The sequence below is a fragment of the Protomyctophum bolini genome, assembly GCF_963924005.1.
Source record: "Protomyctophum bolini genome assembly, chromosome: 6".
Taxonomy (NCBI): Eukaryota; Metazoa; Chordata; class Actinopteri; order Myctophiformes; family Myctophidae; genus Protomyctophum; species Protomyctophum bolini.
This window is the reverse complement of record NC_137867.1, coordinates 32,695,722-32,839,900: the sequence shown is the minus strand read 5'-3', so window position 1 is coordinate 32,839,900 and position 144,179 is coordinate 32,695,722. Positions and strand designations below refer to the sequence as shown.

Sequence of the window (144,179 nt, the reverse complement as noted above, 5' to 3'; positions counted from 1 at the left end):
CATACAAACACACACACACAAAGCTGTGCTTATAGGAGCGGCTAGTGCTGCTCAAAAAAGGAACGGTTTAGACATACAAGGTTTCCACCCGACAGCAATTCCTTTTTAACCACCTGACATTCCTATTTTGGGCATGTCATCATTATACAAGTAGGCAAAACTTACATTTTTAAAAATAGCTAAAATAGCCAATCTACAAGCTCATGCGATGCGCTGTGATGTGAGCTTGGCTATTTTCGCTATTTTAAAACATTTTGAAAGAAAAAAAGGCATGGGTCTTCAACAGGGGCTCCGGGACCCCTATAGCGATTCCTCAGAGTTACTACAGGGAGTTACGACACAGGAGTTGCTAGTGTCCCAATAAGGATACATTCCCCTGCCGGCTTCCCACCAGTATCGTGTTTGTTGTAGTGGCCGTCCGGCCAAGCAGAAGGCACCAATGCTGGTAAACAAAACCCAATCCTGTGCAAGTGTTTGATAACTGTACATTGCCCCTATAGCATCACTGGAATTTAACCCCTATACTGTATACTTTGTTGTACGAGGAATTGTGAAAACAGCAGATGTACAAGCTCACAACATGTTCCATTGGCATGTGTTATGAGCTTGTAGATCTGCTATTTTTTGGAATATGTTTGAAAATATTTGCCTATAATGACACACACAAAATGGGAATGGAATTCACAAATATTCATGAAGATGAATTGTAGAATAACCATTGTAACTGTATATAAAGAAGTTATGAGACTCTATTAACATCCCCCCAACTGTACCTACAGTATAGCATCACTGGCTACGAGGAATTGTGAAAACAGCAGATCTACAAGTTCACAACATGTTCCATCATGTTGTGAGCTTGTAGATCTGCTATTTTTCTACTTTTTGGAATATGTTTGAAAATATTTGGCTATAATGATACACACAAAATAGGAATGGAATTCAGAAATATTCAACATTAGATCCAACCACCCGAAGTAGAATCACTATTATTTGCGTCTGCATGTTTAGCCGTTGGAAGAACAGTACAGAATGACAAGAGACAGCGTTGGGGAGGTGGTGATAGATTACAAAACCATCCATTTCATGATGAGTGTCTGCTCAGGCATGCAGGCCAGTCAGTGAAATTTACATTATTAATCTTGTGTAATAATCTACTGCACGGGGATAGGCGTGCGGATAAAACAGGACTGGACTTTCCAAACACATGCAGGTGTATTGGCTTTACACCATAAATAACATGCTCTCTTTCACTGTAATGGCTCATAGGTGGCTATGGCCCACTTGTGTCTCTCTAATTATTTTGGTTTCAGTCTCCTACAGAAATGTGGCAAAGAGGAAAATTCCATGTTCACTAACAATGAAAAATTCATATTGTTTTTTTTTCTTTCCCCCACCCCATCTCTCGCTCTCCGTCTCTCACTCTTATACTGTGATATATTTAAATGATAATAACCATTCATTCCTGACACCCTATATATACCCAGACCCAAATTTAACAGGAAATCTATTTAATCTGAAGAATCTCATTACACGTTCAAGGCAAGCGACTGAAGCCGCAACGGTTCTCGATAAGACGGGAGGTAAAAGCAGAAAGACAGAAAGGAATAAAAGTTAAAGACTTTTTTTCTTAAATTCTGAAATGGACATTATTTAATTTAATTGCAGTGCACGAGGCAACCTAAGAGCAGGATAAATATTCCCGCTTCTTTCTCCATTTGTAGTAGATAATGATTAAATGTTTTCTATTGTGCGATACAGCTGCTACTGTAGGTTTAATCACTCCCAGTCAGACCCAGAAAGAAAAGGGGGAAAAAATCTCACACCCTTTAGTGTCTTTGACAGCATTCCAAATATGAGCTTCTTTCAAAGCCATTAAAAGATTATCGCTGTTTTAACAAAATGTCTGTTCGCAGCATTAGCAACAGACTGCTCCCCAAACCCCTCAGAACACCATTCTCTGGGCTTCTATCATCTCATCCACCCAGCACTATTTAATTTAATTTCCATGAATATGCAATGAATTTAATTTTGAAACACTATTTTCATCTGCTCCTGTAATCACAAAAAAATGCTAGTGTAATTAGTTTCTAATTACTTGGTGTAATTGTTGTAGTAATCATTTTAATTACCCAAACGCAGAGACATTAGACGCTAAAAGGAATATAATCTGCTTGTACTGAACCTCCTACTGTGTCTCATTCTCCAGAGTTTAGATATCTACGTTTCTGACATGGCTCGCAGTCAACCACACACGGGCGCAATGAGGGTGTAGTGTGCGGATACTTAGTTTATAGCATATGATATGTGAATGCATGTACTAGGGAGAGAGGGAGGAAGAGAGAGAAGTCAGACAGAAAGACGTGCGCACACGCACGCACACACACACACACACACACACACACACACACACACACACACACACACACACACACACACACACACAGTATAGGCTACTATACATGTGAGGACACCAACATTTTATGATAGCATTTTTAACCCTAATGGATACTCTAAAACTGAAAATAGACAATGTACAAAGCTCACAATTTGTCGCAATAATGTGACACTTTTCTGTGTACAATTATGGCATGGAACTACAGTAACCAACCCCTAAATGCCTAATCTAAACCCAATCTGAATCTTTAAAGCCTAACTTTAAAAATCCTTTTTAGCTATTGTATGAAACGGTCATTTATCTTGTGAGGATCAGCAAGATTATCCTCACAATGTGTTTCTCAAATCCTACTATACTGTATACTTGTGGGGATATTTGGCCCTCACAAGTATAGTAATAGTGTACACGCGCACACACACACACACACACACACACACACACACACACACACACACACACGGGACTGGGCTTACATTGTAGCATCTCTGCAATCTGCTCTGCGGAAATTTGCATGTCCCGAAAAGCCATTAAGTTAAAATATACAGTTATTGTACCTTTCTGGGACCAGCGCCATACAAATGCTTATTGCATGTGCTTATAGCTCAGTCTACCAGATGGTAAATCATGAAATTTTATGAAATTATTGTGCCAGTGAGGTGTTTTGAAAAGGAGCAGCTGTGAGGGAGATGGGACATTATAAACACTCACAGGTGTTCTGTCTTTCCCCACCGCCAGCCACAACATAAAAAATTAAATTATAAACAAACCGGCAAATGTTGTAATCTCCTTCACAGATACACTACTTATGGGAGAAATTGCTTAAACCAAGCAAAGAATTTAATTTTAATTTGCATAAAATATTTATTGAGGGCTTAGGAATTTCATAGCAGGGGTGGCTCATCTGCCAAGTTCGGAGACTGCCCCGAAAATGTACATAGAGGCGGCATTGCGGTGCCATGGATGAAGATCCATTAGGGAAACCTCTAATGGGCACTTCACCCAAGCACATATGGGCAAGTACACCTAATAAGAGGGAGCTGGTCAGTGCCAAACACCACAACAAGCTTGTGTTTCTCATTAAGATTTTATTCCTTCCTTAGTATTTAATTAGCCACTCTAGCACAGGGACCGGGGGAAGATGGTCTCACATTCACTACATTGCCACCTTCCAAGTCTACAAGATGTGTAAACTGGAGGCTTCCCTCTCTCCCTGGGTTACAAACAGGGAGCGTACTTGTTGCTCAGCATGGAGCCCTGCAGCGCTGGCACTGTACGGAGTGATCACGCACACACATCAGCCTTTTGGAAACATGTAGTTTGCATTACCGTCATTGAATCTCAGTGGGATCAATGGGTTCAGCGAAACTGTACACTGCAAATACACACATAATGGCCAAGAGTTGATTTGTAGAAATACTTCATGTAAAACATTGCTACAAACAAAGACTGCCTTTGTGCCACAATTGATGCTTTACTGCTATAAAATCCCCAGTGTTAATTTAAATCTGAGCTTGGACAGTTGGACAGTACACTGCAGTGGCGCTTTTGCTTTTATGCTCAATTCAACATTTATGGAGAAACATCTCAAAAGTCAACACATGAGGTTGTAAGATAGAAATGTATGTATATTTTCCAACATATCTATAAAGCTGTAGGGATGCAAGATTTACCATACGGTGAGTAAAGGTCTTAAAGAGATGTTATATACAGTAACATATATTGTCGCTGTCGGGTGGAAACCTTGCACGACCGTTCCATTTTATGACTATTTAAAGAATATAAAATAGTGAAAATATGTGTTCACAACAAATCGCAACATTGTGAGATCTGCTATTTCCACTACTTTTGTGTGACACTTGTATGATGAAGTAGGGCATTAATTTACAAAAGAATACTGAAATATGGAGATGCGAGGTACTGCATCTGCCCAACAGCGACGAAAGCTCGGTGTCATCATGTGGATTTTCATTTTGCCACCCAGTTACCAAATAGCAATGTCCTTTTTATGGATATTTGTTTATTGCCTGTGACAGGACACTGTAACATATTCAAATGAGATGCATGTGTTATTTTTTTTCCCTGTCTGGGCCCAGAGTTGTGCTGCAAGGGTAGCTGCGACAGTCATGCATATTCAAACCCACTGCCGGACATGGCTGCCCTAAATAGGCGAAGAGCATGCAGCACTCAAGGGTGGCTTGTTTTCATGTTTTTTTCGTTTTTTCTTCATCTTCCAAGCACCACTCCACTACATACTGCCCGGCCCCCCAAGGCATACATTTCATACAACTGTAGGGCCTTGCATGTTCCTGTTCTTCATCAACATCATTGTCAGACAGACTTAAGCCTGAGTTAACTTAGCAGTGTGTTGCTTCCAAGTCCATTTTAAGAACCCTGAAAATACTGTGGCAGATCTACAAGCTCACATCGTGTCACACTGTGATGCACTGTGAGCTTGTAGATCTGCTACTTTCGGCACCCTACAGCCGCAAGCAGCTAAATAGTGAAACTCAGACAATAGCAGACGTAAAATTTGAATAAGCACAGTGCAAGTGAAACCTTGACTGGCTAGCATTCTTAACCCAGTCTCCATAGACACATACACAGAAAAATCCTCAGTGTTAATTTATACATGTGTATAACAACGATAATAAAATATTATTTTGTTTTGTATCTAAATGTCATCATAGAATCATCTTTATATTAAATGGTGGTCTGAAAAGGGTTGAAAAGCACCACTCTAATCTATCCCCTGATCAGCTGGCCATAACAAGGCTCAACCTGCTCTTTTCTCCAGACATGTACTGTTATGTAGCATCATCCATCCAGCCATCCATTCATCCATCCATGGATCATGTCCGTCCCTCCGTCCATTCATCCATCCATCCATCCATCCATCCATGGATCTATCCATCTGCTTGTGAATTAGTTAATTTGTTTCCAGCTAGATGTCCCACACTGACATTTGCAACACCTCAGTGGTACTTAATTAAATTGAAACAAAAACAAAGCACAGATTCTGATTGTCATCTAGAGTAAAACTAAGAGTTTAACAGGGTCTAAAACATCTTAGGAATGCTCCACATGAATGCAAACGTACTCTGGAGTTATTGTTAATTTAATTGCATCCCCATTATTTCACTCCTGAGAGGAGAAACAAGGACACAATTATTCTTTAAATAAACAAGTCGCCATGATGTATGGAATAAAAGAGTGTGCGGTTGATCCTTTAGGAAGAGAAAAGCACATTGTGGCATTTGTTTATGGGGCTTTAAAACCAAGTGGCTCCTCACACCACAAAACAATGCCTCTCACCGGGAGAATCTCATTATGAGTCGTAATGACAAATTCACCCTTTCCAATTATTTGCTGCCATTTCAATGCTATCTGGTAGGGGAAAGAATTCAGTTTGTGCGAGGCTGGCCATAAACCAGGCGGGGTATAGTGCAGCGGCCTGGAAGGTGATATACTCTCCAATGGCAACAGTGCTGACAAATGAAATGGCGCGCACACACCACGCAGGACGGCAAACGCTGTCCTTGTCTCTGCCGTTGGAGGGACGTCCTCAGTTACATTGCACATATTGTAGCACTGTGCATGCTTATAATGCACATATTGTAGCACTGTGCATGCTTATAATGCACATATTGTAGCATTGTGCATGCTTATAATGCACATATTGTAGCACTGTGCATGCTTATAATGCACATATTGTAGCACTGTGCATGCTTATAATGCACATATTGTAGCACTGTGCATGCTTATAATGCGTCATTTGACAAGTCATAAAGTTGTTCAGTTCACTTGTGAGTTCTGACATGACAAAAAATATCAATGAAAAGTTTCCCACGAAATAAAAAGAAAAAACTCAACAAGAATATACTGTACGTGGAATATGGTAATCAAGGATGCAGAATATGGTAATCAAATGTGCTCGCAAATTACCTCAAACTCATCAACAAGAGCTTTTAATGAAATAACATCCTTAAATGAACACTGTGAGAGAGTTAAAAGTGAGCAATGGCTTTTCAGGGTAGTTTGAATTTTTAATTGCCTGTCGGGAGAATATTAGATAAAGCTTGATTAGAAATAAATTGAAAATCTCTGCTGAATGCATCTGCTGATAGAATTACTAAAGGAGACTGGCAGGGAAGCAGGGCCATCCATAAGATACGTCTTGGAATGCTGTGTAACTTGATTGATTTGGCACCTATTAGTGTATCTTTTCACTAAGCTAGTTCACACACTGATGTGGCATAAACTCCTTTCATTGTAACAATACATACAACATGCATTAGGTAAACATAATATAAACGCATACGTTTACCTAATGCTAGAGTACAGCAGAGTTTCTACCCAGTAAAATCCTCAGTGTTAATTCATCTACATGTAACTCTAATAAGTGAGTGTACAAGTGGAACCTGTTAGGGTGTACTCTCTAACACTGAGGATCTTACTGTGTACTATGCAATGGTGTAAAGTAACTAAGTACATTTACTTGTATGTAATGTAAGTGCAATTTTGAGGTATTTGTACTTTACTTGAGTATTTCCAATTTCAAATACTCTTACTTTTACTCCACTACATTAGACTACTTTAGTTACTTAGGTACATTTACTCAAGTACATTTTGAATTCCGGACTTTTATTTCTAACGGAGTAGTTCTACATTGCAGTAGATACTTTTGCTTAAAGGGACACTTCACCCTTTTTGCAAAAAAATATATGTTAATGACGTTTAGAAGCTTTAGATCACTTTCCTGGGGGTATTTATGTGTGTAATATGTGGTTTTAGATATTTTAGATTGTAGCAGTGAGCCTGGTGTCTCTGATGTCATGGACACTGGTCTCACTACCTTCCTGGACTACAATTCTCATAATTCTTTGGTGCACTGCTCCTCCTTGTGGATAGGGGGGAGAGCTGTCTTACTGAGACAACATGTAGTCCAGGAAGGAAGTGAGCCCAGTGTCCATGACATCAGAGACACCAGGCTCACTGCTACAATCTAAAATATCTAAAACCACATATTACACACATAAAGACCCCCAGTGTTCTAAAGCTTCTAAACCTCATTAACATATATTTTTTTTCAAAAAGGGTGAAGTGTCCCTTTAAGTAAAACATTTCAGTATTTTTTCCCTCCACTGTGTGTAGTAGGCTTCTCTCTTCCTACATAATGTCTTGCCCACATGCACTTTCGTGACCTTTGACTCGGCCTCCCTGATTTATCCTACATGTCGGTAGTCATCATCGCCTCCCATGACACTGTTAGCATCCAATTAAACGTAAAGGTCTGCGCGAGAGGAACCAGACCGAAGGAAATTATTTGAACCCCTAATTATGTAATTTCCACCTCTGCCTCACATAAATCCAGAGTCCCATCCTTTATGGCCTATATAACTTCTTCGGCAACTTGTAAATTTTCCACGATTCTCTGGTAAAAGCGGTGAGTCATGCTGCTCTGGCCAATAAAACAACGCTAGGAGTCTGGATTTAGCCTGCTGTGTTTCTGAGCGACCTTGGAGATATCAATCTGCACTGCAGTATGCAGGTCAATCTTTCGTCATTGTTTAAACCAACTATGGCGCAATAATTCATTTAGAAACTAAACTCATTCAGAACAATACTATAATAGATTAAAACAAATGGAAAAGGGGGCACGGTGGTACAGTCGGTAGCACTGCTGCCTCACAGCTAGAAGGTACTGGGTTCGATTCCCCCTGGGGATGCTGGGGGCGTGTTGGTTGGTGGAGGGAGTGTAGAGCCCAGGATTAGATAATTGACACAAGGGTGAAAAAATGGGCTACAAAATTGTGGGATAAAAATTTGATTAAAAAAAACTATTGGAAAACAGTTTTTATTATTTCGTTCAAGCTTTAATATTTCTTTAAGCTAAACGTAATCAGCGTTATTTCCATGTGGTGGTGGAAAACATAGGCCCATGAACACCATTATGAAGTGAGGAAGTCACTTCCCAATGGATCCCCATTAAATTACTTCCCATACCATGATGAAGGTGTGCAGGTTAAACCCTCTATGCTTTGTAAACCTGACTCTTGGCTCTCCCCCCCTGTACATGAGATCTACAAGCTCACAACGTGTTAAAATGCAACGCCTTGTGAGCAATTTCCTGAAAAAGTATATCCCATCATAGGAATGCTAGGGTTCGAGTGGCTTAAACGAGTGGTTCGACAGTGAAAAATACACAGAGCCAGTCTTCAAAATGTAGATCTGCATAATTAGCTGTGAGCTTGCAGATCTGTTATTTTCACTATTTCTGTTTTCTTTTTAACAAAATAAAACACTATTGTCGTGCCCAACATAAAGATGCTAGTGGTTAAATACTATAGTGAGTCGTTTATTACTGTGTTAACTGATCTTTTTACTTTCTTTCTCTCTTGTTTCTTCACTAAATGGCCATCAGTAGAAAAGACCATCTATATGAAATAAGTACTTCTACAGAGGCCATCACACTGACAGTCAGGTCGAGAGGTCAGCAGACTGCAGAGCCTGGGCAGTGGGTTGTGGGAAATATAAAGGACACAGGGGACGTTGAGACCAGAGCATCTGACCAGGCAGCCACACAATACATGCTGTGTTACTCACATTACACTCAGACAGCATCCAAACAACAACAACAACAAACGGCACAATCAAATCTGAGCAATACTGAAAATGTCAAAACAGGTCTTACTAAACATGCATTTGTCATATTATCAACCACTTCCAAGTCCATAAATGTATAATAATTAAAAATGTTGTGATTGTTATACTGTAGTTAAGGTTATCCAAAAAAAAGCTCTTCACATTTGCAAACATACACATAGTATTACACACAATCCCATTTTTTTGCGTTTTATAGGAGATACTAATATGCAAGTGACATGGTTTTTGACTTTGACAAAGGCTATAAAGCCTGGTTGAAAGGTATTTTCAGAACATAGGTGTGACAAATTTTAAGGTTTAAAAACAAAATCGCCTATGAGTATTGCACATCAAAACTATTCAAAAATCGACCTAGTTCCAAATAACAATGGTGTTGTCGCTGTGTAATATTTGCATTCTCTGTTGATGTACTCATTACGTAATCAACAGTTTATACCTTTATACAGGCAGATCTGCTATTTTCAGCCTATAAATTGAGCGTAATCATTAGAGCCTTTAGTATAATGTTCAATTCTGTCTGAATCAAATAAAGGAAAACAACAAAACAATTAAATCTTCCGCGACCATCACTACAGTGGGAAGGATTTCACTGAGCATGTGTAGAGAGAGAAAAAAAAAAGAAAAAAAATATTGTTGAAATGTGTCTGTGTTGTTTCATATATCATTGATTAGACAAAATAAAAAAGCCATAAGATTGGGTCAGGAGAACACGGGGCATGGATGCTGACATTCTATCACGGCAGACACATATTGACTGGTGCTCTGAAAGTAGTCACTCACTCATCAGTGTGAGGCAGGCTGATTGAGTTGCCAGGAGCCAGTAAATGAGGCCTCCATCCACTGTGGGTCGAAATGAACTGCAATCTTTTCAGACCTTGTTGCAGCCAAGAGACCCAGAGAGGAGAGAGAGATGAAAGGGGGAGGGGGGGTAGAGAGAGAGAGAGAGAGAGAGAGAGAGAGAGAGAGAGAGAGGGGAGTGGAGAGAGAGAGAGAGAGAGGTATAAATCCCAGGAGGATTCCAAATAAGTTTATTGAGAGGGGGAGAGGTAAAGAGAGAGAGAGAGAAAGAGAGAGCAACCAAAGATGGGCCATGTAGTAAGCAAACAGGCTTTTAACAATGCAATGCTTTCTGCTTGCTCAAAATAAATTTCAAGTTATTGTATCATTGTACCCTTATCCATACTATTACACCAGCACAAAGTGTCAAAGATTGAAAACCAAGCAATAGCGACTGGGTCAAAAGAATGCCACGGAGTATTGCTGTGCACATTTTTGTCTTCTTCTTCTCTACAATGTTTACGCTCAATCTAGACTTGAACTCTCTTGGTATTGGAAAGACAGAAAGCATGCAGTTAATTATGGCTAATGAAAGCTTGTTTGAGCAGAAGAGGAGGGGTGTACATTAGGGGAGAGAGTCAAGCGGCTTGAACCAGAGGGTTCCACGCACAATTTGTTTGAACCTGGGTCCTCTCTTCACACTCGGCATGCTAATTTACCTTGGGGCTGCACCGCCTGTTTTTAAATATCGTTAATTGACTTAAGAGCTCATCAGTGTGCTTCGTCTTCATTAGGTTAATGAAAAGGCCCAGTGTTTATTTTTCGTAACAGATTGTGGCAATGACATAATCTAATCGGTTACTTCCACTTTCTGAAGAATGGAGTCCGTGTGACGCGTGTTGTTGGAGCTGCTCAGATGTTTTGTGTTTGTGGGCGTCTGTCAAACGAAGCATAGATGGGGGAGGAATTAGAATAAACACATTTGGCCCTTGGCATCAAAGTATGTTCCCCCCCTCTCTAATCGACAGTGTGAACTAACAAGAACATTAACCACTAGAGCCCTAGCATCACTATTCTGGGGGGAAACGTTCACCACAAATAGCAGATCTTTACGGCTATTTTCAGTGAATTTAAGTTTGGCGTAGAGGGAGAAATGACTGGATCAAATACAGAGGCAACTCATGTCCAGCTTACTAAGTATAGAGGGTTTTTAGTGGTTAATGGTATCTGTGATGTGTGGGTTTGTGTGTGGACGGGGGAGGGGGCCGGATGGTTGCGGGGACTGCCCCTGAAAATGGGAGGATTGTGTATTTGTCTCTGTAAAGCTAATGGATCGAAATAAATCAGCTCTAGTGGAATGTCCATGACCTTTACCATGGACCCAAGGGCCCTTGTAAGAATTTGAACAGCAATATTGTAAAAAGGGAGATTTTGGCCGTTTTGGCGAATTGTTTCGTGAAATAAATGTACGATGGGGGGAATGAAGAGACCACCACACAGAGACTGATATCAAACTAAATTATCTAATTTATCGGGTTTTATGCTCCTTTTCTCATGCTGTTAAAAATGGGCAATATTATGTCCTACGAACGATTAGAATGAACAGGAGAGATACAAACCAATACTGACACAAGTAACTCATTCATTATTGGAGAGGAAGCTGTCACCATAACAGAACGCATGTCACCCTTCAGTGAACCCAGTGTTGCAACCACAAATACAAGGACTTCAAGCACCACTAAAATCTAAGGGCCGTATATTCTGTAGGCTCAGAGACACAAGCCCCTAACCGGTGAGATGTAAACGTGGGAATATACACAAAGCCAAAAGAACACTTAAGTATGTTTGCCAGCACTACACTGCTCTAATGCTTACCGAAAAGCTGTGCACTTATGTGTGCTGATCTTCCTCCTGAGGACGGTAACATTTGAGGCCGGCTCTAGTGGTACGGCCCATAAAAGAATGACACGGTGGTAAAATAAATCAGGGCCCTTGCCCCCCCCCCCCCCCTCCCCCCCTCCCCTGCAGGAGGCGTCTAGCCATCCGAAGGCTGCAACAGCTCATCAGTGAGAACTTGAGAATCCTCCTAGGAGCTGTACTGGGGTCAGCTCAGCCTCTCCACACCATAAACAGCTCCCATTGCAGTCAGGTTCATCACTAACTGTTCCCCCTGCCCCCCCACACACACATACACACTTTTGTTCACTGTCCATCTCCTCACTCCCCTCTCTGAAGCGCCCAATAGCAGACGCTTCCAATAAATCATTTTGACCCCTCCTCCTGCCTCTCGTCCAGAAGCCCCTGTCTGTCCCCGAGTTGGCCCGAGATGATGCGTTCTGCTGAAGTCACTTAAATAAAAAGATCGCAGTGGGAGACATAATGTGTTAAAGTAATAAGATGGTCTCAGGCAGGTCACGGCCCCGCTCCCTGCTCCAGTGCTCCTGCGGAGCCTCTTTGAGTTAATGGGCTGTGGTCAGTGCACTGGTGGGCCATAAAGGCTGCCCTCCGAAACTACGGCCCTATTCTGACCAGGGGATCCTCCAAAAGCCACTAACTGGCCTATCTAGATAACAGCACACCCAGCACTATTTCCACAGTGCATCTGACACTCCCAGGACCTGTAAATCACTTGTATTTATCATCTCCTCTTGTAGCTCCCCTCACTACCACCTTTGCACAACCGCCCTCCGGTGTCAGCTCTTAGCCTACATGGCAAGCTCACGCTCAGTCCATGTCACAAAATGCCAGCGGCCACGCAAACCCTTACGTCCCTTGATCCTTTCCGTTTCAATTCATCCCACACGTTACCATTCTATTCTCCTATACTGCTATTCAATTGGGGACATTGAATTAATTATTTAATTAACACATTCATTCATTAATTTTAATTATAATGGAATGGAGAGATGGTGAGGAGGCTATAACACTTTAGGATATTGCATTAAGACTCCAGGTTCATTTTCGGGTGCCCAGACTCAGAACAGAGGGAGTGACTGTTAATGAATGTAGCTTAGGGGATTAATGAGAAGACGCAGGGGACGTGTCATGGAGAAGTGCTCTGGCATCATGACGATGGCGCCGCGTCCCCCATCCTCCTCTCCACTTACAGTGATTACATGTGAGCCCCTGTCATGTGGTATAAGTGGTTTTATGAAATTGTATTAAATGCCATTGTTTATGCTTCACTTTTTCCGCTTCCTCAGCGGCCTTTGGTTTTAGTTTGCCTTTTTTTCTCTCTTTTTTGGCCCCCTCCCGCTGCCTGTGTTTACTACGGTTCATTTACTTCTCACTCCAGCTTTCATCATCAAGGCGTTAGCATGTTAAGTGAAATTAGCCAATTTGTCCTCATGCCAGATTTGTGGGGGCCTTTCTTTTAGGTTTTCAGTTCAATGAATGCTTTGGCCACTGGATGAGTAATTCTCGCAGCTCTCATGGACCTCTATCAGTATCAACAACAGAAAATAACTTGTTTCTGTAGCTTTGGACTGGCTGAAGCAGGTGAATTTGCTACAGAGAAAACCTTTACTAATAGAGTTTCTGTTCATTTAAGCCTGCAGAACAATCCAATTGTTGGCTTGCCAGTGACAAGCCTTAGAACAGAGGGAGAATGATGACCTACACCAATATGTTTAATGTGCAGCTCAACACTGCCTCACTGGTGGGCTGATAGAGTTAAAGACCTAATACCTCAGCAAAGCAGCAAACAAGCAAACATGCATGGCTGCACCTTCCTCACACCACTGCAAACATATCTTGGGGGAGAAAATATCTCAAGATGGCCAAAAATAGAGCTATCAAACAGATCTAGTGTTCAGAACGTCACAATCTACCTGATGGTAAACTAAATGGGAATGGTGGAATGACCAGACGTGACAATCAATGATTGAACTAGTGATAGATTATCTTTTTATGGTGATTCAATTTGATTACAGGAAGAGCCAGCAGACCCAAGTGTTGAGATGCTCTTGTGCTGACCCTCTTTGTTGTCCATAATAGCCCATGCTAATACTCAGATTGATTGTGTTCTCCATCAACAGAACCTTAATTGCAGATATTCATTGAACATGATCGGTTTGCATCAGCATATCATACACGGATAAAGTGAAACTGTCACCTCGGGGCGGGAAGAAACCAATACGTCGCTCCAGTGACAGGGCCATCGACCTGTCTCTGGCCTACATATGAGCCTCGTGCACTTAATCATTGTGAATGCCAAATTGATCTAGAATAATCAAGCCCCGACGTGTGCATTTCAAACCACACTTCTCAAACCTTTTGCATTCACCAGCAATCATCCGTTGTATATCTTTGTATCTACAGGTACACGGTAAAATCCTGAGTGATGACAAAAATCACACCCATGTGAACCGAGTGGTGCAACTCCCCTCTCCCCCCCCTCCTCTCTCTCTCTCTCTCTCATTAGCAGGCAACAGTGCAGCACGTGCAGCACTATCTCTCTCTCTGTTTCTGGCACAACAGCGCCCCTACTGGTACTCATAGTCATATACTGGTGCTCATTAACCAACACATAAGTGACCAACACATAGGTCAAAAATCACACCCGTGTGAACTGAGTGGTGCAACTTCCCTCTCCCCCTATCCCTCTCTCTCTCTCATTAGCAGGCAACAGTGCAGCACTATCTCTCTGTTTCTGGCACAACAGCGCCACTTTTGCCCCTACTGGTACTCATAGTCACATACATAGTCACATAGGTTAACACGGACATTGCTGTTCCTTGGAGTGGTTGCACCACTCAAAAAAAGTGTAAAATAAACCCTTGCTGGTCTTACACTTCCAGATTTAAATTAACACTCTTTATGCTATATTTTTCGTACATTTAGTTTCTCCACGCAGCTGTCCATCGTATACCACGCGCACACACACACACACACACACACACACACACACACACACACACACACACACACACACACACACACACACACACACACACACACACACACACACACTCCTCTAGAACAGCAGACAGACAGACCGCCTTCCCCTCAGGATGGCTATAATAACCTCCCAGTGTTGGGGCAGACTCTGAGAGATATCCTTGAGTCTCACCTCCATCTCTCTAACAGGTCACGCCGAGACGAGATCCAGGAGATAGTGAGCTATAGTTAAGGTCCAGATCTGCTATCTGGACTTGAATGATGGAGGAAACCATGCGGGGACATGTTTATTGTTACCCAGATGGTCCACAATGCAGTGGCTTGGCGAGCCACATCCGTCCCCAATATAATTCATAGGGTGGCACCATTGTGGGGTGACTGATAAGGCCTTCACTTTGCCCTGCGCTGGTCACTTGTCTCAAGGAGACTCCAAAGAAACTTCACTCTGTACAAATGGTGGCCAAAATATCTAATCCCACCAAGGGTTGCACTTTAGCGCTAAAACTTGTAGAGAGGTTACAGCGCAGAGAAAGGCCATTTATAATGGGAGAATTCTCCCTCTACCATTTGACTCCTTGAGAGAATTCGTATTGAGAGAAGCGGGGGGGAAGAAAAGCAATTTCTTGAGAAAGAAAACAATGTAGAATAGATGGGAGTATGATAACTCAGTGCAAGGTCACCCAAAGTGGGACCCAGAGGCCAATCATAGCTCTCCAAACTAAATTAACCCTCCAGAGGGTTGCAGCGTGTTGTGATAACATGTCTTCTGCTATATTTGCTTAACCTCTTTCAATATGGCATCCCTACGTATATCAGGCATGTCACTATAGGCGAAAATGTGCCCCAAATGTTAATATAGAACATAGCTGATCTACAAGCTCAATTCGTGAGCTTGTGGATCAAGCTATTTTCTATATATTTTTTTATGTGTTTTTTTAATGAAAACCAAATGAATGAGGTGCTATAACCTCCTTGTGTATTCATGACAAGTTAACACTCAGTATATTTAGTCTCTGTCAGGTGCAATCGTCATATGTCCAAAACAGTTACTTTTCAGGTTTAAATAAAAAAATAGCAGATCTACAAACTCAAGACGTGTCGCTTAGTGCCGTGTTTGAAGCTTGCAGATGTGCTATTTTTGATACTTTTGTGTGACGCTGTAGTATAATCAAGCAGAACATTAATTTATGAAAAAACACAAAAAGTTAAAATATGGAGATAAGAGGTTTCTGCCCGACATCAACGATTTACACTATTATATCCAGTATTTTTTGGCTCCAAACCTAAGACCTACAGACATCTCCCCACCCAGGCCACAACTGATGCTATTTGTTGGTTCTTCTCCATATCAAAACATTGTGGGCATCTCAGACTTGTACAAAGCAAAATTACGGGTCAACATTTACACTCTGACTTAACACTCAATGTAGAATTTCTGTCTGAAAGAGTAAGCTGAGAAAATATTATTCTTGCAAATTGGCAAATTGTGGGTACGCTTGGTGACACGTTGATAGCTAAGGACAACATCAAATAGACATTTTGGAGGCCATGCTTAAATGGTACCAAATGCGAAGTTGTCTCAGGAAAACCCCATGAGGTCATTGATCAGGGAGATCAGAGGAGATCAACTTGGGTGCGGTGATGTCTCCTAATAATCTGTTTCTCATCAAAGCCGTAGGAGTTCTCCTGGTAATCTCCTAAGGAATATTTGCTGACAAGGAAAATGTATTCTAGCTGTTTTGGAGATGAAAAAAAAAGAAAAAGTATCTGTTCTTTATTATAAATGTAATGAAAACAAAGTCTGCTATTGTTGCACTGTCATGACCAAAAGTGTTTCATGTAATTAAAATAATCAAATCATGTGGATCTCGTAATACACATGGGAACAGCGTGGTTCCATCTATGTCAGTAGACTGACATAACTATGACGTATGACCCCAAATGTGGGCATTCAAATATGGTTTTGGCCAAATCAAAGCCCTGTGTATTTCGGACACTGTCACAAGCTCTGCCTCTTAATAAAACTTTAATCCCATCTCGCGTGTAGAAAAGGAATCTTGATGTTGACAGATGACGCTCTGGTCACTCATCACACAACCACTTCTGGTTCAACGCGGCTCAAAGTAGCTGACTAAAGAGTCTTCTATTGCATTTTACTGGCACTGGCTCTGTATGGAGCCATCTGGTGGCTGGCATGTATTCGGTTAAAGCGGCTGACCAAACAGCCTCAAACCTGGAATATGAAATGAAATACCTCTCGAGCGTCTCCCTATGGAGGTTCTCGATGCACACCCCACTGGAAGGAGACCCCCGGGCAGACCAGGGATGAGATGCATGGACGAATTATATTTCCCCCAAAATGAAGTTACTAACGTTGCTGTGGAGAGGGAAGTCTGGAGCTCTCTGGTGGATCTGTTGCCCCCGTGACCCGACTACGGAGAAGTGGTTGAAGATGGATGGAGGGTGTCACCTGTTTATGTGATTGTCAACACAACAGGAAAATGAGAGAATTGAGAATTTTACGTTAAGATATAAGGTGCTGGAGCAACGAGGCGAAACGGAACACCAGGTGAGATTGAGTCAATAGATGCACGAAACAACGAGCATTCAAATATGTGGACCATGATTTCCAGAGTACGTGTACGTGTTCATAAGACATTTGTCCCTGCACTACTATAAGCATAATTCAGACTTAATTCAGCCAAGGTATATTTTTCAGCAAGACCAATAGTTGGAGTTCATCCTATCGAAGCAGCATCTTTATTCGGACGGAAAATGAATCCTCAAGGAACATGGCCAGGCACTTTATTGTGTATGCAGTGTGTGGCCAGGTTCAAATTGGCAATCAATTATCCAATTAAGACTGACAGAAATGCACATCAGGAATTCCAGCCCATCAGTCCAAGCTTCTGATTGGAACACGATTAGAGGGACTTAATTAAACCCTAGGTGCTGGGTGTTTAAACATCATTTGTGTAGCATCAGAGGGCTTGGAAAATATAAATCTGGACTCTCTGCAAATAATGTGTGGCTTCTCCACAGTCCACACATCCGACTGGAAGTGAAAAGAGAAGAAAAGTAAAAATGTATCTCTGCGCCATCCTTTACATACTGTACCATGTGACCATGTTGGTTCTACAGGGATGCAAGGAGCATGGAATTGTAAAAATTAAAATGCATGCCTTTGGGCAGATAAAAAGAAAGAGATAAATATTTTTGAAAATTGCACCATACAACACAATAACAATAGGGTCCATGATATTGCGCCACATTAGTCTCAAAACCATTCCCACGGTTTAGTAGGCTTTGAATAATTCAAGGGCATACCATACCATGGAGAGCACTATACATGTGTGTACCGTAGAATGAAATGCAGCACCATTCTCACATTCGTATGGGTATTTCCTTACTTGCCCAACCTCTGCCCTTGTCTTTCTGTGTTGTTGTTTGGTACCTGTATTGATTTCTGAGCTTGCGGTGTCTTCCTCCTATGTCAGAGAATATGAAATGGAAGGCAATGCATTTTAATATTGGGTTGTGAATTAATCATTTTTTTCCCTGATAGCAGAGCTCAGCCTTGTCCCTGTAGGAGAACACCTTATCACAGCAAATAGGATTCAAAGGGAGAGGAGCAGTATAATCCACGGCTAATTGGATGAAATGGCTGCACGCTCTCCCTCCTTCCAGGGGCTGGCGTCCACATAGCTCCATCCACAGGGATCTTGGAGCCAACGAAGAGGTTATTACGGTGTGTCTTAAGGGAGCATTAATACCTTAGCCCTTGTTCAGACATGCAAATAATCTAATTCAAGGTCTAGCTAATTAACAACTTAGCAACAGTAAAGATAAAGAGGCTCAATAATAGGCCCAGGCTTTTGTAGGATAGGGCAATGCAACACCAACTACTTTAGTTCCACCACGGCACAACAAAAACACCTGTGTTAATTAAAACTTGACCTTTACAAGTTAACCATTTATGTAAGTCCCTATATACCCTTCGTCATATGATGAATGGTGAAAATAGACAGTATATGAGCTGAAAAGGTGTCGTTGTTAGCTAGTTGTAAGTAAGTTGCAGGTCTGAGCTACATTTAAAAAAATCGCCACGGTTAAAGGATTTTACTGTGTAGCACTCACAAAAATACTGTCCTTAGTACTATATACAGTGTTTGAAAAGTGAATTGAAAGGATTCTGAAGATAAACATGAACGACCATACTGGTGGTGTGGCATGTTTAGTGCATTGACTATGACCGATGCTATACAGACTATATACTTGACTTTAGGGCCGGACGTTTTTCCACAACATGGATGCTTTGTTTGATTTTCAAGGAAGCCATTAACTTCCATTCATTTCAGTTTGGCATGTAACTTGCAGAGAGTTGAAACTTGCTTGAGGTATAGGTAATCCAACACTAAATATTTTTGAAAAATCCAGCCAAAAGGAATCCCTGGATTAAAGAATTATTTACTTATTTACAGTCAGAATTTGAAAGTATTAATCATACAGTGGATGATACAATAATAGTATTGATTTAACTAATTTATGTATGTAAAATCGGTAACAATGTATTGACTTTTGATAAAATTTTAAATAAACTAATGTTAAAAAAGCAACTACCAGGAAAATGGTCTAACTATACAGTATGGTCGAACTCGAAGCTGATGTATCAAAGTCACTATGGTCCTTTAAGATGAACTGTTAAATGAAAAAAACATAACACAAATGTAATTATTCACCGTCCTGGACATTGTTACATTTATTATGATTGTTTTTCTTTGTTCAATTAGCACTGCCACTCCTGAAGGAGTTTAGAATAATAGTGCACAATATTTCTCTATATATTGTACTCTTTTCTAGTCTTTAAAATGACATTTCATTGGATTCATGCAGTACTGTATAAATGCATCATACATACTGTAGGAGTAATGCATGTATGGGCATGTACAGTGCAGGATCTCAATGGACGGTCAGATGGATATGTCAACATCTTTTTGACACTTAGCATGATTAAGACTAATAACGGTTTCTCCTTGACTGCTCTCACAGCATACTGTGGGCATTTATTTGAATAGCCTCTGTGGGCTGTTGTCGCACAACTAGTGGGAAAATGGAACATGTTTTAAGGCATCTCTTGTTATTTTTTTCCGGGGTAAAATGTTAATCCAGCTTTAGCAAGGTTACATGGTCAAGGTTGCCAAATTACCGACAAGCACTAATCACCCTTGCCTTGGAGCTAGTCTGGCTCAGACGCAAACACTAGAACATCACTCCCAGCCCCCTCTGCATTGCCTCGCCACTCTCCCAGTCACTCTGTGCCTTTCCTGTGTATGAAATTGTGATTTACTGCATCAATTTACATCTGCCAATACCGAATAACCTTTCCTTAAATACATGAAGTTTCTGCTCTAAAGGGTCAGCGTTCTCCCTCTGAGCCACTTTCTTTGAAATGAGTGTTAAAATGTGCGTGCGTGCGACGTGCGTGGCTCAGATTCAGAGCCAGTTAACATTAAGATGATCACTGACCTTTGAAGCGTTCTGAGACGTTACCATTACCATTAACAGAGGTTCAACAACAATTAACATTAAAACATTTCACACAAGAGAATATACACAAATCAAATGCTTTGTTTATATTCTTTTCAAATTGCCCATGAAAGCTGTTCCGATCTTTTACCCATCGAGCATAAAAGAATGGCATTTGCAGATGAAAAACAGTAGTTAAATCTGATTCGTTGCCCTTTTTTTTTTAAAGTTCAGAAAATCTCACAGGCTGAGCTATAGTGGTTTTTAGTTTCAAGTATCAAGTACAATAATTAATGCTATCGTTTTTGTGGCAGACTTTAGAGTATTGTAAAGAACATGGGTTTGAAATCTGATACTACTAGTACTACTACTATGGGGGAAAAAATGACAAAAGGTCAGAGATGCATTTTATGGGCGAGCGTGTATGTGCGCGCGGCCGCGCGCATGCACATACAGTATGCATATGTGCATGTGCGTATATATACTCATGCACACATATGTGAACAGATGACCATTAAGCTACTTCTCTTCTCATCCGTGGGATAAATATTGGCTCCCATGAGGAAGGCATTATGAGAGACATTTAAGTTTACCCTCTAGCAATGTTCCTAACAACATACAAGGTTTGTAATTCCTTCAATATGTTTAAAACAAACGAAGAGAACCCTGGAGTATATCTGAGCATGTGATAACTGCATAGATCTTGATTCTTACTTCATTGTATGCACGACAATGTCGATCACCAAAAATAGCAAACCTGCAAGGTCACAATGACGGAGTATACATTCAGCCTACGTGTTTCAGCATACTAGTCAAAACCCAATTTACAAAATGGTTGAAGCAGCATGCTGAAATACTCAACGGTTTTAACAAAAGTTCACAGTGTCTCATTAAATCTCAACCAAGTATTAAAGTTGTAGAAATTTATATTTTGTAGTGGCTGATCCAAAAACATTCTTCAAATTTAGGTAATTTCTAATTCCTTCTAATGAAATAATGGATTTACAACCAAAAATAGCTTTAATTTGCAATGCGATGTTCATACAGGAGTACAGTACTTTAGACTACTGTACCTTGATGGAAAAGAAGGGGAAGCCTGAATAGTTTATGCATCAAATGGTTAATGATGGTAAAGCATAAAATATGGTATACCAAGTCTTAGAGTCCAATCACTCTTTTTAATAGCTTTGTAGCAGCCAGAAAATCAAGTATTCATGAAGATTGAGGAAGATGAACCAGTGAACTTCAATTTAATTGGTGCAAATTAAAACAATCCATCTTTCGCAGCTGTCCATCTATCTGCTATCACCACTTCATTGCTCGTCGTGCACCTTGATTACAATTATCTTTTAATAGCAAAACTTGTCAGCAATTTCTCTCCCTTCTGATTTACACCGAGCCCAACACACTGTAGTTCCACTCATATCATTCATGTTTTAGTGTAATGCAGAGCAAACCTCCGCTGATGTATTGACACCATATCACCTCATATCTGCTGGTACTATGACATATGGCAAACTGTCTCGCTGCTGCATAGCCTGCAATGCTTCCTCCATTCATACAATGAGGGCAGCTTTGCATGCCTGGGACATGGTCTCCATAGACTAAGCATGGCGCAATGAACATCAATGGATTATGAAATAAGTGCACATGCAGACACTATTTTTTTGCAGTGTCCAATATTGGTTCCAGGCAATTAGAGCGAAGGATGACACTCCGACTTTTAATTTGGGACAAAGTGATCTCTCTCTCTCTCTTCGCTCTCTCGTCCTCCCCTGCCTCCCACCTGATATGCTGAGCTAAGACCTTTCCAAAGATATAGCGGTAGTCTTATTTTATCATAAAATGGGATCTTGCCATTTCTACAGCTCGCAATGACTGCGAGTTGAACTGCTCATCTTAAGTGACTTTAGATTCCATTGATGACACTTGCCGGTGCTTTGGGAATGGAAGACATCAATAGCTGTTGAGCTAAGCAGAACACATGAACATAACACATGAACATAACACACTCACTTCCAAACAATAGAACACAAGTTGAGACCCAGTAAAACAGGGGTGCTCTTAACCACATGAACCCTGGAATGCCTATTCTGAGCATGTCATAATATAGGCGAACATTTGGCAAAAATAGCCAAGCGTTGTGATCTTGTAGCTATTTTCGCTATCTGACATAGGGTTTAACTGTTAAAACCCCTACCACAGGTATTGGTAAATTGTATTCAGCATCTGTAATGTTCCAATGCATAGGTGACTACTGGAAATCAAACCACAAATGCATACCAAACTAAATGTGGAAGATGATTGGCTTCCAACAATATGAGGTCTATACGGTAGAGTAGATTGCATTAGAAAAATATAATAATAAGTGTGCCTCTTCCTTTTAAAGTATCGTCAACAGACTCATTGGTGCAGCAATAAAATGGATCTAGCCAACAGGTTTACCATCTCAGAAGCAAGGCATTACACCAAATGATCCATGCATGGGCAATAATCAACCTTTTGTACTGAAAAGATGTACACAGTTATTCGTCTCATATGGAGATACGGCATGCCGGGATCAGTGGGAGAAGAAGCTGTTGCTCTCAATACTCAAACCCTCAAAATAATTATACAAACCCTAAACATAATTACTGTATTATGGCTGATTAACTGTGTATGAAAACGAAAGAAGGCACTGGGGCAACATACTGAGTTATTACTATATATATATATATATATATATATATATTTTTATTTTTTTTAATATATATTTTTCTCTCTTTATAACCCGAACATGCAAGAGTGTTTTGTAAATATATAAGGCAGTGGGCAAGAGTTGAATGGTAATAGATGGTATGCCCATGCATAAAGTGAATGGCAGATCGAGTTGTAAATCAAGTGGCAAAGTGGATTTAATGTTGTTTGAAGTCATTTAATGCAATCAAATAGGACTTTTCTGTTTGGAAGTATGAGCTGTCAAGGCCAGAAAGTAGTTTTTTGCCACTCAGTAGGCATTACAGCATAACTTCCGGGTATGATGATGATGATGTCATGCCATGCTTTTGTTTTTGCTTAAATGTAAGTCGCTCTGGATCAAGAGCGTCTGCTAAATGCCTAAATTGTAAAATTGATGTCACACGCATACCCTTTATATATGTAGCTTATTGTTTATACTGAGTCAAAAGTAAAACGCCTAAAATGTCATGCATGGTATTTCTTCTTTAAACCTTGAAAATGTTGTTTTCATTGTGAAATGAAAGTATATTATGTTAGTTCCATTGATCCAAGAGGGATCAATCGACTGATAAACAGGAAATGAAAATGTACACTTGTGGCCCACTTGTGGGCGGCAACGCTTTCAAGATTGAAAGAGTGTGTCCTGATACAGAAAAGGTTGGGAACCACTACATAGGATAATATAAGTATTTCCCCAGCTATAGTGAAGAAAGAAAGAAAGAAAGAAAGAAAGAAAGAAAATGGGTGCTTTAGGGAATTGTCCAACCATTTCCACTCTGCCCCAAATAAACTTGGATGTTCTCCATCCATCAGGTGACTACATGGAGCGCTGACCTGTCATAAATTCACTCTGTGGGGATGATGACAGGGCCGCAGCCAATCTTCATGAAAGAATAAAAAAAATGGCACCACGTTCCCCTCCCCCCACTCTCTGAGCGCCTTCCAACCCCCGACTCACCCTTTACCCTCACAACCATGAGCGCCCTCGTTCCCTATCTTTCTCCCTATCTCTCCTCCTCGTACATACCCCCTTCCCTCTCTCTGCCTCTCTCTCTCTCCCCCTCTCCCCCCTTTTCTCTCCATGGGTAAGCAGGTAATCATGAGCTGTCACAGAAAGGTGACCCATTAATGTGATGGATACGGTGTGAAAAACAAATGGTGTGAAACGTGTGGATTGCTGTCCTTACTGCACCTTGGCCTTTTGTTCTGTCATATCAATATCCACACAGGGCCTCATTACACAGCTGCACTACACAATGAGTGGAGCACCAGGGTCAGGACGGCGCCACGCTCCCTCTGACTGGCTCCGACTGGGCTTTTCAGCTCAACATCACCCCGAAGGACTAGCAGGTAAACAGGAGGAGGGCAGCCTCTGGAGCCCAGAGAGACGCCGCACATCACCTCTCAGACTGAATGAGCAGCACCCCTCCGCAAGCCCACCACAAACAGCCCAGGATGCTTTACAGAGAGGACTGTTGCACTGTTCGTTGCCAATGGCATCCTTTTGTCTCCAGACAAAATACATTGTAGGTTGCCTACAAAGATCAGCCACTTCTTTGTTGATGTCTGACACCTCTGTGTCCAGTGTCGGTTAACAGAAAGCATTGCTTCGGTAGATAACAGCTTTTATTACGGACCTGGTTTTGTTGCCTGGACAACAGTAGAGCTATTGTTTTGTGTTTTCCATGCAACATTTCGGAAGAACACGTTGATTTGTTTAACACCCATGTTTGGATTTCAAATTTCTGAACTATGAATCATACTTTTCAGACTACAACAGGCCACAGAGCAATAATTGAAACCATACATTGCCATAGTGAGAGTGAGTGTGTGTGGTGTGTGTGTGTGTGTGTGTGTGTGTGTGTGTGTGTGTGTGTGTGTGTGTGTGTGTGTGTGTGTGTGTGTGTGTGTGTGTGTGTGTGTCGACTCGACATGCACACAGGAATCAATAAGTAAGGTTTATATAAATGTACACGGACTCCGAAATTGCCTTGGGCATACTGTAAGACAGGCAGTTAGATTTTTAAAGAGCCATACTGGCAGTCAAGGTCAAGTGGGGGTGCGGCAAGGCGCTATAACAGTCCTGGTCCAACCCTGCACTGTCCATTACACCCAACCACATATTAAGAACTAAGGCTAATTTCATAGCCAGGACCTGTGATCCACAAAGTAACTGCTAATCACCAATTAAGAAATATTATGGATTTCAATCCATTGATTTTAAGTACAGGAATAGGATACGAGCTGAGCCGCTCTGGGGACTTTGTGCTGAAGCTTCAGGGATTCTCTGGGAAAGGCTGAAATATCCGGCATACGAGTCAGACTCGAGGCTTGATGACCCATGTAAAGCCTTGTACAAAAGACCAAAAGTGCTTGTGACAGCATCTTCTGAATTTCCAGAGTAAAAATGTTTTATTCCTTCTCCTTTTTTTCCCTCCATCCAGGGGCAGTGACTGTGAATGGCTTCAGTCTCTCATCTTTGATTATAGCTCAGTGGTGTGGCTGAACGTAGAATAGGCTGTAACAGTGCCTCCACCTCCATGTTAAGCCAGTACGAGGCATGTCAATACACCCCCCTGTGTCCCCCCCCCCCCCCACCCCGCCGAGGTCTACAGTGGTGGTCTGGTGGACACCTCAGATGAAACGCTGGAGACTCTATTAAGGACAGTGGTTACGGGCCACAGACTAATCTACTATGACAAACTGGAGGTGTCCTGTTATTTCCAGACCTGGTGATGAATGGAGTGCTGTGGTCCCCCATGCTGTCATGTCAGGGTGGAGCTGAAACAGATTGAGAGGGTGCAGACAGCAGATTGATGGTCTGGGCATCTTCCTACCTCCTCTAAAACCCACAGAATCAGTCCATTAGCCCTCCTCCCATTTGCCTATTATTTCACACATTTGCAGCAGCCACCACGTTCATTCAAATGTGGGGATTCACTTGGGGGCCAGCCAGACAAAAGACTGCACTGTACAGCAATTATAGCGCAGCCTCTTCAACCATTTTATACTGTGGCAGAGTGTAGAGAAAAAATTGATAAATTATATACTGTATATAAATTGTGTGTGTGTGTGTGTGTGTGTGTGTGTGTGAGTGTGAGTTTGAGTGTGTGTGTGTGTGCGCGCACATATATTCAAACGTGCAACAACAATCCATGTTTAAAAATGAATACATAAAAAAGAATACCGGGGAAAGGCTATGACCGAAAATGTACCGCACAACGTCCAGGAGGGTCCCTTTCTCACACTCTGAGTTAAATTAACATTTGACTGTGTAGGAGATGATGTCTCACAGTGAAATGTTTTTCATCTCATGAATGCTTAGCATTACTCCTGCTTATTTACTCAGTAATAACGCAGCAAATCTTCTTCCAGAAGCTGACTGGTGGTCTGCCTTTAAAATGGAGAAATAAAGACAACACATGTCTTCATAGGGGACCACATGGCATCTACTCTCTCTCTCTCTCTCCCTTCTCCCTGTGATGACCGTGTCCCCACTCTAATGTACCTGCGTGCGCGCACGTGTGTGTGTGTGTGTGTGTGTGTGTGTGTGTGTGTGTGAAGGACATCCCGACCGGCAGGGCTATCACAGACACAATCTCACAGCACTTTAATAACTTTGAGAGCGGTCAGCACCCTGTGCTTTAATAACGCTCCCTGTCAGCTCGCCCCACGCCGCGCAAAATTGTCTCGTTGGAATTCTTTATGGTGGAGGCCAACGAGCGCCGGGCGGCGGACCGACGGACGGACCGACGGGGGAGGGGGGTGTAATATAGCCCACAATCAGCCCCGTTCTGCCTCCAGATGGCTTTCCTGAAGAGCACGTTTTTTATCTCCACTTCAAAACAAACAAGGAGAAAACGTGAGTGCTTCTTGCTCCATGATGCAGCAATAAGCGCTAGGTTTTTTCAATCAGATGCATCCGTCTATGAAGAATCCATGCAAGGCCTCTCCTGAGGTCTCTCTCTCTCTTAAACGTTCACTTACTGTACCCGCACGATCAAATGTCAGGGCTGACATTGCATTTGAGTGTGCGCGCGCGTGTGTGTGTGTGTGTGCATGGCCACCATATGGCCATCACGCACGCGCACACACACACACACACACACACACTTTTATATTATACACCATATATATATAACCATATGCTGTAGTATATTTTCGCTGTCAGGTGAAAACCATTTACTATGAAAACGTGCATTTCCGTGTGTCATGTCACGCCTCCATATATGGTTACACCTAGTGACATCATACTTCCATATATGGTCACGCCTTGTGACATCACGCCTCCATATATGGTCACGCCTCGTGACATCACGCCTTCATATATGGTCACGCCTCATGACATCACGCCTTCATATATGGTCACGCCACCATATATGGCCATCTCCATATATGAAGATCACGACACTGACCTCATCTATCCCTGGATAACCATACATGGAGAAGACTAGATCATCACCTAGATCGCAACTCTACATCTGACCTCAAACCCTTAGATCTCCATATATGATGCTGACCTGTTCTGACATTCCATATGTTGATCTGACTTCATCAAACCCTGTACATTCAAGTCACGCTCCATATATGGCCTTGGCCGGAACAGAATTCATCATTCATTATAATAAAAATAAATAGTAATAAATAGTAAAAATATCTCACAGTGTGTTATCGCGATGCACTGAGCTTGTAGATCTGCTATTTTCTTTTGGGGTGGGAGGTTTGCGCACACACACACACACACACACACACACACACACACACACACACACACACACACACACACACACACACACACACACACACACACACACACACACACACATTATACTCTATATACTGTATCCATATGCTGTAGTATATCTTCGCTGTCAGGTGAAAACCATTTACTATGAAAACCTGCATTTCCGTGTGTCGCCCTAAAGGTCGAGGTCGCTTCTCGCCCTCAGGGCGTCTTACTGGTTATTCTTATTATTATTAGTAGTATTATTATAAAACAAAATTGTAATGAATAGTAAAAATATCTCACATTTGCAATTATTTAACATAAAAAATGTAAATGTTAATAAAAGTTTATACAATAGAAACTGATTAATAATGATAATGACATGATAATGACCATGATACTGACCATGATTCTGACATGATACTGACCATGGTACTGACCATGATACTGACATGATACTGACCATGATACTGACATGATACTGACCATGATACTGACCATGATACTGACATGATACTGACCATGATACTGACATGATACTGACCATGATACTGACATGATACTGACCATGATACTGACATGATACTGACCATGTTAATGAACATGATACTGACCATGATACTGACATGATACTGACATGATTCTGACATGATACTGACCATGGTACTGACCATGATACTGACATGATACTGACCATGATACTGACATGATACTGACCATGATACTGACATGATACTGACATGATACTGACCATGATACTGACATGATACTGACCATGATACTGACATGATACTGACCATGATACTGACATGATACTGACCATGGTACTGACCATGATACTGACCATGTTAATGAACATGATACTGACCATGTTAATGAACATGATACTAACATGACACTGACCATGATAGTGCATGCAGCACGTCCAAACTTACCAAGGTGCTGGACAAACTGTGATTCAATAGAAAACAATAAGATTGTTTACTAATCAACATTTTCAATCTTGTTGGATCTTAATCAGGAATTCCTGAAGAAGACTGACCATCATACTGACATCATAATATACTGACATGATATTGAACAGCTGCTTTTTGTATCGTGATGGCAATAACAAAATCGAAGTGGGTTTCCAGTTTGGTGATCTGATCTCGCCTAGGGTGGCGGGATGGCCAGAAACGCCACTAATGTCACTGTCACCTAACCTGGGTCAACGGGAGGAGGGTGTCTTAATTGTGCCATAGCTCATGTTGCCGTGCACTTAATGTTATCGTTATGCAATTATTTGTTCCTCTTCTGGCAGGGGAGATCACAGTGAGTGTCTTCACCAATACAGTGTTTATGAATCTCGGGCATACATATTAAAAGACAAATTCAAGCAGGGCATGTGAAGTGTAAATCACACACGCCAGGCCTGTGTTTCACAGCTAATGATGGGTTTGGGCTGCGCTTTTGTGATGCGCCTGTGATTATAGCCTCGTCTGCAGCACCAGTGCTAACATAGTAAAATCCAGGGTGTTAAAGTTAACTCAGAGGACCTGCAAGGGTCCATTTTTACATTCTCTCAGAGTTAAACGAACACTCTGCATTTTGTCTAGTGTGTGCATTCCTGGTCATCACTGCCTAGTATCACTGATTAACATAATCAGCCCGCATTAGTTATTCATGTGATGTGCAGAAGCGCTCGGGGGTCAAATCTTTGCCCCGTCTAATAACCTATGTTAAATATTAAAGAAGAACATGGGCTGGCTGATTTACATGCCTCTCATCCTGCCTTTAGATGCACTGCTAGTAAAAAAAAGACATTTACTCCATGGGTCTGTGGTCCATTACTTGGACCCCTGGAAATAGTGTAGCATGCTGAAAAATGCATCGCTTTGAAGAACTGAGGATATAATGCCGTAATATAAATATAACTGTGTGCAGTTACTGTATCTAATAATCATTCCTCAACAAAGATCACGCTTACATAAACTGAACTGGGTGTGTGATCGCCTCACACCCGGTTCAACCACTTTGCAGCTGTCATTTCTCACTGTGTGTGTGTGCGTGTGTGTTTATATACACACAAGTGTGCATGCTGCAGCCACATTAAAGGCTTTTTCCTCTGGGCTTGTCTGAGAAGTTAGAACATGCATGAGTTGACTTGCTGTGTCCTGCATCTCTTGATTAACCGATAGTGTTTAAGATTAACCACTTAAGCACTAGAAGGCATAGCAGTGCCAGTGGCGGCCATTTTATGTTTCCATCGATCCAGACCCCATTACGTTTTCTCATAGAGATTTCCAAAAATATTTATATCAATTATTTTAAGCCTAGAATCAAGCTATCCAGGATCCTGGTGATTCATGGTATACTATTTAATAAATAGACTTTGCGCTTCCCCTTTTTCATGATTCATGTCCTGATTCACCAGGATCCAGGATAGCTTGATTCTAAACTTTGAAAACACCTAAACGAGAGAGATCTGTTTCTTAAGCTTCAGTCTGCAAGTTATTGACAAGCCCAGTAAGCAAAAGTCCAAAATAGGAATACCAGGTTGAAAGTGGTCACCAACAGCAACGAGGCTAGGTCGGGTGGGCTATGCATAACAGAGGGGGGGGGCAGAGAGCGAGGCAGGCTGTGTGTGAATGTGAACCCTGGGGACGTCATTAGGGGACCAGTGACCCCGCTGGTGCGGCACTCCAAACACCGCTGCCCACTGGCATGATGTCATACTTCACATGTCAGCCCCCGTCACAGCAACACAGGGACTGACCACACTATAAACCTGCTCTCCATTTTACACACGGGAACATTTTCACCTGCGAATGAACATGGACCGCTATAGTCCAGCGGGCGCCCCAATGTATGCTTTTTATGATTACTTTGCGTTTTTGTTATTAAATGAGGTGAGATTAACCTTATAAACCACAGTTTTCTAAATCTCACCTGCACAATCAAAAATGATGCGGTTGTTTCAAATGTGCAAATAAACGAATAAAGACCTATGTATACAAAGTCCTCATTAAAAAACAAACACACAATCATATTGTTATAGCATATAATATCAATGTACAGTAGTTGTATATAAAAACTCCACAAGGCTAAATTGTGATGATGGAAAATAACAAATTATCCACACCATATATGAGAATGCAGGACCATTCTCTTCTCAGTTAACAAATGGCATTAAAAATTACTATTCACAACTTCAGAATGCATTTCAACACTATTCCAAAGCTGCCAGAGCTTCTTTCAAGATCGCAGCCTATCAATTTGGGGAGGAGGGGGTAAGTCTCAGCTAAAGTACAGAGGAGGCAGTGCCATTTCAAAGGTACGACTATTATATTCCAAAGTGGAGTCTTTAATGCTGTGGTTTTCAAAGCTTCTGTGTCCAATGAGCAAGTCAACAACGAAATTCACACCCGTTAGCAAAAATAGGCGATCTGCAAGCTCAACACACTTCAGTGTGTGACGTGTTGTGAGCATGTACATCTGCTATTTGTTTTCTATTTTAGAAAAAAAAAAAAATCTCGCCTATAATGGCATGCTCAAATTGGGACGCCAGGTTCAAAGTGGTTAAAGGACGACTTCACTCATTTTCAATATACAGTAGTATCTTCATATAATTGGTTCTCACAAATGCTCATGATACCATGGTAAAAAAAACGTATTTTTTTATATATATTCTTTTACATGATTATTTTTTTCTTTTCTTTTTTAAATATTTTATTAACATGGAAACAATTACTTCCATTACAGCATGCTAACCTTTTCTATTGGATGGATTCCCCATCAATGATGTCACTGGTATAGCAGGACTCTGAACTGTCAACAGCCCTCCTCTGAGACACAGACAAGGTAGACATAAATGGTACCATGTTATATTAGTGAGGACCAAAAGATAGGTTGAAATAAAGCTTCCTTTAAGATATTAAAGTATATTTTTGTAGTGTATAGAATTTCCCATGGGTCAGTGTGTACAAAGTACTAATAAAGTACTAGTAAAAAATAACAACATTTAGTTGCATATAGAGTATAATACTGTGTACATCACACACACACACACACACACACACACACACACACACACACACACCTGGACTTGTCTCATAAAACCACTGCTTTAATGACACCCTGGACTCTAACATTGAATGGATGCACACTTTCTCACCCATAACGCCTCCCCACCCCACCCCACCGCCACCCAGTAGCACAAGGAGAAGCAAGCATGTAGACTAATGAACTGCAAACTCTCCTCTAGGCTTCTCTTTGTAATGATGGAACAGCTCAGGATTTCCTTTTTTAATTTGGTCCTTAAGAAAATAACAATCCTCCTCGGCCCTGCTCATTACGGCTCAGCCACGGTGACCGTGAGGAAATGAAAATAACCTTGCTCATTTTGCACAAAGCCAAAGGCCTGTAAGCCAAAGGGTCTGAGTAAAGAATTGAATTTCCAAATATAACTTCGCTGATGCTCAAAGACCGCTGTGCCCTCCTATAAAACAACCAACTGGCTGGTTTACATGGCAACTAAATTGCCAAATGGAGCCATTGTTTTGTACACAGCAGTGAATAAGGGAATTAAATCAAACGCACAAAAACTTCCCTCGTAAGCCGTAAGCATTTGCAGTAGTGGGCAGAGTACAGGCCATTTCACACTGTGATGAATGTCGGATGTGTATTGTGTGCATGAGTAAGCGCAAACACTCAACCTAACATCACACTTACCTTGAGGGGAGTTTGCATTTAAGGTTATTTGGGTCTGCTGAATATAAACGATGGGCAGCCATGCACAGAAAAATCCCCAGTGTTAATTTAACTCACCGTATAAAAATGGACCAAATAGACTCATCCAATCGAGTCATTTTACACTCACAGAGTTGTTTTAGCACAGACGATTTTACTGCGTGGCTGCTGGCCCTATAAACCCCTGTCACTCCCTATTTTCATCCATTTCTTATTTTAGTTTGTTTTACAAGGAACAAGGTATATTTAGACACAATAACAGTCTCACAGTGCTCATCTAACACCAACTCCACTTCTCCAAACGTCAAAGTCACCGACTAATCCCCCAAAGAGAAGAAAAAAAGAAACCGCATTTGGCACGAGACCGATGTCCGTCCATGACACGTGGCTGTTGGATGAATGGGTCACAATATTGCATTGTGAGAACACACTCCCAGAACGAGGGTGGACTGTTTAAATCAAGCGGGCAGTCACTCTCTCACACACACACACACACACACACACACACACACACTGTGTACATCATCACTGAGGCATGAGACGCCTGTACAAGGCGGCCCCTGCATGCATGCCCACTGCAGGACCAGACTGAGGCCCGTGGGCTGCCTGCCTACTCTAATCTCAAACCATCACATTCAGTTGGCTCTCAGGCAAGGATGCATGCAACATAAAAAAAAAAGAATGGGAAAAAAAAAAGTGTTGCCTACATCGGTGATACGCAAGCTATTTTAATTTCAAGGACCTCCAGTTTGATAAGGCCACAGACCCCTATCCTATATTACATTTGGCATTTTTCCACGCCCACACACCAGTTGTCCCCCGGAAAGGGACGGGGGACCGGCAGGTCAAGTGTCACGCGCGCGGCATGCAGGGCTTATATTTGCGCGCACACACACACACACAATTGATGTTTCCCTACCTGATTTACATGCCATAGTAGCCTGCCATACATATCCGCACAGCAAAATACACAAAATACCGATCACCACCAACCAAAACAAACAGGGTTGCCATATTTCACATAAACAGTACAGTACAGTTAGTACAGTACAGTCTTCATTGAACATAACGGTCACTTAAGGTTTTCAAGTATATGGAATACACATCAACATAGTACAGTACTGTACACTCTGACACATTCTTATTAGGTCCTCTATACTTACTGTATGTTTTCTAATGTATTGTAACGTTATTGGTGATCTTGGAGCACTTCACAATATTGACATACTATTTACCCTGGGTGTGCGTGTGTCTACAATGTGCTACTAGATGTGAAGGGCAGAATAAAGGGTTTTAGAACAGAGCTGAACCGGGAAGTGGATCGCTGTGAAACCACGCAATTTCCTTCTTCCAATTTGCGACGCGTGGTGCTAGAAGTGAGCTAGCGGCCTACACCGACTGCACCCCCCCACACACACGGCCCTTGAATAAGCACCATTAGGAGGGTATTACTGAATGAACATGAGAGTATAACATTTCATTTCTATCTATTGGTTTTCCCATTAGACAAGTCGGTGGAACCAGGCCTGTGGTTAAATAGAGGTGGAAGAAATTAGAGAGCATGAGCAAGCACTGCCCAACCTAACCGGTGCAGGCTTGCGATTCATCAGCCATTTTGCTGCTGATAAGAACAATATCCCCTCAATTTCTAACTTTTTTTTTTAAACCTACTGTATGAAATTGATGTGTTTATGTAGTGTGTCCAAGCCCGAGCAGAGCAGTAATAGTGTTGTCTAGAGGGGTAGAAGATGGAATCCCGTCGCCTCACCATTGACGCTGGATAATGGCTTTCCTTTGATGGAGATTTGGGCCATCTAAACATAATTAGGCAAGCGTGAACAATGATCTTCATAAAGTGCAGAGTACTAATTAAAACAGCTCAGCATTACAGCATTTCAAACATGACAATAAAAATTACGAGAGGTCCCAAATGACTTTGCACACTGCATGTGGCAATAGTTCCAAGGAATTTGATATCATCTCTGTCGGCCAGCAACTTCAACTCTATTTCTTTTTTTTCCATGAATTAATGGCTTATTTTATACTTAATTATATGACAGTGTTACAGTAGATGGAAAAGTAGAGAAAATAGCCACCCTACAAGCTGCTATTTTACAACCTTTGAAAATGGACACGCACAAAATATGGATGCCAGGTTGAAAATGGTTAAGAATGTCTGTGGGTTTTATTAATATTTAAGTACTAGAGATTGTGACAAAATAATAACTACATTGGATCCATTGGAACACAGGTTTGTTTTTTGTTTCAATTTTGGACATGCAAAATTTCCACCCAACAGCGACGATAACACTCATCTTCCCTTTAATGACAAGGCAGTTGAGTAGGTCATGCAGAATGAGCAATAAGGTTTACCCTCAAAACATGAACTTTAAATTCTGTCATTGATTAATTTTCCCCCGGTTTCATCAACGCATACAGAGCTGCTGCTTGTATGGTTCAAAAAGGCACGTAGAAATGTGAAATATGCAACAACTGTTAAGAGTCGACTATGAACAGCGGGGGACAAGTAGAAATATGATGTGATATGTTGTTTGCATTAGCCTCTCCAAACCCATATGTCATCTCTTTCTAATGCTATCTGAATGAGGCCTGTAATGACTCCTGTGTATGATGTCAATATATACCCCACAGTATACAAGACAATTTGGGGTGTTGGATGGATAACAATAATAAATTCAAACTCTATGAAACAAAACGCACTTTATGCATCCAGTTATATGAAAACCATTACTTATATGGTATAAATGCATATATAGATACAGTAATAGAGTAAAACAGCACTTTGTTTTATCCACTGCCTCGACCTTGTCTTTTCCCTTCATAAAACGGGTCCATAAAGGTTCCATCAACATCCCATGCTAGAATGTGATATCACTCTGATTACTACATTCATTTCTAGTTCCTGCCAGCCATTAATTATTGTATTGCAGTGCCCTCTAAAAGCATTTGAAGCCCAGAAGATAAAAAAAAAGGTTTCTGGTTGTGGTTGTGTGTGTGTGTGTGTGTGTGTGTGTGTGTGTGTGTGTGTGTGTGTGTGCATATGCTTCAAATAGCCAGTCTCTTGAGAGTCGCATTGATTCCTAAATGAATGCGAGGCAAGAGAAAAATAGATTTCTTCCATACGATGTGACTTTATATGTATTCCTTAACATCCCTGCAGCTCTCTGTGCATTTGATTACACACAGAGAGGGAGGGAATCTTTGCATCTTTATAAAATATTCATTGGAGTGGTTGAGTGAGGCAGGGCTGCGTAGAGGGGTGCCTTGGTGATGGAGGAAAGCTTTGGAAGTTTGAATGGCTGTAAACAGGATTTGGTGTTCTTTCTAGGCGTCAAAAAAGTAGGTCAGCATTTTCATGTCAACAAAACCACTTTGATTTAATTAATTGTGCATCCATTCCAAAAGGTATCGTGGGCTGAGGTTGAAGCATTGTTTTTTGTATGCATATAGGGTGTCTGAACCAATGAAGTGTACAGTTATGCTTAATGCATACTCCATCATGCAAAGGTGTTGCAAAAATCTACAAAAAGTCGTGGCGCATTTTGAGCTTGCAGATCAACTATTTTCCGCATGTGACACTGGCGTGCAAGAAAGAATAATGCTTTAGGCTAGCTGTTGTAGATAGTTAGTTACTGACAGAGGTATCTTCTTCTACAGTATGTCCATCCAATTTCTAACTGGTCAAATGTATTATTCTGTATGATCGAAACACCATCACATCTTTGAAACGGATTGAAAAACATTTACGTTAGATCTCGTCCACAACTGGCTGTCCCTGCTGTGATGGCTAGTTACTGGAAGCTTCAAAGCAGTCAAATAATTAACTCCAAACATTTGTTGCGATACAAATCTTACAGTACACAACATAATGTCACCCAGAGCATTGGGCTTCTCTTTGCACCGGACTGCTATGACTCTGCTATGATGCACAGAACATGTACCATTTATAAATAAGTTCAAAAGCTGGGCTTTAGCATGACTGTGAATGGGAATTGTGATTTATACCATTTTAACATTTGCATTTAAACATTGACGCCAGTGTAATGGCTTTACTAGCCTGTCACAGCAAGAACAAAAGACAGCAGGCCGTAGGAGTGCCATGGAAATACAAGCACACTACTGACATTAATCTGAAGAGAGTTAAACATACTTTACAGTAGAGGCAGCTATCAGAATTATGGATGATAGTGCAGTACCTGTCAGCGGTCACTATTTATTATGACTTCGGTATCCATTATCAGAGCACTTGGAGGCCAGTCTATGACATCAGCACGATGATGTGACGTCAGTCAGCTATGACATAGCAACAGCTGACATGGCAACCTGGGAGAGTTGGGGGATTTCTATACAGACGATGATGTGACGTCAGTCAGCAATGACATACAGTAGCAACCTGGGAGAGTTGGGGGATTTCTATACAGTATAGGACGGTCCTTGCAGACGGGTGTGTTTTTCGGGAATTAAACGTGGACAAAGCGCAGGAAAAACAATAATGCAGCAGTGTGCAGGGACCAGTGGTGGGAAAAGTTCTCACAAATTCCTACTTAAGTTAAGTAGAAGTATCAATACTGCAATATATAAATACTTTTTTTACAAGTAAAAGTATTGGCATCAAAATGTACTTACCAGTACCAAAAGTAAAAGTACTCATTAAGCAGTACAATGAACACACACACACACACACACACACACACACACACACACAGGCCTTAGGCCCGCTCACATCTAGCTTTAAAAAATATAGAAAAAGTATATATACACCGGTATATATATATTATATAATAATATGTATTATAATAATTTAAAAAAATCATGCACCTGTATGCATTGCAGTGCGTCGACGTGTGTGTCATGTGATCGGAGGGAGTGAGTGTAATGGCCGCTTTCACAAGCAGACGCGACCAGAAACGTAAACTGCAGAACGGAAACGGAAACTGCAGAAGCTCCGTTGAAAATGCAGAGATGATGTGAGTGACGTCAGAGAGGAGGCAGAGCAGAGGTGTAAATGGCAGTTCTGCATACTGCGCGTATGTCAGTCTATGACTTGGCTACAGGATTGTGAACACAAGCAGCTATTCTCATTTGTATAGATAGATGGAACTGCCAACAATACTACTGCAGTGAGGGTAACTATCTAACAGTTATGCACAGAAAACCCTGACCACTGACAGCAGATAGAGATGTCCAAAGAGTTGTCCGATATAAGCACATTGTGTGGAAAAAGTTATCACTAGCATGACCTTATTCCCTGAATTTGAATGCATCTTAATCAGTTATCGGAAATCATATTTGCATGTAATAAAAGATACATACAAAATAAATCTATTTATATACCGTATACTTGATAGGGGTGGTTGATCTGTGGAGACACTCAGCTGGGAAGTGCTGTTGAAAGCTTGACATCAAGTCAAACATGATTAGAGGTTTTCAGAACACCAGAAGGTGTCACTGTTTATGCAACACATCCACCAGTGGTGGATAGTAAGTAATTACAATTACTAGTAGTATACTGCTGTACTTAAGTACATTTGTTTTACTTTGTAATTTTGTAATTTGTTATGTTTTTGAATACTTGTGACTTTTACTCCACCACATCAAAGACAAATATTGTACTTGTGACTCCCTAACCATAACCACTACATTTCTAGGGAGGGGCAGTACAGTACACTTTATTTCACTTTCAAATGAATGAATAATCATTTTAAAAACATAAAAAAATTAATGAAAAAAGTAATGGCAAAATCACGGCCCCCTCACATATTAGATTCTAATGAAAATATCCAATCTATGTACATGTGCACGTGTCACAATGCAACGCATTATAAGCTTGTAGATCCACTATTTTCACTATTATTTATATTTTGGGGTTAAATCTGGAAAATGTATAATTGGAAAATGTACTTTGGAATTTGTACTTTTGAATACATTTGTTAAAGCAAGTACTCCAGTACTTTAAACAAGTCAGTACAAATTTGACTGAATTTGGGCACTACAACGCTACTTTCACTTGCAGTTGAGTAATATTTGACCAGGAGTATCTGTACTCCGACTCAGGTACTGGAGTACTTCGGAGGAAGGTGATCACACCCTGCAGTTAAAGGTGGCCCCCAGTCACTATCAAATAGTTAGCAAAACTTTAACATTGTATTGAGAAACTATAAGGATTTTGGAAAATAAAACCAGTAGACCACAAAGAAAGTAGCTTTACTATAAAACAAATAAAATTAAAGTCGTAGGGCTTTCATCAGACAAATGGATTTTTTTTAATGGAGGGGAAAATCTGTAAAACAGCTTCAATATTTTCTCTCTGGGACCATAATGTTAGCAATTTATTTATTATTTGTTTACAGATGCTTTAAGTTATTTGGAAATAGTTAACTGTCTGCCAATTATTTATAATGTGCTTGGAAACAAATAGGCCTAATTAAATGCATGCTTAACCCCCCCTGAATACAGTAGCCTACACAATAAAACTCCTCAGTGTGAACTTATCCATTTAGTACCAAATGGACCCTTAAGGAGTATGTAACTCTGAGTGTAATAATGTAACCAAATTGACCCGAAAGGGTTATCTTTGTTCTCCATTCTTGCAGCGAAAAGAACATGCAGGATTTCACAGTGTACAGTACGGTATGTACAACAGCAGTGCGGGAAGCCGAAGCAGAGTGTGGTTGAGTTGAAAAGACAGACAGCATTACACTTAGCGGGAGACGGGGAAGCTTGTCACAGGAATAATACCGCTGGCTTGGTATCTTCAAAATTGACTAGATGACAAACATGTCTGTCAGTGCGGTGCCAATATAGTTTAGGGCCCCTCGTGATGGGGCACACACCCAATGACAGAAGCAGGTCATTTCCGTTCGCTGCCATCATAAATCCAACGTCTGGCCTCTGTCCGTGGTGCTGATGCTGCAGAACGCCACACACAGTGGACCTGTCGGAGCACTGTGAGCTACGGCGCCGCTGTCCCCGTGGCCCGACATACCGACTGCTGCTGCACAACACTCTCTCTCCCCCTCTCTCTCTCTGTCGCTCCCCCCCCTCTCTCTCTCTGTCGCTCCCCCCCCCCCCCCCCCCCTCTCTCTCTCTCTCTCTCACACACACACACACACACACACACACACACACACACACACACACACACACACACACACACACGAAATGCATTCGCAAACAGTCCAAAGGTTCTCTTGTTTAATAGGAGTGGCTTTATATCAACAGCTAGCCACCATAACACCTGCTTTTGTAATGACATCACTAGGAGAAAAAAAAGGGGGGACGGGACTATTCCATTTACTGCTGAAACAAAGTACACACGCCTTTAAATCTTTTATAATACTGTAGGCGACGACGTTGTAGCTCACGTCAGAAAGTGTGATCCTCTGTCAGCTCTACTTGTCGAGGTAGAACACGAAGCTGCCACACCATGATGCTTCACCTGTCCTTATTGTGCTGAACTCGACATAGTGTGCTGTATTCCTGCCTAGCAGTCGACACCGCATCTAACCGAGAGCAGCAGTAGAGCAGCATAAATACAGTATGAGCATGTAGGTTGGGGGGGGGGGGGGTTACTGTCTATAATATATTCATGTTTGCTCAAATCAGGCTCAAGGTTAAAACAACACCTATTTCTCTCTCCGTCACGTCTCTTTGGCAGAACACGGAGAGTTTCCGTCCATGTGCCAAACATGACACCCCGGCTCACTAATGCAGGGAGAAATAAAAGATGAATGATAAATAAGGCTGCATTTTTACAACCTTCCCTTCTGCTGCCCCCAGCAGCCCCTGTCTGCTTTTCCTCCCCTACACAGAAATGCAAATAGGTCATTGAGTTTCTTCCCCTTTTCGCCCTAACACGCAATGACAGTCTTAAAAAATCATAGTTTGCTACCAGAGAAACACAAACAGTACGCCACATTATACAGGTATATATATATATATGGAACACTTCCGTTTGGCATGAAAAGCTATTATTAAGCTTGGGATCAAAATATGTGCTGTAGGTAGAAGGCATGACCGGTGGTTGATCGGAATGCAAAATGCCATACATCCTGAAGGTTATCTCTAAAGACGGGGGCCTTTTGGAATCCGCCTCTGCTTCCAATGCATGCATCAAGTCAGCTGCACGGAGGAAGATGAAGGTGACTCCTAGAACAAGTCGAACCCTTTACTCTCCACGTGTATCCTGGCCGCCGTTTTAGCACCTTGCCGTGCTCAATGCAATTTGGAGGGTCCAGAGCATTTGTGTGCTCTTGGTGCCGTGCAAGGATTTGTCTGTGGGGTGGGATTAGGCAGAGGTACAGTAACCCAGGGGCTAATGCAAAGCACTTAAACGTGAAAAGTGTCATTTCCACCCCCAAGTCCCTGAATATTGAAATTAGGTCATCAGTACTGCAGAGGCCAATTTTCCCTCTCATATATCATGGCTGCCCCAGCACCCAAGGTCTCATTACGCCATACATGGTCAATAAGCCATTAACATGCAGCAGACAATGTGTAATGCTCACACAAAGGCACGCTGTAGCTACAGTTACAGTAGCGAGCTGCTGTTTGTGTGCGCACAGCACACAGACTTCAGGTATAAGGACAAAAATAAAAACATTAACATTCAATACACTGACTACACCACAGGAGAGCTCAAGATATCTACCGTTTAATGCACTGCATTTTCCGTCACCTTGTAAGTATTTGGGAATGTTTTGACGGTAGTGGTTGTCTGTAATATGAGGCAGAAGTTTTTCCTTTTTTGTATGCAGTGGCCTTTTTCTCCGGCATCAGTTTTCAGGCGTAATTTTCATTTGGGAGGAAGCTGTGCTGCATAAACAAACAATGCCTGAGGCTACCGCTGGCTGGTTAAACAACCACAGGCTGTTTTCTCTATTCTCCACCATGTGCATTGTAAATTCCTTGTTGAACAACAACATGCTCCACACTGTTTATTTAACAAATAGCCAATTGACAATTTTCACCTTTACATATTTAGACTTTGCATGATATCAGCGTTTATTTGAGAAAAGCAATTCACTCAACAGTGAATGATTATGCATCATTTGGATATAATGCAAATATGGAGAGAAATAAATATATTCTTCTAACTCAGTGATTTGGACTAAATTGAGGAACAACTGAATGCTTTGCACTACGTGTTCCAGCTAGCTAGTAATATATTTTATGTTTTTGTCAGGATTTCTACCTTTATTCTTGCTATTAAGCTGAGGTGAACTGGAGGCATCAACATTGGTCTATCAAAGCGACGCTGGACTGAGGCCCTTGACTGCCACTGCTGTAACAAATGGGGCAAATCATTGTCTCAACCCATGTTTCTCTCTGCTTTAACGTGGTTACATGACTGTGTCGGGACATTTATGGACTGCTTGATCCAGTGGTGGCAGATTAAAGCAAAATCAAGCCAAACTGGTTTAAAATCTCTTTCATGAAGGAAACTCCCACGGTATGGTGGACCAAAAAAAGCTAACATTTTATAAACAATGAAACATTGTTTTATTTCATTTTCACTCTCTGATTCAATCTGTTTTCTTCAACATTTTTTCCTGAGTACCTTCTTCCTGCTTGTGAAAATGGGGTTTGTATTGATGAGCTGGGCCCAATATTGATTTCCCATCATTCCTGGTGTGGACATTTTCTGGTCTATTATACTACAGTCGCAGCATATTCCCCCAGCAGCCGTAAAGTGGATATATGGACAACCTGACCTTGGCAATATGGAGATAATGAAATATCCTTAATGACCCTTCCTGAAAGATTTTACAGGCTGAACTATAGACTGCCAACCCATGTACAATAATAGTTAGTGGTGGAGGATTTTAGAGGCCCAACTAAATCTAGAGCTCACTACACATATTGGGAGAACTGTTAACTTGTCTATTTCGATAAGTTAATGCAAACCATTAAAGGCACACGGTTATGTGATAGAACCTAATATGAGATGCTAGCATTCTATATTTGAGGGCATAGAGTACTCTAGTACTGCAGTACTAGAGTACTAGAGTAGTACTAGAGTAGGTAAAACTCACATCAAATTCTTTGTCGGGTGCTGTACTGGAACCAAAATTATAGAGAATACTATAATATTATATATATATATATATATATATAATATAAATATATATTGAGCACACTCAATATAGCTCCATTTAGTTTATTTGAATTACCTACGAGTGACAAGTTGTCTTCATCAGGGTGTAGCCTGTACAAACATTGCACTGATTTCTAATTGATTTACTGATTTGTTCCAGATGGGTGTGGCTTTTCATGTCATGAGCTCAGATAATGTGTGCACCAGGTGCAATCCAAGATATTCACCACAAGCTTTCAATACAGAATACATACTTGTGATAAATCGATCTTGTGGACATAAGTACAGAACCCATGGGTTAATAAAAAGGTAAAATGTTAAAACATTAACAAGGCTAGGGTGGTCTCCACAAAGTGGATTACAAGGGGAGGATTTTAGTCACCACAATGGCTAATATACTACTACAATGTGTGATTTGTATTCCTCAAGTGTTTTCCTTCTCTTAAACACAGTTAAAGGAATAGTTTATCCCAAAAATGACTCCATGAATTCAAGGCTTCATTGGGTGTGTAATTGATAGAACATAAGTAATCTATTGAGGTGAACTACTCCTATAAAGGAGGGTCCTTAAAGACATGCAGGTACATTGTAAACTACTGCACTCTGACTCAGAGCATGGTCGGGGAGTGGGAGGTAATGATATGTCCTCACCAATTGTTCATTTGAACAGTCATTATGAAATGGTAATTAGGAACAAGAAATGATTGCGGCTTGAAAGAATGAGAAATCAATTCACAATCTTGAGAAATATGTATTTCAGTGGCACAGTAGGTCAGGACAGGCTTCGGCAGGTGAATATAGGGGAATCATTATTCACATATCACACTGACAGTTGTTTCAGACGTGCACGAGCGATAGCGGCAGATAATCATCCCCGGAGCCAGGCAACAATGAACTTGCCCTACCACTCCACTATCTTCAGGAAAGCACTTCAAACACGCTCCGCTTCCAACACAAAAGCAGCCATCTCCTTTGATGCCACTGTCAAAGAATGACTTTTGTTCCATCACATACTAAACTCCGCCTCCTCCAACTGAAACCTAGACGGAGACGTGCGAGAAGCAGATCTTCAGCATGAAAAGAGCAGCTGCGTCGTCTGATACAGCCCTCTCTATCCAGCAGCAGTAGTACGTTCACCCCCTCCCACCCCTTTTACTATGATAGGAAAATAGGAGCTTTGCAATACTATATACTGTAGCACCATGGCCATCATACACAATTCTAGATGGAACTATTCAAGTTAATAGGAATCCAGTGTTACAGATGATTATTTGTATTTTATTGTCCCATTCTGTCTTGATTACAAGAAACCCTGGTGAGTCGTGCGTTTGAAATATGGGCCTGTGGATGGCCAGCCAGCCAGCCTTGTGTACAGCTCCGTTAGTAGAGGGGGGGGGGGGGGGGGGGGTGGTTGCAAGGCAGCTGGCTGAGCATGTCTGGTTCTGATGAAATCTCAGTACAGACACGGCTGGTTCATAATGACTATAATCACGGCAGATAAGCAACTGGTGCATGGGAAAGAAGGGGAGGGGGGGTCGGGGTGAGAGAAATAGAACGAGAGAAAGAGTAATTGAATCTTTTGGAGACACATTCAGATGAAAGCCATTGGGTTTGTGGGAGATGCCTTTCAGTGAATGACATTTAGATTACAGAGGTGCTCTGTTGAGTCTGTTCACAGCCACGGTCAATACCTCCTTCTCCACAATGATGCTCTTCTAAGTCTCAGCCAAAGCATCTCTCAGAATAAAGAACACTTTCCACCTTAGACATGGATTTGTGAAATATTACATTTACTGTGGATATTCCCTGAGGTGGATGAATTGTATCCCAAGAAGGACTCATTTCAGCTATAAGTGCCATACTTACACAGTATCCACTTTAACATAATCACCATCAACATCATCAATATATAATCATTGTTGCAGTTGTCGTCATCAACATCGTCATCATCATCATAATCATCATTCTTTGTCAGTGGTGATATATTACTCATTAGATGGAATAGGGGATATTCAAGGTGATGTGCAGGATGCAGCAAACGGCAAAAACACCAATGAATCCTTCCCCATCTGAATCTAAACCACAACAACTTTCTCATACTGGCCCCCACCCCATCCCTATCTCCACATCCTGTATTGACACAGACCAAGCATATTCCGAATATTAGAGGGATCACACTTGCCCCGGTGACATACTTCAAATGTATCTCAGATTAATGATATATCACGGTAAGGGATCTACAAAAACCATTAGTAAGCCTGACACTTTGACGTCAGATTTTAAAAAATTTCCAAGTAATCTTTTTGATTTATGGAAGTGTGTCCAGGTTCATCGAGAGTGATTCCAGATTTATCACATCCTGGTTAGAATTATTAATGATTTTCAATTTGTAAATCTGATGCTGCCATGTTCAGGAGAGCTCTGCAGAATCACCAAAGGCTGATATCGGAGTCCTGGGGTTTTTGCTCCTGAAGCATGATTACTTTATCAAAATATTGCTACCTATGACTTACACTTCACTTATTTTCCACTCTTGCAGAACCGCTCACTCTCACCTTCATTTCTCTCTCCTCACGTACGACTGCTAAACACATTTTTCAAAAAGAACTTCAAAACGACCACACAGCCTCCACACATGGCTTATGCCATTGCCTGGCTAATCTTCTGGAGTTAGACATTACGCTATTAGTTTTGAGTTCCTGACACATGCACTTTTGAGGACCCACGATAGCAAGATGTCAAATGAGTGCTGCATGCCGACAGCTGTACGTTGCGATCTCTCTCACTGTTGATGAGCAACGCAGCTAAGATCATCATCACTTTCCTAAGATAGCTGGCCGTGTCTTGATGTTGAGGTAAGCACTGATGTCAAATCAATGCATCAGAATAACAGCTACTTCACTCTTATTTACTGTACGTTCTCTGTGTGACTGGAATCTGGTCCTGTTTTCTCTCCATGTGAGATGTCCTTTGTGTGGCATATGTCCACTTAGACATGAATTAGAATGACACTTTGCAAGCCTGCAGTAATAACTTCTAGCATGTATGGGGGTGACACTTTTGCTGAGATGTGCTTTTCCATTATAGTCATCTGCAACGAATCTAGACCGCAGTGGCCCTGGACAATATTCTATATCAAAAGGGCTCTTTAGTTATCCTGTTTACCAACACAACTTTGGGCTAATTGAATAATTAGTATTCGTAGACTAGAGTACTTAATTTACAAAACCAGATAATCTTGCCACTATAGTGCGTACTAAGTGGTGCGTACTAAGCTCACAACCCAATGCGGTGCGACACGTTGTGAGCTTGTATATCGGCTACTTTTGAAACAAATTGAAAGTATAAAATGGGGCTCAAGTGGTTAATGGAGCAGCACACCTAAAGGGAGGCACTGGGAGTGTGAAAGTGTTGATTCCATTTTTCTCTCGCGGTTCTCTCCTCATAGAAATACAGCCATTTGCCAGGCTCCTGATGATTCATGGATAATAGTGCTCACATAAATATCTCACTAATACTGTCTCTTTACTTATTCAGAAGACTCAGCCACCTTGTCTCCTCTGCTCAATCCAACACACCACACACACTCCTCGCAATATCACATCCGTGTACATTTACAATAGATCTATTTAACATTAGGTGGACTGTGCATGATGAAGCCGGCCTTTTTGCCTCTCATTTTTGTTACTAAATATTTGGCAAGACAACGCCTTCATTTGAGATTCTTTTGATACATTTATGTGTCACATTTATGAACGTCTCTTTCAGCACACAATTATAGCACATGCATGGGAACATTTTCTGTCTATTCCTAGAATGTGGCTGTGATGACACATCTATGTGACACATCTTGAATGTGAGATATGGCCCATCATGCCATGGATAACAGCTTCACTATTTGAATCACATAAATTATATTTTTCTAGTGGATTATAATCGTCGTGGCTCCATTTCAACATGTCAAACATGCATTATATTCGTTGTGCTTCTTGTTTCACCTTTGTGTTCATTTCACCATTTATGTCTTTGTTGACTACAGTAAACCTGCTGGCTTTTACAGTCCAATGAGTCCAGTTAAAGCAGTGGTTCTCAAAGTTCTACAATTTATACAAATTGCCACAAATCTTCCCTTTTCAGGTGGGAGTCCGTGGTCAAATTCATGCTAATTTGGGGGTCCTTGACATGAAAATGTTTGAGAATCAAACTGGTTGATTACCCCTTGCTTTTCCTTGAAGTCATTTGCCAACTGGTGAATTAGAGTAATACAATGTTTATTGCTTTTGGGTAAAGAGCCTGGGGGAATTTGTGCTTTATAGGGAAGTAATTAGCCAAACTGAGATAGAGTGCAAGTATATGACTTTTAACATTAACAGCGGCTAACTCCTTACAACCAGATATCCGCATTTCATTCCTTCTTATGAAATCATTTTGGAACTGCAGCAATCCCTTTCAACCATCAACTATAAAGTATGAATCTACATTCTGCAATAATTTTTTGGGTGGGGGGCATCTCCTTTGGTTGTGTACTGAATAGTGTTACTCCACTCCCCCCTCCCTTCCCCAGACTTGTGTTGGGAATGGAGAAGGAATAGAGATCCCCACCCCTCTCATCCCATTCCCATTAGGTCCGCTTGACTGGGGATGTAACACCATTAACCCTCCACAGAAGTCCACAAGAGAGACAGTCATATATATTGCTCCATTTCAAATAAGCAACGCATTTTATACTGCAGTATTATTAGAGATAACAATCATTGCAAAAAATGTGACATCGTTTTCTACGGTGTCTATGTTGCATCAGTCTCGTTATATTGTATATGGGTATATGAAACATTTCCATCTTTCCTGCGGCAAAATTACCACAAGAACATTCATTCATTCAGACTGTATAGGTTATTTTTTTGCATTTTGTTATGCAAGGTGGTACTGTATGGGTTACTCACTCACTAGTTGTGTGTATATCGATGGACTAATGCATGATAGAGTCCTGGAGATATGAACAACAACCACTAACAATTTAAAAAGTAACCAACATAATGAAACTTTCATGTGTTACCATACTGTAGTCTTTCCACTCTTAGAGAAATGCTACTGTACAGTGAACACCTTTTAATTATTTTGTTCGTAGGTGTTCGTAAAACCTGAATTTCCCTTCAGAGATCAAAGGCTTATCTTATCTTCTTCAAAAACAAAATATTATTTAGATAATATCATCTGTCCGTAAGTAGAAAGAGCGTTGGTAAAACTTACCTCAAAATGTTTTAGTTTTGCCACTGTTCATTCTTGTCGGAAGAGCTGCCGGACCACTGGGACAGTCATATAGCCGAACACAGGACGTCCTCCTGAAATGCACAACAAACCTGAATTTACTCAGCACCAGTGATAGAGCTGTATGAAGCTACAGTATCTGTAAAATCAATGAAACAATATTGTATACAATATGTAGTGGTGGGGGTCCCCGCTTCATCTCTGTCTCAGCTATGCGGTCCTTGGCCTGAAAAACGTTGAAACGCCCCACACTAGAGGGAAGCTCATGGAGTCATCAAAAAACAGTAGATGCCCTCTGTTGTTCCAAAATGTTTCAGCTTGAGATTTTGTGTCTCCCAGGGAGACACAAAATGAATTAGAATTAACCAGTTAAAGGGCAACTTTGGGTTTTTTCAACCAAGGTTCATGTTTTTGGTTGTTATTAGAGAAAGTAAAAGGTGAGTGTACATTCTTTTTTTGTTTGCGGCTTTCTTTCGTTTTAGTGATTTTAGCTATTTTTGACGGGAGGTGGGGGAATTCGTGCTAAATATGTATTTTTTACAAAAAACTATGGTGATTTATTTTGTATTATTTACTATAGTCCTACTAGAACCCAAGAAATTACATCTGGCTACAAAAGATCACAGGCTCTATTGAATGTGAAGGGGGAGGTGACAAACTGACATATTGAGCCTATGACACATAGTATGGCATCCCCCTAGTACCTCTACCTTCACATTCAGTAGATCGTGATCTTTTGTGGCCAGATGTAATTTCCTGGGGAAACATATAGTAAATATTAATAAAGAAATCACCGTAAAATGTTGTAAAAAAAGAAAAAAGAAGACGTATTAACATATTAACACATGTCCCAACGTCACGACCCATAAAAATGTGTCCATTCATTTATGTAAATATAAATAAATTCAATATATTTACTCACGACCCATACAAATGTGTCCATGACAGGTCCCAACCCACTGTTTGGGAAACAGTGCTCTCTACAGAACATGAAGGTGAAACTCAAATTCCATGGCAATTGAGCCAGTAGTTTTCAAGATGTGCTATTTAGGACAAAAATGGTGGACAGACGGATGGATGGACCAACAGACCGATAGCTCTATCTTTAGAACATTGCTGCTATGGGGCTACCTGAACTATAGAACAAAAATGTACTGGGAGTATGTTGAATAAAAGAAAATACCCTGGGAAGATTCCTCCTGGAAGATGTAATATAACGTTGGAACGGTAGGTTTTGAAAATACTGCAAGAATAATGGGGTTTGATATAGCCTCGTTTTCTATGATTACCTCATTCGTTGACCGTTGAAGTACAGAGGTGAATGACTTTAGAATTTCTGACTTATGAGTTATGTGACTGTGTTCCACATATTCAGGAGAGGGATCAGTGACAGTGTGAAAATCACACTGCTCCTTTCCTGCACTAGTCCACTGCAGCCTGACAGCTTTGACAAAGGAAGCTGCGAGCTAACAGACTTGACAACAGGCGCCTGCGACAACCAAACAAATTAAGGATGACTTATGATGAAGTATTGTGGTCTGAGAGGCAAGGCAGAAAGTACTAGGACTTAATTTGTGTCAGCCTAGCAATGATGGTAATGAATTCTTGCGGTTGGGCTGGACTGTGTTCCAAGGTTTTGAAATTCATGCGATGAAGATTCCGCACACAGATTCCAAAGACACAGCACATGTCTCATTGAATCATCCTTTAAATGCATTCCACTTGTTCTCCTATGTGAATTAAATCTTTGATTTTACGTCCTTGTTGATTTTGTAAATAACATGTGCTATTTTCTTTTTTGGCCATAGCTCAGACCGCGAATAGGAAGTTTGTGTTGTGCTGTGTGAGGCTCTCCGGCTATGGAGCGTGATTATTTTATCCATCCTGTAAATGACCTTTTATTGAGAATGTCAAAAGGAAGATCTGGTTACCTATGTTGAGGAAGAGGGGGAACTTAATTGCTCCCACTGAGTGCAGTCTGAGGACTTGCTTAGACCTCCAACCACTTCTCATGTTTTTCATTTGTGCGGTGACGACCTTCCTCCATGACTGAAATCAGGCTGGGCTCATTCCATGTCCGCTGCTCTCTAGAGATTCATGCCCCAGTGAGTCTAACTGACTGCCTTTACTCTGTTAACTCTATATTCTGTTCTCAGGAAAAGAATAAAAAAAGCACAAGGAATTCATTCCCCAAATCCCTATATTCATCAATTTTTTTTAAATGGATGAATTTAATTTCTGTAAACTACAGAGAATGTAGTCTATAAGCATGATTATATTCTCAGCCAAGGAATTAAATTACCTTGTAAAATTACACCTTTATAAATATATTATTATTTATTCTATTATGTATTTACTTATTATCAAATTGTGTTCATTTCTTATATTTTACTGTTTATACAAAAAAGTCTTCAAACAGCCAGTTTGATTTCCCAGCTAAAATGTGGTTTTGAACATGCTGACAGCAAGCAGAGCTGTCTTGTTTTAAGTCTACTTTCCCTAATTTTATTAGATCAAGAAACTGCAGCCACAGAGGAAAAAAAGAGAGAAGGAAATCACAATAATAGCGCTCAACCGACCCACCTGCCATTAGCAAGATGAATTAGCTGGGTCCATGCTAGTGACAACAGCTACAGAGGGAAAATGATCCTGGTGCCTCGTAGACCTGGGCTCCCAGACACCACCAGGAAACAGACAGGGGCCGCACAGACCCCTGAGACTCACTGGTCACAGAGAGAGAAGGAGAGAGACATACAGGGGGGGGGGGGGCAAGGCAGGGGGAGGGGGGGCAAGGGGGGGGGGGGAAAGAAGAATGGGGAAAGAGAGAGGGGAAAACGAAGACAAAGAGAGAGAGAGAACATGATAAATACAATAATTAAGGTAAGCATTGTGTTGAAGACCCATGAAATAAAATATGCAGCTGGAGGTGTGGTGGAGAACCAGACTGGTTCAAAATGGTTTCTTAGGCATTTCTTGGAACACATTCAAGAACAATGCAACAAAAAACTAGAAAATCCTCATGGGATTTACAGTACATGACTGTTTTTTCTTATTTCCATAGCCTTCCTCTCTAGAAGCTATAGATGTGCTATAGGTTCTCTTTCCTGTTTCCTGATTAAGGTAAGACATACCTCATGGTCAAAGGGCTGCATTGCCCTACTGCACAGTGCGAGTGACTCTGGCTACAGATGAGGTTTCATGTTGGATGATGGTTGAGGATGAGTTGAATTTTTATTATAGGTCTAAATCACGGAGAGCCAAATGGCATATGCAATAGAAAGGCAACGCAGGAACATAAATCTTGTTTAAAATAAAAACACGTTCTACCTAATCTTTTTAGAGATCCAAAAATGGCACAAATACATGATAGTGACGTATGTCACTATCACAATCTATCACCTTACAGCAGGTAATAGGCTTGAAGAAGTACAAGAATATTCCCAATATTTAGGTTATACAATAAATATGACTGTTACAAGTTCAACTGTGTTGGAGCTTAATATCAATAGCACGAGACAGGATATTGTCTGTTTGGCTGTCATAATTAATATGTATAATTGTGAGCCCAGTGTCTCTGATGTCATGGACACTGGGCTCACTTCCTTCCTGGACTACAATTCCCATAATACTTTGGTGCACTGCTCCTCCTTGTGGATAGGGCAGGTCTGTCTTACTGAGACCACATGTATTCCAGGAAGTAAGTGATCCCAGTGTCCATGACATCAGAGACACTGGGCTCACTGCTACAATCTAAAATATCTAAAACCACATATTACACACATAAAGACCCCCAGGAAAGTGTTCTAAAGCTCCTAAATGTCATTACCATATATTTTTTAGCAAAAAGGGTGAAGTGTCCCTTTAACGACATGGACTCTAATGATCTTTTCCCCACAATTATTTTGTGAATATCTTCTGAAGGCCATCAATAATCATCCACGAAATAACATCACATTATAACGAGAGTCGATTTTGTCAATATGGCCCAGCTCCTGAAGTTAAAAAGGCAGGATCCCAAATACTGCATGTTATAGCCCTGACAAACGGTCCATTGAACTTAGACCTGCTGTCACCAGTTCCATTGGATTTCACTTTAACACGTTTCTTTGTCATCGTGATAATGTTCCCGAATGGTCAGTGTCTATATGCTCGTCATATGTGGTGGCCAGGGGTAATGGAATGATTGATGGCATGCGAAGTTTGACATCATGCCAAAGGCTAACTTGTATGAGTGCTGCACCAGTGAGGTCACTGGTATCCTAATGACTTCCTTAGGGTTCACACAGCCAGCCTTCTTCTTCTTCTTTGGCGCCCAGGGTCTACACCTCTATCTCGCTCGTGCCCCAACCCAAATGGCTAGCTCAATGCTTGGATAGCAATGAGTCAGGGTTCTTTTAAAACTGCAATTCATAAGATTTATGTCCTGCAGGAACCGAACCCAAGTCTTCCGCACGTACATTTTTATTCATTGGTATATTACTCTTTGAACTTCATGCAATACCCCATGTCAACTAGAAAAGGTAGCACATTATCTAAATGTCTCAGTATAGTAGACGAGCAAGGAGACCACCGACAACCACTTATTTATGTTGTATTAACATACTCTTTTACATAATGTATTACTCTTTTGCAAAGTGCTTACGGTTTACACATTTACATTGGGAGTACAGTGGGTTTTAAGATGAAATGTCCCATTATAAGGGGACAAGCCCTGTGAGAGAGACCGTCTGTTATATGGTGTTTGCGAGGTAAAGCTTTAGACGCTGGACAAATATGTCCCCTGTATAACCGCCTCACATCTGTATTTGTTCTGCTCTGAATCATAGGTGGCCCAAAGCTGTCTTGATAAATAGCTACTCCAGGCAAGCATGGAGTATGCTCTCTGACACTATAGGTCACATAACCTTGTTGTCGGGACTAAGACTAATGCAATGTGAAGTGTCAAGTTATTATACTGAAACTAGACTGCAGAGCGGAACCTGAGCCACTCTGGTGATAGGAAGTAGGTGAAACAAGCCAAGGTGAATGTAAAAAGGTCAGAAAAGGAGGAGATAGTGAGCAAATGAGAGGGTATAGAGGGGGAAATATTGTACACTAAGTGGGTCTTGTCGTAGGTGAAAAGGGGCACTGGGGTTGCTAGTAGGCAACGTAAATCATAATTGGATGCTCAGAGCTGGCGCAATCCAAAATACAACGCCGACTTGGTAGTCACACATGATGCTGGTGAGGAAGTGAGTTTGTTTATTTCAGGAGGGCTAAATAATGCAGTAATAATCCTGCTCACCGTGTCTCCTGAGCCAACGCCTCAGCACCTGTCAAGAATGTGCAGTATGTTGTCTATTGAGAGAGTTGCAAGAAGAAAACATGCTATTATTACAAAGCCAAGTAAACTCAAGTAATTGTTTGCAGATGGCAAAAACAAGGCACAGCTGTTAATACAGTGTGAAACATGAGATATGAAATATAAATGTAGCAGCGAGGGATTGAGAACATACCGCATCAGACAAAAGCTGTAATGACTTCCCATTGCACATCGTAGCCCATAGCCACACTACACTGCACTAGATGCACGGAGAGGAAGAAGCCAATGCATGCTGAAAAAGATTGTTTCAAATAGTTCCCTGAGCTCTTACAACTATTTGATTTCAAGTTGAGGCAAATTTCTGTAAGAGGATACATATGATGAAAATTGCTTTCAGTCTAAAGCGATGTTGAGCTTTGGTAGAAATGTAGGTTGTATACTGCCTGGGCTGCTGGGCATGATCCAAGTCAAAATATTGACAATCATCATTATCTGTGAATTTTTCCACTCACTCTCGATGTATAGTGAAACAGATCTCACAATCACACTTTTAACAAACAAAAGAACATGCGCTGCTCACGTACTATATCTATCTATAAATGTCTGTCTGTACGTGTGTAATCCATGAGAACCGTTCGCCCCACCAACTTCAAATTCGTAACACGCGTTCCACACCCCCGCAGGGCTTGCAGTGCCCTGTGTCGAGTCGGTCAGACCCACGGTTCTCCAGAACCGCCCCAAAAAGGCCTCTCCCGGGCTCTGGACAGGGCCCCTGCCCATGGTCCATATATGGAGCTGGCCTGTTCTGACATCACACCACTCCATATTTGGGCATGCCTGACACAGAATTCCATAAGCTGGCCTGTTCTGACATCACAACAATCCATATTTGGGCATGACTGACACAGAACTCAGATATATAGGAATAAAGGGACACAGAGAAATACATACAGAAATCTCCATATATGGGCATAAAAGGGACACAGACGCACACAGATGGGTGGAACAGGTAATCTGCATTTCCGGTTGTCCAGAACCAGCACAGAAGCCTCATTTGGCATGCCTGACACACACACACACACACACACACACACACACACACACACACACACACACACACATAATAACTGGGTGGGGCATGCATTTCTGGTTGTCCAGAACCAGCACAAAAGCCTCTGCCCGGGCTCTGGACCTGATCACCCCTCTCTCCATATATGGATCTGGCCTGTTCTGACATTACACGGGCACCACTCTAATTTAATACAAAGCACCACAAAACAGATTTATCGTCACAATAAGATATTACCAGTAAGACCCGCAAACGCGGGAAGCGAACGCAGCTGAGACCCTGCAGATCATGTCTGTCTGTCTGTCTGTGTGTCTGTCCCGCTGTTACTGGACCTGGCCCCTTTTGTGCCCATATATGGAGCTGAGTGATTTGTTTGTGATTGATGCAACACACTCCATATTTGGACGTATAGCGGGACAGACAGACACACACACACACACACACAGACAGACAGACAGACATGATCTGCTAGGTCTCATAGTAAGTGCTCAATGCATTCGCAATCATCGCAATATCAATGAGGTTTTACTATTTGGCCAAAAGTCTCATATTTGATTTTGTCCATGTCACCAAGCTATATAGAGTAGGCTAAGGGTTTTCAACTGATTGTGAACGAGGGACCACCACCCTGACTTAGAATCAACCTGGGGTGTTGTTTTGAGTATGTAGGGAATCGGGGATATGGGTTTTTTTGTAACACTTACTGCTATGCATCCCATGTGTATTATACATCCCTGGTCCAAAAACGAGCGCTTCCAAACTTTCCAAAAAGAATCACTTGCATTCATAATTTGTTTTATTGATGGTGTCATGGCTTCACAAGAAATAAGCTACTGCAGCATGGTAGGCCTACTGGAGAATTTATGAAAGCCTGATATTGACACTATAGAACAAAACAAGGATAGGCTATTGCCTATTTGGCCATTTTTCAAACCTTCCTAACCCAACACCTTAGCGGCTAGGTTGTTGTTGATGTTGTTGCTGTTGTTAACCACATGTGCTTCCCTGTCCGATATTGTACAACTGATGTGCTAATTGTTGAAACAATGTTGGTACAGAAACGCATGAATGAAATACACCAAGTCACCAACATTGAGCTGCATTTACCTTATTGGTGGTCCTGCATGTCTGCTGTCCATGGTAGTCGCACACATCGACATGTGCCCTGCTCAATGCTAGCTTTAGCAAGCTAATATACAGCTGTCACTTTTCATTCTAAATTGTAACTTTTGTTCGAACCTGGTCAAAACAAGTGACCCATTCGCGCTATTGTAGTCAAGTGAATAATTATTGTGGCTCCACGGGCTAAGCTAACAGCTCATAGGCTAAGGCTACTCTTTTGAATTCATTAAATTATAGTTCAAGTTTGTTTTAAACTTGATTTTTTTTTAATACAATAGCCTACTGTCTGCATATCCCTGCTCTACTACCTACAGTTACTGCAGGACGGTACTGCAGTTGATTCTTCTCTCTCCTCATTTGGATTGGATCACCTGTTGTCGTTGATCACCTGTCACACTTTGCCATGACTGTTTTGCACTCCTCCGGCACCGTTAACCCGGTCGATGCCAAATTTTGCACACACACTCCCTGGATGCCAAGATGAACCTCTGCCCCAAACTTTCCAGAACGGCCTGTTGTAGCGCCACCAGGAGGCCAACTTTTGTAAAACACATTTTTGAATATTACTCCTCCAGATTGCAGATTCTGTCCAAAAATCCCGCAAATCGTTACAGTATCTCGGCATGTGTTCAAGACATCCAATTGCCATCCAAGGTAAGAAGAAATGTCACCCTTTTCACATTGTCCTATTATGGCGCCACCAGGAGGCCAACCTGACCTGCCCTGGTGGAGACCTGTGCCCCGAGGGGCACTTTATCTATTTTTTTTTGTTATATATTTATTTAGATGGGTTCCCAGATTGCTGTATGGGTGGCAAAAAGTGACATATTTTGAGAGGATGCCATGCCTTGCCATGGGCAAGCTATAGTGTGTGGTAGGCTATACTATGTGAAATAATCGTATATCGTATCTTATAAAGCCTAAATGTAGCGAACACAAGTACACAACACAACAACTACATTAATTAATTAAACTTGAATCGTTTATTTGATAAATGACAAGAAGTTAGATAGATGGATGGAAGGACAGAGAGACAGATAGACGGCAGCCTATAAGGACCTATACGCTTAATTGTTATTGTTTTTATGTATAGATCTTGTTTTTGACTTTCACTCATATCTCTGCCTCATCCTATGTTTCAGCCTTGCTACTACTGCTGCTATATGACACCTGAATTTCCCTCTGGGATCAATAAAGGTTTATCTTATCTTAAGCCACCATCAGTTCAGCAGAGGGGCCTATTTGTGATCTTAAAGCAATCTTCAAGCACCACACTTATACGCAGTTATTGCATCATGAAATGGACAGATTGGATCCAATGGTGGTTGAAATTAAATTGAAAATGAACTTGGAATGACATAAGGAAGGGGGGGATCAAATGTTAATTAACTGGACTGTTTTAAGCTCAGAGGCCACTCAGGCCTCATCCCTTAATAGAAATCAGTGCTGCAGATCTCTTCAGTACAGTCAGTCTATGGTCCATTATGCCCCTTACTCAATAAATCAAGCTACTGTACTGTGATCTCAAGCTCAAGTCATTGGGTTTATTAGCGTCTGATGAAGTAATATCTGACAGAGCAAAAAGACTGCTTTCCATTCAACCTTATTTCTGAAAATCTAACTAGACACAGATAGGCTACACATGTAGGACCTAGTGTATATCTACTACTGCATACGTATACATACATTAGCCTAGATCTACAGTAAGATATGCAGCTTAAACTTTAATTGAAATGTATTTAACAGTGTTGAGGTCCACACAGGCAGAGTGGGCACCAAGGAAGAGCAGCTCATGTTAAATTGGCTATTTCTTCCTAAATGTAAAAAAAAAAAAAATTGATTGGAAGAAACTTGAACATTCAGCAATTAAGGCCTATTAATATTTCTACAATTGACTAATAAGCTCAATGTTTCATCCTACAGTAGGTTTAACTTCAGTGTTGCATTCGTCTTAGATTTTGGACTGGTATTTCTTACCAAGACCAAGAAAAATGTAGCCATTAAATCAAAGATGAATGACAAACCATTATTGTGGGTATTTTGTTATTTTGCTTAGTGTGCACAACACATTGTGCATAGGCCCACATTTGGAGAAGAAAAATAGATGTATGCCAACTTTAGAATTTATGTTTTAAAGCATTCCAATTTAATTTGGCGCCAGTAGTGCAGAGCAATAACAGCTTTTTAAATTTTAATGTATAAACAATTCTTCTATTGAAATATAACATGGGTCTTTGAACAATGCACAATCAGCAATAAATCAAACCAAGAAAAAAATTACATTTCACATTTAGCATAATATGAACTCCACCATAATAAAATTAATTATATCTTTCTTTAATGTAATTGGCATCAGCTCAGATCATGCATATTGCTAATATAATTCAGGATTTCCATATTTAATGATGCATGCTTTTCATGGTGAATTTTACTTAGAAAATGTCGTCTTTAATGAACCTTAGACAAAGCTCTAATAGGCATAATCTCACAAAATAGCTTCTTTATTTATAAAGGTTCTAGGGCAATTTAAAATACAATAGTATCTATTCTTGAAGAAGCAAATGTATCTATGTATTGTAAAGTATTGTAGAGGCAGAATGTAAATTGTAATTCATATAGTACAGTACCTTAAAATCTAAATAAGTCTATAATGTGGACATATAGGCCTATGCATGCATGTGTATATCTCATTCTAAAAAAGTCCTTAGTGTCAATTTAACTCTGAATCTAACCAAATACATTTGAACATCCTCAGAGTTGCAAATGGGTAAATTAACCCTGATGATTTCACTATATAGCCTCTTAATACTGAGTGGTTTGTAACATTGTAATCAAGGCAGCTAATGTCTGCCAGTGAATCTATAAGGAAAACCCAATAATTAAAAGTAAATCCACAAAAACATAATCTCAATATTTATCTAAATTGGCAAGTGAAGGACATCTTCGTTTGGAAAATTAGTAGGCCACAATTCTGGCATGTCTGAGTAATACTTGGAACATTGAGATTACCAGCTCAGTGACCTTGAAGGTAGAGATTTTGAATTTGTCGGGTCTCTCCAGACATGGTACGTATACTGTATGTACCACAGAAAAGGAGACTGACATGTAGCATAATACAACTATGTTAGATTACCTTAAAAAAAACTACCAGTACCATAATGTTATGCATGGTGTCTCAGCACATGAAGATGTGTGAAAATTGGGGATTGAAACATTATTTCACTGGTACCAGCCAGGTCAATTGTCATCCTTTTCGAGGGGAATTAGAACACATTTTTTGACACTGAACACTGAATGCAACCACAGACACAACAAGAAAATGAAGAACTCTGCTGAGAAAATGAGAATAAATGGATGTCAATTTCCATGTGGAATTGTTAACCAATGATCCATTAAGGCAGCCTTTCCACAACAGACAGACAAAATAACCAGAATTAGAAGTGTCTGACATTTCAGTTAATTGCCCTAAAGCATGTCAGTTCCACAGCCGGTTCTGTTAAGGCTTTACCGGCCAGTCGGCCTCCCACCATTTGGGGGTGGCATTTGCCGAAAAGATCAGATCTAAAAGTATACGTGTCGCAACACCGTGGGCTATAGCCTATATCGTACAGCATACTATAGCGCGCCGTTTTTCATCATTTTTGATGATTTGACAAAAATGAAAAAATAAAAAAAACGATGGGTTATAGCCCATGTTTTTTGAAATTTTGAAAAAAAAGTTATCCTCGTTTCTCATCATTTTGGACCATATAGGCTATAGCCCATATCGTATGGCATACTATAGCACGCCGTTTTTCATCATTTTTGACGATTTGACAAAAATGAAAATTTTTAAAAAACGATGGGTTATAGCCCATGTTTTTTGAAATTTTGAAAAAAAAAGTTATCCTCGTTTCTCATCAACCGTTATCGAAGCGTGCACACACACACACACACACACTGTTGAAATGTAAAATTTACATTTCAACGAAAGGACCTGTAAATGACAACACAAAAACTAAGGCACTGGTGTCGTTTCCGCAATTTCCAATTTCCGCAATTTCCACAATTTTCAATTTCCCCAATTTGCAATTTCCGCAATTTCCGCAATTTTCAATTTCCGCAATTTCCCCAATTTTGAATTTCCGCAATTTCCGCAATTTTCAATTTCCGCAATTTTCAATTTGCGCAATTTCCGCAATTTGCAATTTCCGCAATTTGCAACTCAAAGTTGCAACTCAAAGTGCACCAAAGTTGCAACTCAAAGTGCACCAGATTGAAGCATTTTCATGGCAAATTTACACATTTTTCTGGACCCTGGGTGGCCTAGCGCCCCCCCCCGGCGTGGCAAAGCAGAAGGGGGGGGCCTCAGTATAATATGTTGCCTGGGGCCTCAAAAGGCCTAGAACCGGCACTGGCAACACGCCTTGTGTGTTTATCTGAAAATGACTGCAAAGTACAGGGCCAATTCAGGTCAAATAAGTATTCGTTTATCAAGTATAGAGTGACAATGTTTCTTGTATAAAAACAATATGGAAATGCACATGCTAATATTTGTGCAGAGCAGGCAATCATGTAAAACTAAAGCTTACCTAAACAACTTCAGGATTTCAACTCACATTCAAGTTCAACTCAAATATTGTATAAGATAGAATATGATAACCTCAGGAGAAGATTATTGTCCTGTCCTGAATGAGGTCATAAAACGATGGTCTGACTGAATATACACATTACAGAAAATATGTTAAAAACACCATATCAGTCCATCAGGATAAACATGCACAAGGCTCTTTCAATGAGAAACTAACCCTTTATTTATGCTTCTTCTTGCCTGTGGAGTCATGGCTACAGAAAGGGAAAATACAAATAACCAAAGCAGGCACATGTTCCCATCATGAAAGCAAAAGGTTTATTCATGTTTGAAATTACACAACTACCACAAGGAAGACTTTTCAGTCCAGGGTGTAGTCTGGTTAGAAAGAAACACTAAACATCTTTAATACATTAGAATCACTGCCACAAATCATTTGTCATGACTTTCAGTTTCAGAATCACATACAATAGAAAAAAGAGAAAAGAAGTTGCAACTCTGTTGAACAGAGCCAGAAATGTACAGTTCTGAATACTGAAACCTCTATGCATTACAGTTTTTATAATGATTTTTTTTCCTTTTTTGCATGATTTAGAAACAAGATGAGTAACATTCAAAATGTTCTTCAGTATTTACAACAGTTTCACTGTTTGGTGTTAATTTATCAACAATGTTCATCGCTCCCCTTCGTAAAATTCACAAACCAACAATTTTGCACCTCACCCTCTTTAGATTCTTCTTTTTTTGTTATTTTCTTGTAGTATTAATATTATCGTTATCATTTAAATTTTTGTTTTTATCGTTTTAAGTTGCAACATGGCAACCATATTTTATTAAAAGATTAAAATATACATTAGATTACATGAAGAATGAAGAGTTTACAATGTTACAAGATGTAATCAAAATAACTACATAAAAATGTTAAATAAGGACAAAAAACTATGGTGGTGATATTGTTTAGAGGTAGTAAGTGAGCACTCTACTGTAAGCTACGGAAATGTTGGAAATCTATTGGTTTCTATGAGTTTGAATGAGGTAATAAAGCTGTATTGATTTGAGGGATGTATAATTATTCTTTAGCTATATTATATACAACTTTTCCTGTGTTATCTGGGGCGGTCCTTTAATGTGCTGCAGGAAGTGCCATAGTGTAATTTGTCGCACTGTCACAACTACAGTGTGACAATTTCAATTAGTAGCAAAACAAGGAAATACAAAGTAAAAATAAAAAATAAAAAGCACAAAACATATGCTGACATATGTACATAACATACATCACATCAAATTAGAAGATGTGGAATGGTGTCATGCTATAATCAAGCAATCAAGTTCCAGGGTTTGAAGAAGTGAACTCCTTTCTGCCATGTATAAATCTAGTGAAACGTGGCTGTACGGCAAAATAAATCCGGAAAAGTAACTCTGCGAAGCTGCCATGGAGCTGTCAAAAGTAGCATTGTTGAGTTTCTGCAAACAGCAGTTTCAGTCAAAGAACCCGCTGCTTTAATCATGTACGTACGTACCTTAAAAAGCAAACAGTATTGTGAAGAGAAAATGTGAGGGGGAAAAGAAATAATAACCTGAAAATAAAGTCATTCCAAGTGTCTTAGAAATACACGACCGTGTGCTCCAGCACTTTGAGTAGAGTTGAATTTCCTCCTCCTTTGTACCAGACACATTGTGGAAATTTTAAAATTGGTGAGATCTGAGGGTAGTTCCATATTTGTACATAACTGTGCTTACCCCTATGACAAACAACAAATAAGGAGCGTGGTGAACACAAGTGTGCAATTGAAGAAGATAGAGAGAAAACACTGAACTATCAAGAAACACTGGGTGTTTGTTCATAATGCAGAATGTTGTTTTATGTTTGGTGTGGTGGATTCGGTGATGGATGGTGGTGCTTGTGGTGGAGTGGGGGATTTCTAGGTACAGGAAAGAATTAGTTCTGAAGAGGGTTTTTTAATCCTCTTCAGTTGGTCAGCCAGTGAATGTCCCTGCCCAGCTTAGAGCGAAGACACATTAATAGCGGATCAATTCGAGGTATCAGAGTGCACACTCCCAGGCCCTTCTGTCGGAGATATTACAGAAGACGGAGTCGTCGCATCTTGCCATCCCCCATTAGCCTAAAACACAAAAAGCGAGGGTAGATTACAATCAAGTTCTCTGTAATATGACCACAGACAGGAATTACTAAACTGTAATACATAATTAATGTGATAACAAAACTATTTTATATCCCCAATTATGTGAGAAGAGTTTATGCCAAAGAGCACAAAAAGCTATGACAAAAAAAGAAACTATATATCTACATATTAAAATATTATGCACGAGTGCGTGCACACACACACACACACACACACACACACACACACACACACACACACACACACACACACACACACACACACACATGCGCGCGTGCATGCGCACGCACAATGAATGAACTGAAGCAGGGATACATAACATTTGGCATTAAAATGGAATCAGCTCAGCCAGTGAACATTGTTTCCTTTACAGTACACAACAAAATCCTCAGTGGTAATTTAACTCCAAGGAGTGTACACAGATGGAATTTGATTCCATGTGTACACTCTCCGAGTTAAAATTGGACAAATTAACACTGAGGACACTGAGGATCAGCAAAGGGACCCGCCGAAAACACATTTGTCTCGTGTCCCAACCAATGGGAGCAGATTTCAGCAAAGGCAGACAGCTTGTCTCTACATATTCTCCTGTCAGTCAAGAAGAGGGAGGGGTGGGCTGCGTGAGGTGGGGATGGCTGAGTGGAAGTGACGGAGCAGTGCCTTTCCAATGGAGCCAGTCTTAGCTAGTCTGACTTTGCTTTGCTGCAGGCATGACCTAGCCTTTGCTGGATCCCCCTACGTCGCCATCAACAAAGCTAAAGGTTAGAGAATGCTAATTTATCCCTGCCGTGCCTTTGCCATTCATTGCTATGAACTCGGAATTATGACACTTTCATGTGGCTCACTCTAGACAGAAATGTTCATTATGTTGTGATTCCACAATGCCTCTGTTATTGTATGTTAGCATGGTACACGTGACGTAGTATTGCTAAATCGTTTACATAGACTGTAGCCGTATTATCAGACAGAAACTGTACTATACTGTAACTATATATATATATATATATATATATATATATATATATATATATATATGCATGTTGTTGTTTACAGGTGACCCAGTAAGAACACAGACCCACTGTTGCACAAGTGAGACCCATACACTGTGCATGGAAGTGAGACCTACAGTATACACTGTGCGTGGTGAGAAACCGTGTGAGAAAGTGTGAAACACTTGATCCTACTAAGAACTGACACTTCTAAAGAGCGTATAGTGAGAGGGCCTTCAACAATCCAAAATGACACCAAATGCTTTGGGAGCCAGCAGTCTCTCACAGTCTCTCATATGTGTCCATATTGGATAGTGAAACCCTGCTTGCTTGTTTTTAATAATAATATGCCAGTAACATAATGGTACTTCCTTTTTTGGTCTATTTAATTGTATTCTTTCTTTCTTTCATTTTTTCATTGCTGTGCTTACGTTTCTACAATGTTTAATATTAAAATCTTTTCAGAATGCGAGTAATGACCCTGCACGGCATGACGATATACTGTAAAGACAACAATTACTCTCATATAGAGGGAAAGCTGCCTGACACCATTTCACTCCCTTTACTTTGCTCTCTCTTCTTCCTCTCTCATCAACTAAATTAATCTTTACTCTGATAGCTTCAGATTATGTGCTGCTTTACAAAAAGGCTCCATATCAAACCTCATCAGGGAAGATGGAATTCACGTCTGGAAATGGCTTGAGGCGATCACATGCTCATATTTTATCATGGAGATAAGGCTATGGAAAATTCTATGAAGCATTTCAAAACAGCTCAATGAAACAGATACAGCAGTGAAAGCCTTTTCATCTCATTTTGGCTTGTGTCATACTGTATGAAAAGATGTTTATAAAAGTAAAGATGTGGCTTACTAAATGTCGTTCTATTCCCCCTGACCTGGGATGTGCTATAAATGCAGCTTTTATCCATGTCCAACGACAAAATATACCAAGATGTCTACAATGTCTAATATGGTATGTCATATAGACTTGTCAAGGAGGTGGTGAATGTGTATTATCTCTTCCTATAAGCTTGGAGAAAACAGAGATTAGCTCACGGCCAAGATTGCGAAGTATCTGATACAGTATAATGTACCTTTACTACAAGAACACAGCACAATTATTTTAAATAATCAAATTAACAAACTACCACAAAATAATGACGCCCTTCCATGGCATGAACTGAATTTAGAACAACCACAACAACCTGTACTTACATTCAAACCATGTGGACTATACATCGTGTTCCCCCCAAGACCATCATTGTATCCTGCCGTCTGACTGATAACATGGCGCAGGGTATCCACCTGTGGGCACAGACAGGGTGAACAAAATGATAAATTCAATGTCTTACAGCAAGCAAATGCTGTGTAAACACAAAGAGCTATACTATTATCATACTAACCAGATTTGCTGATATACTGTACTGTGTGTGGGTGTTATGACACCCACACACACATGTACATGTGTGAGGGTCTTATGAATATTTGTCATATAAATATCTGAGTTTATTGTATGCTTATATCAGGTTAAACATTTAATAACATAACTTTACATTCCTTTTGGAACAAATGGAATTCAGAAAACAATAATAATAATAATAATAACAATAATAATAATAGTAGTAGTACAGTACTATAGACAAATGCAATTCTCTCTAAAACAAAAAAGCTAAATAAACAAGGGACAAGAACATAAGACACTATAGGGATGCTTCATAATAACAGTTTATTTACATGTTATGGTCATGTGTCTATTGTGTGGCTGAATTAAACAAATCTAATTAATGGCAGACAACATTGACAACAAACAAACAATAACAAGATGAGATAGGAAGACAAGTAATAAAGGATACAGGAGAAAAGGGGAAATCAGTACTATACCATAAACCCAATACCAACCCAAGAGCTCAAGTCAAAGCCAAATGCATTCACAATAATAATATGCTTATTTCAAATGGTCACCTGACATCACAATTAACTGACCATCAGGAGATTGCTTCTTTCTTATTTTTATAATAGCAATGGGGTGGGATAATATTTTGTTGCCAGAATATTCCATCCAAAGCGAATTACAGTCAGTAAGTACTCTTGTATTCAGTTCAATCAGCAGTGCACACACCCTCAGTGTGACACTTTTCTTTCCTTTTTTTTCCACTGTGGCAATTTGACCTGCCCATGTGTGGGGCAGTTTGTTGTTACTGTACTTCAGACTGCACTGTGGATGGCTCAGTACACAGGCAAGACAAGGGCGGCTCTCTGCACTGGCACACAGGACCGGCCCCTGATTATGGATCCTACCTGTGACTGTACATTGGCTCCGACTTGTGCCCCTTGGTAAGAATCCCCATTCAGACTCTGCATGCTCAAGAACATGTCCCCAGAGTTTGGGAGGTTAAAAGAACCTGAGGAACCTGGAGAGGGAAGATGTAAGTAGCTGAATATAAATAGATATAAAACTATACTATATACTGTATATGAGAGGGCTATAGAAGGAAGTACACAAAACATACGCTGACAAATGCCACTTCCGTCTGCATACAAAGACTCCAACTCAGACTCCGACTCAGACGTTCAGCACACACTTAAGCCTGAGTTATACTTTGTTGCGTACGAGCACTGTGCACCGGAAATAGCCAATCTACAGTACAAGGTCAACAATGCATCGCAGTGCAAAGCGTTGAGAGCGAATAGATCTGCTATTTTCGGTGTGCGACACCCACACACAACTAAGTATGAATCAGACTATAGAAATACATAGACTACAGGATTCCCAGAAAGCAAGCAACTATAAGGGTGAAGGAAAGGAAGGACAGAAAGGAACATGAAAGGAGTATGAGCCAACACTTGAACACAGGAGGGTCTTTTCACACAAAATAAAAAACAAAAGGGTGGACACAAACGGAATGAAAATCACGACACAAGGGACCCATTCTATATGTGGTTGGTCGCTTAAGCTCCCAATGGTTCCACATCACCTACTTCCAATCTAATGTCTAAGCGGGGAGGTATCACATGGTAAATGACAAGGACAATAAGAAGCTTTATGAAAAGGCCAGTACCAGTAAACATGTTGGTTAAAAGAGTGTTTTTGCTCTCTGCAGAATCCAGCTGAAACTCTTCATCTTTCATCTGGAATCCTGGGTGCAAGAAAAAGGGGACCACTTCATAAGCTTACCACATCCCGACGCAGGTCAACCTCAAACTCAGCATTACATTATTATTAGTCTATTAACCGGTCTAAAACATGCCCTTTCGATTCTTTCGTATTTGCATTCTGATCCTGTTTTATATGAATTGTCTACAACACTCTCCTCACAAGCATCCTGCATTGTATATTTCTCCCAGCAATACGTTGCCATTTAATTTAGCTAAAGCGCTCATAAAGTGGAATTACATACCGTTACATGACAAATGACATGTAGTTGACATTAAAGTCAAGGGAAAACAAATCCCATTGACATCATTTTGAAATCGTGTCCTTTTTTTCCCCAGCCAAAAATACATGTGTTCTTGGTTCACGAAACAGGAACGCTCTCTTTATGCATGAGTTTACTCAGCATCAACTGTCTCAGAGAAACGAGACACTGTGATCCCAAGCTGGGAGCAGAGCCTGTCACTCTCGTCTGTGTGAACGGTGAGGAAGTGGGGTGAGGCAGGCAGGCGGAGTGGTTAACGGCTGAGGTAGAGTGGAGGGCTAGAGCTTGCATCTATATGCGGGAGTGCCTACCGGAGTTGGGCGTGGTAGGGGAGTTGGTCTGGCTATTCTGCACTGCAGCAGCAGCCGCGTGTGCTGCCGTTACTGCCGTCTTGGCGGCATACAGGTTCGCTTCTTCCTGGAACTTGCCTATGTTCTTCTTGTAGCGGATCCTCTTGTTGCCGAACCAGTTGGATACCTGCGGGAGAGAACAGAGGAGGAGCAGAGGTGTCAGACATCACGTAGCCACAGCACTGTGCACTGAGCAGTGTGATTGTTTCAAGATGTCACGTTTGGGTCCATCAAGCACCCAATTCCCAGCCCCTGCAGTAATGTCCACTGGGGGGTATGTGGGCTAATTAAGCCATAATCAAGAATCACTTGTGTCTTCTCATGGATGGGAGCATGTCTTCTCATGGATGGGAGCATGACATGCTCTCTGTTTGTTTCTCGATGAAACCCAGCTCACTGGGGGCCCCTTTGTCTCCCGCTGCAAACACTCTAAACTTTTCATTACTTCACATCATGTCTAATGCCTGTTGTTAAAGAATGTCTTACGTATACGTAATTTAATGTTGATTAAAAATGTTTACACATGTTTACAACTTTAGCACATGTTTAACACTACAAGCTAATAAATAAATAGTAGTAAATACTGTATATAATTTACATAGTATAGTATAGTATTTAAGAAGTGAGACGTAGGAGGGGCCCGGGCAGGAGTCAACCCACAGAGCCGTTCACGCGCCAGTTCCTCTCACTCCCAGTTCCGCCAGAGTAGTTCCGGAGCATCGGATTGTGTGGCCCTGGTCTTTCCCTAATGGGACTGATCGAGGGTAGCTACTGGGACGTAAGTCGGGACTTGATCAGCCACTCATTCACTGTGAGCGTACGGTCGTGATTTGGTAGGAAAGAGACCTGTACGTGCCCGTCGGCTACCGGCCTACTTGAGAACGATGCAACTTGGGAACCTAATAATACCTGTTGTCAACTTGTCATAGCACCCGTTTTAACTATCTGTCTGTGTCCCACATGGAGATCTCTGTATCTGCCAGTCTGCCTGTGTCTGAAGAGTGCAACTGACTGTGAAAAGTGGAGTGGTTAAGTAATCAATTTGCAGGTGTGGGGTTGCCATGGCAATCAATTGGCTGAGGCAGAGGCTGGAAATTGCACAGGTGAGGGGACTTTGGCTCATTAGGCCCACTGGCAGAGCCTGAACAGAGCCTTTTGTGGTGGTTCTGGAGAAGCGTGGGTCTGACTGACTCGGTACCGGGCACTGCACTGCGGCGGTGTGGAACGCGTGTGTCAAAGTTGAAGTCGGTGGGGCAAACGGTTATTGAGTTACAATACAACCGTACACACACATACACGCACGCACGCAGAGACGTGGCACATTTATAGTAGGATAAAGTTCAGTTCTTTAAACCACACTATTTCATTTGATTATGTGATGTTGTAGTTTTTCATAGTTTGTATTATTCGTGTTGCGACGTTGACATGATGACATAAGGTAGAAACGTATTAAATCTCCTGTTAAAAACGGGAGTTCTTCCAGTTGTTACATTGCTGTATTTAACAGCTGGAGAAGAGGTAGGCGGAGAGACCGCGGCTTCACAGATAAAATGTCCGTCATTCCTACCGAGACGAGTGGACACACTGGACTGCAACAATGGAGGAGGAATCATCCCGTTTCACCCGTTGTTTAGTATAACTGCCGAGGTTTACCGTTAATGATGTGCGCAGCACTCAGATGTGTACTGAAAGTCTGAAACACCACAGAGTAAACTTGAAAAGGAGTTAAACTTGGCTGAGGCTGTACACTGTGCGGCACTGTAGTGGTATGTTGATGAACTGTCCTGTCGTTTTTGGAAGGTGGTTTTACTGCGTTTGGAAGCCATGTGAAATAACATTAAATAAAGCTATAAAAAAGCGTTCTCTACTTATTCTCCAGCTGCAGAAGGATGCTATAGCCTACTCACACCAGTCCTTATACTGGTGCCGGTCCACGGCAGAATAATCTTAATATGTCAAATAGCCAAAGTGCTGACATTTTTATTTCATAGAACTCTTCAGGTTATGTGGCAAAACATCTCAAGGCACAATGTCACATATATGGGCTAGTCATACAACCAGTCACATTCTGATGAGTGCTAAGAGCAATCGGGATCAGCTGTCTCACATTCCTGGGTCATTAGGGAGGAGTTGTACCTATCATTAATAACAAAAGACTATGGAAGATTAAGTCTTTTCTTGTCACTATGCCAAATAAACCTATTAAATACATTTATAGAACCTCACAGTGAAAATAATGAGTTCAATACAATACAATACAGTATATGATCACAAATATATGTAAAGGAATAAGCTGCCATGTCCTGGGCTGACAGACTTTTTCCTCTGTGAAGGGTGTCTCCAGCCAGTTATACACAGCAGTGTAACAAACGGTGTTGCCAGATTATGTGAGAGAAATAAGCAACGAAAAGAAGCCACAACACAAATGAGCTACTATACACTTATATTTTATACTCTAAGACTATACATCGGCAGCTACTTGAGAATAGCAGATCTACAAGCTTACCTGTGTCGTTGTGAGCTTGTCGATCTGATATTTTATTAGTTTTTGTTTTATACAAATAAAAAATATTTTTCAGATGCTGGTCCGTGTGCACAGATACATGGGGGTCGTTGGCAGAATCACAGGTTTAAACAATATTAGAGAACACGCCTAAATAAGCAACTACAGTTTAGAAACGCCCCAAAAGCCCCAAAAAACGCAACCTGCAACTAGTAACTACCAATATTTTCAAGCAACTTCAATGAAAAACAAGCCCCAAGTCAGCGGACATGGCAACACCGGTAACAACGTTTCTAACTCATGTCATCATGTCAACGTCGCAACATAAATAATACAAACTATGAAAAACTACGCCATCACATAATCAAACGAAATAGTGTGGTATAAAGAACTGTCACTGAACTTTATTCCTACAAAATCACGACCGTACGTTCACAGTGAATAAGTGGCTACCGACTGGAGTGCACATATTCTGCTCAAGTGCAGAATATTTAAAGATGGATTGCCGTGATTTTTTACTTTTTCTCTTTTGTATGTGTCTATGGAGTTAACATTACTCCAGACCCCCAGGTGTGGTTAGAATATTCAATTATGTCTGTCCTGTGTATTTTTAGTTTCTCAAAAGGCCCAATCGAGGCCCAGGTCAAAAGGCCCAATCAAAATGACAGTCATATAGTGACATCACAATATCATCCCATCCCCTAACCCCTCCCCTATCATACAACAACAGCTGCGGGTGCAGCTTCAGTTCAGGTGGATCACCATTCACCACCCATCACCACCCACCAGGCAAACCAGGCATACTTAATGAACTGGTGGATGTGGCCACATAAAAACATAATTTTAAAAGGATCCCTGGCTAATAAGACAATGTAGAGAATCTTTCACTCAATAGGAATCGCTCCCGTCGCAAGTTGTCAAGTAAATAGTATTTTTAATATTGCTTTGATGCTCATATTAACCTTAGGAAGTATTAAGCTGTTTTTATTAGCATAATATGCATTCCATTCCCTCATATTATTAATATTACTATTATTATTTTAACGTGTATGTTTCTGTGTCACAACCTCACGGTCGTTGTTTGCGTTCGTTTTCGATGTTCTGTCCGTGGTTCAATCACTGTGTTTTGTTGTGGCTTTCCTGCTCTCCCCTCCAGTTAGCTCATAACATTAGCAGCTATTGTCAGTAGCTTCGAGCTGCGGCGTTGCATGCAGAGTGGGTGCAGACTTCCGCCGTGCGGGGCAGGACTTAGGAGGCAGCCAATCATGACTAGGTCACTAATACAGGCAGCCAATCATGACTAGGTTGCTACTATGTGATTGGCTACACGAGTGGTGCAGACTCCCATTGGCTTAGGCGGTGTTTCAGAGTATACCATTGGCTTAGCGGCAGCTAATCATGACTTGGTCACTAAAGCCAACAGCAGAGGGGGGATCACGGCACAACCTCTTTAAAGCTACAATCCAGGATTATTTTAAAGAATAACATTTTATTTTAACCACCCTGTATGGTAGAATATGTTAATACAGTATAACTAGTATACCTCCAGCCAGGGGTTGGCGGTTTTGATTGATTGATTGATTGATTAATACTCTATTAGACAGAAATGTAAACAGCACAAGGTACAGTCTGATATTTGAGCTAAAAAGATAACACAAAAAACGTCCTGGGGACTTCTTTCCATTGTGGTATGTATTCAATTCATCAACATACCGGTAGCATACAAATAACACCAAAATGCAATATCATCAACAAATGTAAAATACTATGTGCAAAGTAGTGCAAATGTAGGCACTATACTACAAGTGCGTATAGTCTTCCTACTTTTCCATTTTCGACCCTGGTGAAGCCCTGGTCGACAATGTCAATACATTTTAAGCAGACGGCGCACAAGGTTATGTGCTGCCATTTCCATTGAAATGTGTATACTGTTCCAAGAGGGATACAGTCGTATAGTTGTAGCTTGGCATGTACACCAAAAGCATGTGTTTAGTGCAAAACAATTCACTACTACAACGTCATCAACAGTTAAGCACTAATGATGATTGTGTTGGGTATATAACGTTCATGTTTCATGGAAAGGATTACTTTAATCCCCCGTACACTGTTGACTGAGGTCCCTAGGTCTGTACTAGGCCCCTTCCCTTTTCCCTCTATATCAGATTCTTTGTCTCTGTCATCCACGCCCATAAGCTCTTATGATCACTGTTAAGCTGACGATACTCAACTGTTTTTCTACTTCCCTCCCTCAGCCACTCAGTGCATCATTGCATGCCTGGCTGACACCTCACAGTTGATCTCTTCTCAGTGCCACCTCAAGCTCAACACAGACGAGAATTACAGCTTTTCTTCTTCCCTGGAAGGTCCTTACACCTGTAGTTTCATTATATAGATATTCTACTGTTTAGTTCTTAGCTTACGTATGATTCATGATATATATGTTTATGTATATGATGTATTGCCATGCTTTTTGTTATTGCTTAATGTAAATTGCTCTGGATTAAGAGCGTCTGCTAAATGCCTAAATTGTAAATTGTAGTATCTTTCCATTTCTATCAACAACATCCTGGTGGCTACTGTTGTGAACACATGAGTGGTCCTAGACAGTTAGCTGTCCTTCAAGGCACACATTGCAGCAGTCACACAATGCTGAGGATCAGATCCTTCCTTACCAAGGAGTTTTGTCCAGCTACATATAATCCAAGCCGCTGTCATCTCCAGGTTTGACAGCTACTGTCTACAACTCCCTCTTTTCTGGTCTGCCGGCATCCTCACTCAAACCCCTTCAACTGATCCAGATTTCCGCGGCACGCCTGGTCTTCAACATCCCAAAATGTTCCTGTCTCTGTCTATCTGAGTTCCCTTCACTGGCTTGTGGATGCCCACATCCAGTTAAAAATACTGGTGATGATGACCTACAAGGCAATCAAGGGTATGGCACCCCCTTACCTTCAGGACGTGATCCACCCCTACACCCATTCCTGCACACTTTTCGATCAGTTAACCTACGACACCCTGGCCATCGCTCCAAGTGTCCTAGACTTTTCTCCCTCCTGGCTCCCAAGCGGTGGAATGACCTCCCTCCCCTCAGTCAGGACAGCAGATCCATGCATTTTCTACCACCGTCTGAAAACTCACCTCTTCAGACTCCACCTCCCCATAGCACTCCTCATGCCTGCAGCCTTAATGTTGTCTATTCTTTGATAGATAGTATGCAGATACAGGTGGGTTACTTGTTCACATTGTTATTTATATATTTATTGTTATAAATTATACATAATACTTTATCACAACTGTTAAGTATGTTATTTAAATAGCGTGTTGTATAGGCGAATGCTAGGTTTAATGTTTACTTGGTATCCTAGTTACTTTGTAGAACATCATTGTTTTATTTGCATTCTATTTTATTGACCATTTACCCTGTCATTTGTTGACTAGGGTTCATGTTATTTACTCTGATCTTGTACTTGGTATGTGGTATGCAATTTAGGACAATCATGCTAAATTGAAAATAATATAAATCATATTATTTTCATACTTATATAATACATCATAAGATATAAGTGATACAGTATATGAACTACAACAATATCATAATGTTTTGTGGAAACTATTCAAGACGCAATTTTTCTTGTTTGCAATCATCAAAAACTGTGTTGGAAGGGGGGGAAAGGGCCTTAAGATGTTTTTTGACTACGAATTATTGGGGCAGCTAATGTTAGTTGATTATTCATGAATTCATATTGCAGTGTGCATGTTTAAAAAAAATGCAAATGTATTTACCAAAGTGAAATATTACTCCAAAGGCAGGAAGAAGTGTTGACTTCAATTGAATGTATTAAGCTGGGCATATTTTTTTATTTAGATTAGTAGGAAAAGCTAATTACGTCGAATTGGAAATGATGACATCCAATATCACAGTCAGAAGACTGAAAAGTTGTACGAGGGGGTAAACCCTCTCAGTGCGAATGCTGGCTCTGCAATAACAGTGGAATAATAATGAGATGATGGTTGCTTTTAATGGTCCTATAAATTAGACTGTCTTGTCGCTGTGCTGCTGCTAACCCCCCAACCCCCTCCTAAGGCCCTGAAGCCCACTGCTGGACCAGCCAAAGAGCAGCTGCCCCTAATGACGCTTTATTTAATTTCCACCCCTGTGCTTAAATTTTAATATCCCCCAGCAGCCCGCCAATGCTATGGCGCAAAAAAAAAGAGTGAATTTGCGGGACATCAGATCATTTCTATCCTGCATGTCTCTGTGCTCTAAATCTTTAATATCTAGGCAATTAAAATTAATGACCATTCAGGCGAGGCCCACTGTTGGCAGGCCTTCCTTGACATCAATTGTTTGATGGGTTTACCTAGAGGTTAAACTAACAAGCAAGGTTTAATTGGAAGCAATGAAAGCCCTGGCCATCATCCTTTTTACTTAACCTGCTTATAGGAGGATTTGAGGGCCAGCGAGGATGCAATAGTCTCGACCCTTTCAACCAGCTCACAAGGTATAGGCTACTCAAACAACTGGAAATACAGAAAATATTCTGTATATATATTTCCAGCTAGTCTAATGTATCTCTTTAAATTCAAGTGATACAAAATGGTTATGCTACTTGTATGTCACAACAATGAGTGTGATGCATGGTTGACATTGACAGACTACACAGTAGTTCATATTTTATCACACAATATTGCTTCAACAAACTATGGCAGTGATGCAGTTAAGTATTACAACTTATGGTAATAAAATGTAATTGACTGATCATTTGGTGAGGACGCGGAAGTGGATATGTCACGTTTTGATGGTTTTGATCTTGTAGTATATTTTGTCATAGGACGCAGATTGTTATGACTGTATTCTGATGGTTGTGATCTAGTAGCATATTACACACGTGATTGGGGGGCAGGCTGTTATGACTGTATTCTGCCACTGTAAGGTGTTGCAAGCCTGGACAGACTGAATTGCATTGGCATCATATACCCTGGGTATTACTGCACCACTTCTCCATGCTGCACACATTTCTCTCCTGCCCAGTGAACTCTGGCTATAGTGATTCCCAGGTTCAGCTAAACATTGAGTAAATGCAAGGCACTGTAAGGTGGGGGACCACAAGCCAATCTACAGAACTAATTCCCTTTTATCTTGTGGCAGGCCGTGCATTCAATTGACTTCTCTGTGCAGTGAGAGCCAGGTTGCGAGACTGAATTACCTGACCTCAGCAGCCTCAAAGGCAGTGATTGTATAATAGCCACATGCAGCCCCCCTCGCAAGAACACAACACCGTTCTGCTCGCCTCTGCCCACTAGAGAGGCCATGGAAGTGTACTTAATAATTCACAAACATTTCCGCCACATTTCAGGTCAATGCTCTTCTCTTGTCAATGAAAGGCAATGCATGATCTTTTTAAGATCTCAATACGACTTGGGGGTTATGTACTGTAAAGTCTCAAACCCTCATACTCTATGATATTATCAATTATTACAAGGCACTTTAATACCTAATGCAAACTCAAGACTTCCGTTCTCTGAATTCATAATCATGTGAAATATTGATAAGTGTCACTCAGGTTGGAAATAACAGTTGATGAATTAGGTAACATTGTGGTGCAGATGTATGCAGATGTTCTTCTTCAGTCAGGGTGGAGGTTCTTGTCGTCCAGTGTCTTCAATCTGCAGCAGCAGTCTCTGGAGGTTATATCAATTATGGCCTCTGACACGTCCATAAACCCAGACACAAACCACTGCCCTTCAATCCCATGGCTTCATTTAGGGAGCCCTATCATGTCGCATGCAAACTGACAGCATGAAATAATAAGGCTGCATCCTGCCTGCAGAGGGCCATTGCCTTATGTAGTGAGGTAATCTCCTCAACAACACCATTAGCTCCTTGCACTCCGCTGAGTTGCTATAAACAAGCACACTGGCCTTGGATGAAGGAGAAGCAGTTTGCTTCATTAGTAATCAAGGCATGCAGTTTCAGAGCAGTTACATAGGCCTAGTGACAAACAACAATTCAAAACATTTGAATCTATGAATCGGAAGACAAAAATTTTAAGTTGTTTGTCAACCATGCACAGAGTAGAAACCTATAGTAGTTTAGTCAGTCAAAGGGGGGAGTAAATATCTACTGTACTGTCTACAGAAGAGTCTGTCCATGATCAAGAAGTATTTGTGTGTTCATACTGTAATCTCAGTCTCATCTCATACTGTGATAATGTTTTAGCTAAGACTGAGGGTTGATACTGGCATTATACTGACGATGGGAAATCGCTACTTAAATAATGTATTTTTTTATAAATCACCAAATTTAACGAAGAGAGAGTTTGAGCCATTTGAAGTTAGTTAACTAAATCCTCAGAATAGCTACACTGCTATTCTGTTACAGTCTGAAATAACATGCTTACTGGGGGAAAACGTGGCATCATGTTGAGCCCCAGACTTTGTTACTCGCATAAAATGAGCCAAAGCACTAAGAATAAGTCAATAAGAATGTCTGCTGTGGCCTCCGCTTGTCGAGGAGTACCCCACTAATGGGGCTTGAGATGAGTTCAAGTGAATTTTTAAAAGCCTCTAATTTTTGCACAGACTGATTTGTTCTCATGGGAACTTATACAGTGGCCTGTTTAGTGAGGCACTCAGAGAGAATGGAGTTCCATTTGTGAGGGTCAGCGCCCATTTCTTAAACTGCCATAAAGAACACACACTGAACAAGAAAGAGGAGCGGGTGGGTGGTTGGTTGGGTAGCTGGGTAGGTGCATGGGCGGGTGGTTGGGGGTGTGGGGTTGGGGTAAACACAGACTGTACTTTCTAGATTTTTTAGGACACAACTACTAGATGCTCTACTACAACAAACAAAACAAAAAAAACGCAGAATGTAGTAAACCACTGTAGAACAGAAAAAATAAATGTGTAGGAAAATAAAGTATATATACGGTGCATGTGTGACACAATTGTACAAACATAATGGTGACATGGGTGTCCTCCGAAAAATAACAGCTGGTCTACATGGCATGGATCATTCACTAATGCGAGCTAAAGGCAATGTGTAAATGTTGAAAAACTTAACCTCTTACATGGTCTTCACTGTAAAAAATAAAATAAAAATAGAAATCATAGTCAAGCAGTACTGTACTGTAAGTGCTGTAACCTCTAATTATATTAGCATTGTTCCGCTAGCGTGAGGCGGGAAGGGTGGAGGAGGGGGGGGGGGGGGGGTTCTGTGTGGTGAAGACTGTAAGGTTGTACATACATCAACAAAAGGAAAGGTACAAAGAATGAAAATAATCCAAAAATAAACGAAAACTAAAAAAAACAACAACAGTGGATCAGGAGAAGTCATGACATACCTGTGATACTGTGATGGTGCTTCCCACCCCCTGAAGGCAAAAAAGAATGGTCTTTTTACAGTATCTGACTCCTCATGACTACACTCAATAATACCCCTCAACACCCCCTCCCCACACAAAAAAGAAGAGTACATTGTAGATTAATGGTTTGCGTATAGATTGATATTAGACTGCAAAATACTGAGTATTAGCTTAACTCAGAGAGTGTAAAAATGGTCCCTGCACGCATCAATATTGACACTGTGAGTTAGACCAACACTCAGGGTTTTGCAGTGTACTCTGATATTGAGTCCTGTGAGGACAGCCATAGAGCAATGGAGTACAAAATGTAATCTACATAGTAGTCACAATAATAGCATAAAAAAGGAGTACAACATGTGGGGGTTGGGTGTGAGAGATATTGCCTTCAGGTTTACCCAGCTACCAGGCTAGATTATAGATCAAGTGGGAAAAGCACATGTTTTGAGTCTTTTGGACAAATTAGACCATATGCTGCGAATTAGCAGAGTCCTGTAAGGTCACTTGTTGGCAATTAACAAGTCTAAAACAACTACTTCACACTATAACTCCACGTCATTCTTCACTAGCAATGCTGTGTTATGTTCCAGTTACATTCAGGTGTTTGTTGTTGGAGCCACCAGACATTACAGGTATCTGCTTTTCTCACAGTAAGGTATACTGTACCAACGTTTACTTTTCAAATCTCAATTGACCTACAGTAAGTGATTGACCAGGCAACAGAGAGCACACATGGTGGATGGGAATGAGAGAGAAAAATGGCAGGGGACCCCAGTGTGGGCGGCTAGAGAAGGCAAGCATAGAGCTTTGATTGAGGCCAACATGATAAGGACCTCCCCTCCCTGTGGCCCTGCTCTGACTGACTGGGACCGGCCAAGACTGAAGCATCATTAGGCAGTCACAATGTCAAGGTTAGGTAAGGACATTGTGTCTTGGTTGTGGTGACCTACGCTAGCTATTCCTCCAGGATTTGGCCTTTTATACCACCCTGATTACCCACCAGCCACTGCTACAGACAGGAGAGCACGGTTACCCACCTGGGAGACTGTGATGCTGCACTTCTTGGCCAGTTCCTCCTTAGCCTCTTCACTGGGGTAAGGATTGCTGAGGTGCGAGTAGAAATATTCGTTTAAGATTTCCGTCGCCTGCTTGCTGAAGTTTCTTCTTTTCCGCCTGAGTGGTGAACAAAACACAAGAAAGGCCAAGTGAGCTCATTAGTGAGACCAGCATTAACTCATCCATTTGGATCGGACAAATTGCACAATCAATCTCACACATAAATGGTGAAAATAATGAGGAATGGGCGCTAAGGGGGCCTCAGGAGCAGACATGCACAGAGAGCCATACTCATCAACACACAAAAGACCATACCCCCCCCCACCCAATAAACTGACAAGCAATACACATACACGTCCAGTACACACACAAACACATACAATGCTTAATTTGGTCTGTTGGTCTGCGATCTCCAGTCCAAGCGTGTAATGTGTGGAGTTTAGTGCAGCGGATGGGTGGGCTTCGTGATGGAGTGCAAAGCCCAGTCGGAGTGCATCTCGGTACATTATAGAAATCATGGCATGCACAGTTGAGCATCGTTCCTGAAGTGCCACAGCCCCAGGGATCTCCAGCAGAAACAAGCCGACTCTAACTAGATCTGGGTCCCTTTCCCTCCCAAGGGCGCTACTTATCGTGTTGTTGAGCATTTGCTTATTTTTGCCTTGTTTACCGCACTTCACACAGTCAACGGGCAGCAAATGCGCTTACGCTTGGTTTGCTGCTCAGCAAGAAGTTGCTGAGCAGCTCTCTTGGCTCTCTTGGACTCTCCCAAACTGTTGGAGATTAGGGTCATCTAAAACACCTGGTGATGACCTGCCATTACCCCAAATGACTCCGTCACCCGTTTCACATGGTCTTAACTGCTCTTGGGTGTTAGGGCACGATTGTCTTGAAAATAGTGGATGGCCTCATCATGTGAGGTGCACCCATAAACAGATTAATCGATAAAGAAAGTTCAGACCCATTTACTGCAGTATTATATCAAGGTTGTGGCACTGTAGGCACAAGAACTTGGAGCTGTCTGTGTGATATATTGTGTTTATTCAATTGTATCTGTCTTATTGCACTGTGTAGAGTTTTAAAATAATAAAAAATACCTTGAGCAAGAAACTAAAGAAAATCTGACCTGTGTGCAGTATACAATGACCTTATTTTCTGGTTTTGTTTATGTAGGTCACATGAAAATAATATACGTTTTAAGAACGCACGCACGCACATACACAATTACACACACGAGCACGCACGAGCATGCACGCATGCACGCAGGCACGCACACACACACATACACACACACACACACTAACATGCACCTAATCTACTGACCTGGCATCGAGGAATCTGGAGCGCAGGATCATGACAGCCTCGCAGGTGCTTTGCTTCAGTTGCATCTGGATGGAGCTGAACTTGCGGTGGATGATTCCCACCATGCGTTCAATCTCTTTGGGCGAGATGGGCCGCGTGCGAGACTGTTCCCTCAGCAGGTTCATCACATGGGTCGTGAATTCGTTACATGCCTGCCAAGGAGAATGACGAGAGTAAAGGAATACGTCCCTCTTAATGTCCTAGGTCACTGTTGTGAGCCTTTTATGGCTTTTAGCCGGGCAGAGTGTTCATTAGATTCTTGTTCTCTTTGTTAAAAGCATCAAGGGTATGGTGTTTATATATTACTCTGATGACTTAATAGGTGAAGTCATCTATGAATGCAAATGCCGATCTGCAATTTGGCTTGGCCCTAATGCAGAGAGAGAGTTTAAACAGCTTTTCGTTAAACCAGTAGTTCATACATGATTAATTAGAATAACTCATTTACGTAGTGCACACTTTAGCTCATTACTCTGAGTAAAATTCGTTAAGTATTTACATTTAGATAATTAAAACCTGGAAACACCCTTAAGAAAGATGCATTCACTCCAGGCAAAGTGTTGTGTGCCCCCGCAATCCCTCCTCCTCTCTCAAAGTGCAGAGAGTAAATTAGTCTAATTTACCTCACTGGCTTGCTGAGGCATCACTGTTACACCTTCTATTTTCACCCATAATGCCGCGGTGCTTAATGCCAAGCTCAAAGTGCTAGGTGGAGAGGCTGATCATACTTGCATTTAACACAGACGACTACATCACTCTAGACCTTTCTAATCAACTACAGCACACTGACTGAATTCTCCAAACTAGGGAACCGCACAATGGACATTTTGAACATCATGCATATATTCAGTGCATTTATCCCACATTAATGCTTCAGTCCATTCTTATGTGAAGTAGAACTGAATGAGTACATTTTAATACCAACTCAAGCGTGTCAAATGGCTGATGGCCAGCCTATCCCTTTCACCCGATAAGAGCTTAAACAGTGTCTGAACTCTCCGAATGATTCCTCGTGGGGCTGGGACATCAATGCAAGAGAAATGCATGATGATAAAGGATAACGGACTAGCAATTATTAAATGAGTAGCACAGTGTGAGATACTGCTGTCCACTTTCACAGGCCATGGGAATTTGGCAAGCTGTACGGTGCCGCGTGCTGTGGAAACGTGCCGACAAAACCTTATCTACAAGCTCACAACGCACCGCATTGCGACAAGTTGTGAGCTTGCAGATCGGCTGTTTTCGGCATGCAACAACAGCATCGTACACAACAATAATACCTGTGAATTTAAAGAATCGGGACATGAGCGTCGCTCACCTGTTCGTATTTCTCCAGCTCTGTGTGGTAGATCTGTCTGATCTGGGTGAGTTTGGCTCTGTAGTCGGAATGTTCAATGGAGTTGTCCCCCGCTGCCCCCGAGGCCGCTGCTGCAGCTGCAGCGGCAGCCGATGCGCCGCCGCCTTTCTCTGGTCCCGACACGCCCTCCGCAAGCAACATGTTGTCCAAGCGCATGAGCTGGGGGTCCGGGGGGTCCTCCTCCTGGGCACCACGGATGCTGAGACCTGAGGTAACACACAGAGAGAGAGAGAGAGAGAGAGTAGGAGTCAGTTAATGCCATCTGAATATGATTTGGTATGACAACATGACGAATACTGCTACTACTACTAGGAGGAATAATATTAATAATAGGAAGAAGAACATTTTAGAAACATAAATTATTTGAAGAATGAATTCTGTAATAATACAGAACTACTACAAGACATACAGTCTGTAAAGCTGTCAATTGCGGGGGGTACACATCCATGTATAGTATTAGTTAGCATATGTGTACATCTCTATGGCAACGGGCATAAATCACCAACTCTTCAGAGTTGTTCTTTTTCTCCTATAGTACACCAGATGGTGAAGTCATTGGCATCAGCATTAACTCACACACCTGGACACACTCTCTCTAACACAGCAGACCTGCGCTGGTTGAACTGCCCTCATAATATAAGGGTTAAAAAAGATTAAACAAATCACATCACGCAGGTTATACCATTAGGTTAGCCTCGCAAACACATTATTCTAGACCACTTTCAACCTGTTCATGTCACTATGTCATTATGGGTAAAACTTATATAAAAAAGCAAATATAGCAGATATGCAAACTCACAGCAGTGAGTACATACATTCATAAAAGTCGCTATGCGGTTGCCTGATCTTCGTTTTACAAGTACGACAGTGTCTCACACCGCCGCATTGTGATGGGACACGTTGTGAGCTTGTAGATCTGTTATTACTAATTGTGTGATTAGACAGCCAGGAGAGAAAATGCTTCTTAACTTTATTGTGTCATAAATGTATGTTATTCATGAACCCATTCAAAAAGCATCTGTTGGGAAAGCATCTGTTTCACGTGTCACTTCGTGCCGCACTGCAAGCTACTGTATCTGCTATTCTTGAACATTTTTGAAAAATCTTAAAAGTGTGAGAACTACTGATTTAGAAGGCATTTGTAGAATCAGCCTCAAGTCTTAATGGGTTAAGCGTGTGTGGAATTGGTAGGGGCAATTAATACCATTCCATTTGCACCGTCGTCCGCTATAGTGTGCACAGTCCCCTGCGGGCGTGTATTGGGTGGGTATACCTCCTGACTGTGTATGTGCTGTGTTCCTGTCGCCCATTCTAAGCCCCGTTCTCTTTTATTTACACACTGCTCTGCACTCTGTGTGTACGGCGAGGCTGACATGACAGCAACATCCATAAACTGACAAATGCTCAATGGTGAAGTGGCACTTCTACTCAGCGGAAGGATGCTAAACAGAGAACTATACCTCCAGTGAGTCTCTCTGCGTCTTAGGGGTTCTTCTGAACGCTAGGAACACTGAAAGCCCACTGTTTTTAATGGCCTTTATTCACAGTATTTGTACATTTCTACAAGGCTCAGACTAGTACATGACAATATAATAACATTGTGGAAACATTGGTATGTTCGAATGACTCCTGCATTTGTACTCTGCTATTTCAGACCAGACCTTTTTTTCCTCTTTTTTTTTGTCCAGCCAATCTGTCATCAAGTCCCAATCAGCCAGCAGTGAGCAGACATGCACACCTGCATGCACCGAGAACATTACTGTGATGCTGCTGGACCCGCTTTACAAGGAATTAGAAAATAAAGAAGAAGCCTGCAGCTTCTTTTTTAAAACCAAATTAAACCCCCCACCAACACACACATGCACAAGCTATTCAGTCCAATAAATGGAAAAAGAATGTGTCTCAATGGGCAGTAAATAGTGAGTGGCCATTCTGATGTTATGATTACTGGGCTTGTTTCAATTCAATAATCCCCCCCGCTATTCAAGGATTTTCAACAGCTCATTACAGCTTCATTAAGATATGGCCGGCCTCTGGATTCCAAATGAGAAGATTAGTGACATTATTGTGTAACCGGTAACCATGCAGTTACCGGTCAGTGAGACCCTTTAAAGTGTGGATCTGACCGACTGACCCCGCACACTGTAGGTACTGGTAGGAACAAACACTAGCAGGGAACATTCTCTCTGTCTATTGTTTCACACCATTTAATACAAATATATATACAGTTAGTATATCAGGAAATTAAATATAATATTATCCATTTATTTGTGTGTTTTTCCATTCTGTTGATTCTCGCCCACAACAGCTACTGCAACTGCTGAAAACAAATTTGCCTCTATTTATGGATCAGCTGGCTTCGAGTCTTTTAGGTGTAATGGTGTGAGAGGAGTGGATGAATGTGGCTATTTGTGCTGGAGACATTGAGATGCTGGACAAGACTCCATCAGGCTTGCAGAGCCAAGCCATCCATGTGGACAATATGCCTCGGCTCCACTAACCCTCATCCACACCATCGAAATAAACAACAACCCAACACTCCCATTCTGGACAGGCTCGGCTGTTCCCCTTCCAGTTTCTCCGGCGGTGAACGACACAGCTCATGATTCAAAAGCTGACCGGTCAGATGACTGGCTACATATCTCAACATTTCCTAATAGCTGGTGATTTTGTCTGCCACAACTGGTTCATATATTCTCAATTCTGTATTTATGCCAGGGTCTTTTGGTTCAACGCAAGCTCAGCAGGGCTGCACTTTCCCTTTGTGCTGCGGGTGGTGGTAAGCAGGTAGGCACGTTTTTCATGTCAGGTATATTAAATATAACTCTGGGACACAGTGCTCACTTCTACACCAAACCCAGTTGTCACTTCCACTCCACTCACTCTCTATCCAGGGGAAATGCAGCTGAGGGAATTTACAGGGCTTTTCAGCTAAATGGGCATAAATCACTGCTTTCATTCAAACCAAATAATCACAGGCCATAAAGAGCTACTTGTCTCTTACCATATATTACCACAAAGTTCCTGTGAGCAATAATGTGGCCATTCATGGCAAAGGAAAACAGAGTGAGAGACATTAGAATGTGACATGTAATCCTGTTAGGCCACTGACATGTGGAGTGGCCATGACATTTTTATCATAGGTGTCTATTTCTATTTGGGAAATCAGCAGGATAAAAATGATTACTGCCGCTGCCCCGAGAAGCGTCCGGCCCCGCCGGAGTCCACTAGGGTGTATTTGTGCCAAGGTGGCTATGGAAGGCCATTCATAACCAACATGTTGGAAGACGCTACTGTCTCTCTGCACTGAGACGGAATGAGAAGAAGCTATACTACCACAGTACATTCAGCAATGTGTTATTTGCAGCTCCTGGATTACCAGTGAGAGTATTTTTTCAGTATATATAATAAAATAAGGTATAATCTGATCGGTCTCTACACTGTAAAAGACACTGAGAGTTTAGAAAAGATCAATAAAGCACGCACATCCACTAGCTAAAAACAAGGTGCCGGGCTCAAAACGTCACGTCCATGGTAAGGAACCTAAATGAACCTTTTTAAGCTTTCTTCGTGACTCTGAAAGTGTACAAATGGAACCACAGGCACAGACCTGGTTTCATTTGTACACTATCTGAGTTACAAATCCGTAAGGGTCCATTTGGTTCCTACTGCAACTATCAGTAATATACAGGTCCATTTGGTTACATATATTATAGACTATACAATGAGTTATAAATGGATAAATTAGCACAGAGGAATTTACAGTGTAATATGAATGCACCAAAAATAGTGGTATTTCCTGCCGTTCCAAAGTGCTAGTATCCTTGCTTTCCCTCTCCCTCTCTGTATCAAATACCTTTGTATTTGATACAGAGAGGGCAACTGAAGATTGTGGATTTACTGTCTAAGCTCAGCATCATCACACAATTTCCACAAAATAGGCTTGAGCAAGATAATATCTTTAATTTGCTGTGTGGCTGACAAATCTGTATAGGAACTTCCAAAGCCATATAGTATAGTCACATTCCAGGGCTGCAAATGCTGCTCTGCTGCTTGCCTGCTCAAATCTTTATCCCTTTTTGTCTGTTGATATGGGTATTAAAACAAGTTTGGGCACTGGTGTTAACTGTAATCCACAGCCGCAGTGAAAGTGGAATTAATCTCATTGCCAGGAAAAGTGCACTGCCATGTCACCTTGGTGAAACCTGCCGGTATTATTAAACTCGTACACAATCTATATCGCCAGGTCCAAACCTGTATTTCACAAATCCTAAACCATCCTAAACCATATTTAAAGCGGCAATGAATAAATTAATGAATAAAACAACATTTTTAACCAATCTGTATGGTATGTTATTAAAATATAGGCTAACTAATAGCATGTGTAGTAGTTAGAGGTGGTCTCGCTACTCTTCCATTGAGAGCTTTAGACCATGGTTTTGGGTAGGACACATACTGGTCAACAAGTACTGCCTGAGTGCCTGTACTAACCAACTGGGGATTCCGTCTTGGAAGTAATATGGTCTCCCATGCAGGAGACCCTGGTTCAAATATTGGGTAAAAAGCAGGTGGCTTGTGCACATCTAGTTCCTCGCTGGTGCTGAACAAAAGGTAGATACATACAGAGAAGGAGAAGTCCGCACATAGTCTTTGCTCCAACCGTGTTTATTTTTGTTAAAACACCGACATTATTCAGGACACGATGTTTTGGCCGTGAGCGGCCTTTATCAGGTGACAGTCACCTGATGATCGAAGGCCGTGTGACTGTGTGACTCCTTCTCTGTATGTGAAATCTTGGGTAGGACATGAAACTTCCAGGTTTCAGCTTTAATTAATTATCATATAAACAAACACTCAAAATAATAAAAATAACGTGCCCATAATGTACTTTGTGTGCCATACAATACAATACAGGTGAGGTAGCTTCACTGAGGCTGTATAGCAGGAGAAAGGGCCTTAGTTTCCACGTGATCACTGCTCATTTCTCCTCCATGGCGGAGACAAAGGAGACATTGTGATTAATCCCCTCCTATCAGTCCGGGGTGGCTTCTCTTTTCATTTTTTACAGGTTCACTGTCAGTATCTGATCCAGGGAAATAACAAATTTGACAGATAAAGACAATGCAGCCCTTTCTCTCTCACTCTCTCCCTGTTCCCGGTTTATAATCATTTCCGGTTTCGGTGCTGTCGTCTCGTACATCACTCCCTGCTTGAAGCCCTGACAGCGATCTGAGCACCGCCTCAGGCCGCTCTACTCTATCCCCCCACCACAACCCCCCCGCCCCTTGTGCCCTCTTTTATTCTGTGGGCTTTGCTGACCTTTGGCCAGCCGCTTGTTTACTCTCATCACTGAAGTGTGAGCAGGAGACCCATAAAGGCAGAGTCCTGCTGGGTTAATGTGGCTTTGCTGAAGAGCCAAGCAGGAGGTTTCTGGGATCCGTCCACTTCATTCGATTGTACGGCACTGCGCGGCAATGCACTGCACGGCACGGCACGGCACTGCACAGCACAGCACAGCACTGCACTGCATGGACCTGCGTGGTAATGCACACCACAGCATTGTGCGGCAATGCACTGCACTGTGAGTGATTTTAATGAATGACTTGAAAATCCTTTTTGTAGTATCTACGTATACTTAAAGTCTTCCTGTTGGTTGTTGTTGTTATCCCCATGTAGCAATTATTCTGTAATACATTTGTAAAACAATGCAATTTTGAGATGGCAATATTGGCCATGATGATGCAGACACAGTATTTGTGTTGTGGTCGGTCCTGTTGATCTATGTGCTTAACTATGTTTGGCGATACACATTGTGACTCTGTTACTTGTGCCGCTTCCAAAACATCCTGTTCAATACACCTAACCCTGACCTCCCGCAATCCCCTCCCTACCCTGTGCCTCCATTGGATGGCTGTATTGACACCCCGTTCATCTAATTGCATTGATCCGAAAAGGTCTCCCAAAGCTAACTAATCGAAACAGAATTTATTTTCTGTCAATATTTGCAAAGGTCATCTCTCTACTGGCTCTCTCTCTCTCTCTCTCTCTCTCTCTCTCTCTCTCTGCATCGGCATAGAGTGGACAATATAGGAGCAGAGTCTGTGCTGGGAGAACAGACGTGGCATCTAGCCTGTTACTGGGGCTCTTCCAAGGTGAGCCTAAACTCTTGGCTTGGCACTCAGGATCCGAGTCTCCTAATCCACCATGTTATTAGAACCTGCTGCCAAAGCAACACACTGGAGACTCCACAGAGGGCTTAGCGTATCCATATCACAAAGAGACCAGTGTCACTACAGCCCTGTTCCACGGCTCCTTTGACTTCATATCATCTCTCCTTTGTCGTGGCGCCTGGATCAGTGACTCTCAGCTCCAGAAGCAGGGAGCTGGATCAAATTACCATTGAAAATCTTTTGTTCTGACAAATGAAACATAAAGATCGTCTTTCATTGATGTTCTTAAAGTCTTTTTTAAGCTTGGCCTACATCCACATGGCACAAAGAATCTGGGAGAATGCCTGCGGGCTCTCTCAAGCATGTACAGTAATTAACATGCCATTAACACATTAATACACATTAGCTATTCCCAATGTTAATGGCAGAGTAATTACCATACCTGATACCAGACTGTGGAGAAGCCAAAGCACATTTGCCACTTTATGTTTTACTTTCCCTGAGTGAGCTGAAGACCGATGTCTAATTCATTATTCTTTTCCTGACACAAGGAGAAACAAAAACTTTTGACGGTTGTAATGCACACAATTCTAATGAACATGCCAGTAAACAAACTAGAGTCCTAGTCTCTCCACTTTAAACAGTAACAACACAAATGTCAAGGCTCTTCTATCTCCATAACTGACACACGACAGGACGAAGTTCTAGGATTGGTTTGGAGGCGTGCGAGTGTGAGAGTATAGCGATTAAATACAGAGTAGAAGAGGGCAGGGAATGGGCCTTAAACTGGGGAATCCCTGTCTAGAATGATGATATATTTCCTCCCAGTGCGGTGAGTGATAAGCTAATCAGCCGCGCTGACAGTGAAGTGTTGCAGCCCCCCAGAGCTGGGTCAAGACTTCTCCCATCATGCACCGCCAGCACACTCTAAACAGACAGCACATGGAAGGGGTGGGGGTGGAGGGAGTGACAAAAAGTGGCGCTGGTCAGAGAAGACGATCTCTGTCAGTTCAGGTAGCCTTTGTCCCTCGTTGACGATGCCCCACCCAACCGCGTCCGCACAGGAAGACTCCGGTGCGTCGGGTGGTGGTGAGGACAGGGGTGTGGCTGGGCGGGGGCTGTCTACTTCTGACATGAAACTCAAAGACGTGTGGAGTGGGGTTGGGGGGCAAGGGGGTGGGAAACGACAAACCCAAACAAACATCTTGAAGACATTTATTTTTGCTTCGCACACCAAAATTAATCACTGTCCCATGGTGGCAGTGACATTTGTGGGAAGTGACACACAACATGACAGTCCAGGAGAGAGGATGAAAGGAGACTGGGGGTGGGAGGGCTGAGTAAACAAGAGCCACTGTCACTCGCTGTGACCGCGTGTGTATGTGTGTGTGTGCGCTCGCGTGTGTGTGTGTGTGTGCGTGTACATGCCCAATGTGTTTTTGTATGTGGACGTGTGAGTGGCCCTGCTTTGTTTCCTGCCCTCTAAGACTCGAGGTGGGCAAACGGCCAAGTGGTGCAGTGATGGCTGACCAGGCCTAGCCGTATAGCGGCCGCACGCAGCGGTCGGGGAGACTGGCCAAATGAGTGGACAAGACCTCCGCTACAGATCAGCACACTGGACTGACCCTACAGGACATGTACAGCATGGGGCTCCAACATAGGGCCTGCACGGCTCACATGGTCCACTGGCCACAGAATGAGCAGTGAGCACTTTAGTCACTCCTGTGTATTCATCCAACGAGCTGCTCTACGTCTATAGCCAAAATATGATGTGAACTATGTTGTTGTTGCTGTCAGACAGAAACATTGTATCTCCGATTCAAAATGGAAATAAAAATATGCATCATCCTACTTCTTCGTATGATGCGTTGTGACTGAGCTTGTCGATTGGCTAAATCTATTTATCCATTTAAAATAATTAACAAGAACGTGTTACTAGATAATAACTACATTTGTTCCACTGGAACACAGGTTATTTTATTTTTTTCATTTCCTCAATAGTAACGGTTTCAGACATACAATGCGGTACAATATTTTTTACGTGACATCAGCGATATAGTCTATAGTTTAGTCATAAAATAAAGAGTTACTAGAGTATACAGTTTCTGTGTTTCACTGTGATTTCTATATACTCCCCTAGCACATTGTGCTTAAAATCCTCCCCATCCCCCTCCAGTTCCATTTCATATTTCACGTATTGATGGTCTTTAGCTGCTAGCCTCAATTTGATGCAAAGGTAGGTTGATTCGTTATTCAGACCCCAAGCAAATAATGCAAATGTGGCACTGAAAGCCACTTATGAAATACCCAAAGGCAACTAATCACTCCTCCTCTCGTTCCAGCCTTTCTGCACCCTCCTAATTAGAAGATGGAGATTGCATGAAACCAGGTCACACAGCAGGTCTTGTACACACAGACAAGCAGGCAAACACACAGGAAAAACTTCATCCAGACATCAAGCCAAGCATGCATTATTTTAAGGGCTAGGGGTGATGCAAATAATGTTATTCGGGTTATTAATCCTATATAATATTTTACTGTATGCTCAGAAAGAAAGCTTAAGCTTGAGGCATTGTGTGTGTGTGTGTGTGTGTGTGTGTGTGTGTGTGTGTGTGCACGTGCGTGCGCGAGCTTGTGCGTGTGTGTGTGTGTGTGTGTGTCAAGGTTTGCACATTAGTGTTGAAATAAACATGTGTATACTGTGTGCATGCCATGCATGTGAGCGTGTGCACGCGCATATACTCATGTTGGAATGTGTGCACGTGAGGGCTGCACGCTCGCATAAACAAAGAAAACGGCATTGGTAGCATACAGCCCAACCATGATCCAGTGCCAGAGAGATTATTCTTTGCAGTGGCATTTCTGCAAGAGAGTTGACAGTCCATCATTTAGATTTTGCAGTGTATCTACGAAAAGGCTGCATAGCCCGAAGCAGAAGGCTGCTCCTTCCTTCAGTGTCTTTCATAGAATGTGGTTCCAAATTATACAGCCAGAATCCCTTTGTGGCTGAACTGGTGTACAGCATAAGGCTTCTAGTACCAGGATGATTGTGCCAATAGCATAAAAGAACACCTTTGACGCACTGATTACCTTGCATACAGAAGTACTGTAAAACGTTCCCCCAAAACATATGAGAACTGTTACCGCGTAAGAAAAGGAGAGTGAGATTTGAAGTCGGAGTACCGACGGTTGTGCAACCGATAAAGAAAGATAGCTCAGCTTTGACAGTACATTCGAGTTTTTCCTCGGTTGCATGCACCTGAATGGGAGCTCCGTTTCCGGAGGCGTCCTCTGCCCCCGATGCTGCAGGTTGCTGCTATGTCTGCAGTGTGCAGAGCACGAGGAGGAGCAGAGCAGATCAGGTTCAGGCCAAACAACAGCATGTGACAGAAGCAGGCCAGAGAGGATGTGGAGAGGAGCAGAGACTAGCAGGCAAGCCAGCCTGCCATCCACTTTTTATCAGCTTCCTCTATACTCAACGCATCACATCGGATCTATTGCAAGCGTCTCCCCCGGCGGGCGGGAAAAGGAATCCTTAGTATCGTATATAGAAAGAAGTAACATTTCTGTGGAGGGCAATGTTTTCGTAGCCATTGAGTGAATGATTGCTGGGAGAGTATCACCTCCCGCATTTCATTTGACCCTGTGCATAATTTCATTGTACACCCACTGATGATGCTGCACCTTTTTTTGTTGTGCGACAGTGACTGAACAAGGTAACGGGAAAAAAAGGTTATTTGCCGCTAATTATTCCCAGCGTGTACTTTACACACCATTTAATGAGTTAGGCTGGAGGCGTGGCCAGCGGCTGTAACTTCCTCGCCCAGTTATCCAAGATGAACCGTGCAGTCTCCCTCATGTCACCCCTGTCATGTGCTACCAGGACGCCCCCTCCCTCATGTCACCCCTGTCATGTGCTACCAGGACGCCCCCTCCCCCTGCTATTCAGCGGCGCTCCTACCAGGGCTTCACTGGAGCAGAGACCAAGCGTCACTGAAGCAACACAACAGCTCCCTTGCCATCTCTACACACACCAGCGAAGGGGGAGGGTGGGTTCGGGGTGTAGCGGTGGGGGGATGAGGGGGGTCGTTCTCATAATTACAATAATTAACAGTCGCAGATTTAATTGGAAGGGAAGGCATTAACAGGACGAACATTGTGGCAGCGTGTGTGTGGACCAGGGAACCTTTGCTGTGAGAGGCTTTTGTCTTCTTTTCCATACCTAATGGTTCCATGGTTAACTGACCAGCCGGCCAGACGACTGGTCGACTGACCGACTGACCGGCTAACTGGCTGGCTGGCTGCCTGCCTGAGCCATGGCTGGCGATTGCTGACACAACACAACACAATGGAGCTGAGAGTTCAGACGGTGGGGCTTGTCAGGACTCTGACTGGAGGCAGATAATTAGGTGCCAGGTTAATGAGAGCACAGACTCTTGACGGCATTTGGTTACTGTATGCAGGCAATTAATGACTTTGTTTTTGTGTTTTTATTGCCCACTTGAGTGGAAACGGAGCACATTATTCACAGCAGGTTTGTGTGTGGTTTTGTGACGGAGCAGTACTGACCCTTCCTACAGAATAAACTTTTCATTGTGGCAAATACATGGTAAATTCTTCAAAATACTAGTATATAAATATATACAGTAGACAAGTTCACAAAATGTTCACAAAATGTAATTTCAATTCGCTCCCAGCCACCAGCACTAGATGACCTTTTCATAGCGTATTGCCTTATGTCACTACTTGTGATGTAAAAAAAGAAAAAGAAAATCCCCAAGGATGACAAGTATGAGGCATTGAAGTTTCAGGTCAGGTACAGGACATTGTGCCCACATAAACACGCCAGAACAAAGAACCCCAACCCTTCAGGCATAAGTGTTCACTTAATTCAGCGTATCACATTCCATAATGTATTTGTGAAATTCCATACCCCCCAGAAAAGCCCTGCTTTCATTCCAGGGGATTTATTGGCAATGAATCCACAGAGAGGTCTTTAGACATCCTCTTTTTTAGCCCAACAGCTCAGCGCCTCCTATTTTGGAGTTAGTTGTTCTCCTGCCTGTGGTGGCCAATTAGAGCGCTATAAGATATATGGGCACCCACTACTTTGATGTCCATCTTTTTAATAAGCTTTGGTTAAGATGACATCTGTGTGAAAGAGTTCAATATCCTCACAGTGGGAGAGAAAAGAGGTTTATTCAAAAATGAAATATCATGTAAATACCGCTGGAGGTTTAGATTGGGTTGGGGACCGAGGCGTAGTCTGTGACTCTGGTGTTGGTATTCATTATCTTCCACTGCAGTCGTGGAGATTAGTGAGAGAAAGAAGAGGTCTTTTTTTCTTTATACAGCGTCCTGATATCTATGCCTTTATAATGCTAAATCAGCTTCTGTATATATATACCGGTATATGAACTATACATAGAATTTAATCTGGCCTAACAGAATTACAGTATAGGCTGTGATTTGTTTATTTTCCACACAGCCTACACTTTATACAGTGAAAGCCAATTAATGACCTCAAAAGAATACAAAGCACTTCTGAAATTCAACAGAAAAGCCATGTTGGCTGTATGCAGCAGTAATAGGGGAAATGTAACAAAATATAATGTGATGGGGCAATAAAATGGTGTGCGACTGTGTGTGTGTGTGTGTGTGTGTGCGTGCGTGCGGGTGCGCGCGTGCATGCGTGTAAAAGAAAGAGATACAGGGGGGCATATATATCTAACCTAGCCTGCGGACGTGCTCCTTTATATGTGTGTGTAACTCAGTCAGAAATAATGTAAATGTCTGGAGAGTCTTAAGACTGAGCAGGCCCCGTATAAAAGCGCCCTGTTTCAGCCTAGTAAAACAAGTCAATAAATACAGCGGAGAAGACGCCGCTGTCTGCTGCACTCTACTGAATGAAAACAGAGGTGAACTGCTTATTTTCAGGCTGGCACCAGAGGTTGACAGCGGCATTATGAGCCTTCATGCATTCTGACTATCACTCGTCACAACCTGTATCTGTCAACACTGCACTCAAGTGCACTTTAAATGTAAACTAACAATTCATATTCCCCTGAAAAAGAGCATCCAGAGTTGCGGGTATAGTTGCTGCACTAAATGCATCCTTTTTAGCACTGACTTACAGCAGCAGCTTTGAATGTTCTAGTGTAGGTTTCTCTTTCTCTCACTTCCTTCCCTCTGTCATTTCTGTTTATTCATACACACTGGACAAAAGGAAGAGTATTATTATCTAAGCCCTCGGCACACTACATGTATAGCGCCCGGGAAAAGGCGTGCCTCTCGCCTCTGCCCGTGCTCCAAATGGGAAGCCGATGACAGACGCGTAAAATGGAAACACCATTAGGTAGGCAAACACTTCACTGTGATAACTGCTACCTGATTACAGGAGAAAGCAAATGCGAGGTTCCACTGCCCTTGCCTTTTTTTCTTTTTCATTTCGTGTCAACCCTTTGGAAGGGCAAATATTTCAGTGACTAGCCTCCCCTGCACTTTAATCCATATGGAGCATTGTGTTTGTCACCACAGATGCTATACTCCCGAATGGGTGTTACAGGACAGGAAGAGCTCCTTCCGCACACGTTACACTACACAATGAATACACAGAGGTCACACAGCATATACCTGTATCGCACAGGGGACAACGTCAGTCCTTTATTAAATAACCCACATATCTGATGCTCTGTCACCAGCCTGATAAGGGGGGTTATCTTTTCCATTTATGTTGCGGATTTTCAAGGGATTAGATACATTAGAACAAGTATGCGTGTGCCCAACACCTCGGCCTATACGTGTGTGTGTGTGTGTGTCTGTGTGTCTGTGTGTGTGTGTGTGTGTGTGTGTGCGCGCGTGCATGCGTGTGTGCGTGCGTGCGTGCATGTAAACAAAACTTCACCAGCGAACACTGGACAGGTTTTATTCTCCTCAGACAATACCAGCAGTGACTATACAGAGTGTAAAAATACTGTGGTAAGCGATACAAATCCCTTGGACAAAATGAAATGTATTAAACATGTGGATTTCATAAATCTCCCTTTCCTCCGGTCTGGGTCAGAGGTATATTCACTGTAGTGCTCAGCAGGCACTTTCCCCTCAGCATTGTTACTCTCCGTCACGAGTGCTCCAACCGTGTTCAAAATGAATGTCAGCGAAAGCTGCGAGTGTATGACAAACACCGCATTCTAACAGTAAAATGGTGCAAATCACTTAGTCCTGCTACTTTATATGAGCATTATACAGTGGCATGGGGATTTAAAACTCTGTTACAGAAATGGTGAGGCGAGAAACAGTGCAGACAGTTTTGGGATGACAGAATTGACACCGCCATGTGCTGGATAAATATCTCGTGTCCTAAAATGCACAGCTGGGAGTAGGCTCACCCTGAAAAGGGTATACAAGGAGGGGACCATTCCTCAAGGTTCACTGCACTGTGCTGTCTCTCTCCACCGTGAAGATAGTAATGCTTGGTAAAAAAAGAAAGAAAAAGGCCATCCGGGTGCAAGCACAACGCGGTGTTAAACACCCAACTGGGATGCCTTTAACCTTGAGTAGCATACCAAAGGTAGAGACAGCCTGGGGCTATGGGGGGGAACTGGCTTCCACAACTCCCAGTGCCATGCTGCTCCACAGTGGGGGCCCAACTTGGCCAGATTGCCAGAGAGGCCATTTGAGGTGGTGCTACTAGAGTGGGAGCTGCCCATTCATCTGGGCCGAGTCAGTGCAACATTCATTTAAGTTGCTTCATTATCTATTTGTTTTGCTTTCCAAATGATTCCTCTCTGGCTGATCTTGCTGAGCCCACGTAGAGGAGAAATTACACTCACGTTCACCTTGGTGGAGACAGAGTGGGTACTGGAGCATCTGTTGGTGGCTCATTGGTGAGACATTCCCGCTAATTATTTATCTAGCTCGATGGATAATCTGTGATCATTAAAGATCAGAAGAGCTAAGAAAAGATGGGCAGTAATTATCATTGCTCCGTGACTCTCTCCGATAACTGAAGGGCTTTGGAGAGGCTGTTCAAAAATGGTCCAGCAGTAAACAAGCAAACACAAAATCATCCTTTAACCTCAGTCAGTCTGGCGGCAAAGACACAATGATGATGATGACAACTCTAAAACATGGTACCACCTGGGTCTGGAGGGCTGGGGTATTTTGAGTTGATTCTTTCATTAAGCTGTCCACAGTACCAAGTAAAAGCTAGTAAACACAGCTCTGAGTGAATGTTATTTACTGCTGTATGCCAGTTTTGCTGCGTGTGGGCACGGGGGTGAAAATAAAAAAATAAAAGATAAATTAGTATGTGAATAAAGGACATTTCTTTCCCTCGAGCTCATGTTATCACTGATGCAAAACAAATAATAAAGCCCAATAACCTTTGAATCACTTCAGTCCCTATTGTTTGGCACTGTATAATTCAATCACTTTTTGCGACAGCTGACGATTACTTCATCACAGCGTAAAGACAGATTAAAAAGTTGTCAAATTAAATATTAAAGGGACTGCAGGCAGTTGTGAATTTTTAAAGGAATAACACAGATTGGAGATGAAATGAGGAACCTATATGCATATTTTATGCCATAAGGAACGAATGCATATATTTTCCTCTAGGCCACCTACTTTGTAATAAAGAATAGTGAGTATATAGACGTTGTAACGCAGCACAGCGGAAATGATGTGAAAGAGAAATTGGTTTTACATAATGATGTCTAAAGGAATATGGCTCTGCATGATCATGCGGAATAAAGATAAGATTCTCTTTTCTCCATGAGAGAGTATTTTGCTAATGGTTTCTTCCTTTCCTTAAAGAATAAAGAAGTGCAGCTTTGTATGAACCTTGAATGAGCTTCTACGCAGCGACGTTATCAGAATTTATCGCTCAATAGCTGGTGGAGATCTGTTGAAAACATGAAATGACTGTCACAGCTTTCTCATCTGTTGAAATAAAGGAAAAGTGACAAGTGGCAGTTATGCTGTGATGATGTCACCAGAGGGAGAAAGGAGAACAAAGGGGTAAAAATATCTGAGATACAAGAGGGTTAAATATCCACGAAGAGCAATGGTAACAGAGTTACAATTTCACAAAGACTTCATTGATTCCAGCAAACAATGTCTGATCAATACACGCATAAAAGGCTCCTTCTAACAAAGACCTACATGTAGATTTGATACTATCATATTTCAAAAGCATACAGAGTCTCTGGCCATGCTGCATGTGGTGCTGCAGAGTTTGCTTTCACGAGCAAGGCGAGACCACGTACAGGTGCATTTTATTCTCGTGGCTTGCTACTTCCTCCTGTTCAGTAGGCGTTCCTCAGATACACTTGTGTCCATACACACTTACTCATGCAATAAGCATCATTGTCACAGAGCCTTCCCTTCCAAATGGTCCTGCCTCCACCATCTGCAGGCGTTCCCAGACACACCGCTTTGAGTCTGCCATAATGATGCATGACTAAGTACAGTTAAAGTGTTGCAGTCTGTTGGCAAAAAGCAGTCAAGCACTTTGCTATAGTGTCACTACGCATAAACCAGACAGTTGAAGGTTGGCGATGGATGAAAGGCAGTGACAGGCTTGGTGCTATAACACTGTCTGTGTGTGTGTGTGTGTGTGTGTGTGTGTGTGTGTGTGTGTGTGTGCGCGTGTGTGTGTGTGGTTAGAAACCATGGCATAGCAGATTTGTATGTGCACTTGAATAGAATGTGAAATCGGTTTGGACAGAGTGAAATAAGAGACTGTTGAAACTGGGACATGTTCTAAAAGTTACCCACCTCTACCGGAAAGTTTGGGCACACCGCAGCTGGCCATTTCTCCCCTCATACAGGGGTTAGGACGAGAGTAGCAACACTGTCGGTTTTAAGGCAACCCAGCAGATGCACAAATATAGCACACACTGGGCATGTTTCAGTGAATTACAGCCGCTGCCACCATGTGAAAATCAACACATGCCTCCCAAACACATCATATAAACACTTTAAAAACCTTGCATCCCTATTTTGGACATTCACTCTGTCCAAACCGATTTCACATTCTATTCAAGTGCACATACAAATCTGCTATGCCATGGTTTCTAACCACACACACACACGCACACACACACGCAAAAAAGATTCTAGATGTTTCTATATTTCTTCTTTCAAAAATAGCACGGATTGTACATTGGCTATTTTTGTGCGGCATCATATACTACAAAGTAAATAGGGCTAAATTGAGTGGTTAAACAGGCACAAATCACATTTTGTTTATTTTTTTATTTTTTATATATTTTTTATCCCACGATTTTGTAACCCATTTTTCACCCCTGTGTCAATCATCTACTGTGATCCTGGGCTCTACACACCCTCCGCCAACCTGGGGAGAGCAACGGACTTGAACTCATGCTTCCTTCATGCTTGAGTGTCCAAGTTTCTCCTTTACACCTGACAGGGGGGAGTTTCCCTGGTTGGACATAGCGCGTGAAAGGAACACGTTATTCCAACCAGTTCCTTTCCCCTCCATCAGGCGCCCCGGCTGGCCAGGGGGAGGCAGTTTAGAGACCAGGATTACTGCATGTTTTTGTGAGGGTACCTACCCTAGGGGACACGGGGAGAACATGCAAACTCCACACAGAAAGGCCCTTTCGCCAACCCCCGCCTTCGGGTATGGGCACTGATGACGTGGAGGAGGAAACACGCCGCCAGCACCCACAGTGCCCCGAGCGGGAATCGAACCCAGGACCTTCTAGCTGTGAGGCGACAGCACTACCAACTGTGCCACCGTGCCCACTTTGTTTATGTTCATGTTTATGATTATTCAGCTTTCAGCATGATCACAGGTTTAGAAAGACAGGTGCCATTAAAACACTAAATTATTTTGCCGATACTGATCCTATAGTAATATGTTCTTTACCGAAATAAGACATTTCATGAAGATTCATACACGGTCATTTTATATTGTATGCTTTCAGTGGATTCCCCTGGCCATCAATGTGCAGGATAGTGCTCTAGATATGTGTAGTTTCCAGAAAACCGATCATTAATGCAACATACATTTGGCCTTGTGCATCGGACAGTGAGAGCCTGATCCTTGGTATACGGGAGCATGAGGCTCTGACTCAGTGTTTCCAGTCCTCCATTTCCCTGTCTGCCCTGGTAGATATTCAACATACTGTATGGTGAATGCAGGGGAGACAAAGGACTATCCATTATACTGTACTCTGTTTGCCAAAGTCTTTACTGTCAAAACGCTCCAGACACTCTTGCTGCTTTTCCGAGTTTAGTGCTGCAGCTGCTTTCAAGTAAATGATCTTGAATGTTATTTTCTAAAGAATGCATTTAAAAAAGAAATCCTCATTTCTGCCAGTGTGTCCTGTCACAAACCCCTTTCTCTCCTTCCCTCCCCCCTCTCTTTTCTTTCTCTCTTTCCCTCCCTCTCTCTCTCGCTGGCTCCTGCCACAGTAATAGACTGCATAATTGATGCAAATTCTGTCACATATGTCAGGAATGGAAGCTCTTCTGGTTTACTTCTGTGCAACACTTTATCCAGGAACATTAAGCAGAGAAAGCAGCCTCATGCCAGGGGTGGAAAATCAGCTTGTCAGTGGTCTCATTCACAACACCATCGAAGGCACCGCCTTCAGGATTGTTTCATCAAGGTGATTGAGAACAAAAAAGTACCGGAGCAAATTCCAGCTTATGTTTCGTGGCCCTGCCACATCCATTATTTATATTTGTTGCCCACCCTAGTCTCGCCAGCCCCCTGAATACATCATCGCCTAATTCTCAGACATTTCTTCAGATTTCCTCCTATTTACGCTATATCCTTTTCACATCAGCCACGCCAAACCATTAGGCTTGCAGAGCATGCCTTTTTTTGTGTGTGACACAGACCTGAAATTATAGATAGCTGCTTTCAAGGAGTGCTAGGGCCTGATGGCAGACCTCTAATGGCTTCAGTGCTGACTGACTGGGGTGCATTCAGAGACAGAAAAGGAATTTCATTTACAACAACGATACAGCAGGAATTATGTAAAATGGTAACATTCCGTGTCATTTAATGAGCCATATTGGCTAATGTCTAAGTCTACGGTCTAGTGGTAATAAAGCGGCACAGTCTGGAGCAGAGCTGCTACAGACTAGCGTTTCTGTCTATTTCTAGTTCTATGTGTAAAACAATGGTGCATAACACAGTGCAGGCAGACATTTGCAGTTCTTCACCCTGAGCATTGACTGCTAAGACTTCCAATAGAGTGAAGAGGCACTTGTCTGCTCCTGTGCATTTCGTTTACCCTCCGCGCGCACACACACACACACACACACACACACACACACACACACACACACACACACACACACACACACACACACACACACACACACCCCTGTGCACATTGATTTGGTGATGGGCCTGCAGCCAATCAGCCAATCAGCAACAAACACACCCACACACACACACACACAAATGATGTGTGAAAAGCAAATTCCTGCCGAAGTTCGAGTCCTAAAATAGGGCTACGGTACAGCCTTAACACACACACACACACACACACACCCTCTCCCTTCCGTGTCCTCTGGCCTGTGCTAGAGATTAAGTGACTTGATCCCACAAACATCTGAGGAATTCAGCTCCACAAAGGGGTCAGACAAAGGCCAGGGGATAGCCTTACAGGTCCTCCTCCATTAGCAGACCTGCAGAGGTGTCATCAAGCAGGAGCTCTGCAGGCAACAACCAGAAGGCCTTGGACAAGTGTTTATATGTGGAATCACTATCAACAGATCCACATATGCGCATATATATATATATAGATATATATATTTTTTAGATTACACTGGGAATTTAAACCCTGCATGTTATGTTCGTAAATATTGTTCACGTTTTCATTTTCCACAATATTTCCAAAAACAAGTCCTTGTTTATGAACCCCAGTAGCCAAAGTGCTGACTGTCTCTTTGTTTATGTGCCTCTTGATATAGACAAACAAAAATACGCCACATTTTCGAGGCAATCGTATTCACACAGAATATCTGGGGCTCCTAGAAAAAAACCCATTTCAACTGTAATAAGCTTTCCTCCATAAGCACAGGCTGGCGCTCTTCAGAAGGGTTCTTTGAAGCTCTCGCTATGTTGACTGTTCATCCATAGACAGTGCTTGGAAAGCCTGAGCGCCATATCGCTGTAACCTTTCACTGCTTCTGCATTAATAATTAATTGCCAATGTGAGTAAACACAACTGTAGACACAAGAATGCCCCTAACAACATCAGCTCTCCTGTTCCCACTTAAAGCCGCACACTCAACACATTTGGTTGAGTTTGTTCATACATGCTAATATTGCATATAACACATTATTCAATCACACAGATCACAATAGAGATTGCTACCATTGGCTTACGCACATTTATTAAGCCACGCAATTTAAGCAGACTCTCACCATGTTTGTCGTCGGATACATTTCCAATGATTGCTCAGCGCTATAATACATGCGCAACACTGCCAAGCCGGAGACATGCATTTAGGACTGGTGGGTCCATCTTTCATTCTAGGGACCCCATGCATACTCAGACCTGCTCAAGAGGAGATTTGGAGGCGTCGCTCTTGTACAGTTACCCTTTAGCTTGCAGGCGACATGCTGCGAGTTTACGGCTAACACAGTCTCATCTATTTTACTTATAGCGAGAGGTGCATGTGCAGGCTCTGTAGAACATGCTGACCTTGTCACTGTGTCGAGCATCTTTCCTCCTCGCTACTGAGGAGCCTGCTGCTGTTCAGGTACTGTTACCCAGCCACTCATCGGCTTCCTGCCCGCCTTACGCAGAAAGGAGAAACCAAGGGGCTTTCAGTATGACAGAAGAGCAGTTACTTATTGAGGGGCTATGGAAGGGACTGGCCCTGCTGCAAAGCAAGATAACATGCTCATTGAGCTCCGCTTAAAAGATTTCATTACATGTATGAGAGCATATCATAACAAAGGGCAGTATCTGGTTTTAAACATCCAGCTTAGACATGCTGGATTCTGTATAGGAGAGAAATGAGAAGGTGCCGTAATATCTGATACAGAGCATAGACTAATCTTATTACCATAGTCCTACAGCAGTGAGGCTTATTTAGCTTTCGTGGATGGAATATGACCTACTATTCAGGATCCAAGAGTAAGGAGAGCATCTTTTATCTTACTATAAATCCTCATTATTTCTAATAGCACTTTTGAAGTAAAAAAAACCAGAGCATGTTCTCGTTACTCTGCAGTCATTGACAGACATGGCAAAGCCAAGCGCTATGGGTTAATGGAATATCACAGTTGGATGCTTCCTGAAGTCACTTACACTCCCTATTAGTTGCAAAAGTCCTTCTATGCACAAAAAAAGAACATGCATGCTAACTTTAAAAGTGAAGGGAAGTGTCAAGCTATATTTTCTGAGGGATAAAAAGGCGAGTAGAGTAAGTGGGGGTTTTAAGGATAACATGAGAATAAGCTAGTTGATTTGCAAAAAATATCGGCAAAACCAATTGCACACCACATCACACCTCTGCCCATTTCAAAATGTTCCAAAGACGACGAAAACAAATTATGCTAATGTTGTTGCTAAACTAAAGCACAGGAATGAATTTGTAAATATCAGGCTTACATTCCTAATCAAGATAACTATAAGTCTTATCTGATCATAGGAAAATGCTAAACTAAGAGCAGAAAAATGGACTGTAAAAAAAAATCCATGGTTCATCTACTGAGGCTGGCATATCAATTAGGATTGTGAATAAGAGTATAATTGAAAGCAACAGGAGCAGAAAGAAGCGGAAATTCATCAAGGCAAGCATGGAAAGGCACAAATGAGTTCCGAGCGAATCACGAAGAGTCTCCTCTGTCTTTGCCAAGAATAGAACCACCTAATCCCTTTCTACCCTATCCCAACAGTGAAATAGGGAAGTGACAAAACATCCAAGTGTGGCCCCTCATTTCCTTTAACTCATGCCAGACTTATTTTTTGCTGGGTTTAGCTTCTGCCATGTCTTTTCATTCTATAGTCTTATTTTGAAGGCGAAAACCAGAACCGGAGAAAACCGGAAGTAAAAACCGACTGTGAATCATGTCCCTTAATCGTTTTTTAATTCACCCAAAACGCCTTACATGAGCCGTGAATAAAGCTTGTTTTGATCAAAAACACAATCTGAGAAAAGATAGACAGGTTTAAAAGAATCTGTTCTACAGGAGGTGGACGGCTGGCTGACTTTTGACTTCCGGTTACTTCCTGTTTACTCGATCGCATAGCAACCCAGAGCTATCCATACGGTGGTGAAGAGCGTGATCAAGCTTAATCAATACAAACATCAAAAGAAGTCATTGGCCGCGGTTAATAGTTCTAAGAGAGTTACTTCTCTGATTAGAGAGACAAATTAATTACACCCAAATTAGCGTTCCTTTCGGGCACAGCAGAATCGTAAACCCTATAACAACCCTAACAGCATAGCATTAATGCTTGTAGCCTAAGGGTTCCAATAAATATATATATAAATTCTTTTTTTTTATAAAAGTCAGACAATTAGAGATCGATACATAATACTAACCACTGGCCGTTATCAGTCACAACCTGTTGCACTAGCTCTCCACCATCAAACTGGTAGCGTAAAAAAAAAAAGGAAAAAAAGAGAAAGTTAAGAGATGTTGGGGTCAAAGATCTCCCTGCTGAGGGGTTTATAGGTAGATTTTATTGGGTGTGAGTGTTTGCACGTCTGGTGGCTACACACAGACGCACAATGTCCGTCCTGTGGCTTAACCTTGTGCTTTGCCGAGAGGGAGCGGCTGTTTGTGACAGTGGCTCAGCGGCCAGGGAGCATCTGTGTCTTCACATAGCCTGTCTCTGCTGGCAAGCACACTGTGGGCGCAGGCCTGCTGCACAATCATTGTACCATGGCTCCACTGTCACTAAATGGCACGTTCTCCCAGCCCCAGTCCTCCCTTTCCTAGGCACGGGCTTCTCCAGCTGCAGCCTAATTTCCTGTGACTTGCCTAATTACTGTAATTAAGGATTAATTGCCATTAATTATTCACACATAAGCTCATCGCAAATCATGGGGTAAATGTCTTATGAAAGCTGCCATACAAGCCATGTATAAACACACTAGGATGCTCCAGGCTGCTGAATCGATCACTCAGCCCTCCAGCAAATCTCCACGCCACACTTAGGAAAACAGCGATAACTCTCCCCAAAATCAACAGCCTATACAGGTGACGGAGGAATCAATCCACATGCTTTATTTGTCTCTACCACGTTCAGTTATTTCCAATAGCGCCTCCAGAATCTCCAAGACACCAAATGCAGAAAACATTTGTGCAGAGGGATCATAATTTGTAACAATTGATTTTTGATAGAGGTATATGTTTCTAAGTACAGCACCAAGAAAAGATAAGGAAAGGAAATTAAGCTGTATAAGAGATGAAGATAAGGAAAGGTTCATTCTACTTTAATCTACTGCTGTTGCCCGATGTCAACGGAATAACAAGTTCAATGCTAAGTTAACTGCTACCACAGACAATTTTTGAGTGACATGAAACTGTACTTTAAATATTTAAATAAGCATCCCTATTCTGGGTATTCATTGGATAATAGGTGAACATTCGGCAGAAATAGCACATATAGACCTTGTAGATTTCTGCTACTGGCATATGGTCCTTTTTCTTTTTATAACGTTTTTGGTGATCACTAGGGATTAGAGGAATGATTTTAGGTCCAGAAGAAACATCTGCTCCGAACTCCTTTTGGGACTAGCTTTCACCCTCTTAGAGTAAAGTGATCAGTGACAGTGGAGCCATATAGATTTGGGTGTTGTACAAAGACATAGTGCAGAAAAATACTTAACGCATGCAAGCGTTTTCGGACAATTCCTTAGCACTTTTGAGGCACAGTTATAGTTGCTGAAGCTCTGGCTTCATACAATCCTAATAATGGCCGTAATGTAAATCTGCTGATTATGAAATGTCTTCCAGGGGGGCTTGCATGCAAACAGTATTTAAAATCAGACACCTTTATAAGGCCTTAAATCAGTAGTTTGGCCCGAAATCTGTAGAAAGCCTCTGGTGCATTGAGAGATAGAGGGGATGAACTGTCTCGCCCGTCACGCCGGCTCTGCGAAACCTCACAGCAACACGGTGAGCTCCGTCATAATATACAAGACTGACAATTATTTTCAGAATCTTGGAGTGGTGTCTGGAAAGGCGCTGCCTCAGCAGTGACATGGCAGACCATATCTGCTGCCCTAGGTCTTTTCTCTATAAACACTAGTCAATGAGCATGGGGGTGGGATGATGTTGGAGGGGGAGAGAGGGCACTAATTGTTAGTCTGAAGGCAGCTGTGGCAGATTAATGCAGGAAACATTTTCATTTGGGCACATAAGTTTGTGTGTCTGATTTAAACATTTATGTTAATGGACCTTCTGGCAGCTCTTTAATGCTTTACACACTCTTGTAAACAACTTAGTTGCAAATCCATCATTTGGCCATCCCGCATCCTGCAAAAGCTGCACAGGAAGAGGGAACAGATACAGTACTGTAACACCATTCCAGATCAAGACAAGGGGATAACAAGGCCTCAGACTTACAGAGCCTACTTAAGCCAATGCTGGCTGAATTTCTCACGATCAGCATTATTGCAGCCAGTGTTTAATTTATAGAGCTGAGCCAGACCTGTTTTATGCGTTTGCTAGATTAATACGCAGAGCCATACTATTTTACTGCTGTGGTCTTTGATCAAGTTCAATTTATTGTGATTAACCTGAGGTTCAATCGTGGTCCATGATGCATTTTGAATCGTTCTAAGAAGCTTCTACTTTTGCACTGTGATTGAGTCTCCATCCTTCTTTATAATTAAACACAAGTATACTGACAAAACTGTCTCACAGGATCTTCTTAACAACTATTAACAATTAAAAGTTCTTTGGCCCTATGGAAAAAAACATATACAATTGGAATGTGTTGTTCAAATGTGCCGCTAATGATGGGGGCATGACGAGTAAGTGTTAATTGTTAATTGTTACCTAGACAGCATACTGCTGTGGTAAATACAACGTTTCACTTTTCAGAATTTGTCTGCTGTTCCACCGTGGCGTTATTACAGGACTGTGTTGTGTGCAGTCAACGTGTCACTGTGCAGTGTCAACGTGCGAGCTACATGACCTCACAGCCCGAGCAACTATCTGCAGACCCTTTCTGCCCCCACACATTTCACACTCCCACCTCCCTCTGCATGACACCTCCCAGCGTACACATGCATCACCGCGTCATTGATGCCTAATTGATACTTCCCTATTTATTGTCACCTTCCCTCTTTGTCAGCTGGCTTGGTTCTCCGTGTCGCTTTGCATTTATGGACTCCCGACTGCCTTGATCTGGGTAATTAGAGTTTATGTGCTAATTGGTGTAAATACAAAGATGGGAGTTGCAGGCGAACATTTCACACTACAGCTATAAATTGTGGCTCTGATAAGTGTGGGTTGCGGTGCTGGAGGGACAGCATAATGTGTCTCTGGGAAACGGTGACATTTTTCTGTCACCACTTTAAAAGCTTCTTCAAACATCCAAAGTAAAGTACAGAACGCACAAAAATATAGGGACAGTTACACACCTTTTGAGTGATCTTAGCCTTTTAGATGTGAAATGATATATTGACAATGAGGATAGTACCGGCAATCAATTTAAATTTGAGGGTATTTTATCCTTCCGTTTTATGACATCATGGTGCTAAAAGTTTTTGCAAGACACTTAAATGGACACTTTAAAGCGTAACCTCAAAACATCTGAACAATCAATTGATTCTGGAAGTCTACAACCCCCCAAAAACATCACCGGAAATTCCGGAATCTTGAAATGTACCTCGACTTACATATTTTGGGTGCTCTTCCAACCAATCAAAAAACATCTTTGCATTTCAAAATGTAATTGATTTGGGGCCATCTTCACCTCCTGTGCGGTTAGAGAATGATGGTCTGAGTCTGGTTTGATATTATATTTCAAAATGTTGCTTATTTGCAATGCTTTAGCCAACCATATGCATACAGTACCATGTTGCACAAGAGTTATGTAGAACGGATTGCAGTCCCCAGCTGAATTCTCATAGGGATACATTTAAATTCAAATAGACTGTACAGTAGCATCATTATGAAGAAAACCTTAAAATAAGATACCAACAGTAACCAGATGATGTTTCTGGGTTGCAGATATCTTAGTTGAGCATGTGACAAGGTGTATGAAAAATGACTACAACCTTTGACAGACGCTGCCATAGGGATCTATTTTCATCAGTGTGAAAGTGTTTTTTTTTAATTCAAATCTGTTAATTGAAAATGATGACCATGAAACACACGCACGCACGCACGCACGCACACACACACACACACACACACACACACACACACACACACACACACACACACACACACACACACACACACACACACACACACACACACACACACACACACACACACACACACACACACACACACTTGTGCAGAATAGAGGTATAGTATAGTAAATTCAAAATTAGGGTTGACTGAATAGGTTGCGTTAATGATACATTATTCGATTTTCCAATTTGAGGGTATTTTATCCATCCGTTTTATGACATCATGGTGTTCAAAGTTGATTTTCCAAGTTTTTAAAATAATAAATAGGCCCCACACACATTTTTAAAGCCAATTATAGGTGTACACACACACACACACACACACACACACACACACACACACACACACACACACACACACACACACACACACACACAGTATGGAATAACAAATTCCTGTATGATAGTCATTGGTACATGACTCATGAGATCATTTCTATTTGGTGGGGGGCAATACATCTGCAAAAACAAGTTAAAATGCTTTTGGCTATTATTTCAAATTTGGGGTAGATCAATATTGTTGAGTTCATGATTTCCCCATGAATATTTTAAATATATTTTTCTCCACAATTACACTTTTTAACTGTAAAATCACTAATCCGATTTCTCCTCTTTTCTGATTCTTAAGCCCAAACCCAACCAAAGGGTCGTTTTTTTTAAAGGTCATAACCACACCAATGCAACTCCTTGCAACTCAATGAGTTGTATTGGTGTGGTCTACCGTCCCAACCCGACCCTTTGGTGTGGTTTAGGCTTTACTGTGCAAGCTTGTGTAGGCTAAAACAAACAATCATGGCAAAAGAGTTTTCCAACTGGATTTATGAATATATTGTTTGTGGTTCTGCTTTTTACTCTTGATAAGAATGTCAATTATTAATGCCTAAATGTGGAGTGTGTGTGATCACTAAGCATAATAGATGATTGACAGTTTTATAGGGCATTCTGCACTTTAGCTAATCTCATATCAAGTGAAAATAGCACATTGAGCTAACCATGAATCATTCAGTGGCTACTAAAGAACTGCAAGGGACAATACCACAGTTCTAAGTCCTAGAAATTAGTAGTATTTCAAACAGAGAGAAATGCTTGAAATTGTATCCGAAATCAAAGCTGTTTTAACTTGACCCACACCCATAATTCTCTTATCAAGATAGCTTGAGAGGGAAACTATTGTAATTCCAAAAAAACAACTGATAAACATAAAGGCAAAGTTATTCAGATATCAAGTATGAGACATTTGCACAGATTAAAACCGAGCCTTCGAGAATGTGCTTTTCACATGCAAACACAGATGGATGTTTCTTTGCCTTTTCATTTTCAACTTGGTTCCTTTTTAAAGTCTGTGTTGTCGGCAGATGTCCTTCTCGGGGAGACAAAGAAAATGAGAGGGGGCTGGATATCATCAGCATAGAAATGAGCCTCCTCTCGCTGCCCCTTCTGAGGCGCAGCCACAGCGCTGCTCCAGCCACTGCACTACCTTTTCAACTTGCAAATGACAGTGTCACCAAATGCTATCCTTCCATCAATCAAGTCGGGGGGGTCATGAATATACAAAAGGCAAAGCGGCGACTGGCTACCTCCCGCCGCTCTACTTGGCCCAATTATACAGGCTCAGCTTTCCCCTCTGAGCTCCCACTATTTTTTTGTTTCAGTCTAAAGGGTACAGTCCTAGGCAGCCCCGGGCTTAATCAAGGTAGGTCACGCACACTGGACCTCTCAAGTGGACTGCAAATGCAAGTTAAATGTGGACACCAAATGTCATCTTTCTTTTACATCATTACTGCTAGTGGGCAAAGACAGCATGGGTCAGCTCTGTACCCCTTTTTCCATGCTCACTCTGCCACATCTCATGTACCAAAGTCCTCCTCTTTTCCTTAGACCAGGCTGGTCCAGCCCCCATTCTCTCTCTCTCTCTCTCTCAGCCTCTCAGAGGCAGCCTGCTTGCTTGCCCCTTTCTTTACCCCAGCTGTCAGATCATAGCAGTGAATTAGCATTCTAACGGATACGCCTCAACCCTGCGATGAATTAGTGCACAGGAGAAACTAATGACCTCCCTGCTGAAAGTGGACCTGATAGTCGATGGCTTGCCTGATCGATATTGCAGCTTCGGCCTGGTCTAGCCTCTCTTCTCGCTTCTTTAGCTTTCGCTCTATAGTCGCATACAGTCATGCAAGACATGCTTAAAAAGATCCTTTGCCTACAAATATGATTGCGTTGTCATAGGAGTCATGCACCTGAATGGGAGACCGGCATTAAAACCAGTCAATACTGCAGAATGGCGTCTGAACTCCATGTCGGTCAATAACTCTTTGTTGTATACATTATATTCATTCTGTGAGATGGAAAATGTAAACAAGTCACTCCATTTGTTAATTGAAGTAATGTTACTGGAGAGCATCAATCACCAAATAAGGCGATTGTGTTCTTGTTCTGTGATGACAAATGGTTGCGCAAGCTGACTAATCAATCATCTCATTAAAACTGATGATTCTAATTGTTTTTGATGAGTGTGGCACCAATACAAAGGTTAAGGCCCTTTCGTCATACTGAAAGCAGACTGGCTGATGTGCCGTGTGAAACGGCCATGTAAAGGAATTGTGTAGATGAAGTGGGAGGGTAAGACCTGAACATCTGATGGTAACCGCTACCTCTAATACTCAAATCCATTGACATTTATTTCACTCAGAAATTAGTCAATGTCAATATACTATACCACAAAGGCATACACTAACCAGGCTGTCAATGTTGTTTATTGGCATTTAAGAACTACTGAAAACAAAACTACGAAGATCGCTGCCTGGTAAAAATTGTGTTGAGCCCAAAGTAGATGCGCCAAGCTGTTCTGAATTAGCTTTGATCCGCTTTTTTGATGTGTTAATATGGATGCAGAGGCGGCAGCAATCGGACCACAATCGGGAGTCTCACAGGAGTGGCAGAACGTAAAGGGTTAATGTGGGCCTACGGCTGAGAAAATAAATTACTCTAAATATGTAAGTGGACGTCGGAATGGGCCCGGCAAGAGCAGAGTGGGTTTGGGTAAACCAACAGTCTGTCTGCCGTAATTTATAGACAGCTATGATAAATACTATTTGTCCATGACAGTCACATGAAATAATAAACCATGGCTGGCTATAAACATTACTAAATCCTGACACTATTGATTTATAATGTCTAACAGTGACATCAAACCAAACAACTGACAGAAACAATGCCAGGGCTTTAGGAGCAGTTTGTCAACTATTAATTCTGTCAAAGGGGGTTTTGCTCTAAGCCGAGAGAGCTTGTCTTGCAGTTGTCAATCCCCTCCGCTGGAACTGACTGTGGCACGTCTGCGGGTATGGGCCCTAGGCACTGCTCCGTTAGCCCTAATTACCCCCATCCCTGCTTTGGCAACGACACCACAAGCCTCTATTTAAAATGCATGTTAATTATGCAAATTATTAATTGGGCTGGTGCTTGAGGATTTGTGTTTATGCCCGGATTACAGTTAATAACTGTATCAAGCTACGTTTTAAACCTGACCTATGACAAGTAATGCTGAGGTGCTGAAAGGGATATTTTCCAATACATTACCCTCTCTTCTCGTCCAAGTCCATTGCCGATTACAGAAGGCTGAATAAACAGCAGCATACAAAGTCTCCCACCAAGCAACAACAGCCAGGATATGGTATGAAGCTACACCACACATAATACGAGATTGCTGTATTGTTACAAATGAATTTAAGCATACGTTATTGCTGATAATAACACCTATATGTTTACATGGGTGGATTCATAAACAGAACACATGTGAATAAACAGAACACATATGTACACACTCACGCGCGCACACACACACACACACACACACACACACACACACACACACACACACACACACACACACACACACACACACACACACACACACACACACACACACACACACACACACACACACACACACACACACACACACAGTAGAGGGTCCTATTTCATGGCTATCCAGGATTAGCTGTCAGGCTAATTGCACACACCTGTGATGGGGGCCACACATGCTCTGTCACCACCTGCCATGGGGAGCAGTCTGACTGCAGCCTGTACTCTCTGATCACCCAGTTACCATCAAGTTCAAGTTCAAGCAGGGGTCTTATGAATGGTACGTCTCAAGAGTCTCATACCTTATACCCATCTGAAAAGGTCTTAATTCCCATGAAAGCTATATCATGACCATAAAGATTGCTCAAGGTAAGTCCCATGTTAATACTGTGAACGCATGTCAAATGCATTTTGTGAACCTACCGTATTATGCAGAATTTGACTCAAGGAAAAGTTGCAACATTATAATGTCAAGTACCTCTAAAAGTGTCTCACACCCATTAGCTCTTGTGTACCTATTCTGTGGTTAACATGTGCAGAACTACAAGCTTGTGTTGTATCACTTGTAGATCTATGGTATTTTATAGGTGCTCCCAACCTAGTAACTGAGGGAACCCCAGTCAACAAAGGACAGTATAGGGTTTAAGTGGTTAAAATACCCATAAATCCGTTGAGACTTGAATTGACAAAATAATGAATTTGATACCTTTTGTTTGTTATGAATTTCTAATCTTCTATTTTTGTTTATCGTTGTCACATTGCTGAAGAGGTTCTAAGAACAAGAATTTAAACCTTTAAAAGGTGCTTTTAAGGAATGCTGTGGCTATGTGTTATTAATGTTGATGCAGTAAATGCAAGCACATATATTCTATGGTACACTGTACAAAGTGTACATGTCACTTTCAGCTCAAGGTATGTTTGTCAGGTGTCACATTTAGCGGTGCTGTGACTGGTGGTACAGTCTGTTTACATACAGTACATGTAGCTTTGTCTCAGCTCCACAGACTGTGCTTGCCAAGGCTCTTGGAGCACTGGGGGTGTTCCCTGGGTAGGGTTAAGCTTGATTTTGTGTGCAGACAGTCATGCATGAATGAGAAAGTGCTACACAATACCCAAGAGGTATGGAAAAAAATATCAACAGCCAAAACCATGGCACTGGACGACTGGATTCATATTTCCTTTATACATATTTTATTTTTATTCTGTCATTTTGGTGTATATAAAACTAGTCTTGTGACCTTGCGATTTAAGAACAGATTGTGTAATTTGGGGGCTCCCAACAGGAAAACAACAGAAAATAATTCATGAAATATAATGCATGAGGCAATTCTTTTTTTACATTGAATTGGTTTGACCTATGTCGAGTTTAATCCAAATCATTGGACGTGCAGTAGCCTAGTCTTGATCTAGTTTGTGTTTTTGGAAAAAAGCTTAAGCCATGAATCTTAAACCACATCCCGTGTTGATATGATATAGATTTTACTTTGAATTTTGTTTTAGAATTATTCAAAAAAGGTTTTCAGTGTCATACAATATGATGCGACATGCATCAGTGCCTAGCCTTGTGTAAAACTGGTTATGATAAACCAGTAAACACACTGCAGAGACAGTCAGCCCTGGTGTCACCCAGTCAGCACTCTTTCCAGTCCCTGCCACGACTGAAATGGTTAAGGGCGCATTAAGCTGTTTTGCTCAATGGCCCTTGACCAATATAAAGAAGTACTGGGATAGCATGTTCTGATTTATACCCTGTGAAGTCATTATGAATGCATGCATGCACATGCAGGCACTTGCATGAACACTGACAAACACACATGCGTACGAAATAATAATAATAATAAAGGAAAAAAGGAAATGGATAGCTAGATAGAGAAAATCTATACAAAGACACAGACAGAAGGAATGTTTCCTTTTTTTCCACCCTTTGTTTGTTGGCTTTAAATTATAGTTTGATTAAAACCTAAGAAAGGTCTACAGTAAATCCTGTGTGAATGTTTGCTGCAGTTCCTCTAAAATGGGAAATATTGATCAGTATGATTTCCCTGGGTACCAGAGAGCAGTGGAGGAAGAGTGAGAGACGTTATTTAAGGGACATGGTGCCAAGAAGTGAAAAAAATAGAAAAGAAAAAACCCTACGAAAACAAAGCCTGTTTTGGCTGATGTGGTGCCGTGCCTTGAAACACAACTTAAAATAGAGTGTCTTTTTCATGTAAAGCCTGATTCATACTTACTGTTACAAAAACTAAAACAAAAAAAATGACAAATCTACAAGCTCACATCACATCATTCCACCACACGTTGTGGGGTTGTAGATCAGCTAATAGTTTCAATGTGCAACACCCACGCGCAACTAAGTATAACTCAGGCTTAAGGTGAGAAAGAAGTTCATCATTGCCTGCATGGGAGACACTGGCTGGTTATCTTGTGTTGATTTTACATTATTAATTTGTGGCACACAAGGTCACCGGGGGCCGTGATAGTCATGAGAACCAGTTGTTATCTTAACACGGCTGTCAGAGCTGGGACTGCATTGACTGATTATATCATTGATTGGTACCTCGGTAAGGATAGGGACAGGGTGTTAGGAGATCCCTTCGAAAATTCAGACATTCTAGCGGTACAGTTGTTGCTCTCATTTTGGTATTGAATGAATGGGTTCACAGAAAGTATCTGACTGTGTCTGTTTAATGCCACATACTGTAGGCAGCTCTAGGTACTGTAGAGTGTACTGTAATCGTATTTGAGTTGCCTTCACTCCTCTGCAAGTAAACCATGGATAAATGTCAAATTGTTCTGGAAATGCGTATTAAAAAAAGATCCTTCTGTGAGGTAAAAAAAAAAGAAAAAAAAGTAAATGGAGAATAAGCATTACAAAACCTGCAAAATGTACAACAAAGGGTTTGAATCCTGAGCAGCTGGCATGGAATGAACTCTTCTGGAGTGGGAATGCCAGTTTCAGAGCGCCCCGAGCATCGATTTGGAGCCAAGGCAGTAAACAGCTTTTATCAGCAATAATGATGGCATAATCCCAGCTAAGGAGGAAAGTAGCATATGGTGCAAAGCTTAGAACTGCAATCCCAACAAAGTAGGGGAGGGGGGATTTTCACTATATCCACTTGAAAGATACTGCCAAATCTTTTTTTTTTCTCCTTTCACGGATGATAATCTACACTGTGAGATTAGCATAACTCATGAAATATTTTTTCCTCATCTGTTGACTCATGGCCAATACAAATGAAAACCGTGCCAATACTCGTCACAGAAATGTAAAATTACACAGTTGACACTATAATCTTATATTACACACATCAAAGCACACACAGGCAGTTTTACAAGGAGTCTACTAATGTACCACAAGCTACCAGGTCTACCACAAAACCATCCATGATATCCATCCATGTGGGAACATTACGAGTCACTGCTCCCACAATCCACTATTATACCTATGAAGTACATTTACGAAAAACAGTCACCCTACTTCCCCATAGCAGCAAATTAAGATAAATATTCAATCAGGCCATATAGCTGCCACACACCCTGAAGTTGGGCGTTCCGTTCCGCAATATCTATATTCCTGTTGTCAGTTTTATAGTGCCCTCCTTCATTAAACCTATCAGGTTTTCCTTTTGATCACACAAACCAAGGCCACAAGACAGGTCTTTTCCAGGAACAGTGTAATGCTGCCAAGTAGCACTCCAGACTGACTTCAACCTCGCTCATTGATTTTCCTCCAAGCTGCGACCATTCATTGTTTGTGACATTCTCCTGTCGGCTCTTTAACACCCTTCAACCAAATCAATTTCATATTTTTGTCAATGCCTTGCCACTGGATGAGCCAGATGGAAACGGACTTCACATGATTTAGGGTGTCGATTTTCTGGCAACAGTTTTATCTGTGGGTTTTACAAGACTTACAAAGCTGGCACTATGTGTTCATTTAAAGACATGTAATGCGGAGAAAGATAAATGTGCTGCCATGCATTATAATCTACCAAAGGCCATCTTAACATCTAAACAATGCTTACAGGATTCTGCACTCATAACCAAAGTTTGTCCCAAGCCTTGCCTGCAGCAGACCATTAAAGTTCTAGTGAATAACACATTTATTTCATAGTATTAGTAATTACATTTATTCAGTGAAATGTAGTAGTTGAAAGAGTTGAAGTAATTTGATACAGGGTTACAGCTAATTTCACAGTAAAGTTAATAGGAATTGTAAAATGGACGGACATTGACAAATCAATCAATATCAGCTATTTATCCCTATCATGATATGAATGTTCTTACACCACGCATGTCAATAATGTGATAATAATTACCATGAACTCACTCCCACGAAATCACAATGCATGTGTGTCACTCTCCGCAATGTTTATTTCCGACTCCATCACCTCAGGCTAACATTCTTCGCCCCACAATTTGCCATTTTGCTATATGACTGATAACAATGAGTACCAAGAGCTTGACAGCAAAACTTGACAATTGCATCAACTGGCCCCTGGCCCCCTGTCAGTTTCTAAAAGTGGCTAGTAAATGAGCTGTCGGTGGAGGTGGAGAACAGAAAACGCTGTTGTTGTTGCTGTTGTTGATGATGGCAGATTTTGTTAGTATTGCACGTGACTCCTATTTTGAAAAAATGTCAAAACTTTCAATCCCCCTCCCCCAGAAATGGTGAAAGAATGTTGACAATTGCACCACAACAGGTGAGCTTGTAGATCAGCTTAGAGAAAAAAATTAAATTATTTACATTTTGACCAATGACATGCACAAAATAGTGACGCCAGGGTAAAGTTTGTTAAACAAGCTTTTTGATTTAAAGAAGCAGTGATATAGTCATGAGCACGTCAAAAGTAAACCCAACAGCAATGCACTTTATACTTCAATCCGCCTCACATATGAAATGACTGAGTTTATTCTTTGTCTCCTCACAGTCCCAGTATGCTATATTGCTTTGCCCTCTATTATAGCTTCAATATCACAGACTATAACGACAGTGACAACAATAATAGCAACAGTGACCTTGACTTCTCCTGCCTGGACTCTTAAGAGTAATATTTGATAGCAATATTAAGTGCAACAGTAATGAGATGAATATTCCCTATTTAGCGTGGACAGCTTCAGGACAAATTCTGAAGGGAGAGCTGCCTGCTGCTGCTACATGCTGGTCACTCTTAGTTGTCAAGGCTGATTTATTGCCTCCTAGCTGTTCAATTTCACATTTTGTCCTCGTCATATCCCGGACTCATGATCATTCTGCACTGACCCTTGTAGGGCAGGCAGGGAATATTGATAAAACAATTATCTGCTTGCCGTTCATTTGATTTTCCATTTCAATTACGGATTGGAGGAGGCAAAAAGAAAAGATTGCAGCATTGATTTTTTTTCTCCCTCTCCTACCTTCCAACAGGAAGGAGCCGGGCTTTGATGGGATGCTTTGGTGACATGAAATGAGGGCAAGAGAAGTGCTCAGTAGCTTTAGGCACCCTGCATCTCTTATTCTCTCACTGCTGTAAAACTCATCGCTTTATGGCCTGCTGTTTTTGAATTAAGTATAACGATTTAGTGTAAGCAAGTAATGGTATTTTTAAGTGCAACAAGATGGTTACTATACAGTATATTGTACAGGGGACTGCCTCTCCCCATGCTTACTGTATGTCACACACCGGAACACAGTTATGATCCATTTAAGTTTGATTCTAGTGGAATATACTGAGCTTTTGTCAATACTATATGCGTGCAGCGTGTGTGTGTGTGTGTGTGTGTGTGTGTGTGTGTGTGTGTGTGTGTATGTGTGTGTGTTGGGGGGCTCCAACACCGTCACCATTGTTGACCTGAGGTAAATATGTGCCTTGTGCTCTGATGACCATGGGACCAAGAGGTCATGGCCGCTTGTCGGCGACACCATCCCCCTCTCCCCATCCCCCCCTCCTCTTTTTCTGATCGTCTGCCACAGCCAATCTGTCACTCACAAATGACAGCAGGATTGCATCACGCTTGTTTTTTCCTGAAGCAACTGACATAAATCTTGACGTTGTACTGTACAGTGCTGTGTTTGGACGCTTTAGCGGTATGTGAGAGCAGATCACGTTTGAGACAGAAAACCTGCCAAAGATGAACACAAGGAACACAGGAAAAACACAGGAACAGAGGCAATGGATGGAAAGTGAGCGTTACGCGCTGACTTTTTCTTCAGAGCAAGCCATGTCAAATGAACCCATTACCATATAAAGTAAATAGATTCTTCTGTAAATGATTTGGAACATTGGTAATGGGTTAAGACCTAATGGGAATCCTGGTAAAATAGCCTTTGGGGAGCCTGGGAAAATCTGCCTCAGTGAAGTGGCCGGCTCTTGGCCAAAAACCATGTGTAGAGAGAGGGGACAGACATCACAGCAATGGCAGGAGAGTATGAGCCAGTGAATGTGGTACAGACAGAGAGAGAGAGAAAGAGAGAGAGGGAGACAGGGAGAGAGAGAGAGAGAGACCTCTCAAGGAATCTTCACCCGTGGATGATGCTAAGTTCCGGGGTTGAGCATAATCGTGTAAAAATGCTGAAGACCTGAAAGGGGCTGATGATAATGCTATTGCTGGCCAGTGATCCAGCGCGGTCACACAGGCACTAGCAGCAAGGCACAGTGCTGTACTACCTCCTACTCCGCAGTCCGCTTCAGCGCACACACTGGCTCCCAGGGGATTTCACATGGCTGACCTTAAGTAAGTTTGGCTTTGATCAAAGTTTAGCGCTAGCATGATTGGCGCTGCTTGCTACAGATCAGGGGATCAGGGGATCATCGGAGGGGGGGCAAGGGCCTGGGCTGGGCTGGGCAGGGAGGTCCTGGCAAAGAACCTCCTTCCCCAAAGCTCCTGCAGGCCTTACATCCTTCCAGCACAGGATTATGTTGGGCAATTAAGTTAATGAACTGGCTAACGTAACAACGCATAATGATCCTTTTTATCCCGACTCTCTGAGGTGTCTCTCCCACTCTCTTTGACATGTCGACCCTTCTATAATTGAAAAAAGAAAAGAGAGAGAGAGAGAGATATTGAAGCCTGATTTATACTTTGCCGTGAGCTTGTATGTTGTCACAAATCTTGTATGGGGTCTCTGGCACAACATATTTTCAGAAGGGGGTCCACAACCAAACATAATAATTTGGGAGCCCTTGACATGAAACAGTTTGAGAACCACTGTGTTCCACCTTGAGAAGTATTGTCCCAACTCGTATGCTGGCTTTCTAGCACCCCCCACTTCAAATACAGGAAATGATATCACAAAGTAATCCAACACAAAAGAAAACATTGTGGAGCACGTCTAAAACAAAGCGGCTCTCCAGACAGCGCTCAGCAGCCGGGGTGAAACACTCCAGACCTTGTTCAGATATCAGCCAACGAGGAGAGACCAAGAAAGGAGACTGTGAAAAACAACAGGAGAGGAAGAGGTGTGTGTGTGTGTGTGTGTGTGTGTGTGTGTGCGTGCGTGCGTGCATGCATGCGTGTGAGCGTGCGTGTATGTGTGTGTGTGTGTGTGTGTGTGTGTGCGTGCGTGTGTGCGTATGTGTGCGCGTGTGTGCGTGCGTATGCACAACAATTAAATCATTTGGGTAATTTTAACTCAGTGTAAAACATGTATGTGTGACAATGTACTGTATGTGCCTGTACATGCATACTGTAACTGTGCACACACGTGCGCTTGCATTTTGGCGTTCCAACGTGAACGCACGAGGAACCCGAGCCCCCGCGCGTTTGTCTGCGTACCGATCCTCCACCATCTCAACCTCCCACCCCATCAGCGCGACACTCGCCTTGCGCCTGCTCCCTTTTCATTTGAACACATTTTCTAGCCAAAAATTTCACTTCAATCTCACCTCATCTCTCCATACTACATTAACCCCTTAAGCTGTAATTGCCTCAGCAGGCCTGCTCCCTCGCTTGTAATTCTGTGCAGCGAACCCACCAGACGTTCCCCCGGCATTGTTTCATGTTCTGGCTCCCATCAGCTAGTTGAGACGCCCCAACAACACCCCCCACAACCCCCACAACCCCCACCACAACCCTTCCATCGTGGCCGTGGCCGGCGGTTGCTCACCGCTAGTGCTGCCACTGGCAGACTGGGCTCGCCCCCACAGTGAGCTCACACAGGATGCACCCTAGTCCCACTGCCTCCTCCCCGTCAGCCACGCTCACTGTCAGCTGCTGTACGGCGTGTACGCACGCCGACGCACGCTGGAGGCGGGAGCAGAACCAATCTGGGGGAAATAAATCTCATCTTGGCCTTGTGTCACCTCATTCTCATGCATGTATTTCATAAACGTAACGGACCGACAACTTTAGTGCGCCATGTGGTAAAACAGGTGTAACTTATGCTAAACATTATAGCAAGAAAACTGCAATAGCTACTTGCGCTGGGTTTTCGGGACATCGGTTAAGGTATCCATTAAGGACATTAAGTGCCATAATATTTGTATGTGAAAGCGTCATTTTCTGTCTTCGGTTGTCATTAGATTTCTGTTGAGTGCACAGAGGAGCCTGTGATGGCACCTCCCAACACTAGCTCACCTTTCCTGCTCTCACCGGGGAGCTGGTGTCAAGACTGCTCAACTTTTTTGACGAAGGCCTCCATGGATAACTAACGTGCAAATGCGGATAGGTGGGGAAAGTGATCCTGACAGTGATGTATTGCAACTAGTTGCAGGTGTCAAAGAGGAAATGTTTTGCCAGCCATTGGTGTGCATGAGCTATTATATGTACTGCATCCACGCACACACATGTCTGGCCATGCATGCTTGTCTGTTGTGGGAGTGTCTGTAAATGCGTGCACATTCGTATGCATCTGTATACACTTATGTAAACTGTGCATATGTGTGCGTGTGTGTGTGTGTGTGTGTGTGTGTGTGTGTGTGTGTGTGTGTGTGTGTGTGTGTGTGTGTGTGTGCGTGCGTGTGTGTGTGCATCTGTGTCTGTGTGTGGATGTTTGAATGGGAGTGTATATACAGTGTACAGTACTTGCATGCGTGTAGCACTTTGTGCATATGTAAGTGCATGCTTTTCCCACAACTGCGGTGTGAGGGTGCTCAGACTTCTAATCCATTGAGTTCCCCCTCCCTCCCTCTTGGGCAGCATGTCATCCATGCCTCCCACAACAGATTGGTTATCCCATCAAAGCCCTCCTCTCCTTCTGTAGAAAGATGCCACAGTCTCACTTACTGCCTCTGTCTGCATTATTTTAACCTATATGGTAGTATCATCCACTTCTTGTTCTGTGTAAACCTCACCACAATCTGCTGTTGTTTACAAATGACCAAATATACATATAAATTACAATATTGAATTGCAGTTATTAGTTTTCTTATTTACAGTAGCTGTGGTTTCCAAATGAATAGGAAACCTGGTATGCACATATACATTCTCAAAATACACAAACCTTCAAAAGTGCTTTAGATCATTTCAATTTCTCCTCACACTGTTCATTTAAATTCATTCTTTTCCTAAGCAAATGTTCCCGGCAATATCAAGGTGTTTTCGTTGCAAAGCTCTAACTGATCCGGGGGGATTTGGTTCCAACAGCCTGTCTCTCCCTCGCCTTTCAACACAAAACTCTGCGCTCCAATCAAAATGAACCACCAGGGACCCCCCCGCCCCGCTCCTCTCCCCTGCCCTCCCCCCTCTGAGCTACGCCTGCACCGAGTGCTGTGATAGCAGCCTCTCTGCCATTGATCGCAGAGTTTAGCACAGAGCATGCATGGCACTGTTAGCAGAAAACAAAGACCTCTCTCCCTTTAATACGGCTGCACGTTGTTAATTTAGCATACGTCTTATACACTCTCCTCTCCCCCTGTGAAGAATGAGTGAAAGAAAACAGATAGCAATTAAAAAGGTTAACTAGGGTCCGCGTCTAGTCACAACTCATCTTTTTCACACAAATCTTTTTAGCTCATAAATAGATTGATATCTTTTGCAGGTCTGCATACGTTCACTTGCCATGAGTGATAAAAACGTGCATTCATGTCTTACTTATAATTGTGTTCCGCATAGCAAATCTAATTGTAGACATTGAATTCAAAAGGAAACACAGCTTTATTGATCCAGCCAACACAGACCAGGAGGATCTCATGAATTAGGAATGAGATAAATCACCATTAACACCGGAGAACCCAGCTTGTGGTCCACCACTGACTCATTTTTTTAGATAAACCGGATAATTCTTCCTGGCAAAGAATAAATATTACTCCTCGATAAATACAGTATGTGTCCGTTTATTTAATCAAAGGCTGATTTACCTCTGACAGAGAATAAATTCAACTATTTTCCACAAGCCACTATAAAATTGCCATCATTTTTAATTAATTCTTAATTAAAATATATTACACCACAGCTTCCACCCATCTCTCTTGATATTCTAACATAATCAATTCAGAACCATTTACATATCATTAATTAAAAGCTTTCCTTTCTCATCCTTAAAATCATAATGAGGGCCTATTCCTCATTAGCAACCTATAAGGGAGAAAATAACAATACAATAGAGAACGGATGACGCATTCCACAGTGGGTCCTTTGTCTCAGGTTTTCTCTAAAGCATTTTACACCCACTTCTGAACTGGATTTAAGCATTACCGAGCTAATTTTGTCATCTCGAAGAATAAACGCAAAGCAACGCAGCGCCTTTTTCTCTCTGTCCCCTCCAGGTCCGACAACACTAAGTAAAACACAAAGTAATGTCCAGGCATTATCATCAATCTGATTGCCCATGCAATGAATCATATTCAAATGGCAAAAGAAAATCCATCATTATGGGTTTTCATCTTTCTAACAAGGGAACAAGAGAACATTCTTGGAAATCAAAAGGAATTTAATTTTTTCCAAATGTGGTGAACGTTAATTAAATCATATGTGTGTAAGTTTAGTCTAAATTATAGTCTCATAAATCAAACCACTGGGCTGGGCAAGCATAAACATCTGTCCTAACATTACTCTTTGTTTAGACGCAACATGTCTAGAAAGAAAATATACACCAGTTCACTCAGTACAATAAACACAATCCTGCATGTGTATGTGGTAAAGAAATGCACTCGTCGTTGATAGGCTGTGAGACTGCAGACTAGCATATCACTGCAAATTGTAAGTGTGGCTGTATCTAAAGAGAGCCCTAAGTGCATTTATTACCCAGGGTTTTTTTTTCTTTCTTTTTTGTTAAAAAAGAAAGCACGTCGCAACTATATCTCTCCATCTTGAGCTCTCTCTTAAAGAAGAGTAATAATATCAAGTAATGATAGGTATTGTTATGCCGAGGATCAGGCATATCCTGATTTTTATCGTCCGTCTCTCACAGGTGCTCCGGCGTTACTTGTCAGGACTGCATGTCTGGGTCTTCCACATGTCAGATAAAAATCGCTGCACTTGGTGTTTCGGCAGCCTGACAGCAATTTATTTGAATGTTTTGTCACAGTGGTGTTGGTGCATTTTGTGTGGGCTGCTCACTGGAATGGCAACACCTCGTAGATCCCTGACACTTGTGCACCATGATAATAGACACACACACACACACACACACACACACACACACACACACACACACATGCATATACACACACAGACAAAGATATAAATACAGCACACTTGCATGGTGCACAAACATGCACCACTTTGAGCAATTAAAATCTATGTGAAGAAATAATCAGTAGGAATATCTGCAAACCCTTTGAACATGCTCATTAATATTCCACACCCTATAAAACAAGTGAGACATCATTAGCACTATTCCACCAACAGAAATATACATTTTCATTTACACTTTCTGAGCCACGAAACAATATGTGTTATCACGTCTGTCTACTCTGAAGCAAACTGTATAAAAGGGCATATAATCAAATGCAATAAATTCATCACATTTATCAAAATTCTTAGTAAAAGAAAAAGAAACCTCTGTCAATAAATACTAGTGACACATTGCACTATATGCATGTTAACTAAAACCTTAATGCAATCTTCAGATTCTTTGAGCTGACATGGAATATTGAGTAAGTTAATGAAATCCTCTCAAAGACAGGAACTCTATTTTTACACCATGATAATTAAAGTACGGCACAGTTATAATTTACAGCCCTCACTTAATTGCATAGGAAAAGTAAAATGGGAAAGGTCTATGAGAGGAGATTAAATGTGTGTGTGTGTGTGTGTGTGTGTGTGTGTGTGTGTGTGTGTGTGTGTGTGTGTGTGTGTGTGTGTGTGTGTGTGTGTGTGTGTGTGTGTGTGTGTGTGCGCGCGCGTGCGTGTGTGCATGCGTGCGTGCGTGCGCGTGTGTGCAGACTGTGCACACAAGTGTGCATGTATTTCTTCCTTCAAGAATGGGATTCCTATGCATCTAAACAACGTGATCTTTTAGCATCACAGAATCTATCAAAGATTAGGTAATGAAATATGCACTGTCCTATTTTTCTGCTAGCAGGGCCTTTGACAAATCGAGTGCAATCCTAAATCTCCATAAATCACTATTAAAGACAAGTATATCATCACCCGAGCATATATCTTCCCCAGCCTGACCTGTAGACTAATGAGAAAAGGCCCAGACTATCTTGTCTGATTAATTAATTCAAAATGTCGGCTGTTATTCAAATGTGAGGCTGGTGTTATTTGAATAACACTTGACAGCAACGCCTGAAGAAATAATTTCTGGTTTGTGAGGCTGCCGCGGCATTACTGATGATGGCTCATGGAAATGTTAGAAGCGAAGAGTGTTTTCCCCCCTCTTCGCCAGTCCTCTGCCTCCCTCACCTTCTCAGTCATGATAGCTCCAAGAAGTATTTCATTACTTCAGCCGCGGCTCACAATTAACTTGAATTAAGCCCGAATTATATGTAGTTGTGCGCGGGTGTCGCACACTAAAAATGACAGACCTACAAGCTGATGCCGCCGTTGTGAGCTTGGAGGTCTGCAGTTTTCGGCGCGAGACACCCGAGCACAACTACGTATAACTCAGGCTTTAGCGCGCTTACCGGCTTTTTCCACTGTCTGTCCATATTCCCTGTGTTTGCATTCCCTCCCACAGCCCAGCCTAGATTTACAGGGCAACGCTTTGGCTCCGCGAGAGACATGCTGGCAAAGAGGAAGGTCATGGTTTTTACAACTGCAGCTCCCCAATGCTGACAGCCACTGCTGCCAAAGTGACACACTCTGTTTGGCTTTCCCACGTTCACAGAGGCACATGGACGGCACTTAGTCTTTATCACGGGCCACGATGCCACACACAATCTCATCAGCTACATGTGTATCACAATGACCAGACCTGGTTTAATTGGCAAATGAACAAAACATAATAATTATAATAATTATAATAATAATGACAGTCCCATGAAAGATCACTCACAAAATATTTTAACTAAAATGTTGCATATTTTAAATGTTTTAACCTTAGTGTTAACCATTTGAGCCCTATTCAAACATTAGCCGATCTACAAGCTCCCAAAGTATTGCATTACAACACAGTGTGAGCTCGTAATCTCATATTTTTGAAACTATATATATTTTAAATATATTATAAATAAATCTGAAAATCTGTGAATGTCTTTGGAAATGTTCACCTGTAATAACATGCTCAAAATAGGGACGTCAGGGTTATACAGTGCATGGTTCATTTAACTCAGAAGAGTGTACAAAATCGAACCAAATGGACCCGGGATTTTACAGTGTATATTCCCATGAAAGCCTATGGAGTGTGGTGTGTAAGCCGTGGTGGTATGTGCTACAGTAGGTGCCTTGGGGTAGTGCACGCACCCCTCTCTATCGCTCCCCTCATCAAGCATGGATTCTAATCAGGGCTGGGGAGATATAAGACGTTCAGTCATTAAATAAATTAACTCTGCCACTCTATGCTCTCCTTCAGCCCCCGCGAGAGGCCCCGCCGTGCTCTGCATACATAGAGAGAGGAATGCACAGCCCCGTGCTCCTCAACCTTCCCAACGCAACCTATAGCAGGCCGGGCGACACGCGCGTGGTGGGCGTGCACGCACAGAGCAAAAAACACACGTTAGGAGATAGCCTTCGTGATTTAGCGGAGCAGTAGAACCACGCCTTCTGTCCTCACTCACTGATGCTCGCATTTGCGTGGAAAGCCTTTCACTTTGCATAATTGTATTAAAACAAAGCCTCGGGATGTTTACCATTAAGAATACCCATACGTGCAAGCGTTTGATGTGCACACTGAACATCCAGAGGTGCCGTACGCAAGTCATAAATAATCTGTGGGAACACTGCTGATTCACTGGCTTTGTGCGAGACAAGTGTGGATGTGAGTTTTGAGGATCTGCGCGGCACTCTGCCATTCATCAAGAGGCGGCGTGTGCAGTGACGAACAGTGAAAGAGCTCAGCCTCGGCTCAGATCACTGACACAAACAATCAAAGCTGACACGGGCTTCCTATATAGCACCTGCCACTCGTACAACACACATAGATCCTTATGAGGGGGAACTCGCTCGCAGTTCTAAACTCATATCTTCACACCCTTCACATCATCTTCTGGACACCGTGACGTAAAAAAAAAAAAAAAAGTGCATGCTTAATGCATATCAATCATTTTGACAGAGGAAATGCTTATTTGAGAAGCAAGACGTGAGGCAAAAGGCAACGTGTCAGCAGAACGTCGATTGTCAAAACTTGCCATTTGAATTTCCAGTGCACTGCGTGGAGACAAATATCCTTAGAAATCCCTTACACGGCAATTTGTATCATTCTAATGCATGCTTTAATTCTCCATTACTTAAAAATGAAGTACCTGGGAAGGTAGAAAACACATTAGAGAAAGTAAGAAATGAACATAAGGGTCTGGGGATCTCTCTAGCAGACACAATTAAATATTCATGCGTCTCCTCCTAGGACAGAACAGATACAGATCATTATCATGGCAACAGCACACCACCATTTTGTTCACACGTTTGCTTCGGAATCAATGTGTTTATGAGCTCCATGAGAAAGCAAGGCAATGTCAGAATATCCGCATTAACCCCATCATTAAAATCATAACGCCTTCCTGGCTTATACTGTACTAAACCCTGCAGTGAAGAATACTTCTTTCGAGCGTGGAATTAAAAATATGGCTCTGGTTCCTGCTGTGATGTTCAGGTAGTATACGGTATAAGTATAAGTTAGTAAAAACGCCGGCACACAGGCTTTTTGCTAAATGTGGTCCGTGTCTCTTTGAACACTTCAGCCACACGCCACGGGACAGGATACTGCCTCCCGACGGTAGCGAATCATTCCAAAATTCATTACAACTGCTCAGTCCCTTCCTGCCTTCCGCTTGAGGAGAGAAAAGGAGAGAAGAATAGCAGTAATGTACTTTGGATGACCTCCACTTTCTAAAGAGAGGAGAAACCAGCCTTTTTTTCCGCTTTTCAATCCCCATCAAAGAGCAGCAAAAGAAGGGACAGCATTCCCCTGCTCGCCGTCATTAATCATAGCTTTCTGGGAGCAAGCGCATATTAATTTCTGTCATCCCAAACATCATTCGGTATTGTTATGGCATGGCTTAGTCCTCATTCACCAGCAGACGCTCACCATTCCTCCTGGTTGAGGGAAGACAGGCCCTGTGAGGCTGCGTTGCAGAGCAAGAGGCCTTTATCCCTGGGGCTCTGACACCAATTAAGCCATTTCACCGAGAGACGAAAACAGGGCCGCCGTTCCAGTGTAACATGAGCCAGCACCTAGCTGCTGGCCCCTCGCCATCTTTCCATTACTTCAGACACAAAAATGAACTTCATGGACTTACGAAAGGATGAGAAAAAAAGGAAAAAAAGATTTTTAGCATACTATCCTACAATATCAAGTGATGACAGAATTATGAAGGTCAGTCGATTTGAAACTTGAATTTTTCAAAGTTTCTGCAATAGTCCAATAGTGACTAATAGTCAAAGAGGTGTCTATCTGCGACATCAATGGCAAACCTATTTCTTGCAGTAATAGATTCAGTTGTATGTAAAGGAATTACTTATATGCATTAAAACATAATCTGACATTATAATAGAATTGTGCCACAGTTTATATATAGTAAGGAGAGCAATGTCGGGCAAGCATCTGATTGCAAGTTTGTCTTTTTGTTGTCTTTGTTTTATGCTGTTGCCTTGTAGCAGGCAGCACAGTGGAGCTTGTCTTAGGGCTGAAGCAGAATAATGCAAGGTTTTGTTATGAATTAAATATTAGAAATCTTAACACAGCAGCCAATAAGAATTATTTGCCTTATTAAAGCGGCAGAAGACGCTGATTAAATTTTCATTGCATTGCAGTCTTTTTCCCATTTCGGCCTTCAATATATCATTCTAATGTATGGAACATGTGGAACAATGGCATATGGAACAATGGGAATAGGGGGGCTTAATTTCGAGATTGGAAATGAGGGGAAGACAGCGTGTTTCTTTTCTCTTACTTTTTACGAAACCAATCTTGTGTAAGGAAAACAAAGATGACAGCAGTATTGTGCTTTTTACTGTCAGTTCACACTGACAACAAGCCTCATTCCTGCCTTTCACGAGCCCTAATAACAGAAACCTCAAATTCCAGCATCCCTTTTTTCACCTGTTGGAGTTACCTACCCTGCTCAGCACTGCAACACGTGCTCTACATAACATGTTTTAATCACTATACCAACATTCAATGCCAATTGCAATGATACAAAAACAAATTGATCATAGCAAGTACAAAACCTGGTTATTTTTTACTTAGTTATGTTCACAGATGGCGTGTCAGTTAGTTATCTACATGTAATGTGTGCAGAGAGTAAATGAACATCATAGTATCTATTGTCCCATGAGAAAAACTCTTCCCTGAAACACTGGAGCTAATGAAATGGAGACCTATAAATAGCAGTATCATTACTGAGAGAGGACTTGCATTGCACCAGTCTTTCCATCTGACCCTCTTTACACTAATAAGTGCTCCATGGCAGTGTTTCCCAAACAATGGGTTGGGACCCATTTTGGGGTCAAGTCATGTTTCCTACAAAATAAACGTATTATTGTTTCAAACGATTTTTTAAAATAAAAATACAAAACATAGGCTACATTTTTCCATTTCTGAATTTTTCAATGAAAAAAGAACGGAAGAAATAGCAGATCTATAAGCACACAACGTGAGCCTGTAGCTATTGTCACTATTAAACATGCAAGTGGTTAATTCAGGCATTTTTGTACGTTTGGTCCGAGGGAGACTGCACCAAATGTCTCTTTTGTGTCTTTAGCCAAAAGGTTTGATGAAGACTGCTCTGTCTATGGCAATACAATGTTTGGCCATCAAATGATATGATGATACACAGCACTACGACATTAAACCACTAAGACCCGAGACGGATTCTTCAATTGCCTTCTAAATCAGTAGTCTCAAACTTTTTTGTGCCTAGGAGCCCCAAGATTATATATATTTGACAAACACAAATCGAAACATCTCACATTAGGAACATTTTTGTAGTTCCATCTATTCGTATCATTTCTTTTTACATGTAAATAGAGTACATGCAGCTACAGTGTAAGTATATCTGTACCGAATGGCTCTTCTCTTCTCTTCTTCTATCATGCAAAGTGAAGTAACAAAATAAACTTCAATATTCTAAAATGTGTGTAAACCCAATTTGTTTATTATCTTTATAACATGCACTGTAAGCATGACCGCAGTCAGCAAAAGATAGTTTAAACGTTGCTACGATGTGTTTTATGAAAAGAAATTACACGGAGGGTGGATATTTAAATTTTTATGCCTGCTGAAAAATTACTGAGGCAGCATATATTTTGTAAACACGTCAGAGATGACAACTGTAAAACACAGATGGCATTACATTATTATTGTATATATATATATATATATATATATATATACAGTATATATGCACACGCGTGCACTTGCACGTGCACACACGCGCGCACACACACTGTGAACTGGTTCTGTCGTGAAGAGAAGAAAAAATGTCACAGTCAACACACGGGAAACTATACAAATTTCGTATGAAAATGCAAGGAAGATGCCTTTAAAAGAGGCACATTCCTACCGCTGTAAACGAATTTCAATCAATCCTTCCCTTTTGCATCGCAAGCAGCCTCTGCTGGCTGCCACTGCCTGAAGATAACTATTTCACCACCTCTGTCATGCCTAATTAACAACTCAGATGTACAATTTAGAAATTTCGCAATTAACCTACTAAAATATTGTTGGAGGATGCTAATTGTTATGCCAGTTGCCATAAAGACTAATTTGCATAACGTATGTGCAAAAAACAATTATGAGCTGTTGATCGCGCGCAGGAGCCCACAGAAAACGCTTCAAGCTATGAGGGAGGGTGAGGGGGGGGGGGGGGGGTTAGTGGCGAGAGAGACATGTGCAAGATGGGTGTTTGTGTGTGCAGATGGAGAGACATCAACAGCACTGAATCATCGTACAAAACCCAGATTACTGTGTGTGTGTGTGTGTGTGTGTGTGTGTGTGTGTGTGTGTGTGTGTGTGTGTGTGTGTGTGCGTGTGCGCGTGTGTGTGTGCGTGTGTGTGTGTGTGGATCTGAAGCTCTACAGACATTAGGGGTAACAGCAATTCCAGCGACCGAGTGTCTCTACAGCATTTTCCACTCCTAAGTGAAACTGATATGCATTCCGCATTTTTCTTCTTCTCCTTTTCTCCCTTTGTCTTGCTCATTCTCCTTTCACTGCCGGCAGAAAGGAAGGTATGTGAGAGCTACTACTTAGATAATAGCCACATCTTTCCAATTCCCCTGCATGGCTATAGAGGAGGAAGCGCGAGTGGCCCTGCCATTGAGGCAGTCAGGAACCCAGCTGTGAGCGAGCCATTCTGCACAACACTATCTAGTCTCTGCAGCCACATCACTGAGACAAAAAGCAGCTAAAGTCAATTGTCTGTCCTGCTGAATAGCTTTCTGTTCCCTGTCACACATTGACTGGGACATTTCCAGCAAAAAAAAGTCTAATAAAACCACGGGGTAAAACAGCACTCAAGATTCAACCAATATTGACTTTTGATCCCTGGCTGGCATGAAAAAGAGAGAGCAGCTGTATGATATTAATATAAATTGTATAAACAATAGCAATAATACAAACACTATTAATAATTATACACAAAATACTACTACTACTAATATTAATACTACAAATTACAATAATAGAAATACTACAACTAATTAACACCCATTCAAAATGAAGAGAGTCATTAACTCTTTGTCAGAGAACACTGAAATGAATGCTCCCTATGGGTTTCAGAAATGCTTACAGTACCTCCTTTATCCTAACTCTATTTACGCCAGGTAATGCTTTTAGTCAGCTTTGCATGTGGTTAATTATATGCTCATCCTGAAAAGTATTTAGCTTGCCTGATGCTCCTAGCCGAACAGGGCGCAAACAGACTGGATTATGTGGATATAGACAAATAAATACACAATATAAAGCACGTTCAACGGTTTACGAAAGGCAAAGGCGCGTGCGCACGTCTGACGCGAGGCTGACATTGGTGTCGGTCTGTTTGGTGGAGTGTAGTCCCTTTAATCCACTGCTTTAAACACTGGATCTGGGCATTTATCAGCCTCTGAATCAGTTCTCTCACACCCCCCCTCTCTCCCCTACCTCTCCAGACCCCCGTTTCTGAACCTGATGAGTCAAAGGTCAGGAAAACAACAAGTCAATACGCAGCCAAGAGGAGCGCCATGCGGCTGAGAGAGCTGTGGAGGGGTCTAAGCCTCTCTGTGGCACACCGTGATTTAGCCTGTAATAGTTTTCTGTAATCTCTTTCTATTGATTAAACCTCACATCAAAGAGGAGTCTTGCTGCAGAACCTCTCTTTTGCTGGTCAGAAATACCATATGGAGGTAATCTTTCACCTATGTTATTCTTGCTGCTCCCGCTGGTGCTGCTGCTACTGCAAGCCTCTCCTATCTCCTCTCCTCCAGGATGAGAGAGCCAGCAGTGGAAAACAAACCTAGCATAGAGGAACTACTGCAAAACTAATCTGAATAACACACGTCTCCTCCAGATCTATGGATTCTTTGTCTTCTGTCAAAGCAGAGAAAGGTCTGCCGATATGAAAGTTACCGTAAATGTACTTTAAAATCATCAGTGTTCATTTAACTCAGGGAGTTTAACGTGTACATTCTCTCAAATTTCTAAATGAACACTGAGGATTTTAGTGTATATACATGTTTCCAATGTCGTGAAAAGGTAAGACATGTTTTTTTACACTTTTTTTTAAAGGTACAGCTGCTGCTATGTTGAAAATGTGAGTTCAGGAGACAAAAAAAGGACAAAGAATTCCATTAGCCTATGGTACCACACATTTAGCTTATCTAAATGCAAAACCAAGAAATTGTTGGGGGGAAAAAGGCTGCTAAAACACTCAATTTACTGACAGGCAAATGACTTCATGCTGCCACTTAATCTCATTTCTTGCATAATGCCCTCTAATTAGCATATCAAAGTGAATTAATACTTCTAGGGCATTAGCAATGCAGAAATATGCTCCAACTCTACAATAAGTGTTAGACAGTGCCCCAAAAACTTCTTCTAAACTAGGGATGCACGATTAATCGCTCATCGTGCAATATTGTCCGACATTTAACTTTTTACATGTGTATTTGAATGTGAAGCTGAAAGGCTTTTAATGAAGCCTTCGGATTAGTTAGTGTATTTTGGGGATGCTTTCAAAATGCTCTACCTGTAGTACAAATAAAAGACATTAGAAAAATATTCTAATAAAAGGCCCAATAAATCAGGTAATATGAATGCAATGTTTTTTAGAGGTCTGCATCTGCAACCAGAATCACAGTAACTGTATAACAGGTGTATGTTTAACCATTCTGGAAATTCTTTGCATACTACTGTACATACATGTTGTCAAACTATGTCTGGAGACCATTATTCATCCTTACTCTGAGCACTGGACTGCACCACAGCCTAGTGCAGCAGCTACTGTACACACAATAATATCATCAGTGTTAATGTATCCATTAATATCTCATGTACACATGCAACCAAATGGACCCTTACACGTGTTACATGTGTACACTCTCTGAGAGTAAATGATTTTGCTGTGTGTACCTATGGTTGTTGAACCGCTTCCAGATACATTATACAAAAATCACTTTTAACCAAATGGCTGATCCTGTGGCTAAAAGGCATTGGCCCCTGTGCCATTTGAGCGCACATGAAAGGGCCAAGGAATCCCTGTGTACGATGCTACAGGGGCCAGTGAATGGCTCACTGTGTGCTAGAAAAACAGAGCGGTCAGCGAGGCCACCAGACCAGCTGAGCTCTGTCAATGGCTAAGAGGGGGAGACTGTGACTCCAAACCACAGGCTAACCACACACGCACGCACACACACACACACACGCACACACACACACACACACACACACACACACACACACGCAGTACATACAAGCACACATATTCGCTCCCGCACACATTCACACTTTCCCCACACACTGACAAATCAACACCTAATTATTTCAAGCTAAATATATATATAATCCTATGTGTCTTTTCATTTTGGTCAAATAATTTAAGAAATCATTGCGCAACCTGAAAGCCTGCGACATGAACAATTTCATTTCAGTAAGTGAAAAGTGAAGTGGATCTCTTTTTTTACCTTATGCACGTCTTATAATGTAACATGAGATTAAACTATTAAACTAATCTAGTCTTTCTCAATGCAAGTTCTACAGGTGGACTCAAGATACCTTCAGTAGGATGAAGTAATCAATTATGCCTCGCTTTGACTCTACCTTCTGCATTTGCTCAGTTCAACATAAGGATAGTAGACTGTAGACTCTGAAGGAGATTTTTTGCTGCCCCTGTGGACACCGCTTGTGTTAGGGAAGTTCATAAAGTTTTACGATCTCCCTCAAGTCAACTTCCTTATAAACCACACAAAGGTCACAAATCTGGTATCAGGTTTGCCAATTTGCCAATCCATTTCATTCTTCCGCTCTTTTTTTTCCCACACTAAACTCTGTTTGGACAATAAATATTATTTGGAAAATAAATATGATTAGGTCGTATTATTGTCTTTGTTTTGTTGGAATTAGAAAATATCTGTTTGTCAGGGCTTCTTCTCATTATGAATAACCTATTTAACTATTCGAATAAAAATAAAAAAATGTAAAGAAAAAACGTGGAATTAAATTCCATGCATCTTTAAAAATAAATTGGGCAAGAGAAGAGGAATGTGCAGCATAATGTAGAAGCCTCCTTTTTTAAGAAGGCTACAAGAAAACGTACTAAAACTAATAAAAGTTAGGAAAATACAGATTCTAATTCCCTCTTTGACAAGTCACAACATGCACATCCCACACACACACATACTGTATGTCATGGCATGTCCATGCCGTATGCGTGCACACACACACACACACACACACACACACACACACACACACACACACACACACACACACACACACACACACACACACACACACACACACACACACACACACTTCTTTTTTTGGCCAAGTAGGTATAAGTATATATCTTATATCTTTATATCTATAGCATATACCTTATTTATTTATAGGTAGCCTAAACAATACATGAAAAAATACTTACTTCCATATTTCCAAACAACTTAATTTAGCAATATGCTACTTTTAAGTTGGTGATGGAAATGAGGTAAATGTGATTTACAGTCGGCTATACCCTACGCTTTGCAACTGACTATAACTTAAATAGCCTTAAAAGGTTAATAAAGTGTCACTCCCACTACAATTGATGATTGTAGGCTAGCATCCAGGTGTTGAAAAGGTGTGAGTTGTTGCTGGTATACACCTAGACATCTTGTAGTGATGTCTGCTGTGTGTGGCTCACATGAAATTCTACTCTGTTAAGTGTAAAAGGTACCGAGGGTGCATACAGTAAGTGCACATTGTTGTAAGCCCTGCACAGCATCCACAAAACCCATAAAGCCTAGGTAGGTTACCTGACAAGATGCTCTTTCAGAAACAAAAAGAAGCCGAGTGTCTAAAATGATTCCAATCTATAATCGCCTCTGCGCCAATGCCATGCCTTCCTTCAATCTCCACAGACTTGTGATAGTTTGAAAAAAATAATTGGATGATTGGCACAAAGTTGCCATTAGCAACCTCCTGGTTGTAACCTATACTGACTGTACACTACTAGCCCATCTGAACCCTGCAGGTAAAGATGGCGGTGGGATTTTTACGGGGCTCAGCAATATTTTTCTTTCTTGAGTAGCCTATATATATGTATATATAGGCTTATATATATATTTTTTTTTACAATGTGTGAATTTTCCCAAAGATCTTACCTGTCTTTTCTTTGATTTCACAGAGAACGCTGAAGAGTGCAGGTTTCATTCTGTGACAGTTCAGTCCATGTTTCCTGTTTCAGTATAAGACAAAGATAAATATTCAAATATAGCCATCATGACACCAAACTTTGAATACATTAAGAATTATGTGGGAGGAGGGGGGGGGGGGGTGTTCTTCAATATCTGTGCAGTTGTGCACTAGCCTATTTTGCCGAGCATAATTCCACCAGCCTAATGTTAATTGTCTGATTCTAACACAAAAGTTGCCCTACTTAGGCAGCAGCATACACTAGGCTATAATTATGCTACTTAATTATTTTCTAAAAGTTAAAAAAAAAACTAATTTATTTGCAGATTTTGGTGGCCTGTTTTTTTATTATGATTAGGAATTTATATTTGTTTATGCATTGGCTCGATTTTCAGTCTCAATATACTAGCCTACATTATGCATATGCTAGAACATGAATGTTTGTTTTGGTAAATAGAGTAATATCGGCTATTATCATTAAAATATCAGGACACGTGTGCTCACGAAAACTTTTTGGACAACTTGCAGTCAAACATAAGATGAGGTTGAGAAACTGACTAAATAAATAACGTATCACCTTCGACTTGTTACACAGCTTGTGAGGCAACAAGTTCACTTAATAGTGACAACTGAAATAAGACATTAAGATATTATTGTCAATTTATGCATCGGCAGTAGGCTATAGGAGCGAGACAATAAGGATAGGTCGGGTTCAGGGAAGTTAGGAAAACATAAATTAACCAACTTTGCTTGCGCTTCGTCCAGACTTTGATCGGTAATGGTCATTATTTGATGAAGAATGTCACCAATGTCTTGTTTTCTTCCGTCTCCATCTGTCCCATCGTGTCCATGTGGAGGCGGCAGTGCCATGCCTCCTTGTACCGAGTGGCCAGCCAAACTGACACCGCCAATAGACTGCATGATCCGGGCTTGATCGTCCATAGTAGCCGCGATAGAGTCAGCGCACTGAGCCAGGCAAATTGAAAAACTCATATACAAAATCAACTACAACATACGTTGTAGCCTCTATACTGAGCAATTATTCAGTTCGTCAACAATATTGAGCATAGACGTATCAAAGTGACTGGGTCCAAGTTATCGCTATCCTCTTTTTACGCACGGTCCAAAGTGACGAAACGTATAATTATTTGTTTGTCCAAAAATACATAGGCTTTTAATTTTTCAAAACTTCTTTGTCAAAATTGACAGCCGTTGTCCATCGTATCCCGAACGAATCCTCCTCATGCCAATTTGTCTTTCAGTTTGATTTGACGCGTGGTGAATAGAAACGCTCCTTTGGTGATCTCTCATTTATTAGCGAGTCTTCTTTAGGATTCCTCGCGCATTTCCTCTTAAAAATGTTCAAATCCTCATCGTAAACCGCAGGCAAACAAAATATCCAGCATGAAAATGTGTAAACAAATAAGAAAAATATCTAAAACTCTTATAGGCAAGCGTAAATGTTGCCAACTGTAAATGTACATAAATGATTCCCACAAAAACTGAAAATATTAAAAAAATAAATGGTCTGCGGCGTAGGTGTCCCAATGTAATTTAAAAAAAAAAGAAATGTAGAAAAAGTTAATTGCATTAGTGGGAAAAAAATTATAGGAAAAAAGAGCTAGAAATTAATTAGGCTACACGTTGTAAGGCGATGCGCAAAAATATCTGCCTGCTGAAATTTATGAGCCCGGTCCTCTGCCTGTGTGTGTTTTATGTTGTTTGATGGCAGCGGTAGTGAGCGATTGACAGTGTGCCAATGCCACTCACTCAGTGCAGACGTGTCAGGGAGAAAAAATAAATAAAAAAATACAAAATCGAAATGAAAATGCACGCTCCGCCCTACAGAGGAGGGGTCTATATTCTTGTCACTTCTCGCTGGAACACTGAAAACAAAATGCTAGAGCAGTAGTTAGGATGGTGATTGTAAAAGATGAAAGCACGGCTGCTGAGTCCCCCTCTCTCTTGCAGGTTATCCTCATTTCCTCACGCGGTGAACACGCACCTGCACGCATAAGCTATTGCATACATTTACCATGATGGCACCCATAAAGGGAAAAGGCATAATCTTGAGAGTCTTTTTTAACAGTTTGATAGAGAACTGTATAGTCCCCTCTATATGCCTTGGTTCAGAGCGGGGGAAGCCGAAGACATGTTTATATTATTGCAAGTAAAGCTCCTCGACCAATCACCGACAAGTATGACTCGGACTGACGACCACCGTGTCCTATTAGTGGCAGATGCATGACGCTGAAAGCCCACCCACTCCATCCCCTCCATCTTCAGTCTGCTAGTACAAAAGGATGGGAACTTCTGATTGGCCGTTGCTACGAGTGACACCCACTGCACAGGCGAGGCGGCGCTGCCTCTGTGCTCCTCCGCAGTTGCTATGGTAGCAGACAAGTTGTTGAGCTGGAAGCAAGACTACAAATGCACTTATATATATATAGCCTACGCATCTATGCTAGACCAGGGATTCTCAACCCTTTTGCCATTTTGAGGACCCCCCAGTTTGATATGGATTAGGCCACGGAATCCCCATTTGATGCCCTTGGCCCTTTCTTTTTTCTCTTTTTTCTACCTGGGAGTCTGGGACCCTAATCCACACTGTAAACTCCTCAGTGTTTATTTACCTCTGAGAGAGTACAAATTTGTAGACTCTCGGAGTCTATGGAAGGGTCCATTTGGACCCCCACAGGTCCCTGGACCCGACTTTGAGAAACAGTGTTTTTTAGACCATTTACTGAAAAATGACCAATAAAATACCAAAAAGGGAAAATGCACAGTAACCAAATATCATACACCAAACCATACCAGAAACAAATACAATTAATTAAGTCTCAAACAAATCATGAATGAGACTCCAAACCAAAACAAACAAACAATCATGTACCTCACTCCGCTTTAGTCTGCTTATCAAGGGCGCTAAAGGGCTGCATGAACCAGTTGAACCTCAGGGTACATCATCAGACAGTCACAGGTACACGAAACAGTGTGACAGGCGCTGCAGAACAATATAAACAACTTCAATCATTCGGTCAACTGTTCACTAAAACTGCAAGTTACAACCTTACTTTGAGTACAAAAGTGCATGATGCATATAAATACCTTGCTGTGCAGTGTAACAAAGTCACAAACAAACAAATGCTGGGGTGTGTCTCTTCCTCTCTGTCACTGACTCAGTGTGAGTAAAGCTAGCAGCCTCAGCTAGTGTGGTGCGGTAACAGGAAGTTTCAAAGTAAAAGTGAACCGAAATACAGGAAGCTTCAAAATAAGATGAACAAAATAAGAAAAGTAAATAACAAATTAACTTCAACTTAGGAAATGATTGAAGTTCGAATAACCAGTATCCAGGCAGTTACAATCTCACCAAAACCTACTGTTTTTCTGTTCCTGTTTCTTTTCTTTGTTTCTTTTTGTTTTTTTACCTGTGATAGCCTAAGACTAAGAGTGTATTGCTGATTGTGAGAAAATAAATCTGTATGGAAACATAAAAAAAACACAAAAACTATGAACAAGGTGGACCCTCTTGTAAACAAGTGTAATGCTTTATTGCCAGGGTCATCCACCCACAGTTAACAGTGTTTGTATTGAGTTGTGCTTAAATTGTACTGTAATTATGCAAACTGTTATATATTGAAATACATATTTCAATCAATAAATCAATCAATCAATCAATAAATAGGGAGACTAATGTGATCTATTGTCTCTATACAGGTTTAATGTTTGAGTTTAATGTTTGTTTTGTCACTAACACAACCATTAAATGACATTAACAATGAACAGAGTTTAATGTTTGTTTTGTCTGTGTTTGTTTTGTTCTCGATGTTGTAAGATGATAAGAGCGCCCCTCACTTCACACGGGTGTGATGTTTGTCTTTAGTTCAAAATTTGTTTAGTAAACGCATTGACAATGAAGGGAAAATGTACGTCATAATGTGTCGTTTATGTCATATTGTCTCTTTATTGTTAATGGCGTTTAATGTTTGTGTTGGCACTGTTTGTTTTACATCACCATTACATCACCTAATTAACATGAGTTAGACTTTAATATATTAGCGCCCCTCACTTCACAGGGGTGTGATTCTTTTCACCGATATTCAGCTACAGTATAGTGTAGATTTTTGTCCTTACCCAAACATTAAATACCATTGACAATGAATGGAGAATTTACCTCATATGTGTCTGAGCAAATCGACATGTTACGTCATGATGATGTACGGTGATAAGAACGCCCCTCACACGTGTGTGATTTTATATTAGTTATGCTGTTTTACAAACAACTGAATGGCAGACAGAAACTTCTTATCTCAGTCGCACATTCATATTCATATAGTTTAGAAAAAGAAACCAGCTACAATAGGTAAATTAGAAAATGTAGCAGTAGAAAATTCAAAGATGTAAAAAAGAATCCCCCAAAAAACAATCTCTTTAGCAAGCTGTGTGGTTCCACTCATTCACTTGACCTTGAAGTACAGCCGCGACACACTCTTGAGTTTAGTGAATGGGAGTCCCAGGACTACTGCATTTATCATTGAAATACTGAGCTGTCAAGTCACACTACATACCTGTCAGGAAGGGCTCAAAGGTACAGCTCCAGCTCTTCTCCTCTGTTGCAGTGCATGATTCTTCATTGCATTGCATAGCAGGACTATTCACTATTGTTTTCAGCCATATGTCAACATAATTCATTTCCGTATAGTGACAGCCTCTTACAGTAAGACGCTGTGTGGCACTACTTGCTCACAACGCCATGTTTACATAACCAAGGGGTATGCCGTTAAAAGATGTGCTCTCTCTCTCTCTCTCTCTCTCTCTCTCTCTCTCTCTCTCTCTCTCTCTCTTTCTCTCTCTCTCTCTCTCTCTCTCTCTCTCTCTCTCTCTCTCGTTGATGCAATATAAATATTTTTCAGGACAGTTTCATTAAAGAAAAAAGGAACATCAATTTTGAAAACATGATCTGATACTTGACAAATTGTTTCAACAACATATACATCAGGTTAAATTTAATTAAATTATATTATAAATGAACCATGCAATATGTGCGCATAAGTACGTATACGAGTGTAGAAACAACACTTTGTCATCATGCTTCTCATTGTGACATCTGAAAAGACCCACAGGTGCTGTAGAAAGTGACTGTGTTGTCATATTTCATTTAGGCATCCTTCTGCAAAGCTGTAATTGCCTAATTAGCTTGTTAATTAGGAGATTAGCATTTACTGATAGAGTGGCTTGCTCTGTTGTGATGAGAGTAATACAGATTAAGTGAGAAGTTATGGGTGTATGATTTCACTATTCTGTTGTCCACAAAGGGGTCACAATTCATTAAAGGATTGGTGAAATTACTGCTCATTTTACACCAGAGAATGAGGCATGACTTCCTTTAAGTCCGATTAGTTGTGTGCTGATGTCACACACTGAAAATAGCAGAACTACGAGCTCACAATGTGTAACAGCACAATGCATTGTTAGCTTGTAGATCTGCTATTATCTTTGGTGCAACCAAGAAATCCTGCATCAGGTGTCCAAAGGATACCGCCATGGTGGACAAAAAGCTTCAGCTGGTATGAAGGCATCTTTGTCACATGGTATGGGGACAGCAAGGTACCTCCTGGTCTGAGAGTCGCCTGTGTGATCCCCTGTTGCTCAGGGAGACTGGAGGAAATGACCACGCAGACGGTGCCAGAGACATTACTAAACCAATTATGAATAGTCTTTCATTTGGTTTGGATACTTTATTCTTATTTATTTCCTGGTATTTGTCCCTGGTATGCGTGCAGTTAATCTTCATTAGTGTTGCACAAGCCAAAGCAGAGAGAGGTAGTCTGAAGATTTGTTGCATCTGTTTCTAGTTTCCTTGGGTGTTGAAAAGAAAATGTTATAAATTGCAGCTTTTAAAAAGCATTCCGATATGGAATTCAATATACAAGTTGAAAAGTTCAGGCCTCATGTATAGTATTGTACATACCGTGCTTAAAGGTGGCTAACCATGTAGGAAATATTGCATCAGCCGTTCTGTGTTGTTGACTCCCTCTATGGTTATTAAGTCATTTCAAGGGTAGTGTTAGTGTAGGAGGTAAACTAACAAGCCATTAAGAATGTTAACCGCACAAATTAGTGTGTGGATATCTATGCAACACTCGTTGGATAGCAGTAATTTCTGTCAGGGAGTTTAAAGACTTTTATATGTTCTAGACTGGTGTATCTAAAAAAAGATGTCTCAAGTCATGCACTGATTAGACCATTAGGTCGTTAGACATTTTAAATCACCCTGGAGTTGTGGGTATGGCAACTCCATTTGTTTAAATCCTCAGTCTGGTTTGCTGATGTTGTTGTGTAAAGAAATGAATTGTCAACTTCTCAAATTTGTTGTTGGTTGTTTTGATTTGATTTGATGAATGCCAGTAATTATTAATTGCGAATGAATATCGAACAGAACAGAGATATTGATAACAGATTTGAAGTTCAGTGCTTTACAGTATACAATACGTTCTTTTCTAGCGTCAGAAACAATTTCATTACTATTTTAACGGCAAGACACGGCGCATCTCTGGGGACTGTTCATTTTTGGAAGTCAGGACAGATGTAAGAGATCAGGGCCAGGCAGTAAGCACGAGGGAAAGGTGAGAGGTACACAGCTATACTGCTCCACGTGATCAATCACACCATACTTGCCCTCCCTCAGCTCTGCCCGTTACACTGTCTCCGCTGAATGCAATGCTCTCTTTGCTTAAAATTATTACACAGGCCATAAACCCGAGGAGGGGAGAGTCCTGTTAATGTGGGTACATGTAGTGGTTGCAGTAACCTTTAAGATTGGCCGGCGGTGGCAGCTTGGACACGGGCCATATATCCCCGTCCAATACCGGTCAAGGTTTGACTCTAGAAGCCATTTTAAGGCTTTACATTTTAATTGTCACTCAGGCTATAAGCCAAATTGATTCCTATGAGTAGAATAAAACAGGATGTTTACTGCTTCACTTTCCCTGCGACTTTCATTTGAGCGAATTCACTTTCCATTCATTACATACATACATAAATATGTATATTTCTGCTGATGCAAACATGAGCTACATGTCTACTACATTCAAACTTGAAAAGTTAATTTGTTTGTGCTAGTGAAACAAAAAAGTATTTTCTTACTTAGGCTACTGCATCTCCTCCATATGTTTAGTTCTAAAAATAAAGAGGACTACTTTCTTAAACAAAATTTGTCAGTTAATGAATTTAAAATTTGCAAGGAGGTCACGGCGTAGTGTGTCTAAATCACTGTAGCCAGGCTGCCCTTAGCTCAACTTGAATATTGACATTATGCCAGCCACGACACCATAATTCAGCCCACTGCGATGGTCATTTGATAAATGGTATCATAAATTGTTGACAAAACAATTTGTGATGTATTATGTTACCGATGGGTTGTACTGCTTATCAAATCAAGTAATCTGGCAGAGCACTCCATTCATCAGCATAATGCAACGGCTTGTTATAGATAGTGATGACTTTGTTCCTTTGTGAACATGCTGTACATCTGCTGCTGCTAGTGGTGGTTCTCAATCTTTTTTTTGGAGCTCTGGTCCACTAGCATTATTTGTTTTTACAATTCACAAGGACCACCCCAACTACAACTATATATATTTAGTAAGAAAGCACACCACATTTTTTTTGTTTAATTCATATTCAACATCAATGATCTTAAAGATGGATTTATACTTACCTGTAGTTGTGTGCTGGTGTCGCATACAACAAATAGCCATTCTACATACCCACAACGTATTGCAGTGCAATGCATTGTGAGCTTGTAAATCGGCTATTTTTAGTGTGTACCTGTGCGGCAACACTTGGTCTGCATCCCACAAAAGCCTTGTACTACTGTATAACCAACAACAACTAAAAATGTTTTGAGCTGTTTTATATGACCGTTCTCACCACGGCATGTCAATTATTTCAAATGTCCTGCATGGAGAGCGCAAAGAGAGGAGAATATGAAACAAAATGAAAGCAATAACAAGATCAGATACATGTCCTCAGTCAAGCAGGTCTGTGCAATCAAGTGCATTATGATGAAACCTAAACACAAAATACTTTATTTTTAGCTTCTTTCAACAAAGTCATAGTAGGACTCTTTTTGTCAGCTTACTTCAAGCAACTTTAGGTGAATACGTATGTCACTATAGTCATTGTGACTTGTTTTTTCCTCATTAGGGAGGCCTTAATGTGAAGTGTGGATAATATTTATTTTATTTCTACATTTATGCCACGATATGCAACCCACTCTACAGCCAATTTTCCAACTAGAATATATTTGATCATAAAAAGCCAATGTTCAATGCAAGCCTCGTACTCTTGATCAAGACACACAATGACTACAATGTGTCTTTTCATCACGCTGCTCTTTGCTGGGAGTCGGCTGTCCATCGTGTCGTCTCTGACAGTGCGGTATCTGTTTGGCTGGCAGTAGGTGACCCTTGAGTTTCAAAGACACATTGAAGTTCTGCAAATAATCTGTCAACCAAGCAGACCAAGGACTGTAACTGTCCATCCCCAACATCTCAACAAACCTTCTTATGAATACATAGAGGCTGTTGTTGACGTGACGGGAAATTGCTTTTGTCATAATTTCAGCAACACCGCCAGTCGTTGTTTTTTTAATACATTTTGGTGTGTGGAAGTGATTATTAGATAGGTGCTTTGCATGGCGATAAGCAGCCATGCACCGTCCCACTGAGAGGTTGGGATTAATGAAAGTGGTCACATAGACAACCATGAGTCTTACAAAAAAAGTCACAACCTTAAGAGAGAGGAGGACATATTGTTATAAAATGCTAATGCAGCACATTTACTTTGTGCCCATTAATTCTGAACACAATTACGGTACATATTTCTGTGCCTGAAAAATAAAAATGGAGCTTGAGAATGATGCACTCATCTCATTACCTTAAACATTAAGGACATCTCCGCTTCACTTTGCAATCAGGACTACAGTGCAATTTGTTAACCAGTGATTTCATCACGTATATAATTATTTTCCATCCGATGATATTCGAATGAGGGAAACTTGATGATTTGAAAGCTTTTCACCGTGTCAGCAGCTTAAAATACAGTAATTACTGTGTGTGTGTGTCAGTCTCCAAGGGGTGGAGGTGGTGGCAGTGGGTTAGTGTAGGTTAGTGGGCATGAGAAAGGAGAGATGAGAAACATTACAATAGCAGAGGAGGTCAAGGGGCATTTAATTGGCAGCAATGTCTATAGCAAGCAACACCTGCTTTCTGTTCAGATCATTTAATTTGTCAAACATACTATTTCTGTCAGAGATCAGTCTCTCTCAGTCTTTCGCACTCTCTCTCTCTCTCTCTCTCTCTCTCTCTCTCTGTGTTGGATAAAAGTCCCCAATGTCGAGTGCAAAGCTCTTCAGAAAGTGTAATGTGCAAAGCTCTTAAGGTTAATGCTACTCGGCAGCCTTTACCCCTGGCTTTTTGTGCAGATCACAGCAATTAGGGTTTTAACTGGTGAATTAGCATTGTCTGAGATGAAGAGGTGAGCTTTTATCATTTGACCTCGTACCTTCCATGAAGAAGGCAACATAAAGGTCAAAAGTTCCATAGCGCATGATTGGGATCATAATGGTTTGTGAGCAGTGGACATTTTTGATGTATTTGGACCACCATGCAAGTGTGTGCATTATGATATTATATGATATATGCACGGAGCTGCCGGTGTTATAGGCATATTCTGTAGTAGTGTCGTCCATTTTCTGGTTCCATCGACCCAGACCCCATTCATTTTTCCCATAGAGATTTCCAAAAATATTTATAATTATTTTAAGCCTATAGAATCAAGCCATCCAGGATCCTGGTGATTCATGACCATAATTATTTTCCCTGGCTGGTCTGGTTGCTTGTTGTAGCAAAGAGTATTGTAGAGGCAAGAGTCAAATTATAGTACTTTCATATTAGCTGTACAGACAGAACCGGGACAGCCACATTCGTCTCCTTCAGGCCAAAATGGTTGATTTGCAGTGAGGTCGTCGGGATCGGGATTCGAACCTGTGACATGCTGTCAGCCTGCAGCAAAGGTGCCCCGGACCACTACTCGAGCCAACAGTCTGGTATTCTTAGACGTAAAAGTACAAAAGTATTGGGATCAAAAGTTCCAAAAGTAGAAAGCACTCATTATTATGCAGAAAGTTTCAAATGTATGAAATCTATGAAAAGCCTTTTGAAAATAGCAGATCCACCACGCATGGTAAAGGAAAGGTACTATGTTGTTTACCCAGGGTAACTGTCAGGTTGTAGATCGGCTATTTTCAAATGGCTGAAATACAGAGTGCTGAAGTGGTTAACGTAGCCTATATGTTTTGCAATAATAATTAAAATCTACAAAGTAACTAGTAACTACGTTTTCAAATAATTGTAGTGGGGGTAAAACGTGTATTTGCCTCTGAGATGTAGTGGAGTAGAAGTGTATTGAAATTTCGAAATACTAAAGTAAAAAAGAAGAATAAAAAAGGAAAAAAAACTTTTGTACTTAAGTACAGTACTTGAGTACATCCCACCTGGTGCTCATAGGTTTAGGTCAGTTTAGTTATAAAATACCTCATTTGTTTTAATGACACTTGAATGAATATCTTCAGGTGTAGGAACGAAGTATCATCAGTGCCGAGAGATACAATAGTTTTGTTGATTGTGAATAATTCTTTTGTCATTTCATTCTATACGCTGGCATATCTTTCATTATGGCTTAAGTATTAAATTAAACTAGAACCAGTTTCCAATAGTAATTAACTTGAGTATATCGGGAGGCCATTACTCACATTAAAGTAACCTTTTAATAGCTGAGCCTTTAACTCCACTGCAGGTAATGACTTTAAAGAGCGCTTATTAAAAGAGAAATGGTAATGAGCTTTAATAAAGCAGAACAACTTTGAAATGAAGAGCGCTTTTCAATAGGAAAGGATGGGGGGATTGGACCTGTGATTCCATTAACGAGACTAATGATTCTTTATCAGGCCTCTTATGTGT

The 144,179-nt window shown here is 41.5% G+C and overlaps 1 protein-coding gene across 7 annotated transcripts; it reads right to left on the bottom strand.

Annotated features, from left to right (window-relative positions):
- Nucleotides 1–60,179: 60,179 nt before the first annotated feature.
- On the bottom strand, nucleotides 60,180–134,861 carry pbx3b (pre-B-cell leukemia homeobox 3b). 7 transcript variants are annotated; one of them, XM_080766648.1, is made up of 10 exons: nucleotides 133,904–134,861; nucleotides 133,128–133,201; nucleotides 80,381–80,625; nucleotides 79,024–79,214; nucleotides 77,682–77,817; nucleotides 76,627–76,656; nucleotides 66,742–66,907; nucleotides 66,074–66,151; nucleotides 64,230–64,319; nucleotides 60,180–62,003 (listed from the first exon to the last, which is right to left on the bottom strand). In XM_080766648.1, the coding sequence occupies exons 1-9, from the start codon at nucleotides 134,149–134,151 to the stop codon at nucleotides 64,273–64,275; spliced, it is 1,215 nt and encodes a 404-aa protein (XP_080622774.1). In that variant the 5' UTR covers nucleotides 134,152–134,861; the 3' UTR covers nucleotides 60,180–62,003; nucleotides 64,230–64,272. The 7 variants fall into 7 exon arrangements, with proteins under 7 accessions (XP_080622774.1, XP_080622778.1, XP_080622776.1 ...); XM_080766652.1 differs by lacking the exon at nucleotides 76,627–76,656 and adding an exon at nucleotides 65,313–65,425; XM_080766650.1 differs by lacking the exon at nucleotides 66,074–66,151.
- Between the last annotated feature and the right edge of the window lie 9,318 nt (nucleotides 134,862–144,179).

Excerpts from the sequence above, each read along its gene's own strand:
- pbx3b (XM_080766652.1), bottom strand. The coding sequence starts at position 134,151 with ATGAGTTTTTCAATTTGCCTGGCTCAGTGCGCTGACTCTATCGCGGCT. Across the intron at positions 80,626-133,127 it reads TGAAATCAAAGAAAAGACAG|GTCTCAGCATCCGTGGTGCC; the intron begins GTAAGATCTTTG and ends GTGTTACCTCAG. Across the intron at positions 77,818-79,023 it reads TCCAGATTCCTCGATGCCAG|GCGGAAAAGAAGAAACTTCA; the intron begins GTCAGTAGATTA and ends TTCACCACTCAG.